The sequence below is a fragment of the Protomyctophum parallelum genome (genome assembly GCF_964188405.1).
Source record: "Protomyctophum parallelum genome assembly, chromosome: 21".
In the NCBI taxonomy this organism is placed as follows: domain Eukaryota; kingdom Metazoa; phylum Chordata; class Actinopteri; order Myctophiformes; family Myctophidae; genus Protomyctophum; species Protomyctophum parallelum.
The window spans coordinates 14,334,371-14,444,386 of NC_139713.1; the positions used below are offsets into that span (position 1 = coordinate 14,334,371).

The 110,016-nt window shown below is 43.0% G+C and overlaps 5 protein-coding genes across 6 annotated transcripts in view; 3 read left to right on the forward strand and 2 right to left on the reverse strand.

Moving 5' to 3' along the window:
* Positions 1-5,675: 5,675 nt before the first annotated feature.
* noc4l (nucleolar complex associated 4 homolog) lies at positions 5,676-19,906 on the reverse strand. Its single transcript, XM_083793915.1, has 15 exons — positions 19,741-19,906; positions 19,013-19,133; positions 18,315-18,421; positions 16,707-16,814; positions 14,543-14,692; positions 13,515-13,617; positions 13,356-13,390; positions 13,222-13,272; positions 12,262-12,373; positions 11,384-11,444; positions 10,146-10,256; positions 9,322-9,485; positions 6,944-7,026; positions 6,418-6,531; positions 5,676-5,953 (listed from the first exon to the last, which is right to left on the reverse strand). The coding sequence occupies exons 1-15, from the start codon at positions 19,891-19,893 to the stop codon at positions 5,816-5,818; spliced, it is 1,611 nt and encodes a 536-aa protein (XP_083650041.1). The 5' UTR covers positions 19,894-19,906; the 3' UTR covers positions 5,676-5,815.
* Positions 19,907-23,146: 3,240 nt separating this feature from the next.
* On the reverse strand, positions 23,147-31,244 carry pus1 (pseudouridine synthase 1). The gene is made up of 6 exons (XM_083793498.1): positions 30,876-31,244; positions 30,158-30,408; positions 29,491-29,628; positions 26,283-26,385; positions 24,866-25,569; positions 23,147-23,498 (listed from the first exon to the last, which is right to left on the reverse strand). The coding sequence occupies exons 1-6, from the start codon at positions 30,940-30,942 to the stop codon at positions 23,466-23,468; spliced, it is 1,296 nt and encodes a 431-aa protein (XP_083649624.1). The 5' UTR covers positions 30,943-31,244; the 3' UTR covers positions 23,147-23,465.
* Positions 31,245-42,876: 11,632 nt separating this feature from the next.
* On the forward strand, positions 42,877-77,587 carry atp2a2b (ATPase sarcoplasmic/endoplasmic reticulum Ca2+ transporting 2b). Of its 2 annotated transcripts, XM_083794477.1 has the most exons (24): positions 42,877-43,753; positions 44,246-44,263; positions 46,049-46,131; positions 46,224-46,328; positions 47,403-47,541; positions 49,893-49,973; positions 52,022-52,107; positions 53,854-54,009; positions 54,833-54,974; positions 56,559-56,725; positions 59,044-59,132; positions 60,380-60,482; positions 61,080-61,211; positions 62,386-62,505; positions 63,525-63,743; positions 65,574-65,697; positions 66,839-67,050; positions 67,776-67,996; positions 68,986-69,188; positions 70,047-70,132; positions 70,226-70,359; positions 70,525-70,642; positions 72,325-72,445; positions 77,562-77,587. In XM_083794477.1, exons 1-24 carry the CDS (start codon positions 43,633-43,635, stop codon positions 77,573-77,575), a joined length of 2,994 nt encoding a protein of 997 aa, XP_083650603.1. In that variant the 5' UTR covers positions 42,877-43,632; the 3' UTR covers positions 77,576-77,587. The 2 variants fall into 2 exon arrangements, with proteins under 2 accessions (XP_083650603.1, XP_083650602.1); XM_083794476.1 differs by lacking the exon at positions 77,562-77,587 and having other exon boundaries at positions 72,325-72,669.
* A 4,418-nt stretch (positions 77,588-82,005) lies between these two features.
* LOC310878838 (E3 ubiquitin-protein ligase TRIM35-like) lies at positions 82,006-84,016 on the forward strand (the record flags this gene model as incomplete). Its single annotated transcript, XM_083793253.1, has 2 exons — positions 82,006-82,020; positions 82,640-84,016. 2 exons carry the CDS (start codon positions 82,006-82,008, stop codon positions 84,014-84,016), a joined length of 1,392 nt encoding a protein of 463 aa, XP_083649379.1.
* Positions 84,017-99,910: 15,894 nt separating this feature from the next.
* The window catches only part of LOC310878839 (transmembrane protein 132C-like), a gene marked incomplete at both ends in the record, with an annotated part of 55,240 nt that continues 45,134 nt past the window's right edge, over positions 99,911-110,016 (forward strand). The window contains 2 exons of the mRNA XM_083793254.1: positions 99,911-99,986; positions 103,892-104,888. Coding sequence (XP_083649380.1) covers positions 99,911-99,986; positions 103,892-104,888 — 1,073 coding nt within the window. The remainder of the gene's footprint in view (positions 99,987-103,891; positions 104,889-110,016) is intronic.

Sequence of the window (110,016 nt, forward strand, 5' to 3'; positions counted from 1 at the left end):
AGAAGAAATTGCCGCAATCAACATGGATATAGATAAACCAGAGCGTTTGAAGCTGACTGGGAATGTCGACAGCAACTGGCGTGCCTTCAAACAGCAATTCCAGCTGTATATTGCAGCTATGGGACTGGAAGAAAAGTCGGATGCAAGGAAAGTAGCATTACTTCTTACAATGGCAGGCCCACAAGCTATTGAAGTTTACAATACGTTTGTCTATGAAGAGCCAGATGACAAAAGTAAATTGGATAAAGTGCTCGAGAAGTTTGATACACATTGCTCTCCAAAGAAGAATGAGACATACGAGAGATATGTATTTCGTTCTCGAGTGCAGCAACAGCGTGAGCCTTTTGATAGTTTTCTCACTGATCTGAAGCTAAAAGCTCAGACATGCAACTTTGGTACTCTGAGGGACTCCATGATACGGGACCAAATTGTTTTCACTGTGGAGGATAAGAAACTCAGGGAAAGGCTACTGAGGGAAACTGAGCTGACGCTGGATGGAGCAATAAGGATCTGTCATGCAAGTGAACTGTCCCAGATGCATATAAAGACATTCAGTGAGATGGGGACATACGGCGCAACCAGCGTAAGTGACAGCGATGTGTGCGTAATTTCAAGAGGAGGAGAAAGACGCACACAGACACGCCCTGCACAGCAGCAAATGAGCGATGCAACATTCCACTGCAAAAGGTGTGGTTCACAACACGGACCCAGACAGTGTCCAGCGTTTGGTAAGCAATGCTCTAACTGCCATGGCAATAACCACTTTGCTAAACAGTGTTTCTCAAAAGGAAAAGAGAGAAAGAAAGGGAGAACTGTAAATGTAGTGGATGACAGTGATCAAAGTGATGATTTGAGTGACACATTTTTCGTTGGCATGGTGAACTGTGAAGATGAGCCTGTAAAAGAGGTTAATGCCATTAAGCAAGATAAATGGACAGCACCACTGCAGATAAATGGAACTTTGGTCACTATGAAACTAGACACTGGTGCAAAGGCAAATTTAATCAGCATGTCAGATGTCAAAGAAATGAAGGAAAGGCCAAAAATACAGAGAAAGACACTTGCACTGAAAGACTATAATGGAAAAATAATTGACAGTATAGGAACATGTAAACTGAAAGTCACTGTCAAAGGCAAAGTGCACCACCTACTGTTCTCTGTTGTGGCTGAAGAACGTGATTCACTGCTAGGTGACAAATCATGTGAAAGTTTGGGCCTAGTGAGAAGAGTGTATCGCATCAATACAGCTGTAAATGTGAAAAGTGAATCTGTGGACTCCATTGTAAAGAACTATGCCGAAGTCTTCAGTGGTTTTGGTTCGTTGCCATTCACATACAAAATACAGCTGAAAGAAAATGCACATCCAGTTGTGCATGCCGCACGTAGAGTTCCAGCTCCACTCAAAGATGGTGTAAAGAAAGAGCTGGACAGGATGACAACATTGGGAGTAATTAAAAAGATTGAGGAACCAACAGATTGGGTCAACTCCATGGTGTGTGTAAAGATCTCAATGAGAACATTAAGCGGGAGCACTATCAAATTCCAAAACGTGAGGAGATCACGAGGGAGATGGCGGGTGCCAGGTACTTTTCAAAAATGGATGCATCACAAGGTTTCTGGCAGCTGAAATTAGATGAGGACAGCACCAAATACTGTACCTTTAATACACCTTTCGGGAGATATTGTTTCCTAAGACTCCCATTTGGAATAATCTCAGCTTCTGAAATTTTCCACAGAGCAGTGGAACACATCATTGAGGGGCTAGAAGGTGTGAGATGTTATGTTGATGACATTGTCTGCTGGGGGTCCACAATCCAGGAACACAATGAGCGGCTAATAAAAGTGATGGAGCGAGTGCAAAAGTATGGGCTAAAGCTCAACCAAAAGAAGTGTCAGTTTGGAGTTCAAGAGATTGTCTTCCTGGGAGACAAGCTCTCTGCACAAGGTGTAGAGCCTGATCAAGAAAAAATAAAAGCCATAAAGAGCATGCCAAGGCCCACAGACAAGTCAGGTGTGTTACGAATAATGGGCATGCTAAATTTCATTGGCAAATTCATTCCCAACTTATCAGTCAAAACATCCTGCATTCGTGAGCTACTGCATAAGGGAAATCTATTTAAATGGACAGCCAAACATGAGAGTGAGTGGGAGAATCTAAAAAATACACTGACCACTGCACCTGTATTGACTTTCTTTGACCCAAACAAGAGGATCAAGGTGTCAACAGATGCATCAAAAGATGGAATCGGTGGAGTGCTCCTACAGGCTGAAGGTGAGCATTGGAAACCAGTGGCCTATGCATCAAGAACCATGACAGAGACTGAATGCAGATATGCTCAAATAGAAAAAGAGTGCTTGGGCTTGGTGTTTGGTCTAGAGAAGTTTCACAGCTACATATATGGGCTACCCTCCTTCACTGTGGAGACAGATCATCGTCCATTAGTAGCGATTATCAAAAAGAACTTAAATGACATGTCACCAAGAATTCAACGTCTCATGATGAAGTTGCAGAGATATGACTTTGAGCTGGTATATACACCAGGAAAGCACCTGATACTTGCCGACGCGCTCTCACGAGCACCCACAAGGAGGTATGAGAGTACAACAGATGAAGATGTTCAATGCCATGTGAACATGGTTTCTGCTGCACTTCCAGTGTCAGACAAGAAGTCCATGGAGATAGCTGTTGAAACATCAAAAGACACAGAGCTGCAGCGTGTCATGGAGAACATGCAGAATGGATGGCCTGTAGGAACCTGCCCACTGTTCTACCACGTCAGAGGTGAGCTCAGTGTTGTTGATGGACTGGTGCTGAAACAAAACAGAATTGTCATTCCACACAATTTAAGACAGGATATGCTACAGAGAATTCATGAAGGTCATCTCGGTATCGAGAAATGTAAAAGAAGGGCGAGAGACACAGTGTACTGGCCTGGAATTAACAAGGACATTGAGAGAATGATCAGCAGATGTGAAACATGCCAGAAACATAGAAACAAGCAAACCAAAGAGCCTATGGTGCTAGTGGATGTGCCAACAAAACCATGGCAGAAAGTAGGAATGGACTTGTTTCATCTGAAGGGGAAAGATTATCTTGTTGTCATTGACTACTATTCCAACTTCCCTGAAATGGCATTACTCTCAAACACATCATCAAGCTGTGTCATTACACATGTAAAATCCATCTTTTCCAGACAAGGGATACCTAATGTGGCCCAGAGTGATAATGGACCTTGTTTCAATAGCAAGGAGTGGCAGAGATTTGCAGAACAGTATGACTTCAAGCACGTTACATCTAGTCCTCTGTATGCACAGTCAAATGGGAAAGCTGAAAAGGGAGTTCACATTTTAAAGCAACTGCTGAAGAAAGCTTCTGATAGTGACTCAGACCCTTACCTAGCTTTACTCACCTACAGAGCAACACCACTTGAATGTGGACTATCACCTGCTGAGCTGCTGAACAACAGAAAGCTTCGTACTACATTGCCATGCATCTCAAATCAGCCAAATAAACATCTGGAACTGAAACTGGAGCAGAAGATACTACAACAAAAGATGAAGCAGAAGTCATTCTATGACAGAGCAGCAAAACAGCTTCCACCACTGTCAAGCAATGACACTGTTAGGATTGAAGAGCCTGGTGGATGGAAAACAAAAGCCACTGTTCTTCAAGAAGTAGCTCCACGATCGTTCACTGTGAGGACAGAGGAAGGACAGATCTTCAGACGCAATCGCCGCAGTCTTCTTAAAACACCAGAGACTGTTGAGGAGCTCAGTGAAGGACCGACTGAGTCTGAGTCCATCTCTCCACCTGTCACAGATACACAAACACATACACAACCCACACCATCTACTCCTGTACTTAGGAGATCCACAAGAGAAAGCATAAAGCCTGACAGACTGATCTTGTGAAACAGACTGTTTAAAAAAACTGCATTAAAAAACAAACAAAAAAAAACATTGTAAAAAAAGAAAAAAGAAAAAAGAAAGAAAAAAGCATTGTAAAATTGAAAATATTGTCCAAGGTTTATTGCAGGAAAGGAAAGTCAAATGATCATTTATGCTGACTACCTTAGTGTATTCGTTTTATACTTACTCTATGATTATTGTTGCCTTGTGATGTGCTTAGAGAGAAATAGCATTATTAGATATTTCACAGAAAGGGAGATGTGATGATCATGATCAGTATCTATTATCTTTAACCACAAGGTGTCAGTGTCTGTAGTGTCTGTGTCAGTAGTGAAATCCATATAAGGGCACACAGAGACAGGAAGTCAGATGAGATAGAGTTCATGTCAAGAACAAACATTTGTATACCTGTTTGATTGAATAAAGAAGCCTTGGAGTCAAAGTACTTGGTCATCATTGAATCAACAAACAGAACACCAGGGACCCCGCAAGAAGCAAAGATTTGAGTTACAAACGTTCGCTCTGAAAGAATATATATTCAAAGATTTGCAGCACATTTTCGCGATTTTTCAAAAATAGCGGACCTACAAGCTCGTAGCGCGGCACTCGCGCTGCCGCGCTACGAGCTTGTAGATCTGCTATTTTTCAATGGCTAAAGTATAACAGAATGCTTTAAAACAACAAAAGGTGTTCCTACAACAAATATATACACAATTCTGAAAGTCCATGGTGGCTAATAATTAAGCTACACATTTTGGTTAGGGTTTGGTAATGGTGACAAATTGAATTGGAGTCAATTCCGTTTAGCAATTGTTTTCTATACCATTTTATTAATAAGAGATATTAATCAAAAAAAAAGTAAAAAACTAAAAAAGGGGTAAAGTGATTGATAATAAAATGGAAAATATAATGGAACTGTGGATGCAATCTTTGAAGTGTGAGCACCAACTATACTTGGCCAAGACAAAATGTCCAGTAAAGATGATAAAAACTCACTAATTGGTATGGGAAAAGTTTTAACACATTATGTGCCCCTTTCATTCTTTCAAAATAGCGACGTGGGGTGCCCACATGTGGGCCCACATTTAGAAAACAAATGTCAAGACGTCTACAGTGGACGTCTTGGGCATATACTGCCCAATATGAACATCAATTAAATCTTAGGGCCGATTCATACTCCTATTTTACCGCTGTTTCGGCGCTGTAGTGCCGAAATGATTTCGGCTCGTCAGAAATTTTCAGTAGCACCGAAGAGCCGACTTTAGGACGGTACCCGCCCCCCCGAACCTCAAATGACGTCAAATTGTAGGCTTTACAGCGCCGAACCGACTTTTATTCGGCTCTAAAATAGGAGTATGAATCGGCCCTTAGTGTTGGGGCCCACTTCCAATATCCCCACGGCCCACCAGTGGGCCCCCGGCCCAGAGCTTGAGAACCACTGCTTTAACCCATTAGACCGGAGACCGATTCTACAAATGTCTTCTAAATCATGAGAAAACCCCATGTTTCTATGTCAGTGGTTCTCAAACTATTTCCATGTCAAGGACCCCTAGAATTATATGTATTTGGCCGCCGACCCCCACCACCCCAGAAGCAAAGATTTTAGTTAAAAATGTTTGCTCTGAAATAATTATATATATATATATATTCAAAGATTTGCGCCACAATTTCACGATTTATTTTATTTTTTTGCAGAACTACAAGCACTCGGTGCCGCGATATGAGCTTGTAGATCTGCTATTTTTCCCCAACAGCTAAAGCATAACATAATGCTTTAATCGGACCAGTGTGTGTGTCCAGTGGAAACCTCGTATGAATCTGATCTCAGGTCAGAATGGGTTAATCGGACCAGTGTGTGTGTGTCCAGTGGAAACCTCGTATGAATCTGATCTCAGGTCAGAATGGGCTATGCTAGCAGTCCAAAGTGCTGGCCCAGCACCGCCCCTCCGCCCTGCAGTAAGTGAGTGGCAGGCTCAAACTCCAGCGGCACCGCGGCGACCACGCCCCCCTTGGGGTCATTCTGCTTCAGGTCGCGTTCCATCAGCTGCGGACACACACACACACACACACACACACACACACACACAAAAAACAATCCACCAGAAGATGAAAAAAATACCATTTCTCGCTGTAGCGATAGGCCGACTAATCGTCTCAGCCAATAGAGTCGCCCCTTTCATGACGCCAGGCCCAGGGAATCATTCCCAATGCAGCGGCGCGACGACGCGGCGTGAGCTTGTAGATCGGCTATTTTCAGCATGCGTAAAAAAACAGTCGTTACGACGACGGCATCGAGGCCCGCCAAAATACAATTCAGCCGACCAAATCAACTGTAGATTTAGTCGACTAGAATCTTATGACATTTAGTCGACCGAAACTAGACGAACACCAAGACATTCCAGGTGACTGAAATGTGACCGAAACTAAATGGAAAAACTATTCAAGAGAACTGCGACTAAAACTAAAACCCCAACATTTGCTTGGCCCAAAAAACACCACCGGCCTCACCTCGTAGTTTGTCAGCTCCAGCAGCTCGTCGATGTCGTCCTCGAGCGTCGACAGGGGCGTGTTGATGGCCGCGGCGGCCTTGGCCACGTCCGGGTGGTAATGCTTCTGCAGGCTCTGGGACGAGGTTTGGAAAGGACCCGAGGAGGAGAAGTTCAATGAGAAAGAAACACGATAAGGCTTTCATGCGTTTCCAATCCTTCTCAACGGTTGACCCATTTTGACCCGAGAACTGATTCTCGAAATCCTGACAGTTTTGCTGACAAACCCCATGTTTCTATGTCAGTGGTTCTCAAACCATTTCAGGTCAAGGTGCACCAGAATTATTATGTATTTGGGAGCCCAGTGTCCATGACATCAGAGACAATGGGCTCGCTGCTAAAAATCTAAAATATTCTAAAACCACATATTGCACACATAAAGACCCCCAGGAAAGTGTTCTAAATCTTCTAAACGTCATTAACATATATTTTTTGTTGCAAAAGTGTCCCTTGAAGAGTAGTATTTTAACACAACAACAACAACACACCTTGAGTTCCCAAAGACTGCTCTCCAAGGCACGGCTCTGGGCGGGATCCTTCTCGTCCATCAGGTATGGGTCTTCACAAGGCTCTGTCAAGCATACATTAGTGCATTAAGCAACTAGTTGACTAGTAAATCCACTAGTCGACCTTGTTGGTACTAGTTGATTAGTTGATACGTTTTTGTATTTTTTCCCCCGATTTTGTAGGCCTCAAGATCAGGTAGATTATAGTTATAGTCAATAATGTACACAGTTTTTAAATGTACAAATATTTTATTCCAAAACATTGAAAAAAGAAAAAGAAAAAATATATTATTTTACATAATAGGTAGTAACATATCATACTATAATTAACCGAATGTCTGAATGAATGAATGAATGTCAGAAACACCACCGTATCTCCTCATTGCCTGCACCAATCGCTCCCACTTTTCACACAGGCATTGACCATAATAATATGGAGGTCTTAACAAAGCCATTTTTTTCAATAAGATTAATAATTAATTTATTAGTGAATAAAAACCCGTTTATTTGTCTGTGGTCTATCTCCGACCGAGCCACACTATTAGCACACATCTCTCCATGCCAAAAAAAATCTGCACGCTCCCAGAATCCGGCTAGGCTACATTTTACCGACGCAACTGTCATATTTACTGTACAGATATTGTTTTTACATCACCACACGATCCCACGGGACTCATCTCCCCGCAAATCACATGTCACCAGTGAAATGCATGTTGGGACGGAAACAGATTAATACTGGGACACAGTTTCCGGCGCAACATTTCCCTTGCATTCTCCAACGCACTTCCCCTTTTTCACACCGCCCCCAGGCAGGCATCAGACCTATGCATCAGACCCACATGAGGAAAACAACTCGGTCCCATAGTACAGCTACTCTTGCGTCAGTCGACAGAACTTCTTCTTTGGGGAAGCATCGCGGCCGGGTTGCGTGGCACAGGCACCTGAAAGCTCCGACAGTTGGACGGAGGCATGTTAACGTGAACACACACACTGTTTCGACACCACACTGTCCGCCCCCTCCTCAACCACCTCCTTCGCCGTGCATTACACATGGGCTACATGCACGCTCAAAGCCTGGACACTGACAACGACAGCTTACAGCCCTGCGCGCACCCAGCGTGGCTGCGTGACACACTAAAGCACGATCACAACGGAATGCTTATCTGTCGGGGTCTCGGGGTGGCCAAATGGAGACGTTTGGAGAAGACAGATCCCGTGCCGTCGGAACAACACAATGACAAAATACATACAGACAGATGCAATGACAACGACACGTTCCTAAATCACAAAACATCAAATTCTTATCCTGATTATATAAAGAACAAACTACAAAGTGCAACACCGAACTTGAAAATATTCAATAACTTCCATTTATAGGCAGAATATCACCACCATATTTACATCACACATCAATGGTGTACTTATGATTGTACTACAGCATTTAATTAGCCTATACTTTAGTGCCCAACCCAATTTCCCAAGACCATCTGTAAACAATTCCCCCCTATCAGTAATGTGATCTATTACATCGCACACTGAACATGATTTGCTGTTCATATATTCAGAACGGGTAAGGACTAGTAACAATAACAACTAGTCGACTAGTAAACTAGGCAACTAGTCAACTAGTAAAAATGACTAGAAGTGAATGCCTCAATGCCCTAGCATACATTATGACATGTTTGTTGATAAGTTTGGTTTGTGCATGTATGGCAGTGTTGTTTCCGTCGACTAAAACTAAAGGCTCATTCATAGTCTGGATTTTCGGTGGTGAGGTGACCACCACCGCTCCCGGTGGTGGTCACCTCACCACCGCTCCCGGTGGTGAGGTGACCACCGCCGCTCCGGTGGTGAGGTGACCACCGCCGCTCCGGTGGTGAGGTGACCACCGCCGCTCCGGTGGTGAGGTGAAATAATGTTGAGCGGTGGTGAGTGAAAACAGAGAGAAGGGCTGCGGGCGGTTGGCGGTGGTTTGCTCTTCACCGCGGCTCAGTGACGTCATGTTGTAGTTCAGTGGCATCACCTCACCACCGAAAATATTAGACTATGAATGAGCCTTGAGACGGGAAATGTTCGTCGACTACCTTTTTTCACCGACAAAAACTAAATGGAAACTAAATGAAAACTTAAGTTATGATGACTAAAACTAAAAGACTGAATGTCTTGACAATTTCGTCAACAGATAAAAACTAGACTAAAATGTTAGATAAGGACTAGTGGACAAGAGATCCAGTACAAGTAATTTTACACTTGGTTGCATGCTGAAAATAGCCGATCTACAATCTCACAACACGTCGCAGTGCGACGCGTTTTGAGCTTGTAGATCAGCTATTTTTTGCTACAACAGTAGCAGAACTCACCGTCTGCAGCGCTGGGCCGGTGAATGAGAACTCTACACGACGGGTGGCGACGGATCAGGTTGTTGATGAACGGCAACACCATCAGGAGGCCTGTAGGGGGCGCCGTGAGCGCCAGGCGGGCCAGGCGCTTGGCAAATGCTGCCACCAGATACACTGGCAAATGGCTGGAGGATCGCGCACACACACACACACAGTGCCACACACGCACAGCCACACACACAGTGCCACACACGCACAGCCACACAGCCACACACACACACACACACAGATTAAACCGTCACAAAAATGATTTGATCATTGCCCCAAACAAATCATTGAAAAACTAATTCATGAAATATTTTCTAGAATGCAATTCCCCAACCACAACACATTATAGGCGGGAACCCCTTTTTGTAAGCCTACCCGAAAATGGGTTAACCATACTGTACTTTCATAACGTGGGTGTGGAAAATTAGAGTAAACCGTTTAATAATTACTGCAGATCTACAAGCTCATAGAGCGGCACCGAGTGCAGCGCTATGAACTTGTAGGTCTGCTATATTTTTTTTTTTGTTAAAATGTGGTTACAAACATTTGAATATATATTCTTTCAGAGCCAGCGTTTTTAACTAAAATCTTTGCTTGTGGGGGGGGGGGGGGGGGGCCTGGAACAACATATTTTCAGATGGGGGATCGGCGGCCAATTACATATATTTTTGGGGGTCCTTGACATGAAAATGTTTGAGAACCACTGACACAGAAACATGGGGTTTTTCAGGAAACCGTCAGGATTTAGAAGACATTTGTAGAATTGTTCCCAGGTTTAAATGGGTTAAACACTTTACCTTGAGGAGAGGAAGAGGTTGGCTAGGTGGAAGAAGCGCGCTCTGTACTTCACGTGTAAAACAGAAGGCTCCAGCAGATTGTAGAGTTTCTGGTAGAAATCTGGATAATCACTGCAGACACAAACAGGGGCCATTGTTTCTGGCGATAGGGCATTCACTTCTAGAAATTCTCACTAGTTGACTAGTTGCCTAGTTTACTAGTCGACTACCGTAGTTGTTTAACTACCCATTATGAAAAAATATTTTGGTTTTTGGTTTTTTTTGGAAATAAATATTTGTACATTTAAAAACTGTGTACATGGTGACTATGACTATAATCTAGCTGATCTTGAGGCCTGGTCAACTAGTACCAACAAGGTCGAATAGTGGATTTACTAGTCGACTAGTTGAATAGTTGACTAGTTGCTTAATGCCCTACATCAAACTGTAAACGTGTTTTGTACTCGTTCTTCTCATTATTATAATGATCATACATGACTGTCATCAAAATTAAAATAAATAAAATTAAAATTAAACATCCAACCATCTAAATACAACTTGTATGGGCAGGGGTAGCTCTGGTCCATAGCTCTAATGCGTTTAATTTAGAGCCATGTTACTCTCGACTTCCGGGGCTCGCATGAATGCAGACCAGCCTCTTTTTAGTGTAAATAAAAAGAACGTTTTAGCTACTCACCAAAACAAAGGCGGGTTGTGTCATTAGAAAGCCTACTTTCCTTAGTGGAAGCACTCTGAGCCCCCCCACCACACGTATAAACGGTACTTTTTTGGCCAAAAAGGGGATTTTGTTTCCACCAGAAAAAAAAATACTTTTAGTTACTCCACTGCGCCCTCTACCGAGAATTGCCTCATGGAAAATATATTTCCTCTGGTGAAAAAAAATCCCTTTCTGGCCAAAAAGTACCGTTTATACGTGTGGTGGGGGGCTCAGAGTGCTTCCACTAAGGAAAGTATAGCTTTCTAATGACACAACCCGCCTTTGTTTTGGCGAGTAGCAAAAACGTTCTTTTTATTTACGCTAAAGACGAGAGGCTGGTCTGCATTCATGCGAGCCCCGGAAGTCGAGAGTAACATAGCTCTAAATGAAACGCATTAGAGCTATGGACCAGAGCTAGGGCAAGGACGGTACATAATACATATCCTATGGTAGTATATACTAAGTTGCCATTTCAACGATATACGTATGTCCAAGAATTTGAACACATTTCTAGCCTATATATATTATATGAGTTACTCACAGGTTGTGTTGATGCATGAGGACAAACAGCCCATTGAGGGCCAGCAAACTAATTGCGCCTCCTGTAAAGTGAGAAAACAAAAATGTGATAGAAATCATATAATGCATGTCATGGAATTAACCCATTTTGACCCGAGATCAGATTCTAAAAAAACAGTTTTCTGAAAAAGCTATGTTTCTGTGTCAGTCGTTCTTCGATTTTTCAAAAATAGCAGACGTACAAGCTCGTAGCGTGCCACTCGGTGGCGCGCTATGAGCTTGTAGGTCTGCTGTTTTTCAATAGCTAAAGCATGACATCAACAACACCAAAAGTTCTCGCCCCAAAATGGGTTAAAACTCAAAACACAATTAATCTGGACAAATCTATACCCATAGCTATGAGGCAGTGGTTCCCAAATATGTTCTTGTCAAGGACCCTCAAATTGACACTAATTAGCCCGCGGGTCCCCCATTTGAAAAGATATGCCAGGGACCCCCCACCCCCCCTCCCCCATAAGAGAAGATATTTACGGCTCTAGCAGTGATTCTCAACCCGTTTAATTTCAAGGACCTGCCCCAGTTTGACATGCATTAGTCTACGCGGACCCCCATTCAATGGCCTTTCCATCTCTGGGACCCCCAATTTATATTATTGTAAAATCAATGTTGATTTAACTCTGAGTCCATTTGTACACTCTCTGAGTTACAGACCCATAAGGGTTCCATTTGGTTTCAAAACTATCATTTAGCATGGGGGACCAATGGAACTCCCCTCAAGGACCCCTGGGGGTCCCCGCCGGGAACCCCACTTTGGGAACCACTGGTATAAGGCATTCCAAGCAATACTCTTCAAAACACTGCCCCCTAGTGTTCACACTCATACCACCAAAACAAACGTACCGACTTCGTAGGCGGCGGTCAGAAAGTCAATCATCAGAGTGGGCTTGCTCATGTGAGGCAGGACGGAGTCGTGGAGGATCACGAGAACCTTTTTGTACATGCCGTTTGGCAACTGTAGTAAAGCACAGTAAATACAGAATATATGCGAATTAGAGGGGGAAAAAAACAGCTCACGGCAATTGACCAAATTAACAGTTTAACCCATTCTGACCTGAGATCAGATTCTAAAATTGTCTTCTACATCCTGACAGTTTTCTGAAAAAGCTATGTTTCTATGTCAGTCGTTCTTCGATTTTTCAAAAATAGCAGACCTACAAGCTCGTAGCGCGCCACTCGGTGGCGCGCTATGAGCTTGTAGATCTGTAGCTAAAGCAAAACATGACGCTAACACCAAAATGGGTTCACGGAGATGAATGATATCAAAACCCATCGCGTCGCTCCACAGCCTGGGAGCGCCTGTTTACGCAATACTCAATGTTGCGTAACAGTGCGACGTCATCGAAAATGTCCCCCCCCCCCCCCGTTTAGCAGACGAGGCAGAGAATCTTAAAACGTTAATGACTCGCGATCTAAATCGTCCCGTCCAATTCTAAGAAAAGAGGGTCCCCTGCTGTCCAGTCGCTAGTAGCGGTAGATTTAAATCATAGCTCCCGTTGTTGTCGATCGCCGTTTAAGAGCGTTTTGGCTACATTTAGCTGCTACAGCCACATCCGGGATAACATCCGGTCCGTTCGGTAAAAGTGCTCCCCTGCTTTAAATCGCTATGAACATTTATTTAATGGATTAAGTAACCCCGGGCAATTAAGGTGTTTAACATGGAGGGCCATTTTGTTCCAATATCATACTCGGGAAAAGTGGGAAATCCCAGTATGAAACTTGAGCATTACTACTTTGTTACACATGTAGGCCTACTGCATAAAGAGGAGACATTAGTTCAATCAAACTACAGTTTTTCTGTACCTTGTACTTGAGAAAGCCAAGCCACATCTTCTCAAATGCACGCTTATGCTCCTAAAATGAGAAAAAATTATTACAACCTTAATTATATAATGTTGTATGCAGGAAATGAATGGTAGAAAGTTAACACTACTTACATTCAATTTAGCCGCTTTCCAATCTTTGTGCTTTGCTAAAATGACAAATGAAATTTTTAAACAAAATACTTTTACTAATGCTGCTATACGTGATATATTTAGGAAACAATACACTGTACTGATAAAGTTTCTTTTAAAAATGGCGCACAGATCTCTAACCTTCCTGTTTGACTAAGAAGTTTGTCAACTCGGCCTCCTGGCTGGGCATGTTGATGTTTGACAGTAAGGTGAACACGTTGCTCTGGTATATGGGCATCAGTGCCTGGGGTGTAACAAGGATCGATTGATCGATTGAAATATGTATTAACAGTTTGCAGAATTACAGTACATTTCAAGCACAAACTCAATACAAAGACTGTTAACTGTGAGTGGACGACCCGAAAAAGCATTACACTTGTTTACAAGAGGGTCCACCTTGTTCAATTCATCAAAACATTTAGAGACGTACAAATAGACACTTCTATATAGCCAAAGAACAGAACAGGAATTCATCATAAATGAGGTAAAAAGGGATAAGAAACATATAAAGTGAGGGGATTCAGATTTTACGGGGGCCAGTTTCGAATTGCAGCCGTCTGTAGGTGCCCTTTGAGAGCGGTTTTGAAGGAGTCAAGGGATACGCATGTCTTAATGACTGTTGATAGGGCCTTCCACATTTTGGTGGCATAGGAGCGAAAGGAATTTAGTCCCTCATTTGTGCCGAATCAGGGTTGTACATGGTTCATTGCACTCCTTCTGGAGGAAGTACAACAACATAAATTTATTGTACAGTAAAACTGCCAAGTGCTCAAAGCGCTTTACAATGGTCCATTCATTCATTCATACATACATACATAGGGAGGTGAAGTGGCGAACAGTCGACGCCAGCGTCCTCACTTCCCACATTCACACACCGACGGTGGCCAAGCTCACACCGACCGACTCATTGGAGGCAACGTAGGGTTCAGTGTCTTGCCCAAGGACACTTCGACAAGTGGACAGGAGGAGGAGCCGGGATTCGAACCGCAGACCCATGGATCATTGGACGACCATTGCTCCACCTCCTGAGCCACAGCCGCCCTACTTGAACGAGACAAATCTTTGGAATACATTACATATAGGATATGATTTCATATAGTGTTTGTTGCATGATGCATTATACAAAGAGATGAAATTCCACTGCAGCTGGAAGGGTACCACTCACTCACCCCTTTGTTTTTGTCCATGACCAGGGCGATATTCTCACGGAGAGAGCTCATCACATAATAGCGTACATCTTCCATTTCCAGGAACTCTTGAAACCTGGAGATGAGCACGGAGTTGTCCTCCGTTGTTGACAGCAGCCTCTCAGCCACGGCCTGGCGATGAAATAGATCAGAAGTATATCGGATGCTATATACAGTGAATATCTTACGTAAGATACTGAAATAGACGAGTGCAAGAATCCTTTTAGTGAAGGCAATTACAGACGTCTGATATTCAGTATTTGGCATTTGCATGAAATTACTTTCTCATTATTACCTGGACTGTGCAGTCCGCCACAGTATAATGTATTAATTTGTCCTGCTGCTACAGTATCATATTTAACAAAATATGTTTACACTTCTCAGAATAATAAGGCTAGAGGTTGGCGACAGGATCGGCGAACATGCGTTAAGGTTGGCGACAGGATTAAGGTCGGCGAACATGCGTTAAGGTTGGCGACCGGATTAAGGTTGGCGAACATGCGTTAAGGTTGGCGACCGGATTAAGGTTGGCGAACATGCGTTAAGGTTGGCGACCGGATTAAGGTTGGCGAACATGCGTTAAGGTTGGCGACAGGATTAAGGTTGGCGAACATGCGTTAAGGTTGGCGACCGGATTAAGGTTGGCGAACATGCGTTAAGGTTGGCGACAGGATTAAGGTTGGCGAACATGCGTTAAGGTTGGCGACCGGATTACGGTTGGCCAACATGCGTTAAGGTTGGCGAACATGCACTGCTCTGTGCTTGCGGTTATGGTTAGGTTAGGGTTTGTGGTATAGGTTGTCGTTGTCCAACCTAAAAACCTGCACCCACACAGGTTTACAGGTGTAAAACAGCAGAGGAAATTCCTTTCTGTGCTGGAGCATAGCAGCTGGTGCAAGAATAGAATCAATGCACCTCTAATCCATTTTGGCTCGGCAACCTTAATGTTTACTCCCAAGTCCCAACACCATCCCGCACCGCGACTGGCTAGCTGCACGTTGCTATATCTGGGCTCAGACATTTTAGAAACACAGTTTTAAAAGAGGAAACATGTCCTCTTCTCATTTTTTAAAATGAACCAAAGCTAAGATCGGGCCATAACAGGAGTTATTAAATAGACCCACAAACACAACAGCATGTATACGCGGTTGGCCAATCAGAGGCAGTGACTAGGACGTGCAGCTATAGAGCGTCGCAGTCCCTCCCCCTTTCAGAACAACGAGTGGCCCAGGAAATAAATCCCAATGCATTTTTCCCATAGGCATTTCTTAAAGTATTTATTTTAAGACGGTTACGCCGCGGACAAAGCCAACTCAGATCGTGACAAATCATGACAATGAACACAATGTTTTGGGCCGATCAAATAATTTATAAGAAGAAAAACAAAACAAATAGTGTTGTCTCCTGACTTTATTTTCTTCTTTCTAATGATTTGATCGGCCCAAAATATTGTGTTCATTGTCACGATTTGTCACGATCCGAGTTGGCTTTGTCCGCGGCGTAACCGTCTTTAAATAAATACTTTAAGAAATGCCTATGAGGAAAATGAACAGCGATTTATTTTCCGGGTCTCTCGAGGGGGCGGGACTGCGACGCTCTATAGCCCAGTCGCGGTGCGAGAGGCGGGACATGGGAAGTGAGGAGGAGAGAATTTCAGAGAAGCCAAAACTTCAACAAAAAAACGGCACTTAACGGCAACGCCGATTAACGCAGCATCACACACGTTCCTGAGGTCTCCTACTGCAGCTCTATGCATCTTTGAAACATCTCACCAACACTCAAGCGACCGTGCGGGTCCCCGTGAACAGACAGTGGGTAAAGCTGCATCCTATGGAGAGTGGATTAACTTGTAAGGGACCCTAAAGGTACCGCCGTCCAAAATACAGAAAAGGTAACCGAGGGTTCCGAAAGGGACTATGTGTGCTTGTAGATCAGCAGTTTTTTTAATTAAGTTCCATTTACGTGTTTATTTAAGTTTTATAAAAATAAATAAAAATATTTTTATTTTATTTTATACCAAATCTCGGTCAAAACATTGGTAGTCTTGGACTCTCAAATCAGGATTGGTATCACGGACGCGAAATATGTGGCATCAGTCAGCAATTTACATTGCACTTATAACACAACACCGGATAAAGAATCCTACCTGAATAAGTTCCCTTGGGAAGCTGTAATGCTCACTCCAGTCCAGGTCTTCAAGGGGGCTCTGGCCGACTGCACCAGCAAACTCCATCAGGGCACAAAGGGCATTCTCCTGTAGCAAAACAATCGACATGATCATGCCAGTGCAACTCATTATTACAGCCAGACCTCTCTCTCTCTATATATATATATATATATATATGGCCAATATTTATACAGTATGTCATTATTTTTTATTTAACTTTTTATCCCAAGATTTTGCAACCCAATTTTTTCCACCCAGTGTCAATTATCTAATGTAATCCTGGGCGCTACCACTTCCTCTGCCAACCTGGGAAGGGCAGCGGACTGACCTCATGCTTGCTTCTATGCATGAGGAGACCGAGCTGCTTCTTTTCACCTGACGCCCTTTTGGTGTTTTAAGCATTACGTTATGTTGAAAATAAATATATAAGAGCTTATACTGTAAGTCTGCTATTTTTGAAAAACCGTGAAAATGTGGCGCAAATCTTTGAATATATATTCTTTCAGAGTGAACATTTTTAATTCAAATCTTTGCTTCTGGGGGGGGGGGGGTCCCTGGAACAACATATTTTCAGATGGGGGTCGGCGGCCAATTACACATATTTTTGCGAGTCCTTGACATGAAAATGTTTGAGTGACTGACATGGAAACATAGGGGTTTTCAGAAAACAGTCAGGATTTAAAAGGCATTTGTAGAATCGTCCTCGGGCGCCAACCCTGTGTTGGTTATGTTGCAATGGAAAGCGTTGAGTTTTGTACATTGGCCATCTTTGAACAGGGATTAAGTTGTGTTTTATTTTATTTTATTTAAGGTATCTACATAATACATATTTACACAATGACATAGAAGCACATGCATCCACCAGTACGTACATGGGGTTTAGAAATAAGGTGCAGGAGCATAGCAGCTGTTAGCTATTAGTGTGGGCAAAGTCCCAAGGCGCCTATGTATTTTCTTTTTTATGGATTTATAGAATATGTTGTACTTGTATGTTGTCTCTTTGTCAACAACATGGTAATCAGTGGTATAAGGCTCTCCAAAATCAGGGTCTGACACAAAGATCTTGTGTGGGTCAGACTTGACTTGTTTTTTTTTTAGGGTTTTTTTTTTCGGCTTTCGCCTTTATTTTATATTTTTTATAGAGGGACAGACAGTAGGCTGACAGGAAATGGGGAGAGAGATGGGGGAGTGACATGCAGTAAAGGCCGTCGGGATCGGGAGTCGAACCCGCGGCACACTGACAGACTGGATTACCAGCCAAGGTGCCTGGACCGCTGAGCCACGGCCCAGGCCCAGACTTGACTTGTTGACAGTAGTTGACAGTAGGTTAAAAAAAACAGTTTGCAAAGTCGACTGTCCCAACGCACCGTTGCTGCATTTAAACCCATTAGATCAGATTCTAAAAATGTCTTCTACATCCTGACAGTTTTCTGAAAAAGCTATGTTTCTATGTCAGTCGTTCTTCGATTTTTCAAAAATAGCAGACCATTTTGTACAAGCTCGTAAGAGCTTGTACAAAATCTAACTAAATGGACAGCTCCAGTTGGTTACACTTGTAACAGGACTTTTACCGTGCGGTCAACTCACCCTGATTTGGTGAGAGTTGTGATGGAGGTGGTCTAGCAGCATCTCCACACAGCTGTTGTAACGATGACGCATGAACATGCGATACATATCCTCTGCACTGTGTTTGTCTAACGCGCGCGCACACACACACACACACACACACACACACACACACACACACACACACACACACACACACACACACACACACACACACACACACACACACACACACACACACACACACACACACACACACACACACACACACACACACACACACACACACACACACACACACACACACACACACACACACACACACACACACACACACACACGGACACAGGGAAAAAAAGAAACTTAACGTAAATTTATCCAGAGTGTACAACATTGTAAATTGAAGTTAAATTAACATGACAGAATTCATAATATTGTCTGTGTGGGGATGCAATGTACAGAAAAATAATCACACTGAGGGGGCGCCCACTGTATTTATATTGGCCACATGACGTCTCTGACACCGTCATGTAGTGCCCTAAACAAACATAAAAGTCCATAGACTTGGCCTGCAAACGATCTACGTCATAATTGCACTAAACAAACCAAGACTAGTCCATAGACCTGGCTGTCATATGACGGAATCTTCAAAAGCCATGATTTGAAGCGCCCCGGTGTGTGTGTGTGTGTGTGTGTGTGTGTGTGTGTGTGAAACTAACCAGCCGAGGTCTCCTCTTCACTGGGGAGTTTTCCTACAAACAAGTCTCTTCTCTCCAGTAAAGTGCAGAACAATTTGCTACACGCACCGATAGCGTCGATGACATTCTTCTCTTTCTCCGTCTGGAAATCAAGATGATATTAATAACAAACCACAATTTGCCAATGCCGGGTACTATTGTAGAAAGACCCTCGTCTGCTTTCCTTGGCATGAGTCATGGCAGTGGTTCCCAAACTTTTTCATGTCAAGGATCCCCAAATTGACACTAATTATCCCACAGACCCCCCATTAGAAAATAATATGCCAAGGACCCCCATAAGAGAATATTTATACGGCTCTATAGTGATTTTCAACTCATTACAAAGGAGTAAGGACCCCCAGTTTGATCTGAATTAGGATATGGTGGTCCGTATCCTAATTCAGATCAAACTGAGGTCCCAGGGATAGAAATGCCATTACATGGGGCCCATGCAATGGCATTTCTATCTCTGGGACCTCAATTTATATTGTAAAATCAAAGTTTTAAAATTAATTTAACTCTGAGAGGGTCCATTTGTACACTCTCTGTCAGTTACACACCCATAATGGGTCCATTTGGTTCCAATACTATCATTTGGGAACTCCCTCAAGGACCCCTGGGGGTCCCCGGACCCCACTTTGGGAACCACTGATTCATCCATGGGACATAACATGCCAGCAACAAACAGCTATTATTGTGTTTTCCCATACCTGGAGGCACTCGAGAACATCAAAAACGTCATTGGCGTGTTTCCTGCTATCGACAATCCTTACGACTGTGCATTCCAGGTCGATTCTCTGTCTTTTAGAGCCATCTTCTTGTGTTTTCTCCGAGCTCACGTTGCGTTTCTTGGTCGGCGCCATGTTTGTTTTTAGAAGCAAGCGGAGCTTCTTCTTGTTTTACGCTTGACATCCGGCCTGTCTGTGCATTAGCGCCACCTTCTGCTCCGGGTGAGGATCCGAAAAAAGGAAAATTGTCAGTGTGACCGAGGCCTAGGGGTCTGGTTCTGGCCCTGGTTCTGGCCCTGGTTCTGGCCGAGGAGACCTAACCTAACCTTCCGAGATGCGGAAGGGACGAATATATCTCCTTGAACGCGGACCCCCATTTGAAAATATATGCCAGGGACCCCCCATAAGAAAACCCGTTTTTATTTCAAGGACCCCCCAGTTTGACATGCATTAGTCTACGGACCCCCATTTAATGGCATTTCTATCTCTGGGACCCCCAATTTATATTGTAAAATCAATGTTAATTTAACTCTGAGGGTGTACAAATGGAACCAATTGTACTTAGTAAAAAAAAGGGTAAAAAACAAAAGTAATAGCTTCAAATCTGGCCAGTAGAATTCGTTGAAATTGAAAGTGAATTTAAGATAAGGTTACAACAAAATCAGTTAAAAGCAAGGTCATAGAAATGGGTTTTTAGCCGCCTCTTTTTGTTGCCAGTCTGATACGTAAGGGTATATAGAAGTGTCTATTTGTACGTCTCTCTAAATGTTTTGATGAATTGAACATGGTGGACCCTCTTGTAAACAAGTGTAATGCTTAATTGGGTTTGAGTTTGTGCTTGAAATGTACTGTAATTCTGGAAAACTGTTAATAAATATTTCAATCAATCAATCAATGGAAGAGTTCCACATCCTTACACAGTACTGCCCTGCTACTGTATACTGTACGAATTGCCTTTTTTATTATTGTAAAAAAAATAGCATGCATGGTAGCCTACATATGGTACGTATCAGATGAACTATAAAATATAAAAAGTTATAATGTATTTTATATTTGGTTTTATATTGACATTTATTTTACAACATAGGCTAATGTATACTATATATTAAACTACATGTAAGGCCCAATATTTCTACAAATGCTTCAAATACAAAACCTGTAATTTTGGGGATAAACAATAAGTTGAACTGTAAATTGAGGTCTGATAATGATGTACCATGTCCATGTATGTTCACATCAAATCATGTCGGAACTAACTATCCTTTATAGTATTTCTGACCATTTTCAAGTAGGACATGCACTTGTTTTTCACCACCTGTGGCCTGTGCGGTACATTACAGTACAGAGTACAGTACAGTACAGTAGAGGGACCCCAACATGGTAACTCTGTCATTTCTCAACCGCTTCGGACGCGGGGCGGCTCGCCGGAACCGGCCCGGCCTCCTGGCTGCGTTCCGTCCCTGTGGGTCTGGAACTTCCGGGGACCAAAAGTAAATTTACACAAGTATGAATATTTATATGCATATGTGCAGATTTCAATGTAGTGTCAATGTGACGTGTAGATTGCATTATACGAGTTCTCAAATCTACAAGCTCTCAAATGTTGCTACATACAGTATATCAAACCTCATATAACCTATAGCCATATTTCCCTTCTTTCTTTACATAAGCCTTTGTAGGAGTGAGTGAGGATAGAGGAGCTAGGAGAGCAGAATCTCTCAGGTACTATAGCTAGAGGATATGTTTGTTCTTGTTTTCTTGTGGAAAAGAGACCCTTTTCTGTATTTTAGGTGTAAATAATATAGGAGACCCTATGGCTGTGCCGTTTGTAAATGAGCTAAATGAGACCCTACGAGTGTGCTGTGTGGAACAAGCTTAAAGGACCACTTAACCACTTTTCAACTTATCTTCATATATAGAATGGAGGGTATATATAGTATGCGCGTGACATCATCATCAAACCTGGAAGTTATGCGGGCATGCCTACTGAGTGGCAAAAAACTACTTTCTGGCCTTGACAAGTTGACAGCCCATACATCCAAACAGAAAAGTCCTTATTTGATTGCATTAAATGACGTTAAACAACATTCAAAAGTCACTTTGTCACTCAATCTGCCATTCACTCTATGCGTGCGCATACCCTCCATTTGGTCCTGACTAATGTTCATGATAAAATACCACATTTATTTTCTACTCATGTGTCTCATAGGAGGGCCGTGGGCAGTTCAGAAACCTGTCCACCGGTGACATCGTTAGGCAGTTATTTTTCTTTTAAAAACAAGATTTAAAAATATATATGGAGCAACAAAGAGAGTGCTCGATGGAGGTGCAATACAAGTTTAAAAGAAATGTAGACTGACTGGTGCTTCAATGATCAATGGCACTGGAATACTAGAGAAAAGGTTGTGATCCGAGCACTAAAACTTTTTTTTTTAAACGAGGAGAGGGTGGAAATAAAATTCTACTTTATTTAGGAATGTTAAAAAAGCAAACATGTTTCGACTCCAAGAGCTGACAAACAAGCGTTTGATATAGGCTATATACTGAGACATATCTACGTATGATAATCAGTGTTAGAGCTCAGGGGTGGTCTTTTAGATGGCAGATGGGTCCCATGGACATTGTATGAGTTAGGAGTCATATCTTTACAAATTGCAGCATTCTTCTCCCCATTTCATCTTGTATGGTTATAATATGGATATATTCATGTAGAAAATGTATCTGAAAGAAATAAACACAATTCTAAATCTAAAAATTGCAAAGAGTTATGCAAACAACAGCGCAAAGTATACGCAAATAAAGTAAATTAAACGGCACCAAATTACAGTACAGTCGAGTACAGTCCATGGGACACCCAGAAAGGTCCACGGATGGGTCCATTATCAATAATCTGCGTTTCGGGATGCAAAATGCACCCTATAGTGTCGCAGTCCCGCTCCCTTTCATGACAACGCCAGGGCCCCGGAAATCATTCCCAATGCATTTTTCCCCATAGACATTTCAAAAAGTATATTTATTTAAAGACCTTATAAGCGTCGTACAAAGCCAACTTGAGTTGTGACAACTCATGACAACAGACACAATATTTTGGACCAAACAAATCATTACAAAGAAGAAAAACAACAAAAAAGTGTTGTAAAACATTGTGTTTATTGTCATGATTTGTCACAACTCGAGTTGGCTTTGTCCGCAGCTTAAACGTCTTTAAATAAATACTTTCTGAAAAGTCTATGAGGAAAATTATTTTCAGGTTCTCTCGAGTTGGCGGGACTATACTACTATCTATTAGCATCACTGAGTCCAATTAATTGAGTAACGACTGTGGCCGGTCACAAGCTAGTGGAAATGTAATAGGAATACAGAGCCCTCGCAATAATCTAGGAACACGTTAGAATATGAAATTTATTAAAGTAAGAATGACCAATAATCACACTAAACCGAATGAGAAAATCTGGGAAAAAAAGGTCATAATTTTGTTCATTATGCATGAAGAGAATTGGACTACACGCCACAACCAGGGCACAGCAAGTCAGGGAGAGGCGTTTGGGAGGGCATTGTATTTTAATAATAATTGCATAAGATAACCAAAATGTAGATATACCATGTCAATGCACAAAATTGACATTCATGACAATAAGTTCATACAGAAAAAGTCAGTGGCAAAGGATCTGCGAAGATGCTTTAATATCTTCAAATCAGGAGAAGACCTAATCTGATCCATTGCCCTCATCTTCATCATCCTGAAAAGAGAAGAAAAAGTCAGAAACTACATAGAGAAAACAAGGCCAAACGTTCACCAGCTGCACACACACACGCGCACACACACACACACACGCGCACCCACACCCACACACACACACACTCTGGTGACATTCACACCAGAAAGCTTTACTGGGATTAAAACGAATCCTGCTGCACGTTGTCAGAAAGTGCGCTTCGTTTGGCAGGTGTGAAGCATCATTCGAATCCAAATGCGCATCAAAGAACCGCATTCTACTCCGACCAAAAACGGGGGTTTCACTTCGCTGCCAATCGCACTTGATTACGATTTGGTGCAGGTGTGAATGCAATCCACAGCAAATAGAGGGAATGGAGCAAACAATGGTGGCGGGTGAGGAGCTGAACACAGTTGGAGACGGAGAAGGCATATTTTACGCAGCGCAAAGATGCGTAAAATATGCTACCGTGGATAGATAGTTGTGGTCGAATGAGAAAACCGAAGCGATTTAAAAAAAAAAGCAGACCTACAAGCCGCCTCGTAGCGCGGCACTCGAGCTTGTAGATCTGCTATTTTTCAATAGCTACAGTAAGGCATAACATAATGCTATAAACACCAAAAGGGGTTCCCGCCCAAAATGGGTTAAATATATACTCTAAGATTGTAGACCAGCTGGCTTTCGCAGCTGGTAAAAATAAATAAACAATCATACTTGTGTGAAGTGAGGGGCTCTCTTTCTTATCATCATCATACATCATCATACGTCACATTCTGTGCTCGGCCAATCAAATCATCACATTCTGTGCTCATACGCACATACGCACAAAGCGGTGCATATGCGGGGGGGGGGGGGGGGGGGATGCGGGGCTGTTATTTTTCGTTTAAAGATAGAGTGCCACCATTTTTTTCCACCCTAAAACATGATCATCAGGTATTATTACAATATAAGGGGGAGAAACTTTTTTCCAAAAAGTGTACAGTATTTGTTAAAATCATGCTTTTACGTGGACACGCCCACCAGTTCATTAAGTATGCCTGGTTTGCCTGGTGGGTGGTGATGGGTGGTGATCCACCTGAACTGAAGCCGCACCCACAGCTGTAGTTGTATGATAAAGGGGGAGGGGTTAGGGGAGGGGCTGATAGTGTGGTGTCACTATATAACTGTTTACTTCATTGGCCCGTTTGACTGTCAAGGGTTCAGCCTCCAGGAAGAAACCCTAAATACAAAGTTAATACACCATTGCACATAAAAACAACTCCAGGGTGTCTAATGAAGTACTGTCACCTCATAGACACATGAAAAACTGGAAAAATTGTGGCACTCCCATCTTTAAAAAAGGTGAAAAAGAATAACATAACACCATCACTTCTACAACATCCCCCACATACCTGTTTCTGGTCCTTCTCTTCCTGCGAATGCGTAGAAGTGGCCTCAAAGTCGTGGCAAGGAAGCGTGGCCATCCAGCTGGCCATGGAGCCCTCTTGGCACTCTGTCTCCACGATGCTCGGATAGATGTGGTCCTCCTTGAAGGTCTTGATGGCCCCGTCCTCCTGGGTCCACTCGAGGCGCTCGTGAAGGCCGTCCCCTCCGAAGCGCTTGTTGTACCTGTCAAAATGTACCTGCTCCAGGACCAGGCCCAGCCCGGGAGCCTTGGGAACGTCGACCTTATCCTCGCCCCAGCTCCGCTCCAGCACGTCCTCCCGCGCATAGCCCTTGACCACGGCGACGACGAGGCCGATCATCTTGCGGATCTGGTGCAGCATGAAGCTCTGGCCGCGCACCACGATCACGGCGAACTCGGCGCCGCCGCGGGCGAACGGCCGCCCGCAGGACATCTCGGTGATGTAGCGGCGGGCGCTGGGGTCTTTCGGGCCCTTCTGAGAGGTGAAGTTGTGGAAGTTGTGCGTGCCCTTATAGAGCGCAAAGAGACGGTTCACCCTCTCGAGTGTCTCCGGCTCCAGGCGGAAGGCGGCGGCGGCGTCTTGGACGTCGTAGTCCTTCGGGGCGAACGCCACCGTGGGCAGCATGTACGAGTACGTGCGAGCGTCACAATTGTTTTTGGAATTGAAGCCCTGGGTCACTCGCTTAAATCCTGTGAAAACAAAAATATGTTTTACCCACATAGCTCATTTGAGTTACAGGCAATATTAACCCAGGAGACAATTCTACAATGACTTCTAAAGCCTTTTAATAAATAGATACATATCGTCGGGATATAATATTGATATATATATATATATATATATATATTGTGGGGTCTCGCTAGCGACACCCCGCGATGGTAAGTGCGTTGCCAGGGCAACCAGACACGCTGTCAGACAGAAGACGCCTCGGACCGTTAGGCCCGCCCTCGGCCACGTAGTAGGGAATGTATACGTGCCAAATCTCCTCCTCTGCCAGATTGAGATGATGGAACAGTTAAAGATAAATACCGATGACGTCACGAAGCAAGGCATCGCCGTCACCTCTTATCGTTTATTAAAAACCAAAGCCCTCCAGTGAGGGGCGAGCTATCAGAGACTGTATAAACCTGAGTTGAAATCTAATCTTCTGTTCTCATCCTTCTCCAGGCTGTGGAAGACGCCTGTGAAACAAATACTGTACGGAATATAATTTGTCCGGAACCTATGTGGGGTTTCTCCTGCCTGCTGTATGATTTGCTGCTAAACAAATAAAAAAGCTGTTTGAAACTGCTGCAATCCCCTGTTCCGCCTGCTCATTGGTCAGACTTGCCACAATATATATATATATATATATATATATATATATATATATATATATATATATATGGGAATGAAGACTTACCAAGGACTTGAATCTGTGGTGGCAGATTCTCATTGATCTTCTTGACAATGTCTTCGATCAACCACAGTTTGAGAGACACGACTTGGCCGGCTGCAGACACACCCTGAAGACAGAGTTAAGAATGCATTTGTATTCTTGCCCGTCGTATACTGTGCATTGAAATAAACAGAATACATTGAATTAAGTACCGGTACATTTAACTTGTAAAGTCTAGGGGGGCCAATCCCAATTCATTAATTAACCTCAACTTTCAATAATACCTGACAATAATATTGAAGGAAGGGAGCCGTCCGTGTGAAGCTTGCAGAAGAGTGGAGATATTTTTACTAAACATTTTACTAAACATTTTCTGCCTCAACTTTATAATGAATTATGGTGAGACTGCGAGTGAACACAGAGCACTACAGATTATAATGCAGGCGCAGAGCCAGGAATTATTCATGAGTAAGGCATAGCCAATACGAGGTACATAGGCACCCCCCGCAGACCCATAAGACAGAAGTTACCGAAATACAATGTATATTCATGTTGAAACTTGGTAGCTGCAACTTATATTGTTATAGGCTACAATAGTTAGATGATTGGTAAATGATTAACCATGACAATATTGACAACGACATACACTTTTATTTTGTACTTTCTTGAACCATGCACAAGCACAGCAGCACCAGTAAGTGCCATGCATGCACCTCCTGGTACCACAGCACCTCAAAGGCCCTTAAAACTAGGCTCCAAGGCTTCCCAAAACAAACTTGTCAGGCTCCTACTTGGCCTCAACCCCCGAACCCACCTCACCCCTGCCCACTTTGACAGGCTGGAATGGCTTAGGGTCGTTGACAGAGTACAGCATCTTGCAATGGGTCTGGTCCACAAGATTAGCTGGCTACACCACCAAGATACCCATGTACTGTACCTTCTTTAATGTCAACGAAGTCCACACCAGAGGGAGTGCAACAAACCATGTGCAAGATTCGGCACAAACAAGGGACTAAATTATTTCCGCTCCTATGCCACCAAAATGTGGAACGCCCTACCAAGAGTCAGTAAGACATGCGAATCCCTTGACTCCTTCGAAACCGCTCTCAAAGGGCACCTACAGACGGCTGCAATTCGAAACTGGCCCCCGTAGAATCTGAATCCCCCCCCTACCCACCCACCCCTTTTCCCCTCACTGGATGTTTCTTTTCCCTTTTTTTACCTCCTTTATGATGAATTCCCGTTCTGCTCTTTGGCTATATAGAAGTGTCTACTCTATTTGTATGTCTCCAAATGTTTTGATGATTTGAACATGGTGGACCCTCTTGTAAACAAGTGTAATGCTTTATTGGGTCGTCCACTCACAGTTAACAGTCTTTGTATTGAGTTGTGCTTGAAATGTACTGTAATTCTGCAAACTGTTAATACATATTTCAATCAATCAATCAGATATAATGGAGCCTACATGAAAGAAAAGGGGGGGGGGGAGCGTATAATATATGAATAATAGACAGACATAATCTGTCTGCCTATTAGAGCTCTTTCAAATGTCAGTGTCTCGTTTTTTTTCCACTATATTGAAGCCAAGATACCAGCTGCTGTTATGCACGTAATTTGATTTCCCATTGATTTCAGTAGCTAGGAATTTTGTTAGCCGTGTTGGTAGCTCCTCGATAGATGATAGAATAGCCGATTGTCTCTGTAGAGACCGACGGTCCAACGGATGCAAACGCAGCAACAGTCAGGGACGGACCTCTGGTTCTCCCCCAGCACGGGGGGTGGTGGTGAGCAGGGCTGGTGTGATTGATCATTGCTGGCCAGCCTTGGTGGGAGCCTACCCTGCAGGTTTAGCCCTCGTGTCGAAAATAAGTTTGCCCTACTAGACAAACTTTGTTTCTTTCTTTCGGTGCTATTGCCGTCGCTCTGCTCTGCTTTCTCAGTCTTTCAAATGAAGACGGGACGTGTGTGTGTGTGCGTGGCGTTAATTTATATGTCGTCACGTGAAAACCGGTTCTGTGAATGGGGGGGGGGGGGGGGGTGCCATGCAGGCACCTGCCAGACACGTTTCACACCAGAGGGTGAAAAGACTCTCAAAACCCTCCAGACAACCAGTCTTCTGTCTGTCACCTCACCAACCCAAAAGCCAGACTATGTATGAGCTTTAAGCTGGTGTGTTCTATGGCTCCGTACGGAATAAATACATTATTAAATGTATTATACCACAGTCATCCAGAGCAAACCAGTAAGTAATAAACTCAGGTGTTGCAATGTGTTGTGAGCTTGTAGATCGGGTATTTTCTATTTTTGCAACAAAAAAAAAAGAATTGTATGGTTCTAACCACTCCTATGCCTTGAAATAAATGGACAGGGATTTAACATTGTTCCTGGAGCTTAATGAAATTAACTCAAGGCACTGCTCACTTCGCACTTAGTGGGTGTGATTTTGTTAAGTGGTTATGTGTGACTATGTGGGTTATATAAATACCACGGTGAGGCCTTTTAGGAGGGCCGTTCAAGCCACAAGCGGAGCCTATACAGCACCACCGTGCAGAACCATTGCGGCTCGAGAATCCACCACTCCTGAATGACGTGCCTGGTGCTGGGAGACTGGTGCAACGCACAGGGTCCTGGGCCTGGTGAGAGGAGCAGGGGACCTGGTGAGACGTATAGCAGGGGCCCGGACAGGAGTCAACCCACAGAGCCTAGTCCGTCCGCGCACCAGTTCCTCTCACTCCCAGTTCCGGCAGAGAAGTTCCGGCGCATCGGATTGTGTGGCCCCGTCTTTCCCCTAATGGGACTGATCGCGGGTAGCTACTGGGACGTAAGTCGGGACTTGATCACCCCCGGGCTAGGTCACCTGAGTGAGGGGTATGATGTTCAGAGACCGCGAAAACCCCGATGACCTTAGGATACATATCACTGAGGAGGATACGTCGCGGGTGCATCCTTGCGATGTATTTTTGAGTGGTGCAACCACTCCCTTATGGAGCTGTATGGGTGGGTGGGCCGGCTGGGTGGGTGCGTCTGAGCATGAAAAAAAGCACATATTTACTGTATATATATATATATATGGTGATTTCGGGTGTGCCAGTACAGTACAGTAGAGCCCCCCCCCCCACACGGAGTTGCACCACTCACTTCACACGGGTGTGATTTTGTTTTCTGGGTGCAAGGGATTTGGTATAAATCTAGTTACTATTGAATTTCCTGTGCTCGTCCATGTTTCCGTTACCTTATCTGTTCTGGCACATCTTTGGAAAGACATTTTCTTCATATCATCACCGTGATTCTCAGGAATGCAGCCCGACTTAATAAGTGCAGAGACCAGGTCATCTTCAATGGTTCGAAACTGTATGCTCCCGGTGTTTCTCTGTAACATTCAAAAGGAGAAATTGTTCTCTGAAAAAGCTAGGTTTCTATGTCAGTCGTTCTTCGATTAAAAAAAAAAATAGCAGTCCTACAAGCTCATAGCGCGCCACTCGGTGGCGCGCTATGAGCTTGTAGAGCTGCTATTTTTTCAACAGCTAAAGCATAACACGTAGCCAACACCAAAAGGGGTTCCCGCCCAGAATGGGTTAAATTCTTAACACAATTAAATCACCGGTTTCAATTTAACTACAAAGTGTCCAAAATGTAACAATAGTCAATTTGGTTCACACTGGGACTTCAGGGACCGTACCTATGTTCCCTCAGCTCTATGTTCCCTCAGCCTACGACAACCTACCTCCTCCCTCACCCTAACCCTAACCTCCCCCGGGGCAGACACCTAAACCTAACCGCAACCCTCTCCCGACCCGCAGCGCACCTCGGGGCTGAGGGAACATAGGGCTGAGGGAACATAGGTATGACCCCGGACTTCACACTCAGTCAGTACCGAGACTAAAGTTTGTGTACGGTACCTGCATACCGTAGTAGCCCTTCCCAGAGTATGCCAAAAGGAGAACCACTTTCTTTTTGGGATATTTCCTCTCGTCGTCGGCGTTCTCCACCTCGGCGGCCTTATTCTTGCATCTTTTAGTGTCGTCATGCTCATTCTCGGAAGAGTCCATACTTTTGTCATGGGCTCTTTTCGGTGGCTTCATGGTCTGCGTGAGTCCAGACTCCTCGCTCATCGTCCACGGTGTGTCAACAATATTACTACAGAAGCAACCTGTGAAGGCATAATATGCGCATGGCTTCAATCACATTCATGGCCATTTCAAAGTATAACGCCGGATTGCATAGTAAGTTTATGCCACAGAATGGCTTGTTAACTGTTTATGTTTTGGCAAGAGCTTGACTGGCTCAGTGGCTCTGATCCATACACATGTCCCAATTTTTCTAAGTAGCTTTTTGATTGAAGTATTTATTAAGAGTTTGCAGAATTACAGTACATTTCAAGCACAAATCAATACAAAAAAAAAAAACTGTCAACTGTGAGTGGACGACCAAAAAAAAGCACTACACTTGTTTACAAGTGGGTCCACCTTGTTCAATTCATCATAACATTTAGAGACGTACAAATACACACCTCTATACAGCCATAGCTAGCTATTCTCGTCAGGCTATGCCTACAAACAATCACATGTATGCAACAGATTCATGTATTAATACATGGCTATAAGTAAGTCGGCTTACCGTTGGTTTTTAAAGACAACAGTCGTGGTTTAAATAAGGCACTTAATAGCGGTCGAAACATGAGCATGTATTTCTCACTAAGTCATTGCAATGACAACCATTCTCCAAACAGGAGATCTTAAACGGAAAGATACGATCCAAAGGCTGGCTTGTTCCTTACAACAACAAAAAAGAAAGGGGTGAAATAAATAAATAAATCCTTTCCCGAAACCAATGCAGCTATCAACGAAATTAAAGACGCACAGTTGATTTATTCACACATAAATCCAGGGTAAAACTTGGCCAACAAAAAGAGTCGTTCTGTGAACTTGTGTGTGACGCTATAAAGAACGCTTGCCTTGCATATAAGGAAGAAATGAACAACATACACATGGTCATAGTCAACTTTGACCCTCCTGTGGAAATATCGCGCGACTGCCTGGCAGTGTTGTTGCCATATCCGCTTATTATAAGCCAGTTGGTTCCCAAACCCTTTTCATGAAAAGGACACAACAATGGGAAGGTAAGGCACTGTGTTTTTCTATCTAATAATCATTGGTGGAAAGTAACTAAGTACTTTTACTTAAGTACTGTACTTAACTACAATTTTGAGGTATTTGTACTTTACTTGAGTATTTCTAATTTCCAGTACTTCTACTCCACTACATCTCAGAGCCTACATTTGTACTTTTACTCCACTACAATTATTTGAAAACTTTAGTTACTAGTTTGGAGATTTTAATTTTGATTAGAAAACATACATTAACCACTTCAACCCTATACATTTCCGGCCATTTAAAAAATAGCCGATCTACAAGCTCACAATGTGTCGCAACACGACGCATTGTGAGCTTGTAGATCTGCTACTTTCAATAGATTTTGTACACATTTTGAACTTGTGAAATGGCACATTCTGCACAATGAGTACTTTTACTTTTAGTACTTTAAGTACATTTTGATGCCGATACTTTGGGCTAAAAATTACAAGGGCGTACAAGGTTTCTTCGAATATGCATGCACCTCTTGGTACCACAGCACCTCAAAGGCCCTTAAATCAAGGCTCCAGACTTCCCAAAACAAACTGGTCAGGCTACTACTTGGCCTCACTCCCGAACCCACCTCACCCTTGCCCATTTTGATAAGCTGGAATGGCTTATGGTCGACGACAGTCTGGGCAACACAATTCTCTACACCACCAATATACCCATGTACCACACTCACAACACGACCAACACGGCTCAGGAAAGGGATTAAATTCACTTCAATCCTATAATGCCACTAAACTGTGGCCCCTTTTGGTGTTTTAAGCATTATGTTGTACTTTAGCTATTGAAAAATAACAGATCTACAAGCACAGAGTGCCACGCTACGAGCTTGTAGGTCTGCTATTTTTGAAAGATTGTGGCCCAAATGTTTGAATAAAGCTTTTAACCCAAATCTTTGCTTCTGGGGGGTTCCCTGGAACAACATATTTTCAGATGGGGGGGTCGGCTGTCAATTACATATTTTTGGGGTCCTTTTGTTTATGTTATTTTTTGCGGCTTTCGCCTTTATTTTTTAATGTTTTTTATAGAGGGACAGTAGGCCGACAGGAAGTGGAGATGGGGGAGTGACATGCAGTAAGGGCTGTCGGGATCGGGAGTCACACTGCCAGACTCGGCCAGGGTGCCTGGACCACTGAGCCAGGGTGCCTGGACCACTGAGCCAGGGTGCCTGGACCACTGAGCCAGGGTGCCTGGACCACTGAGCCAGGGTGCCTGGACCACTGGGCCAGGGTGCCTGGACCACTGAGCCAGGGTGCCTGGACCACTGAGCCAGGGTGCCTGGACCACTGAGCCACGGCCAGGGTGCCTGGACCACTGAGCCACGGCCAGTGGGGTCCTTGACATGAAAATGTTTAAGAACCACTGATATAGAAAGGTTTTTCAGAAAACTGTCAGGATTTAGAAGGCATTTGTAGAATCGATCTCAGGTCTAAATGGGTTAAGAAATTCCTTGACTTGCTGGAGATAATGATCATCCGTAGAGAGGCAGATATCTCCCCTTGGCTGCAAGTATAAAAGCATCAATACTGCAATGTAGAAATACTCTCTTTCTACATATTTCTACAATGAAAAGTCCGGAATTCAAAATGTACTTGTCTAATTGTTTTGCCTACTACGACCATAGATTTGGGTGCATTGGTTAGACCAGTCATTATTTAGTCGTACAACCTATCTCAAACCCTCACCCTAACCCTATAACCTCCCACGGGGCAGCACACCTAAACCTAACCTTAACCCTCTCCCAACCCTTAACGCACTCCTCACCAACCTTAGGCTACCAGAAAATAACTAACCTCTCAAACAACTAAACTAACCTGCATGCACCATGGCAACGTGGCATGCATAAATCGCACCCCTCCCCGTGGTTGACACCATATTGGGCAATGCTGGTGATGTCACACGCTACACCATAGATTATATTTATAAGGTTCACCGACACCATATCATCATCCATTCCGTAGTTAGATATCAGTTGTTGAGCTTCTTTGGAAAGTAAAGTTAAACTTAAGATTCAAAGATGGATGAGGTTACAGCAGGCTTCAGCAAGGTGAAACTCATGGAATTCATCCACAAGTACTTCATGTTCGCCACCATTGCCATGGTCTTTCTGGCAGGCATCGCCAGCCTGGGTGTGGGCATCTGGATGAAGGTGGACGGTGACTTCATGCACAACTCCATCAAAGGAATGGCGGGTAAGCCTCTTCCGAAGTTCGATTTCCTCCTGAACTTGAGCTACTTGCTGCTGATTCTGGGCGTGGCCCTGATCATTATCGGTTTCCTGGGCTGTGTCGGAGCTATCAAGGAATGCAGTCGCACGATTCTCGTCTTCACTGGCATGGTGTCGATGATGTTCGTAGCCAAGGTAGTCGGAATACTGATCTTACATGGGGCTGCACCGCCAGAAGACCACAGGGTTGAGGATATGTTAGGCGACTTACGAGAAGACGTAAAGGCGAAGCTAAAAGAATATGATGTGTTCGATCAAGATAAGGATAAGGATAAGGATCTTCATCATTTTACAAAAATGTGGAATGACCTTATGGAAGAATATGAATGCTGTGGATTCGACAACTACAAAGACTTCAACGGGTCTAAGTTTTACCAAGACTTTCGCCATAACGATTCAGAAGAAGAAATGTTCCCAGAGTATTGTTGCGATGAACCCTTGGCTTCATTCAAATCCGAATCCGGAATAGAGAATGTACCAACTTGTCCACTCGATAAGTGTGAGATTGATAGACATTTAATTGACAGTGAATATATCGTTGAATGTAATAAAAATGAGACCGAGGACGACGAGGACGACGAGGACGAAGATGATTGTGTGGAAGTTGACAATAATTCTACCGCTAATTATCCACAATTGAATTTAAGCGGCTGCAGTTCTCAGATACAAAAACGGATTCATGACAACTTTAGGGCCATTAAAATAGTGGCCATATGCTTCACGGTTCTGGAGCTTTGTGCCATGGTTTTCTCCATGACGATCTATCTCAAAATAAGGGCAAAGAGAAAAGAGATAGACTAATAAGACAAATGGAGAATTGCAATTATTTTTGGAAGTATTCAGGTATAGATAAGGCCTAGGCATCATAGACCTGTTATTGCTCCTTCTCGTGTGGCTGAACGCCACTTGTCTCTCTAGGCATGACTCACACCTTCACAACGGATTGATGTATAGCTGATGCATGAGACTTGTTTACTGATGCCAGCTCGCAAAGCATGGTGTGACACAACATTTTTGTTGTTAGAGGCGGGGGTGGCAGTCGAAACACAGCCGAAAAGCCGTACAACAGAAATTTTGTGTCAAACCATGTGACTTGCATTGGAAATGCATTGGGCCGGCCTTGACACTTACCCTTTGTTTACATCTAGCATGCATCAATGTTGTATGCTAGATCGAAAGGTGTGAGTGAAGCCTAAGAAGTTAGTCGCCGACCACACAGGTCGGCGAAACTAGTTAACAAGCCGGAGTCTCGTTCGTTATCGGAACCAACAAAGACAAATCACTCCACCGACTAGGAACGGCCATGCACCACCACCCACAGAATCGAGAAAGAGCTATACTTTATACTGGAGGGCTGGAAGAGGACTCTTATTATGAAGAAAGGCATCATTGTTGGACTCGAACAGTTAACATTTTGTGAAATAATTGGAAATGAATTACACAATTATTATATTATATTTTTATTTAAGTGTTGCCAATATTTCCTTTCATGAATGTCCATACAATATCTATTTATTTATTCATGTATTTATTTGTTTATTTGTTTGTTTTTTGTTTGTGTAGTTAGTTAGTTAGTTAGTTAGTTAGTTATTTGTTTGTTTGCTGAGATTGAAACATGATCACACATGTTAATGGTGGTTGTGCATTAAACCTATAGATTGAACAAGAACAATAATTCAGAAACGTTGCCTAAAGGAAAAAGAAGAGCTGCATTTTTAAGCATTTTAGAATCACCATCACCATCTAAACGTCAGCAGTTCTATATGTTCACACACTATAACCAATGCAGTTTCAATGACGTATAGGAGGTGGAGGCCGGGCAGAACTCTGACGACACAAAGCTGAATTGGAACGCTGCGTGGCCAGCAGCGTGGACCTGGATGTCTCTTTGGATGAAGACTTTTTCACCATTATTGCTTGGAACATGGCACATGGTTGAGGGCAGTGACAATGTTTGCATAAATACTGCAATGCTAAAGCTCTGGTCCCATAGCCTTAAGGCCTTAAGCCTTAAAGTTCCCTTTAAGCGATGGACCAGAGCTACCGCTAAGGTTATGTGATACATAGCCTACGCTGGGTTTGAGGTCATTTACCAGAATATGTTTTGTTAGTATTTTTTTCTTCTTTCCTTAATTTATTGAGGGGCCCCTCCTATATTTAGCTGTAGATTTTAACACATTAGCTGAAACATTAAATTCGCATTGACAATGAATGGAGAATTGACATCATATGTGGACGAGCAAATCGGCAATTGTTGTCTTACACGAAGATTAAATTCCCATTGGCGATGCATGGATGATGTACGATGATAAGAGTACCCCTCACTTCACACAGGTCACAGGTGCGTCCAATGATCCATGGGTCGGCGGTTCGAATCCCAGCTCCTCCTGTCTACACGTCGAAGTGTCCTTGGGCAAGACACTGAACCCCAAATTGCTCCCGATGTGCTGGTTGGTACCTTGCATGGCTTAATTCCGCCACAATCGGTGTATGAATGTGTGTGTGACTGTGTGTATGGGTGAATGTAATGCACAATCTATGTAAAGCGCCTTGGATAAAGTCGCTATATAAATGCACCATTTACCATTTTATATATGTTGTGTGATATGAAATATAATATAAGCTATACCATAAACACCTGTTCAGGAGTTTATAGTAAACACTTTTCATCTGATTGAGGAGTTTCGAGATGGAACACGCTGTCCTCAGTTCTGCTTCCCCCTGAATAGGGGTCCCACATGGGCAAGGAACCCTTCTTAACCTCCCTCACCTCTCCCTCCTTCCCCCCGATTTTATTTATTTATTTCATTGTTTTGGGGCCAAAAGCTCTCTGGGGAAAAAAAGCTCTCTGTCTACCGAGCAATCTTCGTTCCTACCCTCACCTATGGTCATGAAGCGTGGGGTCATGACCGAAAGAATAATACAAGCGGACGAAATTAGTTTTCTTCGACGGGTGGCTGGCATCTCCCTTAGAGATAGGGTGAGGAGTTCAGTCACGCGGGAGAGACTCGGAGTAGAGCCGCTGCATGCTTCTTCGCCTGAAAAGGAGACAGCTTAGGTGGTTCGGGTATATCTGGTTATAAGATGCCTCTCGGGCGTCTCCCTAGGGAGGTCCTTGAGGTACGTCCCACTGGGAGGAGACCCCAGGGAAGTTCCAGACCCACAGGAACGCACCCAGGGTGCCGGGCAGGTTTCTGGCGAGCCGCCCCACGTCCGAAACAGTAGAGAAATTACAGAGTTACCATGTTGGGGTCCCCGGGGGGGTCCCCGGAACATCCAGACCCCCAGGAACGCGCCCAGGGGGCCGGGCCGGTTCCGGCGTGCCGCCCCGCGTCCGAAATGGTTGAGAAATGACAGTTACCGTGTTGGGATCCCTCTACTGTACTGTACTGTACTGTCACTGTATGTACTGGCACACCCGAAATCATCATATATACAGTTAATATGTGCGTGTGTGTTTGTGTGTGTGTTAGGTTGCGCACAGGTGGTGAAAAACAACCATGCTGTTTTCGTGCTCAGACTCAGGCAGCCAGCCACACACATAGTGCTCAGACCCAGGCAGCCAGCCACACACATAGTGCTCAGACCCAGGCAGCCAGCCACACACATAGCTCTCTAACTATACAGATAACATTCAGCCTCCACTCCACGTGACAACACCTCCGTTCTATAAGGTTCCTATTTTCCCTCGTGCCTATAAGGCAGCACTAATGCAGTTGTTTAAGATCCTATCAAACTCCTCGCTGTTTGCTGCTGAACGTTACAGGAGTGCATAATGCTGTGCCATTACCGTAAAAACCCATTCAGTGTGTAGACAACCACGTGTCTTCTGCAATCCTGACTGAGTTTCAACAGGATGGCGTAACACACTAAAACCTCTCAGTTCCGAACCACAGTTTTGACTTGATTTTCTTTCTTTCTTTCTTTCTTTCTTTCTTTCTTTCTTTCTTTCTTTCTTTCTTTCTTGAAGATGAAATTTAGGGGGCATTTGTTCTCTATTAATTTTTGCCCTCTAATAGACTCTAGAGACTTATGCACTTTCTTTGCTTTTTGGTCTCATTAGCTGCTCGCTGACAGACACCAAGGACAGACAGGGACGAAAACAATTTCTGGTCCAATTCGGCCGCCTGGCCTATAGTAATGGCGTAACACATGTAGGGGAACACACTAAACCGCTCTCAGTTCTGAACCCCAGTTTTGACTGGGGTGGCCAATATCACTATACCCATTAACACTATTGATTTCTTTCTTTCTGGGCCGGCATTTGTATATTATATATATATATATATATATATTTCTTCTCTCTAATATACTTTGAGACATTATGCACTTTGGTCAGACATGGACGGACTTACAGGGGCGAAAACATAACTCATGGCCTTCGGCTGCCTGGCCTATAAACTTGAAGTGCAAAAGAATAATGAATCGTCCCCCAGGCCGAAGGCGTCTCTATTTTGTGTGTCAGCCCTGTCTGTGAACAGCTAATCTAAATCTCCGGCACCATTGATATGATTGCAGCGAAACTGTGCACACACACTCCCTGGATGCCACCAGGAGGCCGCTTTTCTTCTTAAACACATTTTTTGTGAGTACAAACAATCTTATTTTTTAGCCCAGGGGTTACCTTACGCCCACGTCGGTGTGGGATTTATCAAGCAATCCTATTCCTATACAGCCGATCCTAGCGTACATTGTCTGTCCTTTGATAAATCTCATGGCTGAAACCGACCGCCATTTACACGCCTTTAAATATCGAATCGCCCTGATTTGACGACATGAACAACCGGAATGCGACCAAACAACGTTTGGAAAGCCAATAAGAGTTTTTCTCTCGCTGCCTGCAAGCCCAATTATTGTTGTCTTTGCCAGTAGGATTAGCATGTATTCCGTGTGCTACATGAATCACAGTCACATCATCGTCATGAATAGAATAGATTTAGTAGAGTCACAAACTGAGGTTCTGTGACCGTCCTCTGGCAAGGATGTTTTGATGATTGATTTGACCTCTATGGACCCTTTATAAAAGAATTAGCCCCCATGTCCCAGCATTTTTTGCTAGAGGGCCAATTTCAAAATGACGCCCGGCACCATCTCTGAAAATGAACTTTTGATCCAGTTTAATAGCCAAAATATTGGCTAATAAGTAAGGCTGCATGATATATCGAACATGTACCTTCATCAGAGTGGAGAATATAAGTATAAATCAAGTTGAGCAAAGCCACTCTTCTCTGCCCCTCTCTCTAACAGACACAGTTAACGATTGCTTGTTAAGTGCCTGCCAGACAGACAATCAGATGAAATGAAGGCAGGTGTAGAGTAGAGTGTAGACTAGTGAACGGAACATGTTCTCTTTATATCAAGTACTTCATACCAGCCCCTTATGAAACTACTTCTCCCCAAATCCAAATGGATTTCATTTTCCATCCTGAATGGCAGTAACTAGCATACAATGAGAACTGAGAAGATCTCCACAAAGGTTTACTCATCAAAACTGATTATAAAACTGTAACCATCAAAGCATGCACTCAACATATAATGGTTATGTGACCATGGCATGTGCATAATATAAAATCTTATACGTTTTATCTGATATTGATTAATATAGGGGGTGGGTTCAATTAATCGATTATTAATCGGCAGAGCTGTCGACTATTCGATTTGGCTGATGGTCACTTTGTGGCATCCCTACAAGTTACAACAAGTGAGTAAGTGACTATCTCTCTTCTATACTGGTGTGTGGCGTCTCTTGCGTGATATGATGAAGTGGAACGGTGCCAGTAGCCCGTGCACATTATAGGGACAATGAATGTGGCCAGACCCATCTTCTCTTTCTGTCATAGTGACATTGTCCTGCATCAGATCATGTCCAAATCAGGTTCTCCAATCTCCAGTAGCCTCTTCAGTTTTTTGAAGATTCTGGTGCAGGTAGGTGTGTTGGGAGACAGGACAACAGCGACCACCCACCAACTCCCCAACCATGTCCGAGTGGCGAGGGGTGGTGCTTCAGTTTGGGGTGGTGCACTAGATACGGCAAGTATAGTTGGCGCGGAGGCAGTGTTGGCATATATCTGCATCTGGAGGGAGACGGATACATGATTTTCTTTTCCTTCATTATCTTCCACTTGGCAGCACAGACTTCAGCCATGGCTGCTACTCTTCTTCTCTCCATAGATCACCTGTCTCGTGAATGCAACGAGCTCTTGTTCTATCTCCTTCTCAAGGTCAAGGCCGTGCCACAGAGCTCTTTGCCACATTGTCACGGATGATTCTCCTTTGCCATAGAAACCTCAGTTGTCTTTTTAATTTTATTGTATTGTGATTCTAGTCTGTTCTACTTTTATACGTTTATGAAACATCTTCATGTGAAAACTCATGAAATTCAATCAAATATTATTATTTTAAAAATAAATAAAGCTGAGTTGGCGTCACAGCCAGCAGTGTAACTGCACAATGCAGTCTGCCATCTCTTCTGTCAGCAGGCCATGGCAGAGGACTCTCTTTGTTTCTCTTGGTACTTGGTAATCAAGGTACTTTATTTAGAAAAGTTAAAAACAGCCAAGCTAAATAAAGTACCTTGATTGTTATCCACCCTCTCCTCATTTTTAACCTTTTTTTTTCAAGTGAAATGCTTTATTGCGTCTTCCACTCACAGTTGACAGTTCTTTGTATTGAGTTGTGCTTGAAATGTACTGTAATTCTGCAAACTGTTAATAAATACTTCAATCAATCAATCAAATCAGATTTTTCTTATTCCATTCCAAATGGCTATGACTGCAGTCCAAATTTCACTGGCCTGGGTATAGCCATTGATTGATTGATTTAAATATTTATTAACAGTTTGCAGAATTACAGTACAATTCAAGCACAACTCAATACAAAGACTGTTAACTGTGAGTGGACGACTCAATAAAGCATTACACTTGTTTACAAGAGGGTCCACCTTGTTCAATTCATCAAAACATTTAGAGACGTACAAATTTACACTTCTATAAAGCCAAAGAGCAGAACGGGAATTCATCATAAAGGAGGTAAAAAGGGAAAAGAAACATATACAGTGAGGGGGAAAAGGGTGGGTGGGAGGGGGGGGGCGATTCAAATTTTACGGGGGCCAGTTTCGAATTGCAGCCGTCCGTAGGTGCCCTTTGAGAGCGGATTTGAAGGAGTCAACTAGTCAAGGGATTTGCATGCCTTAATGACTGTTGGTAGGGCGTTCCACATTTTGGTGGCATAGGAGCGAAAAGAACTTAGTCCCTCTTTTGTGCCGAGTCTGGGTTGCACATGGTTTGTTGCACTCCCTCTGATGTTGTGGGTGTGGACTTTGTTAACATTAAGGAAGTATTTAGACAGGTAGGCTACATGGGTTTCTTGGTTGTGTATCGAATCTTGTGGACCAGACCCATTGCAAGATGCTGTACTCTGTCTTCGACCCTAAGCCATTCTAGCCTGTCAAAGTGGGTTAAGGGGGGTGAGGCCAAGTAGGAGCCTGACAAGTTTCAGTTTGTTTTGGGAAGTCTGGAGCCTTGTTTTAAGGGCCTTTGAGGTGCTGTGGTACCAAGAGGTGCATGCATAGTCGAAGAAACCTTGTACGAGGGCTCCAGGATGGAACCTAGGTAGGTAATTTCATCTTTTTGTGTGATAATATTGTTACCCACTGTCCCACACCCACTCTAACCAGGAAGCCATATGCCTTGCTGAGATTATACTATTAGATCCAAAGAGAATTGATTCAGTTTTTCCCAGGTGTAAAGATAGTTTGTTATCAGCGAGCCAGGTGCAGATTCTTCCGAATTCAGAGCTGAGGGCCTTTTCAATCTGCAGTTTGTCCCTGTCTGAGACCAGCAGTGCTGAGTCATCTGCGAACAGGAACAAGTTGCAGTCACAAGCTGATGTCATGTCATTTACATATATTAGGAACAGTAAAGGCCCTAGTATGCTTCCTTGTGGAACGCCACAGCTCACTGGGAGGGGAGGGGACAGTGTTCCGTTCACCTCCACCATCTGTTCTCTCCCCTCCAGGTAGGATTGCATCCAGCTCACTGCATGTGCTATCAAAACCAATTGCTTTTAGCTTGTGTGTCAAAAGCCTTTTGGAGGTCCAGCTTGACCATGCCACAGTATTTGCCAGCATCCACCTCGTGTTTGATGTGGTCACTCAAATAGAGAAGGCATGTGTCAGTGGAGTGGGATGTTCTGTCTGAAACCAGATTGGAACCTGTTCATAGACTATTTTTTCCATCACTTTCGAGATGGAGCTTAGAATAGAAATATAGGGCGGTAGTTGCCGGGGTCTAATTTACTCCCTTTCTTGTGCAGGGGGGTTACTTTGGCCAGTCTGAAATATTGGGGGACCTGTCCCTGTTTGATGGAGAGGTTTACACTATGTGGGTGATGATTGGAGCTATAGAGATGGCCATATAGCCAACCCGGAATTTAATTTAATTTGTGGAATGATGAATTCGGTGTGAGTCGTGTGCTTCAGGAGCGTATAGCTGCCTGGCGGTGATAGGAGCTGAGCCGCTGAGATGACAGCCACATTCCAATACCCTAAATATTGGCCACTCGCCCTCACTCACACTCGATCGCTCCAGCATGGCGGTGTTATGGTGAAATTGGTGACCTGCCAAAATCTGTGACCATCTTGTGAACATCACATTATTTATTAACTTACAAAATACTGCTACGCTGAACTCTGCTTAAATAAACAAACTGTAACGATTTACATTAGGACACTGACGTTATTATGTGATTGTCTTCTACACCCACCCACCACTAGTAGTCACTACAGTACTGTACAGTGTACACGATTGTCACATATTTCAGCAGGTCACCAATTCCACCGTAACACACCGCCATGCTGGAGTGACCGAGTGTGAGTGAGGCGAGTGGGAGTGGACGAGATTTTGCGTCCCCTTAAAAAAAAAAAAAAAAAAAAAAACTAGCTCCCGATCGCCACTCGCTCTAGTCTACATGTCTACATGCACACTTCCACTCGGTTAGGTTTGAGAGCATAGATATACAACTAACAGAGACGGCCCCGGCGTCCGGGATTCCCCATTTCCCCTCCCAATGTCCCAGCCCCTTTTAATACTCTATGCCTGGTCCCAACTCGATCTATGTCCATAGCGTGAGCGAGCGTAAAAGAGAATAGGATTTCCGGGTTTTTCCAACCAATGAGCAGATTCCACATGCGGACACTGAACAAACGATCGGTGTCGATGATGATGATGATGATGAAGAAGACCGGCGGTGGTGGTGGTGATTCCATTCCGCAGCAGCAGCCAGCCTGAAGTGAACGGAGGATTGACAGCTTGCCCCATGCAACTCTTAAAACACACACTATACTACTGATTCGTCTAAAATAAGATTCACTTAAAAAAGTGCTCTCATCGCTTGGAATATCGGAGGAAGAATACAAAACTGCTTTTTTTTTTTTTTTTAGTGTCAGCGATACATAATATTCGTTTTTTGGACCGTTACATTATATCTCTTTGACTGAGCTGCATTGAGTGCGGCCGACCCGGCGAATCTCCAACGGAACAGAACACCCCGAGGAGGGCAACGGTCTGGTTTGGGTGTATATTATAAACTCATAGCTATAGCTTATGCTAGCCTGTTAGCATTCACGCCACTTCATCCCTTGTCATTCATCATGGCTGGGCCGACATACTGTAGGGCACATAGCCTGGCACTATAGCAACGTGTGTGTATATATACTGTCCGCCGGGTCTGATCGTAAATAAAAGCATTCACCCGGTTGTGTCATCATTCACCGCATTGTCCAAAAAGATTATTTAAAAGTTATCCGGGTTTTTTTTTAGGTAAGAAGTTTGTAAGAGTGGAGTTATAGGTTTTTTTTTTTTTTTTTTTTTTTAAACTTTTTATTAAAGTTATCCGTTTTTTTTTTTACGTAAGACGTTTGTAAGAGTAGAGTTATTATAGGGCATAGCCTATAGTGGGAAAGAAGTGGTGTCCTCAAGTGGCCGCTCGCCTCCCTCACCACCCAACCATGGACAACAAGGCACACACGAAGACGGTGGAAGAAGTCTATGGCTTCTTTAACGTGAATGAAAGCACCGGCCTGGGCTTGGACCAAGTGAAGAAGCAGCGAGAGAAGTATGGCCCTAACGGTAAGAGACAACGTGTTGTAATACTACTCAGTGGCGTGCACAGATAGACACTAGGGGGTGCTCTTGCACGGTAGCACCCCCTGCTCTTTTGGCATTTTTTCTCTCAAAAAAAAAAAAAAAAAAAAAACGATTAGAAAGACATTTTGATGTACAGTATCATGACGACGTCACCACCACCACCTGTAATGCCGAAATTAACGAGCAGAAGAGACGGCACGACGTTAATTTGGCCAAATAAAACTTTTGTGACGGTCCCGGCGCGACGCACACGCTTACTTTACACACACATTATAAAGGGGGCATATACGTTATTATTATTGTTTAAATTTTCTCTCTCTGTCTTATTGTTTAAATTTACGCACCCCCCCCCCCCCCCCACACACACACACACACACACTACACCATTTAAGGCATAATGGTGTAGCTAATGTTTTGACATAATGTCTTGTTCCTCTCTCCTTTTGATTGTGGTGTCTTTGGGATGGATTGCAGAATTACCAGCTGAGGAGGGTAAGTGAAACTTAACGTAATTCTGGACGTCTTCTGTTTTAGGTTCAGAGCTAAATCTTGACCACATGATTTTCTGGGTTTTGGCATAATAGGCGAACAGTGATGTAAATAGCTTTTCAATGTAATGAGTCCCGGGATGCGGGGAATGGTCTTTTAGATGAGTCCCAGGGACATTTTATGAGTCCCATTTCCACAACGTTAGGAGTCATATTTTGCCATTTTTACAAATTGCAGCATTTAACTCCCCATTTCATTTTATATGGTTATAATCTCGTTATATTCATGTAGAAAACGGAAGAAGACATTATTATTATAACTACAGCTAGCAAAATAAACTAGAATAATACCGTAGTGCATCCCGTGGATGCAGAGGTCGTCGTCGTATTGCGTCCCTTAACTATAAACTGCGTTTTGGGACCCTATTTTAATCTCTGGGCGAACATTCACAACGGCAGGTTGCGCTGCAACTAGGGATCCTTAATGTTCCGGTTCTGGTTCTTTAACGATTCCTATTGGGGTTTCCAAATGGACTGTCTAAAAGTTTGAGAAGCACTGGTATTGGGGGGGTGTCACATGTCTGTAGTGCTGTCGCCTCACAGCTAGAAGGTCCTGGGTTCGATTCCCACTGGGGACGCTCCTCTGCGTCATCAGTGCCTATACCGGAGGCGGGGTTGGCAAAAGGGCCTTTCTGTGTGGAGTTTGCATGTTCTCCCCGTGTCCCCTAGGGTAGGTACCCTAAAAAAAAACATGCAGTAATCCTGGTCTCTAAACTACCTCCCCCTGGCCAGCTGGGACGTCTGATGGAGGGGAAAGGAACTGGTCGGAATAACGTGTTCCTTCCACGTGGCACGCGCTACGTCCAACCAGGGAAACTCCCCCCTGTCAGGTGAAAAGAAGCAGCTTGGACTCCTCATGCATAGAAGGAAGCATGAGGTCAGTCCGCTGCTTGGCAGACAGAGTGTATAGAACCCAGGATTACATTTGATAATTTGACACTGGGTGAAAATAATGGGTTGCAAAATAGTGGGATAAAATAAAGAGAGGCTCTAGTCTGGTCACTGGTATTGTAATAGCATACGAAGCATAGACGTGCAGTCCAAATGCCAGCTCTGACAGTGTGATGAAAACCGGTTCCGGAAACTGTTCCGAATACGATGGAACCGATTCCGGTTCCTCTGGATCCCAACCCTAGGCCTGCAACACATTAAGACTGTCGAAGGTCTATTTTTGGAGAAGATATTTATTTGGCGTATAGATAAATTAAAAAAAAGGAGGGGGGCAAATACAGGCCCCCCCGGGGGACCCAGGTCGTCCAAGAATATACAGTATATGGTTACTTTAACCCATGCTGGGCGGGAACCCCTTTTGGTGTTTTAAGCATTATGTTACACTTTAGCTAAAATAGCAGATCGGTGCCGCGCTATGAGCTTGTAGGTCTGCTATTTTTGAAAAATCGTGAAAATGTGTTGCAAATCTTTGAATATATATATATTCTTTCAGACTCAGAGCGAGCGTTTTTAACTCGAATATTTACTTCTGGGGTGGTCCCTGGAACAACCTATTTTCAGATGGGGGGTCCGCGGCCAATTACATATATTTTTGGGGGTCCTTGACTTAAAAATGTTTGAGAACGACTGACATAGAAACATGAGGTTTTAGAATTCAGGATTTAGAAGGCATTTGTAGAATCGTCCTCGGGCCTAAATGCGCTGAAGTGCTTTAGTTGTTTTCTAAAAGAATACACGCATGTGCATGTTCTGAGTACAGTAAATCTCCATTCTTTAGGTAAATCTCTCTGGGAGCTGGTGATTGAGCAGTTTGAAGATTTACTCGTGAGAATACTTCTTCTTGCTGCCTGCATATCCTTTGTGAGTATTGACGTCTGTTTGCAATGCTATACTCGTCGATTATGGAGTGAATATTTATGAAGATATGAGAGCTGTTCCCATTTTGTGTGCAGGTGCTGGCCTGGTTTGAAGAGGGAGACAGCACCATCACAGCATTCGTAGAGCCTTTTGTTATCCTACTGATTCTCATAGCGAATGCCATTGTGGGAGTTTGGCAGGTAAAAGCATTAAACTTTTCTAAATAACCTTTATTTTTACATGATGGTTAAGGGTGGCACCACTTGACATTTTAAATTCTAATCAACTGCGTCACATCGCAATATATCTCACCATTTGGACCTAAAAATGTAAACTACCGTCCCAGGCCCCAAAAACAACATATCTTACATATAAAAGTTCCTTTAGCCTCATGTACTTCTTCAGCACAACTCCGGCATATTATTTGGAGTGGAGTTATAATGGCAAGCGTCCCATACGGCAAAAGCGTCCCATACCGCATTACCCGTAATATAGGGGCGGTGTCGACCAGAGTAATCTAGTTAAGAGAGCGTTCGACAGGCCTATGGGCTATAGTTCTAAAACATTGGAACTGTCCCATTTTGAGATTGAACGATCACTTCCGCATTTCCATTGTTAACAATCATGGGAGTCAACGCTATAGTGTCGCCACTCTTACTTGATTACTCTGGTGTTGACGTGCAGCCCCACTGGCCAATGAGGCGTCTACCTACCTGCGGGCTATTTATGTCTATGGTTTACTCCTGTCAGTGTTGTTTTTGGCAGCAAATTTCTATTTTAGTTTTAGTCTCCTGAATAGTTTTCACTTAGTCTTAGTCACATTTTAGTCACCTGGAATGTCTTAGTGTTAGTCTAGTTTTAGTCGACTAAATGTCATAAGATTTTAGTCGACTAAATCTACAGGTGATTTAGTCGACTAAAATGTATTTTTGCGGGCCTTGTTGCCGTCATAATTACTTATTTTATGCGACGCGTTGTGAGCTTGTAGATCGGCTATTTTCAGCATGCGTAGTGTAAAGTGTAAAATGACTTATACTGGATCTGTTGTCCACTAGTCCCTTCCTAACATTTTAGTCTAGTTTTTATTTGTTGACGAAATTGTCAGTATATTTAGTCTTAGTTTTAGTCACCATAGCATAGTTTTAATTTAGTTTCCATTTAGTTTTCTTCAGTGGAAAAGGTAGTCAACGAACATTTTTCGTCTTAGTTTTAGTCGACGAAAACAACACTGACTCCTGTGCCACTTTATTTTATTTTATTTTTCAACCGTTCAGGAGCGAAATGCAGAGAATGCCATTGAAGCACTCAAGGAGTACGAACCGGAGATGGGGAAAGTGTACCGCCAGGACCGAAAGAGTGTCCAGAGGATCAAAGCCAGGGACATCGTGCCTGGAGACATCGTGGAGGTGGCCGGTAAGGATGGCGTGATTGTGTGGGAAGAAAATAATGTGGTGCAGCATAGACTAGAGGCTGCTTTGTAAAATGGAAAATACGCCCCTCTTGAGAACTTTGGAAGCAAGTTATATAGCCTGTAACTGAATTGTGAAAAATTTGTCTGACTCCATTAGATAATGTTGTAGTGATTTGTGTGAAGCCGGAGTGTCTTCCTCGGCCTATACTGGGGCTCTGGCTGTGTGTGTAGACGCTGTTTCTCAAGTTAATCCCCACTCTTGTATGCCATCGTAATCAATAGATTAATAGGACTGAATGGCTGGTGATGAACAGAAAAATGTATTTTGTTTCCTGGCTGCACTCCTTTTTTTTCTTTCTTTTTGTTTTTACAATGTTTTCAAATCTCTCTCCACACACACACACACACACACACACACACACACGTCACACACACACTCCAGATGAGCAGCATATGTTCTACAACTGATCAAAATAGTTTTCCCATTTTTGGATATGTTCGCAGGTCTCATCTAATCCCCCCTCTCTCCTCATTCTTCCCTCCTTTCCTTCCTCTTCAGAGAAGGGCAATGTGGAGGGTGGGGGTGTGGGGGGGGGGGGGGGGGTGAGTTTACATGTCTGTCACCAATCTCTGCTCTCTGCGTGGGTATCCGTTTGAAGCCTCCGGTTCATAGCTTTGTTTTTTTATCTTCACTTTCCTTCCTAACCTGTGTGTACTTCATTCGCCGCAGTTTTAGCTTTTCTTATTTATTTACTATGGCGAAACAAAAGGTCAAACAACCAACACTGGCTTCTCTCCAGATGCATAGTTGTCACTGATTTCTTGTGGACTTGTAGACTAAGAATAATAGGAGAAAACATGCTTAAAATAGAAGCAATGCTTTTTTGTTTATTTTTTTAAATAACCTTTCAATACTCTGATGAAGACCGCAAGGTCGAAACGTTAGTCTTTGTATACTTTAGCACCTAATAAAAGGATCTAAATGTCTGCTGTCTTCTCCTTATGCAACCTTTCAATACATTTTTAAGACGTCATTTCCTCAGTTTGTTAGTTGGTGGTTTGATTACCTTTTGAATGTCTTGTTCAGGAACTTCAGTTATGATAGATGAAAAGTGACGACATTCTACCAAGGTAAAACTTATCACTGTAAAGGTGAGGTTCCACTCGGCTACAGCTATAATACTGCCCCTGAACTGTTAACTTTGCTTCCATTGAGCCCATCCAGCTGCAATGTTGCTCTTATCATTCCATTCGTCTTCCCAGACTGGATGCAAATTGCATTTGAGAAACCTGCCTCTTTGATACCCTCTTAGCCGTAGATAATAAATGTCAGTGGCTTTAATAGCCCCCTCCTGCTTGTCCACTTTCTGCACCACAAAGATTTGTTTGGAAGATTGAGGGGGATGTTTACATTCAACATTTGTTTTACTAGGAATTACCAAAGCCTTCTTCTGTTAGTGGAAAGAATGAGCCGCAATCTATTCCTGTGCCGGAGTGGGAGTGGAACATTAATAACTTTTGATGCATGACTCTTTCAGCTGCTACGTTGGTCTTTGATTATTTTATTGCTCTCAAGAACTGTGAGTTGGATTGACTTTAGTTTCTTGTTCCAAGTCAAGTGAAGATGTGCGAGTGCGTTGTATTGCGGGTGCCCACAGTTGTCTTCCACATTTTGTCTTACTTTCTAGATAAGCGGATGGCCTTTGTGTTGGTGTATAATGTGTTGCATACAAGGCCGCTGGGTCGACGAAACAAACTTCAGTGCAAACTGACAATTCCCCACCATGCAAAAAAGGTTCTTTGTTCCCCACTTAGAATAAACCTAACCTAGTAATTATAGTAAGACTAAAGGTATTTTAGCAACTTTAGTGTTACTTTTAGTAGCACATTTCTGACTTAAGCTCAGTCTTTGAACAATCCATTGAACTTTAGGCCTGCCTATAGGCTACTTAAACTATCTAGTCTTAGCCAACTAAAAATTAACACTGGCATAAAATAAACTAAAACATAATTGACTCTTCAGCAAAGATGGCAAAAACAAACAATTGTTCTGTACTTACATACAGTATACAATTGTATAGTACAAAACACTGAAGTCCTTAAACCAGAAACCTAACGCTAAGGTAAGTGGGGAACATAGAACCTGGGGAACATGGGGATGACCCTCAATAAAGTACTTAACTATATCGTATATCATTTGCATGTATTAGTCTCATATTCACAGGCCCAATAGAGATGTATAATAACCCTAATTCAATTACAGAAGTATTTACTCCTCTGCAATCAACTTGACTCACAGACCCCTTTTTTATGGTCAAATGATATGAAATCGTTGTGTTGTTTATGTCTACAGTTGGTGATAAAGTTCCCGCGGACATTCGACTTACGTCTATAAAGTCTACAACGCTACGGGTTGACCAATCAATTCTCACAGGTAAGACTTTAGTTTTTATGGAGTCTCTTAACCCATTTTGGGGCGGGAACACCAAAAGGGGTTCCAAGCATTATGTTATTAGCTTTAGCTGTTTTTTTTTTTTTTATTGTGAAAATGTGGCCCAAATGTTTGAATATATTCTTTCGGAGCATTTGTTTTTTAGCTCTAGTTTTTCCAGAAAACTGTCAGGATTTCGGAGGTGTTTGTAGAATCGTTCCCAGGTCAAAATGGGTTGACCCATTTATGCCTGACGTGGGGGGGGGGGGGGGGTCTTCTAAATCCTGACCGTTTTCTGAAATGCCTCATGTTTCTATATCAGTGGTGCTCAATATTTCCTGTCAAGGACCCCAAAAAAGATATTTATTTGGCCACCGACCCCGCCCCCCCCCCATCTGAAAATATGATGTTGCTCCAGGGCAGGCTCCCGGCAATTCTATTTCCGGCGCTGATTGTGTTGTGTATTTTTCAGACTGTTCACCACTTAAACCAATACTTAACCCATTCTGACCTGAGATCAGATTCATACGAGGTTTCCACTGGACACACACTGGTCTGATTAACCCATTCTGACCTGAGATCAGATTCTAAAAATGTCAGTCGCTCTTCGATTTTTTTCAAAAATAGCAGACCTACAAGCTCATATCGCGCCACTCGGTGGCGCGATATGAGCTTGTAGATCTGCTATTTTTAAATAGCTAAAGCACGACATGATGCTGACACCAAAATGGGTGCCCGGTCAGAATGGGTTAAATCAATACTTTTTGGTGGTCCCCTGGGCCTGTACTAGTAACTCAGAGGACCCCCTTACATTACCCCCAGTGTCTCCCAAGGATGGCGCAGGGAAAGAAACACCCTCCCCTTTCTCACAGGCCGCAGGGCTTAAAGTTCTCAGTCCTGGGGACTGATTTCAGTCCTGAGGATTTCACAGGTGTCATTTAATGAGATCAGTGCAGGTTTGCAAAAAATCTTTTTCAGTCTTGGGGCTTTTTTGGGGGGGGGGCTTTAAGCCCTGAGCCTCCTCGTAGCATTTGTCCCTATGCATATATTCATGACGTCGATTGTAATTGGATACACAGTGGTGTTTTTTGTTTCACTGGTACCACGGCGTGGTACTGCGCTATACGAGCACGACGTCACTGACTGGACACGTCGTGGCCGAGTGCGATTGAGGAAGCAAATATGTCTCAACGAGTGTGTAATGTGCTGCACTGTAGACCGGACTCGATTTTCTATGAATCTCGTCATGCACGACTGCCTTAATTGGTAGCAAATTCCAGGAGATATTTTAGTGATTTCCAGCTTGTTTTTCTCCTCTCTTCTCCTTCCCCCATTCATGGCCATGCGGTCTGTCAAAGGCTCCCTCGCAGTCCAGCACAGACATCGCACAGATTGCCCACGAGCTCTCTTGCCCTCTCTCGTTCACTTATAACTTTTTTTTTTCTTTCTCACCCATACACCCATAACCCATTAAGGACTGGTAACCCCTTGTGGTGTTTTAACCCATTCTGAGTTTCTGACCTGAGATCAGATTCTAGAAATGTCTTCTACATCCTGACAGTTCTCTGAAAAAGCTATGTTTCTGTCAGTCGTCGTCAGTGCTATGAGCTTGTAGATCTGCTATTTTTCAATGGCTAAATTATAACACAATGCTAACACCAAAAGGGGACCCCTTTTTGTGGTGGTGTTGCCATGTAAAGAGTGTGTGTGTGTATGTATATATATATATACACATACATACACGTTTTGTAAATTTAGAATAAATATTTGTAGCATTTCAGAAACCTTAGGTCAGGATTTAGGACTAGACTTGTGTCTAAATGGGTATACAGTATATGACTTCTAGACAGTGAGCTATACATGAAAAACAAGTTAAAGTTAAAAGGGTGCATTGAACACTGCATTGAATTCATGGACCAAAAGTGACCTAAAACTTGTTCAGCTACACAGTCTTACAATCAGTCCTCTAACCCTGAGAGTAGAGCTTATACCCAGCATCATATTTTTGCCGTCTTTTTGTGTAATTCTGATTTCATGACTTTATTCTTCAGGAGAGTCGGTGTCTGTGATCAAACACACGGACCCTGTGCCGGACCCCCGCGCCGTCAACCAGGACAAGAAGAACATGCTCTTCTCTGTGAGTCCTGCCCTCGATTTGTTTTACCTAACCCTAACCTCAGTAAAACTATACCTAAACCTAACCTCAGTAAAACTATACCTAACCTCAGTAAAACTATACCTAAACCTAACCTCAGTAAAACTATACCTAACCCTAACCTCAGTAAAACTATACCTAAACCTAACCCTAACCTCAGTAAAACTATACCTAACCCTAACCTCAGTAAAACTATACCTAAACCTAACCTCAGTAAAACTATACCTAAACCTAACCTCAGTAAAACTATACCTAACCCTAACCCTAACCTCAGTAAAACTATACCTAAACCTAACCTCAGTAAAACTATACCTAAACCTAACCTCAGTAAAACTATACCTAAACCTAACCCTAACCTCAGTAAAACTATACCTAACCCTAACCTCAGTAAAACTATACCTAAACCTAACCTCAGTAAAACTATACCTAAACCTATCCCTAACCTCAGTAAAACTATACCTAACCCTAACCTCAGTAAAACTATACCTAATCCTAACCTCAGTAAAACTATACCTAACCCTAACCTCAGTAAAACTATACCTAAACCTAACCCTAACCTCAGTAAAACTATACCTAACCCTAACCTCAGTAAAACTATACCTAATCCTAACCTCAGTAAAACTATACCTAAACCTAACCTCAGTAAAACTATACCTAAACCTAACCCTAACTTCAGTAAAACTATACCTAAACCTAACCCTAACCTCAGTAAAACTATACCTAAACCTAACCTCAGTAAAACTATACCTAACCTCAGTAAAACTATACCTAACCCTAACCTCAGTAAAACTATACCTAACCCTAACCTCAGTAAAACTATACCTAACCCTAACCTCAGTAAAACTATACCTAATCCTAACCTCAGTAAAACTATACCTAAACCTAACATCAGTAAATCTATACCTAACCCTAACCTCAGTAAATCTATACCTAAACCTAACCTCAGTAAAACTATACCTAAACCTAACCTCAGTAAAACTATACCTAAACCTAACCTCAGTAAAACTATACCTAAACCTAACCCTAACCTCAGTAAAACTATACCTAAACCTAACCTCAGTAAAACTATACCTAAACCTAACCCTAACCTCAGTAAAACTATACCTAAACCTAACCTCAGTAAAACTATACCTAAACCTAGCCCCAGTAAAACTATACCTAAACCTAACCCCAGTAAAACTATACCTAAACCTAACCTTAACCTCAGTAAACGTAACTTGCCCAGGGGCGTGGTTATAAGCACAACCTGTGTAGGAATTGGTAGCGGCCGGGTCATACCAAAGACTGTAAAAATGTGGACCCAATGCCTCCCCTGCTTGGCACCCAGCATCAAAGGTTTTGGTGTTAGCATTACGTTATGCTTTAGCTATTTAGAAATAGCAGATCTACAAGCTCATAGCGCGCCACCGAGTGGCGCGCTACGAGCTCGTAGGTCTGCTATTTTATTTATTTATCGAAGAGCGACTGACAGAAGACATTTTTAGAATCTGATCTCGGGTCAGAATGGAAAACTTGTCAGGATGTAGAAGACATTTTTAGAATCTGATCTCAGGTCAGAGTGGGTTAAATCAACTAATGATTCCCGAGCGCGGCGCACAGCTGCGCCTCACCGCTCCCAAGAGAATACGGGTCAAATGCCGGAGAACAAATTTCACTGCGGTAACGTGTGTGTGTGTGTGTGTGTGTTTGTGTGACTAATCGTACGACTTTTCTCGACATTCCACACAGGGCACCAACATCGCAGCGGGCAGAGCTGTGGGCGTGGTGGTGGCCACGGGGGTCGACACGGAGATCGGGAAGATCCGCGACGAGATGGCGTCCACGGAGCAGGAGCGCACGCCCCTGCAGAAGAAACTGGATGAGTTTGGGGAGCAGCTTTCCAAGGTTTATGAAAAAGCTATGTTTCTATGTCAGTCGTTCTTTGATTTTACAAAAATAGCAGACCTACAAGCTCGTAGCGCTATGAGCTTGTAGATCTGCTATTTTTCAATGGCTAAAGCATAACACGATGCTAACACCAAAAGGTTTTGGTGTTAGGTTTTTTTCATGCGGCGCCAGTGTTGTTTTCGTCGACTAAAACTATGACGAATTTTTTTCGTCGTCTACCTTTTTTCCACTGACGAAAACTAAATGGAAACTAAATGAAGACTTATGAAGAGCTATGGCGGCTAAAGCTAAGACTAAATATATTGACAATTTCGTCAAACAAATAAAAACTAGACTAAAATGTTAGGAAGGGACTAGTGGACAAGAGATCCAGTAGAAGTCATTTTACACTTGGTCACATGCTGAAAATGGCAGATCTACAAGCTCACAACGCGTCACTAGATCGGCTATTTTCAGCAAGTGTAAAAACAGCCATTACGACGGCATCAATGACCGGCAAAATACATTTTAGTCGACTAAATGAACTGTATATTTAGTCGACTAAAATCGTACGATATTTTGTCGACTAAAACTACACTGAATAAACACTGAAACATTCCAGGTGACTAAATTGTGACAAAAACTAAATGAAAACGTTTCAAGAGACTATATGACTAAAACTAAAAATAGAAATTTGCTGCCAAAAACAACACTGGCGCTGTGCGCACCCGTATTTGTTTTGACTTGACATGCCTGCCCTCGGGGTATATATATATATACTGTATATGAACGACATTTGATCCCAACATGCCGCTGCATTCTCCTTATGTACTTTGAAAAGGTTATTTCACTGATCTGCATCGCCGTGTGGATCATAAACATCGGACACTTCAGCGATCCTGTCCACGGAGGCTCCTGGATCCGCGGAGCCGTCTACTACTTCAAGATCGCCGTGGCGTTGGCCGTGGCCGCCATCCCAGAGGGTAAGCCAGGGATGATTATAGGGGCATCGACCCATTCTGACCTGAGATCAGATTCTAAACGCACAGAAGAATGGTGGTTCATTAACGCATTTTGACCTGAGATCAGATTCTAAAAAAAATCTTGAATCCTGAAATGTCTAAAAATAGCAGACCTACAAGCTCGTAGCGTGCCACTCGGTGGCTAGTCGACTAGTAAAAAGGACTAGAAGTGAATGCCCTAGTGACGACCAGTCCAAAAAACCACAACCATGGGGGCGTCCGCTGGCCTAGCGGTCCAGGCGCATGCCACATTATAAGAGCGTCGCAGTCAGAACGACGAGTGGCCCAGGAAATGATTCTAGTATTTATATAAAGACTGTTTACGCCGCGGACAAAGCCAACACGGATCGTGACAAATCACGCCGACAAATGCAATATTTTGTGCCGATCAAATAATTTGAAAGAAGTGAAATAAAGGCAGGATACAACACTTTGTTTTTCTTCTTACTAATTATTTGATCGGCCCCAAAACATTGCAATTCTTGTCGTGATTTGTCACGATCCGAGTTGGCTTTGTCCGCGGCGTAAACCGTCTTTAAATATATACTTTTTGAAAAGCCTACGGGGAAAATGAACGGAGAATCATTTCCTGGGTCACTCGTCGTTCTGAAAGGGGGCGTGACTGCGACGCTCTATAGCAGGGGTGCCCAAAAGGTAGATTGCGATCTACCAGTAGATCGCAATGGCTGTGCAGGTAGATCACAGGACACGCCCCTAAAGAATATTTAATTTAAATCTAAAAACTATTTTTGGCATCTGCCATTTGAATTAAGTTTACTTGATTGATTGACTGACATAAAAAAGGGCCCATGTCAGCTCAAACCCATAATGCAATACTTTGTGCTTTGAGTGTTGCTGTGCGCAAATATTCGGTAGATTACAAATGAAATACATTCCAAGTGCATTTGTCTTAAATGTAATGCCAGCGCCGCTATTCCAATTACATATCATTTTGGGGGTCCTAAACATGGAAAAAGGTTGAGAACGACTGACATAGAAACATGTTTTTTTTTTTTTTGAAAACTGTCATGATTTTAGAAGACATTTTGTTAGAATCGAACTCGGGTCTAAATGGGTTAACCCATTTTAGGCCGGGAACCCCTTTTGGTGTCAGCATTACGTTATGCTTTAGCTATTTAAAAAATAGCAGATCTACAAGCTCATAGCGCGCTACAAGCTTGTAGGTCTGCTATTTTTGAAAAATCGACAAGAACGACTGACATATAGAAACATGGCTTTTTCAGAAAACTGTCATTTTCAAACGGACATTTCTTTAGAATCTGATCTCAGGTCAGAATGGTTCTGAGCGGGAACCCATTTTGGTGTTAGCACTATGTTATGCTTTAGCTATTGAAATATAGCAGATCTACAAGCTCATAGCGCGCCACCGAGTGGCGCGGTATGAGCTTGTAGGTCTAAATCGAAGAGCGACTGACATAGAAGACATTTATAGAATCTGATCTCAGGTCAGAATGGAAAACTGTCGGGATGTAGAAGACATTTTTAGAATCTGAACTCAGGTCAGACACGTTTTCCATTCTCCAGGTCTGCCCGCCGTCATCACCACCTGCCTGGCTCTGGGCACTCGCCGCATGGCCAAGAAGCACGCCATCGTCCGCAGCCTGCCCTCCGTGGAGACGCTGGGCTGCACCTCCGTCATCTGCTCCGACAAGACGGGCACGCTGACCACCAATCAGATGTCCGTGTGCAGGGTAAGAGGAGAGAGAGAGAGGAATTGACCATGTTATCACACGGCTGCCATCTTTGCCAGCAAGGTGATGCCTAGGAATACAAGAGGACTCACCCAGTTTCTGTTTTCCTCCCAGCATTTTCCCCAGTGAGGGGTGGGAGAGGCTGGACAGCAGACGGCTGGATTTTGAATTTCTCTAACTTTAAACTTTCATGACAGCAGACAGCCTCCTAAGTACAAATAATAATTGATGAAAAGCTACTACAGTGAAGTCTGTTCACAGAAGTTGTTGTAGGATATGTGGGGATTATCTGACGAGGTACCATTTGAGGGGGCAAAACCTTACATATACTAAATAATACTAAATTGTTTATAGGGTCAATATAAGTAATATAATATAGCCTTTCCACAGGAGTATCTTTTTATATTTTTCCAAAAAGAATACAAACAGCCAATAGCACATTACAAAGTTATCCCCCTCACTGGGGAAAATTCCGGGAGGAAAAACGGGCACGCACCGGGGGGGTGAGTCTTCTCGTTACCATACCTAGGTGTTACGCTTCCCCATAGAGAGCCCCCATTCATCCAAACGGAAAAGTCCTCTCTGATTATATGAAACAACCGTCAAAATCACCATTCAGTTCACACGGTGTGACACTACATTGCAAACATAATTGCCTTCCTTGATGTATTAAAGAGGCATCAATTAACGACCATCACCTGGGACACCTGCGTCAGACACATACAGCTCCCCTCTGCACTGTCTGCAGGCCTCTACTACTGAAAGTGACTGCATTGGAGTCCGTCTCATTTCTCTCAAAGCATGTGAATATGATGGAATATGATTACAGCTCACATTTCATATCACACACTAGCCCCCCCTTAATTTTTTTTTTTTAATAGATTTTTTTAAAATAAATCGATACATATCGTCGGGATATAATAATCGATATATCGAGATATATATATACGATATATATCGTTACATGCCTAATCGGTAGTGGGGGATTTGCATGGTGAAAGGGACTATATATTGCTCTTCGTGTGACCACCATCTCGGTGGCCTTAAGGGCAGTCCATACTGTCTCCGACCACCGAACTTTTCGTCGGAAAGATCAGACTTTAATTCTTTCTCCGAAGTAGAGTTCGGCGAGTCACAACATCTGGGAGTGTGCAGCTTTCAGAACAAACATTCGGAGGAATGCGTTTCAGAAGTTGCGAGTGACGTCATGTTGTAGTTGTACCGGAGCTTTCCGAAGAAAGGTTCGATGGTCGGAGAGAGTATGGACTGCCCTTTATGGTTAGAGTGTCCGCCCTGAGACTGGGAGGTCGGGGTTCGATCCCCGGCCGGGTCACACCAAAGACTCTAAAAGTGGCACCCAGTGCCTCCCTGCTTGACACTCAGCATCAAGGGTTGGAGTCCCTTCGTCATACTAGCGTCATGTCCAGTGAGGTGTACTTCTTGTACATCAAGCTGCCTCACGCTACAGAAACAGGAGATGGGCTCCTGCCCCCTATGGGCCTCGTGGCTCGGCAAGGCTACTTAACCGATCAAATCATATCGAATGAAATAACGGTGATGGGTCGCGCACACACACACACACACACACACACACACACACCAAGACTGCATTCCAATAATTTATTCCTTGCATGTTGGGACAGGGGACAAACGTTTGGGCTATCCAGCCAGTGTGATACTGATGAAGGCTGGATAGCCGAAACGTTTGTCTCCTGTCCTAACATGCAAGGAATTGCTATAAGCAATATTATGTCAAAATTTTATTTTTCTTTGTCCAGACAGCCAGCAATGGGTAAAACGCTCCCCAAAAATGTAGTCTCTGTGACACATCTAGGGGCTTTATTCTGCATTCAAAGAATGTCATTGGTCGAAAAAAAGGGGGAAAAAAACCCTGTCGAAATGACTAACCAATCAGGCAGGCAAATCGACCAATGGCAAAGCTTCTAGGAACATCTTTGAATGCAGATTGCGGCCCCTAGATGTGTCGCAGAGACTATATTGTTTTTGGGAGCGTTTTACCCATTGCTGGCCGTCTGAATACGGAAAAATACAATCATTACAATTTTGACGACATATTGCTTATAGCAGCTTTAAAATTATAATGTGTTAACGTACTCTACCATACAAATGTGGACAAAATATAAACGTATTCACACAAACGTTCTATAGCACAGCCTTAATATGAATTTGCCACGATCACATTTTTACTGTTGAACTGCTTGTGGTGTGCTGCCACCTGCTGGATGCAGTGTTGCGACAGTTTGTCAATGCATTCAAGTTAACAGTTAAGTGTGTGTGTGTTTGTGTGTGTCCCCTAGATGTTCATCATTGACCAGGTTACCGGTGACAGCTGTTCTCTGAAAGAATTCACCATAACTGGCTCTACATATGCTCCCGATGGAGACGTGTGAGTATTTCAGCATCTCCCTCATCGGTTGCATGTCGGTCCTCTTCCCATTTAGACCCGAGGACGATTCTACAAATGTCTTCTAAATCCTGACCGTTTTCTGAAAATCCCTATGTTTCTGTGTCAAGGACCCCCAAAGATATATGTAATTGGCTGCCGACCCCCCCCCCCCCCCCCATCTGATCTGACAATATGTTTTTCCAGGGACCTCCCCCCCAGAAGCAAAGATATGAGTTAAAAACGTCCGTGCTGAAAGAATATTTATTCAAAGATCTGTGCCACTTTTTCACGATTTTTCAAAAATGGCAGATCTACAAGTGCTGCGCATGTGAGCTTGTCTGCTATTTTTTATAACATAATCATTAAAACTCCCCATCACTCCCCATTTATGTATATGTGTGTGGGCCAGCATGGAGTTAACTGGACGGGAGCTGTCCAACCTGGCACACCGTAACAATATATTGTACTACCCGCAGCTGTGCTTAACCCGTTTATAGTATCGTCTCTCTCGAGACAGACTGTATAAGGAAAAGAGGGCACTGTTTTTCCTTTGTTTTGCCATCGGGTACCCAGATTGACCCATTTATGACGCTTCAAGGGTCTATTATTCATTCTCTACAAATGGTGCATTTATATATGGACTATTGACAAATAGCAGATCTACAAGCTCATAGCGCGCCACCGAGTGGCGGGCTACGAGCTTGTAGGTCTGCTATTTTTGAAAAATCGAAGAGCGACTGACATAGAAGACATTTTTAGAATCTGATCTCGGGTCAGAATGGAAAACTGTCAGGATGTAGAAGACCTTTTTAGAATCTGATCTCGGGTCAGAATGGGTTAACTATCCGTCCACATGGACTGAGTCTGAAGAGTGCAAATCGGTGAAAAGTGGAGTGGTTAAGTAATCAATTTGCAGGCAGAGGCCTGGAAATTGCACAGGTGAGGGGACTTTGGCTCATTAGGCCCAACTGGCAAGGCCTGACCAGAGGCCTTTTGTGGTGGTTCTGGAGAACCGTGGGTCCGACCGACGCGATACCGGGCACTGCACTCCCTGAGGGGGTGTGGAACGCGTGTGTCGAATGTGAAGTCGGTGGGGGCGAACGTTTCTCGAGTTACGTGCATTACAACCGTGCGCACGCGCGCGCATGCACACAGACAGAGACGTGGCACATTTATAGTTGGATAGTTTGAAAAATAAATATACAGTATTCCACAGCTATTTGCTCACTCATCTCTGTTTTCTCTAGGTTCCATGACGGTAAACCAGTGAAGTGCTCCCAGTACGATGCCTTAGTGGAGCTGGCCTCTATCTGTGCTCTCTGCAATGACTCTTCACTGGACTACAACGAGGTTGGTGGACGGACTACCATTGTTTCATCAGAGGCACTTGACTTGGCTGGCAGTGTTGGTTTTTTTTTACAGCAAATTTAGATTGTTGTTTTCTCTTTCTCTATTTTTTTGTCACATTTTAGTGACCCGGAATGTTTTAGTCTTTGTCTAGTTTTAGTCGACTAAATCTACAGTTTATTTAGTCGGCTAAAATGTATTTTGGTGGGCCTTGATGCCGTCGTAATGGCTGATTTTTACACTTGCTGAAAATAGCTGCTATCTGCTATTTTTAGCAAGTGTAAAATGACTTGTGGATCTTTTGTCCACTAGTCCCTTCCTAACATTTTAGTCTAGTTTTTATTTGTTGACGAAATTGACAATATATTTAGTCTTAGTTTTAGTCGTCATAGCTTAGTTTCCATTTAGTTTTCGTCAGTGGAAAAAAGGTAGCCGGCGAACATTTATCGCCTTGGTTTTTAGTCGACGAAATCAACACTGCTTGCTGGGTTGTTTGGTTCACTGTGTCGGTGCTCTGCAACGGTGAAATATATCTCGATTCCTCGTCCCTCCCCTCCCCCTCCACCCCCCTCCTTATATTATGTCCTTGCTGATTTCTAGGCCAAGGGTGTATTCGAGAAGGTCGGCGAGGCCACAGAGACGGCTCTCACCTGTCTGGTGGAGAAGATGAACGTCTTCGACACAGACGTCAAGAACCTCTCCAAGATCGAGAGGGCCAACGCCTGTAACTCTGTAAGTCACCCAGTTCGGTCAAACTTGGTGTTCTCTCTCTCTCCACAGGAGGCATAGGTTAGGTTAAGTGTGAGCTTTCTGTGCCGTTTAACCCTGTAACACCCAGCGTTGCAATCATAGACTGTAAAAAATATGGACAAAGCGTTCCTCGGGTCTAACATGAACGTAAAATGAAGCCTGTCAGTCCTTCCTTGTGTACATCGCCATCTTTCTAGATCCCTTTGGGCCCAGCTGGCCATTGGCTGGCCCAGACAACGAGGCGGGACTTCCCCCCCTTCTTCTCCGTTGGTTTTTATTTTGACTCGAGTGGGTGGGGGATCCCGTTCATAGACTGTAACGGTAGCCACGCCCCTCAGAACATGCGCGACTTTATGGTCATTCTTTTTATAAATGGGACCATAATTTTCCAAAAAGAATATTATGACATTAGAAATGAGACTTTAAACTAGTGACTGGAAGCAGAAAGTATTCATGACCATGTTTATTAAGGTAATACAGTCTAGGTGAAGTTGGGCCCAAATACATGGACTTCTATGGGGCTATGGGTTATTTTGGGCCCAATGACAGCGCCACAACAGGCCATTATATGAACTTTCAGGAAATCCCGATTTTCTTGTGGCTTCACAAAATATCTGTCTGACTGCCCCCCTGGTTGCAATACTACAACATATTTTTAATTCATTAATTATTTTATTTTTTATGTTCTTTTTTTCACCTAAACGTCGTCATTGATGTTCATTGCGATGCCATTGGTCATGATATTTATGTATTTATATAAATACCCCCCACAGAGGCTGAAATTCACACAAATTAAAAATCTCTGGAATTGTTGTCTGCAATTTTGAACAATGTTTAACCCATGACCTTTGACCTTTAACCCTGATAAAAGTAAGTCAAATAACTTTTTTTTTTGTGATCATTAGAATGTACTCTAGAACATGTTTTATTCATTATTGTTAAAGATATCCCCCAAATGTAAATTATTAATTTATTATTATTATTTTAATAATAATTGCATGATGTGCATAAAATCTGTTTTTTTTTCGCAAGTAGAAATTAATCCGGGTTTCACAGGGTTAACCTGAGGCTTAGACGAGATGCTGAGACTCCAGACAGATATGTCTATGTTGTACTCATCTTGTTGTGGTTGTTGTTATATACATTATGATTCCAGGTGATTAAGCAGCTGATGAAAAAAGAGTTGACCTTGGAATTTTCCAGAGACAGGAAGTCCATGTCTGTGTACTGTACGCCAAACAAGGCCCGCTCCTCCATAGGCAAGATGTTTGTCAAGGTAAAGTACAGATGGTGTGTTTGACGTGCAAATAAGTATTCATGTAGTAAGAAATCTTAACCCATTCTGACCGGAGATCAGATTCATACGAGGTTTCCACTGGACACAAACTGGTCTGATTAACCCATTCTGACCGGAGATCAGATTCTAAAAATGTCAGTCGTTCTTCTATTTTTCAAAAATAGCAGACCTACAAGCTCGTAGCGCGCCACTCGGTGGCGCGCTATGAGCTTGTAGATCTGCTATTTTTCAATAGCTAAAGCATAACATGATGCTGACACCAAAATGGGTTCCCGTTCAGAATGGGCTAAAGTGCAAAAAAAAATTCCTTTCCAATCTAGGAAAGCCACAACAGTATAATTCTCCAGTGGCTCTTAGACCAAAAGTGGACCCTTTATTTCAATATGAATGTATTGCTCCATTGTTGCTATTTTACATGCTTACAGTGTCGCCAGTGTTCTTCATGATTCCATTATGCCCATTATTATTTGTTTTCCCCCCTTCGTTTTAATCTCTGCCAGACCTCGACAGTGCGTGCATGTTTTCTCTGTCTGTTTTGAGCCTGTCAATGAGCAGCTTAATGTCTGCCCTGCTCAACCCAATGGAGTGAAACTGTGCACACGCATGTTCCCCAGTTTATTTTCTTTTCAAAATCTTTTTATTCAGGTTTTTTTTTCTTCTAAAAAGAAGCCCAGGAGCAAGTATTAACCCCCCCCCCCCGTCGGTAAATCAGTCAGTAAATCAGTCTGGTGAAAAAAAAAATATATATCCCCAGTAGTTTAAAAATGTATTCCGTGTCAAAGTACCGTTAACTGAACTTGTCGTTTCACGAGCTTTTTTTTCACTTTTCCCCCTGGATTGCTTGAATCATGGTGCAACCCGGCCATAAAGGCCATGCTCATAATCTTGCCTGACAACATTTTCAATGTTTCATAAAAAAAAAAATACAAATATTTTTTTTTAGTCCAGGTATTCCTATAATACGTCTGTCGTCTCCCCGCTTCCTTCCTCAACAACAGGGAGCCCCAGAGGGTGTGATCGACAGGTGCACTCACATCCGCGTGGGCGGGGACAAGGTGGCGCTGACCCCCGGCATCAAGGAGAAGGTGATGTCGGTCATCAGGGAGTACGGGACGGGCAGGGACACCCTGCGCTGCCTGGCTCTGGCCACGCGGGACAACCCCACCAGCAAAGAGGAGCTGGTGCTGGAGGACTCGGCCAGGTTCATCCAGTATGAGGTATGAGGGGCCGAAATGTATTTGTGCGCTGCTCTGCGGCGACGTGGGCATAATAAGGGCCATGCTAGTTTCTTCCTCGGGAGACAAATAAAGCTTGAACCTTAACCCATTCTGACCTGAGATCAGATTCATACGAGGTTTCCACTGGACACACACTGGTCTGATTAACCCATTCTGACCTGAGATCAGATTCTAAAAATGTCTGTCGTTCTTCGATTTTTCAAAAATAGCAGACCTACAAGCTCGTAGCGCGCCACTCGGTGGCGCGCTACGAGCTTGTAGATCTGCTATTTTTCAATAGCTAAAGCATAACATGATGCTAACACCAAAATGGGTGCCCGTTCAGAATGGGTTAACCAGAGTAACCGTTTCAGGTGTGGGCATGGCGTCCTGTTTTTAGAGCAATATCTAAATATTTGGGTGGAATTTAGCTTTCACCAAACTTGTGTTTTTTTTTTTTTTTTTGTTTTGTTTACGTTGCAACGTTCATAAATACAAGTGCATGAACACATCAACTAATCAGTGTCATCCTACTCTATGTCAGGGGTTCTCAACCCGTAGGTCACGACCCCTCTGGGTGTCGCCAGATAAAAAAAGAAAATAAAAGTTTTTTGAATGGCTGGAAAATGGAAATGAAGATTTTACATATACTGGTAGTACACATAGTACATGCATACGCCTTCCCTAATGATTACATCCGGTTTCATGGTGTATTGTCTCTATTATTAAGGTTATTGTAGCAGTCAATTTATATTGGGGGTCGGGAGGGGGCGGGGCGGGGGTCCCGAGACATTGCCAAAGCATTTCCTTTTCCATTTCCTTTTAAAATGGCCAAACAGACACTTGGGCAAATAATAGCAGCCATTTCTGGATGGTTTCCAAAAATATGAACGACAATTTGTTTTTAAGGCCTGACCTCAACATTTAAAAAAAAATCTTCTAAATCCTCCAGTTTTCTGAAATAAATATTTTCACGATTTTTCAAAAATGGCAGACCTACAAGCTCGTAGCTTGTAGGTCTGCTGTTTTTCAATAGCTAAATTACAACATAAAGAGGGGTTCCCGCCCAAAATGGGTTAAAGAAAAAGCAACAAAATAATGTATTTAATGGCGGGGTAGGTGATATTTATTTGTTAAAATGTATTATGTATATTCACATAACCATCAATTTGTTTAGTAATAGTGGTCTGCCCGACTAAATTGGAAGAGGGGGGAAAAAATGACTGCTTTATCCAGAAATAAATATTGGTACACTCCAGTGACGCGCACAGATGGACACTAGGGGGTGCTAGAGCACCCCCTGCCCTTTTGGCAATTTTGCTCTAAAAAAAAAAAAAAAAAAAAATTGTAATGTGTGGACCATGCGGTGACATTGATCAAATATTGATAAAAAACGCTTCTACTATATTATTTAGGCCCCCACAATCTAAAGCTATGTTTCTATGTCAGTGGTTCTTCGATTAAAGAAAAATAGCAGACCTACAAGCTCGTAGCGCACCACTCGGTGGCGCGCTATGAGCTTGTAGATCTGCTATTTTTCAATAGCTAAAGCACCAAAATGGGTTCCCGCCCCAAAATGCGCTGCACAAGGTGCCCTTTTTTTCACTTGAGCACCTGCCCCTCTAAATGTCTGTGCACGCCACTGGTACACTCTGACACAGCTAGAGGAGAACCTGTGCATGCGTTTCATAGGCTTTGTACTATGATTGTAAGTTGTAACCGGGGGGGGGGGGTGGTATACTGTCATGATATGACTGTTTTGTACTCATGGGAAATACAGTGAGAAATGTCAATGATTTTGATTGCTTTCCTTTTCTCTTGTCCCCCCAGACCGATCTGACGTTTGTAGGCTGTGTGGGCATGCTGGATCCTCCCCGGGCGGAAGTGGCAGCCTCCATCAAACTGTGTCGCAAGGCAGGCATTCGAGTGATCATGATCACTGGCGACAACAAAGGTAAGGAGCACACTTTATTTTATAATGACACTGTAAACCTAAGGTGTGTGTGTGTGTGTGTGTGTGTGTGTGTGTGTGTGTGTGTGTGTGTATACAGGGGGATTGTTCCTTTAACCCATTTAGGCCTTACCTCACAAATTTAAAAACATATATTCTAAAAAAAAAATGTTTTTTTTCAAAAATCGTAGCGCGCCACTCGGTGGTGCGCTATGAGCTTGTAGATCTGCTATTTTTCAATAGCTAAATTATAACAATGTTTAAAACACCAAAAGGGGTTCCCACCACAAAATGGTAGCTAGTAGCTCTGACAAGGAGTATTATGGGATAGCTTGTTTTTTTTTACTTTGGGTTCTGTTGTAGAGGGAAGCCGTCGCGCTATTCAGAGGAAGAGAGATATTTATTTTGATTGTTTGCTACGGACAGTCGATCCAGAATTAGCACCCTGGGCTGATCACGTTTTGTTATTATAATTTTTATTTATTTATTATTGAATCACCAGTTTCTGCAACACTGACTCCTCTTTCTTTAACCAAATTTGGGGCGGGAACCCGTTTTGGTGTTAGCATTACATTATGCTTTAGCTATTGAAAAATAGCAGATCTACAAGCTCATAGCGCGCCACCGAGTGGCGCGCTACGAGCTTGTAGGTCTGCTTGTAGGTCTGCTGAAATCGAAGAACGACTGACATAGAAAGATAGCTTTTTTTTTTTGAAAACTGTCAGGATGTAGAAGACCTTTTTAGAATCTGATCTCAGGTCCGAATGGCTTAATAGCATAGAAAGAAAGCATAAGGATTACTCCGGAGAGGAGAGACACGGTTATAACACTGTACACTTAATGATTAAATTGATAACTTGATTGATGTAAAAAAAAAAAAAAATAGAGTGAACTAATCAAATCGGGCAATAAGTAGGCTATAACCCATTTTGGGGCGGGAACCCATTTTGGTTTTGGCATCATGTCGTGCTTTAGCTATTTAAAAATAGCAGATCTACAAGCTCATAGCGCGCCACCGAGTGGCGCGCTACGAGCTTGTAGGTCTGCTATTTTTGAAAAATCGAAGAGCGACTTCTCAGGTCAGAATGGGTTAATGATGCATATACTGATCAATCCATGCGTTCCCTCTGAAACCCTCCTCCAGGTACGGCGGTGGCGATATGCCGGCGCATCGGCCTCTTCCGCGACGACGACGACATCTCCAACATGGCCTACACGGGCCGCGAGTTTGACGACCTGTCGCCCGCCGCCCAGCGGGAGGCGGTGGTGAAGGCCCGCTGCTTCGCCCGCGTCGAGCCCTCGCACAAGTCCAAGATCGTGGAGATCCTGCAGTCCCTGGACGAGATCACCGCTATGGTATATATACGGACAGGACACACCGTTGGCTTTTGCTAGGAATTAGATATCTTTTTTTTTCTTTTTTTTCTCCCCCATTCTGACCTGAGATCAGATTCTAAAGATGTCTTCTACATCCTGACAGTTTTCAGAAAAAGCCATGTTTCTGTGTCAGTCGTTCTTCGATTAAAAATAAATAAATAGCAGACCTACAAGCCACTCGGTGGCGCGCTATGAGCTTGTAGATCTGCTATTTTTCAATATCTAAAGTATAACATAATGCTAACACCAAAAGGGGTTCCCTTTCTACAAATCTAAATCATGACTGTTTTCTGAAAAAAAATGTTTCTGTCAGTCGTTCTCAAACATGTTCATGTCAAGGACCCCCAAATATATATGTAATTGGCTGCCGACCCCCCCCCCCCCCCCCCCCATCTGAAAATATGTTTTTCCAGAGACCTCCCAGTTTTGAGTTGAAAACGTTCGCTCTGAAAGAATTTTCACAGCGTTTCAAAAATAGAACTACAAGCTTGCCGCTCGGCCCATGAAGTAAGCATGAGTTCCAGTCCGTATAGCTCTCCCCAGGTTGGCGGAGGGTGTGTGTATAGAGCCCAGGATCACATTAGATAATTGACACACAGGGGGTGAAAAATGGGGTTACAAAATCGTGGGATAAACAAAAAAAAATGCCACAAAACCCCCCCAACACTGCTCCCAATACTCTGGTTCTCTCCTCTTCTCCTCAGACGGGGGACGGCGTGAACGACGCGCCGGCCTTGAAGAAGGCGGAGATCGGCATCGCCATGGGCTCGGGCACGGCCGTGGCCAAGTCGGCCTCGGAGATGGTGCTCGCCGACGACAACTTCTCCACCATCGTGGCGGCGGTGGAGGAGGGCCGCGCCATCTACAACAACATGAAGCAGTTCATCCGATACCTCATCTCCTCCAACGTGGGAGAGGTCGTGTGGTAAGGGCTTTGTAAATAATAATAATAATTAAAAAAAAATACAACCTCAAGCCCTCCATTCCCACTGGCATGTAAAGTCCAGTAATCAACTGGTACATTTTACCATTTTAGCGGAATAGGCACTTGCACCTGTTATGATCTTAACCCATTCTGACCTGAGATCAGATTCTAAAAATGTCCTTCTACGTCCTGACAGTTTTCTGAAAAAGCCATGTTTCTATGTCAGTCGTTCTTTGATTTTTCTAAATTAGCAGACCTACAAGCTCGCGGCGCGCCACTCGGAGGTGCGCTATGAGCTTGTAGATCTGCTGTTTTTCAATGGCTAAAGCATATCATAATGCCAATAATAATAATAACCAAAAGGGGTTCCCGCCCCAAAATGGGTTTAACTAGAACTGCACTCTGTCGAAGTGTGCAAGTACCGTCGCCCGCTGCAAACGTTCAAATCTCAGCCTCTGAGAAAACATTGAAATTAACTGGCCGTCAATGGTGACGTAATTATGAAATGTTTCAATATCGGTTAGCTAACGGGTAAGTATATGTATATGTAAGTTGAAAAGTAGCATATTGTGGTCACTTGGGTTGTTTTATGCGTATGTCGTAAAGCCTGCAGTTTCTATTAGCTTGTATTTCCCATCGATGATGTCACTGGAGTACGGTTTCTGAACTTCCCACAGCCCTCCTACGAGACGCGGACCGAGTCGGATTTCTTTTTTTTCTCTCCATGATTATTAGTGAGGACCTATTATATGAAGATAGGTTGAAAAGTGGTGAAGTGGTCCTTTAACCCATTCTGAACGGGAACCCATTTTGGTGTTGGCATCATGTCATGCTTTAGCTATTGAAAAATAGCAGATCTACAAGCTCATAGCGCGCCACCGAGTGGCGCGCTACGAGCTTGTAGGTCTGCTATTTTTGAAAAAAAAAAAAAATAGAATCTGATCTCGGGTCAGAATGGGTTTTAACTATACTTTGTGCTTTGTGTATAGCATCTTTCTGACCGCTGCGCTGGGCTTCCCCGAGGCCTTGATCCCCGTCCAGCTGCTGTGGGTCAACTTGGTGACGGACGGCCTGCCGGCCACCGCCCTGGGCTTCAACCCCCCCGACCTGGACATCATGAACAAGGCCCCGCGCAACGCCCGCGAGCCGCTCATCTCCGGCTGGCTCTTCTTCAGATACCTGGCCATCGGATGTAAGTTGGACTGAGTGTTTTCTTCTTCTCGACTATTAAAACCATTCTGACCTGAGATCAGATTCATACGAGGTTTCCACTGGACACACACTGGTCTGATTTAACGCATTCTGACCTGAGATCAGATTCTAAAAATGTCAGTCGTTCTTCGATTTATTTTCAAAAATAGACCTACAAGCTCGTAGCGCGCCACTCGGTGGCGCGCTATGAGCTTGTAGATCTGCTATTTTTCAATAGCTAAAGCATAACATGATGCTAACACCAAAATGGGTTCCCACTTCCCGTTCAGAATGGGTTAAAACCAAAGAACGTTTCATCGCGTCTTTGATTCCGATTTTTTTTTGTGTATTCTTTCAGTGGTGGAAAGTACTTTTGCTTAAGTGTTGTACTTGAGTACAATTTTGAGTTTTACTTGAGTATTTACAATTACTATTACTTCTACTCCACTACATCTCGGAGACCAAATTTGTGCTTTTACTCCACTACAGTTATTTGAAAACTTTAGTTAAATTTTTTATTTTGATTAGAAAACATGCATTGACCACTTCAACCCTATACATTTCGGCCATTTGAAAAGAGACGATCTACAAGCTCTCAATGCGGTCATCATGACTCATAATCAATGGAATGCCATAAGATCTACAAGCTCACAGCTATAAAAGAAATCCGGGACCTTTAGAATCGGTTACGTTGGAATGCAATCTGACTAATTGACTGTTGCGTAACATCTCTGACCAGACGGGGCGATCAAAGACAGAACTAGTCTACAGACGGATGAGTCTGGGAATGCATTTATTTTGGCTGTAATGACCATCCGTAATTCTTTAATGTCTTCATTCATGTTTTGCTTTTGTTCAGTCTACGTGGGAGCTGCTACTGTTGGTGCTGCTTCCTGGTGGTTTGTTGCTGCAGAGGATGGTCCCAGAATCACCTTTTACCAGCTGGTAATTATCCTTGTAAAATGAATGTACGCCTACTATAATACATTGTAAATGGTGCATTGACATAGAAACTGGTCGTTTTGTCCTTCCTTCCAGAGCCACTTCCTGCAGTGCGGACCAGAGAATCCAGACTTTGAGGGTCTGAACTGTGCTGTGTTTGAGTCTCCCTATCCAATGACCATGGCCCTGTCTGTCCTGGTCACCATTGAGATGTGCAATGCCCTCAACAGGTAAAGTACAGTGTCTGAACAAGACCTGCCCAGAAGGCATTCTGTCTAGGAGCAACTATGTGGCTGAGGGGCCCATTCATACTCCTATTTTACCGCTGTAAAATAAATTGGTTAAAATAAAATGCAGCCAAAAACAATAATTCAATCTTCCTTGTTCTTCTTCAGTGTTTCAGAGAACCAGTCGCTGCTCCGCATGCCTCCCTGGGAGAACGTCTGGCTGCTGGGAGCCATCTGCCTCTCCATGTCCCTCCACTTCCTCATCCTCTACGTGGAACCTCTGCCTGTGAGAATCTATGTATTATTATGAGGTTTACTGGCCAAGTAGAATAACCCATTCTGACCTGAGATCAGATTCTACAGAATGTCTCCTACATCCTGACAGTGTTCTGAAAAAGCCATGTTTCTATGTCAGTCGTTCTTCGATTTTTCAAAAATGGCAGACCTACAAGCTCGTAGCGCGCCACTCGGTGGCGCGCTATGAGCTTGTAGATCTGCTATTTTTCAATAGCTAAATTATAACATAATGCTAACACCAAAAGGGGTTCCCGACCCAAAATAGAATAAGACCCATTTCAGTTCTAGCCCCAGCCCCATTTAGACCTCCACAAAATGCCTTCTAAATCCTGACCGTTTTGTGGGGGGCAAAAAAAACATGTTTCTGTTGTTCCAGGGGACCCCTGCCAGAAGCACATATTTGAGTTAAAAATGTTCGCTTTGAAAGAATCTAATATAATCAAAAGATTTGCGCCACATTTTTCACGATCTTTAAAAAATGGCAGACCTACATACAAGCTCGTAGTGCGGCACTCAGTGCTTTTTTTTATTTGTAGGTCACTTATTGACGAACTAAAACATGACAAAGGAAAAAGAAATATGGTCAAATTGCTTTATATAGTGTATGTTTACTCGGTAGTCAAAAACAACCTAAATAAATGTCATTTCATGATGACGATGAGAAATATTTCACAAGTTGTATGTAAGTAACACATACTGCACTGTGTGTGTGTGTGTGTGTGTGTGTGTGTGAGATGTTTAGTTTAGTTAGTTTTTTTTCTCTTCTGCATACAAAACATTATTAGTTCATCAGTTTTTTTCTTTTTCTTATTCTGGAAAAAAAAAGCGTATAGACGGAAGCCTAGGCTTATTACGTCTACCCTTTTGTCCATTAAATAAAAATAATAAAAATGAAACTATATATGTACATCCCTTTTACAGGTCCTCAAACAACATTTCTACTCAAGTTTTTTTTTTTTTTTTCTTTTGAAAAACAAGCAAAAGAAAATATCAAAACAATATAATAGTCACAGTAGTAACATTTTCACACAAGACCAAAAGAAACAAATGCCACTTGAATTGAGCATAGCATAGCTATTTAATCCTTAGCTCCACAGTCTTTCAATTCATCATCACATCTATTCCACAGCTTCACGCCCTTTATCGTTATACAATTACTTCTCACGTTGATCCCTTATTTTTCTTTTCTTTTTTTAACATACATTTTCCTCTGAGTGAATAACTGCTCTCTCTCTCATTGTGAACAACCCTTGAACAACCTAATGTAATGTAAATGTGTTCAATCATAATCATTAATCCATTTTGGGTGTGTTTTAGCTATTGAAAAATAGCAGATCTACAAGCTCAGAGCTTGTAGGTCTGCTATTTATGAAAAATCGTTAAAATGTGGCGCAAATCGTTGAATATATATTTCAGAGCGAACATTTTTAACTAAAATATTTGCTTCTGGGGGGGGGGGGGTCCCTGGAACTACATATTTTGAGATGTGGGTCCGTGGCCCAATAGAGCCTAATTCTGGGGGTCATTGACATGAAAAAGGTTGAGCACAACTGACATGGAAACATGGATTTTTCAGAAAAATGTCAGGATTTAGAAGCCTTTTTTTTTTTTTTTTAATCGACGTCAGGCCTAAATGGGTTAAGTTTTTTTTTCTTTCGTTTCTCCAAACAGATCATCTTCCAGATCACGCCTCTGAACCTGACCCAGTGGCTGGTGGTGCTGAAGATCTCGCTGCCGGTCATCCTCCTGGACGAGGTGCTGAAGTTCGCCGCCCGGAACTACCTGGAGCGCGGTAATGAGCTGGAGAAGGACGACAAGGGCCGCTCCGCCGCCGCCTCCCTGTCTGCATGCTTGGAGGGAATCTCTTGGCCCTTCGTGGCCTTCTCCCTGCCCCTGGTGCTCTGGATCTATAGCACTGACACTAACATGGCCGACATGTTCTGGTCCTCCTCCTCCTCCTGACTGACTTGAGCACCTTTTTTTCTTTTTTTTAAACTTTTGCCACCCCCCCTCCCCCCACACCCTCCTCTTAGGGCATTAAGCAACTGGTCGACTAGTAAATCCACTAGTCGACATTGTTGGTACTAGTTGACTAGTTTCATAAGAAAGAAATCCACTAGTCGACATTGTTGGTACTAGTTGATAAGAATTCGTTTTTTGTTTTTCCCCCGATTATTGTAGTCCTCAAGATCAGGTAGATTTTAGTTATAGTCACCAAATGTACACAGTTTATAAATGTACAAATATTTATTTCCAAAACAAACTACAAACTTTTTTACCGTAAGTAACAACCAGTCGGTCACTAGTCTACTAGTAAACTAGTCAACTAGTACAAATGACTAGAAGTGAATGCCCTACTCCTCTTATACCACTCCCCCGCTTCCCACTCTACTCCCTTTACTTACCCCATGGTCACCTTCCTGTGTGTGCATAGCTAGTGTGTGTGCGCGCGTGTGTTTTGGTGTGGAATTAGAGTGCGTGCTTGTGTGTGTGTGTGTGTGTGCCTGCCAAGTGTGTGCACGAGAAGGACCAAGTTTAACACACAAAACAAAATCAATTAATATAAAATTGTAACATTTAATAGTCGTTATACTTGGAGAGGAAAATATTCGGTGAGTCTTTTGTTTCCGAGTACTAGAAGATCATCACTCCTGTAGCTGTGGACCTTTTTCAACGGAAATCATAACTACGTCAGGCTCATTTCTTTCTTTTTTTAATTATTATTGTTGATATTGCCTTTTAAATATGTATTTTTATGATACTGGATAATGCTAATTATTTGTCTCATTTCATTACAATACAACGGCATATTTCTGTGTTTTGTTGAGATTCCCTTTTCATATATGAACACGAGTTTGGTTATTTAAAAGCATTCCGTTGACCTGTACAGGGACCTAACGATACTATTATGATGATTTTTTTTTCTTTTTCTTTTTTTACTTATGAAAATAGCAGATCTACAAGCTCCCAACGCGTCGCAGCGCGACAGCGAGTGGAAAAAAACCTGTCATTACGACGGCATCAAGGCCCACCAAAACACTTTTTTCTTTTTTAGACTAAATCAACTCTAGATGGTAAACTAGTTTACCACGGTGTCGTCTTCAGTGTAAACATTAACTCTTTCAGAGCCGTGTGGACGAAACGCCATGTGGCAGAGCAGAGGAGCACGGCAAAGGTTTGGGAGCAGTGTTGTTTTTGTCGACTAAAACTAAGCCATTATGACTAAGACTAAAGTATGTTGACAATTTCGTCAACGGATAGAAACTAGACTAAAGTGTTAGTGAGGGACTAGTGGACAAGCGATCCAGCATAAGTCATTTTACACTTGGTTGCGTGCTGAAAATAGCCGATCTACAAGCTCACAACGTGTCGCGCGTAAAATTGCGACGGTATCGAGTCCCGCCGAAATACATTTTAGTCGACTAAGTGAACTGCATGTTTGGTCGACTAAAATCTTATGACATTTAGTCGACTAAAACTAGACTAAAACATTCCAGGTGACTAAAATATGAAGTTTCTTTCCAAAGACTATGACTAAACAAAAACCTGCTGCCAAAAACAACACTGTTTGGGAGTGAATGTCCGACTCCGAATCCACCACTTACAAAAAGTAATCAATCTAAAAATGAAAGCTGCATGTTCTGTGAACAAGCATGAACCTTTTGTGCTTTCTCATGTATAATTTAATTGTGTGTGTGTGTGTGTGTGTGTATTCCCAACACCCATATTAGTGATTTTGGTGTTTTTTTTTCCCCCCCTTTTTGAAATGCTAAGTTTTTCTGCACGAGGCAGAGCACAGCTACCTCAATATATTCAAATATTTGCTCATGTCCAGATGCTTTTTTGTCAAGATTCTTCCGTTTATTCTGAAGTATTCCGAGGTGTGCCCCCCTATTTGCTTGTGCAGAAAACGGAACAAGGTTGTCCTTGCCTCTAAATGTTTTTTTTTTTTTTTTTAAGGATATGTTTGTTTTCTTTGTATTTTTAAATTAATTTTCAACATTAACTAACTATTTTTGCGTGGTGTTATTGAGAGTGGGTGGTGGATAGATGTTGATATATTGACATCTCCACCAGGGTATGGGGTTTGATTCAAAGGAGAGCAATGGTTGAAAACATGAGGAAATAAAATATTATTAGGCTAAAACCTTTTTTTTTGAAGGAAAATACATTTGTGAATCCTTTGAATCAAAGTGTTTTCTGTCTTTATTCATCAGGAATTCACCGTTTGTCAGCCTTCTGATTGGTGCCTGACTGACCAACCAGCAGGCTCATTTACTTGCTCCGCCCAGTTTCCGCCTTGTTTGTTGAATTTGCTAAAACATCGTTTTTGGACGAAAAAAAAAACCTAAAACCAAACATGATATGCCCAGTCACTGGGCCGCACCTGTGATGTTCCTTTATACTAGGGCTGCAACGATCAATCGTAATCGAATCTTTTATTCAATGAGTTGTCAACTAATTTAGTAATCGATTAATCGAATCTGCACCTAATCACTAGAGATGTCTTCAATTTATCATAGGTGATGTCCTACTTGACCATAGTTTTTCCAGTGTTAAGTGTAACTAAACTAAGTGATCCATCTCTCTTCCCTTACAATCTGATGATGGTTGCACAGTAGCGACTGCAAAGCAAAATATGACCGATTCTAGTATCAAGAACAAAACATGGCTTGAATATTTATTTTTAAATGACCTATTTGGGTTCAGAAGGGTACTATTCTAAATGTATGCATTTAGAATAAGTCTAAAGACACCATGAGTAGCTTTAATTAATTTAAATTTAGTTTGTCTTTTATTTGAATAGCAGCCTATCGGCAACTAATCAAATAAAAATTTGAATGAATTATATATTTTGTTAGAACATGTCTAGACTAAAATAACTTAAAATATATCTTTAAGGTGATAGCTAAATAAGTATCATAATCCCATTAATCGTTTAAATAATCGGCAGATGAATCGATTAAGAAAATAATCGTTGGTTGCAGCCCTACTTTATACTGACACCACGTTTAAAATGAGAATTGAATGCACACAGAATATCAATACGAAGCAACTGCAAAACGGGTCATTACAATGGTAGTGGATGGAGAGAGGGGATTTTTGTCCAACCACGAAACGGCAACCAATGGCTGCGAAGAGGGGCAGAACCACGGGCGGGACTTGACAAAGGGTGAATTAGACAAAATGTGGTTTAGAGATCAATCATCCAGTGTTTTTTTGCATACAATACTTGAATACACATCCTGTACAGACCATGTATGCTTGGTACAACATGGCCAGCACGGGCTATTTATTATACAGAGAATGGATCTTGTGTATTTTTGACCCTTTTCGAGGGGTTATACCATACAGTATAGAGCTCTTAAGTTATACACAGCATATCGTATAGCTAATAATTGTTGCATTGGAGTCCGCTGTGTCCATACCAACACCACGACTTCTTTTACTGATGCTAATGTATTTAAAGGAGCATTCAGTGATTTGGGGGATTTTGAAATTGAATTAAGTGAAATCACGGAAAATACCTTTTAAATTGCCACGTGTGGGGGAAAAATAAACTCTGGGGGTGGGGGGGGGGGAAGCATGTCTTTAGGTAGAAGCCTGGTTTGTTCGCACTGCACCCGTGTGTTCTACTTATCACAGCTGTGTACCTCCTACCTTTTAATGCCTGGCCATTGGCTGCCCTGCTGTCACTACAGTGAGTATCGTTTTCCTTTCTCCACACAACACATCACCTCACTAAAGAGAACCCCCCCCAGTATGACCCCGTTCTTGTGACATATTGGCCAAACCAATGTCATTCCGTTCTAAATTGGATTTCTACTTTTGCGACCCCACTCTCCTATTGAGCGTCGCAGTCCCGCCCCCTTTCATGACGACGCCAGGCCCAGGAAATAGTTTCCAATGCATTTTTCCCATAGACATTTCAAAACGTATTTATGTAAAGACCTTATAAGCGTTGTACAAAGCCAACTCTTGTCGTGACAAATCATGACAACAAACACAATATTTTGGACCAAACAAATAATTACAAAGAAGAAAAAGCCTGCCGTTTTCTTCTTCTTTTGAATTATTTGTTTGTTTGTCATGATTTGTCACGACTTGGCTTTGTCCGCGGCGTAAACGTCTTTAAATAAACACACTCTGAAAAGTGCGACGCTCTATTGCAGTATCTCCATACGTTGTGTTGTTTGGGGTCACAGCACTGCATCTCCATATAGTCCATACTTAGCTAAACTTTTTTATTTATTTATTTTTGGCTCATAAAGTAGTTTGAGTTTTTCTTTTATAAGAATACAATAGGAAAGGAATATTAACAAATTGTCAAGCTACAGCCTATATACAGTCCATGCTGAAGAGGGCTATATCTAACCATTTGGTCCAGTATAGTTAAAGAAGTGCTACTGGGAAACTTCAGTCAGAGTACAAAAACTAGACTAAAATGTTAGGGAGGGACTAGTGGACAAGAGATCCAGTAGAAGTCATTTTACACTTGGTTGCATGCTGAAAATAGCAGATCTACAAGCTCACAACGTGCCGCGAGCTTGTAGATCGGCTATTTTCAGCAGGTGTAAAAATCAGTCATTATACAACGGCATCGAGGCCCGCCAAAATCCATTTTAGTCGACTGAATCAACTGTAGATTTAGTCGACTAAAATCGTATTGTATTTAGTCGACTAAAACTAGTGCATTTGAACGTAACTATATCATTTATGAGTGAGCTCTATTGTGTGCACTGTCCTTTCCACACCCTTTGACACTGGCTTATAAAGGATGCCGTACTATTTACACACAATCTTCTGTCTATCTTTGATTTATTTATATCGGATCAAATATGTAATAAATGTATTCTAAGTAACAATTTTCACTAATTTGACCTTATCTCTCTTTCTTTCTTTTTTAGGTTGGCTCTCATAAACTCTTCCATTCCCTGAATTTAGAGTAAAGGCAGAGGCTGGGGTCATCGTGTGTGTGTGTGTGTGTGTGTGTGTGTGTGTGTGTGTGTGTGTGTGTGTGTGTGTGTGTGTGTGTGTGTGTGTGTCTAATGTACCCTCTACTACAGCTGTGCCCAAACCTTTTTTTGCCTGTGCACCCCGTTACCTCCTGACCTAGCTGACCCCAACGTCTTGTTGTATTTGACCGAAAATGATTTATGTACACACACACACACACTGTGTATGATGTTTTATCGACTTTTGCCGTTTGTGTTAAATATCACCATAAATCCGCCATTACCCTTTTAATTAGGGATGTCCCGATACACTTTTTTTCCGTTCCCGATCCGATACCAGAGAATATTTATAATAAAAAAGAAAATTACTTATTTTTATTTTTATTTTATCTTGTGTTGTTACCCATTTTGGGCGGGACAAATGGCAGATCTACAAGCTCATAGCACGCCACCGAGTGTCGCGCTACGAGCTTGTAGATCTGCTATTTTTGAAAAATCGTGAAAATGCGGCACACATCTTTGAAAATTGAACATATATTCTTTCAGAAGACTTTTTTGTTATTTCGACGTCAGGCCTAAATGGGTTAATATAGCGGAATCCTCACTCAAATGTGTACTTTATTTACCTGCGGTATAGTTGTCAACACCCCCTGTGTCGGATCGGTGGTTTAGACCGGCATATTCGCCGATACCCATATGACCAAAAAGGGCCCACACCGATACTCTTTCCGATACCGTATCAACATTCTATTTTTTTAATGTCGCGCGTTGGCGCAACACAAGGGGTGCATGCGCCACCGCTTTGGGAGCCCCTGCTCTACATGTACACATGAACATCCATGTACAGTATTCATTCCATTATCAGGACTAATACAAAAAGTCCAAAAGCACCATTCTCTGCCCCCATTCCCTCACATACCGTAGTCACTTCCCAGTTCCCACCTGTAGATATTATAACACTATGGTTTTTTTGTGTGCAGGGAACTCCTCCACTATCCTCCTGATGCATTCCTCCTTGCATGAAGATCATTGTGTTTATATCATTCTTATGCATGCAACTCCAGCTGTGTAGTAGTAGTTTTGTGATTTATATATATTTAGAGATTTTAAACATTGTACTATTGCACAAATACATGGTTTTCCAGATGGGCGTATCATAGTATATTAATAGGTAATCATGTTTTTTTATAATGTTTGGGCCATTTGCAGAACATAATATGACATTGACAAATGCCTCATGCTAACAACTTGTGGTCTACTGTTTGAGTTGGAATAGAGCGTCTGTTCATTGTGGCTGTGTTTGTTGGCCCCGTCATTGCAGTGTTGTTTTCGTCAGCTAAAACTACCTACCTTTTTTCCCAATGACAAACTAAATGGAAACTAAATGAAAACTAATCGATGATGACTAAGACAAAAAATACTGACAATTTCGTCAACGAATAAATGCTAGACTAAGATGTTAGGAAGGGAGGGACTAGTGGACAAGAGATCCAGTACTAGGAAAAGTGCCCTTCTGGGCACAGGTCTCCACCAGGAGGATAGGAGTGTGTGCATGTGTGATGTTTGGCAAAATGTTTAGGAGCAATATAAACGTGTGTGTGTGTGTGACGCGGCTTGACCTGTTGTAGCGCCACCATGAGGCTGATTTGAAAACTGTCAAGTGGCATTTCTTCCAAAGCCTAGTGGGAATATGCATGCACAGTTTCACCACAATCGGACGCTGCGTTGAGTAGTTGTGGCGACTTGTACAAAACGGGTACAAAGCGGGCAATTCCTGAAAAGTTTAGAAGCCAATGAGGGTGGATTATGAGAAATCAAACAAACCCGTCTTGATCACATGACTATGGAGAGCATGTGTACCGATTTGCGTGAAATTTGGATAATATTAGAAAATTTGTTTTACATATGTTGGCCTCCTGGTGGCGCTATAAAGAGCAGAGGTGAAAAAGGGTTTTCCTTGTTCTCTAGGGAGTTGGCATACAAAGTTATCCACAGATCCGTGCAGTTAGAGGTAAAACACTTTTCGGCCAGTTATGGCGCCACCATGAGGCCGAGTTGAAAATGTTCAAGTGGCAATTTCTTCCTCTGCCTAGTGGGAATGTGCGTGCACAATTTCACGGAAATCACACGATGTGTTCATGATTTGCAGCATTTTTTTTTAAACTGAGCACTCCTGCAAACTTTGGAAGCCAATCTTAGCCAATCAGGATGGAGTCTGAGAAATCTGAAAGACCCGTTTCGTTGAATGGCTCTAGAGAGACTGTGTACCAATTTGCGTGATGTATGGACAAAATCTGTAGGTGTACTGTCCAAAAACTTTTTTTGCACAAAGCAGCCTCCTGGTGGCGCTATAACAGGCCGTTCTGGAAATTCTGGGCCAGAAGTTCATCGTCGGCATCCATGGAGTGTGTGTGCAAAATTTGACATCGACTGGGTCAACGGTGCCGGAGATTAGCTGTTCACAGTCGGACGGACGGACGGACACACAGACGGACGGACGGAGTGCAAAACATACTCTCTCCCCATGCCTTCGGCCTGGTGGAGACAATAATAGATCTACAAGCTCACAACGCGTCGCGCTGCGACGCATTGAGAGCTTGTAGATCAGCTATTTTCGGGGCGCAACCCAGCACTCTTAACTATAGTGGAGATGCTGTGAGTAACGACATTGGATTTCGAAACAAATTGGTTCAACGCAAAATGCTGCGTTCAAGTTCAGGAGACTTCGGAAAAAAAACAATTCTCCTGAATGCTGCCTTCCGGCATGGCATGGAAAGGAAAGGAGGACATTTGCATTTCTTTCACCATATAGTAAATGCTGCATTCATGGTCTGGAAAGGGCAGTTGTTTTACAGACAGGTAAAAGGGCAGGGGCTGAAGCCCCCTTTGATGTCTATGTGTGCACAGCCCTGCTTAGGAGTGATTGGTTCATGACTGGCTTGGTGGCGAAACCTATTACACACATATCACGTATAAAGTCCTGGACTTTAATGTCTCTCATTCTCTAGATGGCTCTGTGTTATTACTTATTAAACGTATCTAAGCTTATCTAACAGTGGTCACATAATATGTGACTGGTGGGATTAAACAGGTTATTATTACATTCTTATTTATGGAAATTCTTTGTTTCGTTTGTTTTAAAATAGTTAAAATCATCAAATATCTTTTGAAATGCAGGACAAGAAAATAAAAATCAAATCATAAGAATTGGTGCCACTAATGGGTCCCAACCCACTGCTTAGGAAACAGTGTCCTACAGTGTATATAACTTTACAGGACTAAGGTGTGACTAACAGAGCTGATGAACTTAAATCATTCATGCCCTGATGAAGACTCTAAGGAGTCGAAACATGTTGGCTTTTTAAACTTTAATTATTTCTCTACCAAGTGGTCGTACCACCCAGCTATGGGACGTTATCTGCTAGGTACGAACACACCTGCCATTTGAATACTTAACCAGCCCACTTTTCACAGCCCGTTTGCACTCTACATTAATGCATGTTTTTTGTGAGGGTACCTACCCTAGGGGGACACATGGGGAGAACATGTGAGGGTACCTACCCTAGGGGGACACATGGGGAGAACATGTGAGGGTACCTACCCTAGGGGGACACATGGGGTGAACATGTGAGGGTACCTACCCTAGGGGGACACATGGGGAGAACATGTGAGGGTACCTACCCTAGGGGGACACATGGGGAGAACATGTGAGGGTACCTACCCTAGGGGGACACATGGGGAGAACATGTGAGGGTACCTACCCTAGGGGGACACATGGGGAGAACATGTGAGGGTACCTACCCTATAGGGGGACACATGGGGAGAACATGTGAGGGTACCTACCCTAGGGGGACACATGGGGAGAACATGTGAGGTTACCTACCCTAGGGGGACACATGGGGAGAACATGTGAGGGTACCTACCCTAGGGGGACACATGGGGAGAACATGTGAGGGTACCTACCCTAGGGGGACACATGGGGAGAACATGTGAGGTTACCTACCCTAGGGGGACACATGGGGAGAACATGCAAACTCCACACAGAAAGGCAGAAAGGCCCTGTACGATGATTTATTTACATGCAAATATTTGTCATGTAAATATTACTACTACAAACTGTAAATGATGAAATGTTTACAGGTGAAGCAGGGGAAGTCTGCACCATTTGACTTCATTGACTAAAACGATGATGAAGGTTTTCCATCACAAATCATACAGGCAGTAGGCCTATGGCAAGTATATCTGATTTTAAAAAGAAATGAACACAACACCAAACCAATGTCACCTCATGCACCACACACAAAACGACAGAGAGGGGCAGGAGCTTGCATCCAAAATGTGAAATAAATAATACACATGTTGTGACGTGTATACGACACGGAACCCTGAACTGCTCATGAAGAGCAGGCAGGTGACTGGAATTTACAGCAGCTGTCTCTGTTGATGTGTACAAGGGTTAATGAGATACGGCGTGCATTGTAAAACACTTTGAATGGTCAAATTCCACACAGACAATAAAATAATCTAACTTTTCCCATTCTGTTCACTCTCTTGTTCCCTACACGTTGTCTATTTGTCTTGTCTATACTTTATAATAGATAAAAGGCTGTCCTGACTTCAATACGTTCAACCAATTCAGTCTGTGTGGTCTATACTGAATCAGGCACACAGTGCGTGTGTGTGCGTGAACTTTGCAACAGGTCTGTCAAAGCTCCACCCCTCACCTGACTCATCTGAGACGGTAAGATTGCACTTTGGATCAAACGCACAACTTCCAGCGAGGAGGACAGACTGTCTTTCCAATTTCCATCCACAGCTACAGGAGGGAATAGTGACCAAGACCACTGGAACAACCTGCTGTTGACTCTGTCAGCTGAATAGACTTTAACAAGAGCCTGCACGATTCACTGTGAAAGTAAACTTCAGGGAACATTCTAGAAGACAGAGTGTTTACGACAACCGACTGGCTGGATTTCCTGTCTTGAGGAGAGTGTTCGTAGCTCTACTGAAAAGGCAAAAGGGCTGTCAAGGTGTCTCTTTCGGAAGAGGACTTTTCCTGTCCTGTGTGTCATGACGTCTTTAAAGATCCTGTTCTCCTGTCGTGTAGCCACAGCTTCTGCAAAGACTGTGTACAGGACTGGTGGAGAGGGAAGGAAATAAAGGAGTGTCCCGTTTGTAAGAAGAGACAATCAAGGGAGTTACCCATAGACCTGGCTCTGAAGAACCTGTGTGAGGCCTTCCTAGAGGAGAAAATGGAGGAGGAAATGTCAACGGGGTCTGAGGTTGAGGATCTCTGTGGTCTGCACGCTGAAAAACTCAAACTGTTCTGTCTGGATTGTCAACAGCCAGTGTGTGTTGTGTGTCTTCATTCAGAAAAACACGCCAACCACCGTTTCAGACCCGTCGATGAAGCTGCTCTGGATCACAAGGAGGAGGTCCAGAAATCACTGAAGCGTTTACAGGACAAGCTGGAGGTCTTTAATAAAACTAAAACAAACTATGACCAGACAGCAGGACACATTACGTCCCAGACCCGACACACAGAGACGCAGATGAAGGAACAGTTTAAGAAGCTTCATCAGTTTCTACATGATGAAGAGAAGGCCAGGATCACCGAACTGAGGGAGGAAGAGCAGCAGAAGAGTCAGATGATGAAGGAGAAGATTGAGGGTCTGAACAGAGACATATCAACCATTTCAAACGCGATCAGAGCCATAGAGGAGGAGCTGAAAGCTGAACACATCTCATTCCTGCAGAACTACAAGACCACGATGGAGAGAGTCCAGCTCACACTGCGGGACCCACAGCCGGTCTCAGGAACACTGATAGACGTGGCCAAACACCTGGGCAACCTGGCCTTCAGAGTCTGGGACAAGATGAAGGACATTGTCTCCTACACTCCTGTCCTTCTGGACCCCAACACTGCCCATCCAGTATGCACCCTGTCTGATGATCTGACCAGGGTGACATGGGGAGAGAAACAGAAGCTTCCAGACAATCTAGAGAGATTTGACCACTGGGGCTTTGTCCTTGGTTCTGAGGGCTTTAACTCAGGGAGTCACAGCTGGGATGTTGAGGTTGGAGACAATACATACTGGTATGTAGGTGTGTTAGCAGAGTCCTATCAGAGGAAGGGAGACACGGGGGGTCCACACTGGAGAATAAGGTTACTTGATGGTAAATACAGAGCAGCCTCCTCAGGGCCAGTCACTTTTCTCTCAGTGAAGCAGAAAAAGCCTCAGAGGATCAGAGTCCAGCTGGACTGGAATGAAGGAAAGCTGTCATTCTGTGATCCTGATACTAACACACACATACACACCTTCACACACAGGTTCACTGACACACTCTTTCCATCCATTAACACTGGTCCTGGTGGTACTCTGAAGATCTTACCTAGATCAGTCTAACTCTGGACAATGTACCGTAGACATGATGAAGACAAAGACCATAATTATATGATGATGATAAATGATAGATTGATAGAGCATCTTGATCGATCAATAATGGTAATAATGTTAACATTAATAACCTGGTGATATTACTGACCATGGTAATGGCAATAGTTGTTATATCGGGGTTTAGATGTATAAATTAACCCATGAAAATGGGAATACCACTCATTTTCAACATCATGTCATTAATATATGTACCAACCTAGTTGTTGTTGAAATAATAAAACATAGAAAGAATTGCCTAAATCATTAACATTATGAAGTACATCTTTGTGATGTCACTGAGATGTACTTCATAATGTCAATGATTGACATAATGATGATGAAGGAACTATCAACATTATAAAATGTAATATTAATCAATTGATGGCTATTATTAGGCCTACTATAAATTTAAACTATGTAATGTAATACGATACATATATGATACTTTTACTGTTTACTTACTTTACTTTTTCCTCATGTAATTTTGTTTCATTTAGTGTGTAGAGAGGCATATGTATTATGTATGTACCTTTTTTTGTTGAAATTATAGATCTGAAAGACAGAAATCTATGTATAGAAATGATTTGGAAAATCAAATAAACATGATCTACCACACAACATCGGTGGAATTTGAGTTCCGTTGCATCAATATTGACTCCCACGTTTAAGCATTTTATATGACGCTGAGCACAGGTCAGTATGTTAAATATTACACATAGAGTCTATTTCTGCCCGAGGTTTCTTCCTGTTGAAGCAGCACTAATGTATAACGTTTCTCTTCTACCCTGGATTTGAACCTGGTTTCCTGCACAGATATTTTTACCATTGAGCTAATAGAGCCGGCCTGCACATACTCTATATTGCATTAACATACTCTACCACAGGGGTGGGCGACTTTGATGATGGAGAGGGCCACAATATTTCCACACTCACTCCAGAGGAGCCACGTTGCATGTTCGTAGAAAAAATAGCCAATCTACAAGCTCAAAACACATCACAGACGCGTTTTGAGCTTGTAGATCAGCTATTTTTGCTATATTCTAATTGAAATCCTGAATATTTATTTTTGCTATTTTTGAATTGGAATCCTGAAAAGTGATTTTTTTAAATGCATTTTTTCAAATGCATTTAGTTATACTTATGTTAACTTTATGAACGTAAATGCAAATTCATTGGACGTAAAAAAAAAAGAAGAAGACAATGAAATACTAGTCATTCAGCTACTAATATTAACTGAAGTAATTAAAGCGGGTCATGTTTGGAATTGTAACAGCTGAAATCAATAATATATCAGTATTCTAATATTAACCTGAGGGCCACATTAAGTGATGGTGGGGGCCGCATGTGGCCCCCGGGCCTCCAGTTGCCCATGTATGACTGCTAGAGCCACCGTATTAGTCCACTTGACTGATACTGCTGATCGCAAAACAAGGAGTGGAATACCCTGTAGAGAGGGAACAACCACGGTTAAAGATGCACCAGAGATACCATGAAAGCGATCCACAACACACACAAACAAAACAGCCAAGCCACTCCTTGTTTTGCACTCTCCCCACGTCTGATTGTAGAACAAGGCATGGTACAGAGACCTTTTAAAGATAAGGACACCCTGATTGCTGAACTTGGAGCTAGAGCTCCAGGTGTTATCATTTAGTGGCAAGACGAAATGGGACAGTGAGGTGATGAAAGGGAGACATTTATGCGGTATGATGTTCAAAAAAGTGTCAACGTTTGGAAGGGGGGGCAGTGGACAGAGAAGAGAGGAAGCGGTATTGACGAGATTAACCGTAAGGGCACAGCGCACTAAACTAAATATAACATTGGAAATGATAGCAAAACATCAGGTTGGGTCATCATGTGAAGGATGTCAAGGGATGTCAGCGGAGCATATTCGAGGGTATGGGGTCTATTCTAGAAGTATTATTTTTGCTATATTTACAAAGGTTTCAGATACTTCATTAATGCATGTCATCATGACCTTGCGTTTTCTTTTTTCTTTTTTTTACAATTTTTTACAATTTTTTTTACAATTTACAATAGATTCTTGGAGTGATCTTCAATAATGACCAACATCAGGTGAGATAACTGCAGCAGAAACTGGGCAGAACATTGGTCGATTGGCTGAAGACCAGAAATTAAAGTAGCCTATAAATAACATGGCCATTAAAGAATATGTGACCTAAATCTCAGTTTGCACGTCGATAAGAGGCCCAGACATGGAGGAAAATGTTAATTTAGCTAAACATATCCATGCTACTGTAGTGACATTGGACTCTAGACATGGAGATTTAATTTAGCTAAACATATCCATGCTACTGTATAGTGACATTGGACTCTAGACATGGAGATTTCAAATAAATTCTATACATACACAAACATGACAAGCTGACAGAAGCTATATAGTCCACACACTCAAGACCAAGCCACTAGTTGATTGGTAGGATCTCTCTCTCTCTCTCTCTCTCTCTCTCTCTCTCTCTCTCTCTCTCTCTCTCTCTCTCTCTCTCTCTCTCTCTCTCTCTCTCTCTCTCTCTCTCTCTCTCTCTCTCTCTAGGCCTAAAACTCCAGTGTAGGTCTGAACTCCAGTGTTCATGTAGTTATTGTATGTTCCACAGGAGGGCAGCAGTGGTCTTTATTGAGGAGCCGTGACGGCATAGCCTACCATACCATCTGTCAAGGAACTGTTTCCCCTCACATTTTTGGCAAAAACTAATCTATCTAATGTAGAATAGTTTTTTGATCAGTACAAATTCTACCTATACATCAAACCATCACACATGCAGTATCAGTGGTGGAAAGTAACTAAGTACATTTACTTAAGTACAATTTTGAGGTATTTGTACTTTACTTGAGTATTTCCAATTTCCAGTACTTTTACTTCTCCACTACATCTCGGAGCCAAAATGTGTACTTTTACTTCACTACAATTATTTAAAAACTTTAGTTACTAGTTACTTTTGGCGATTTTGATTAGAAAACATACATTAACCACTTCAACCCTATACATTTCGGCCATTTGAAAAGAGCCGATCTGCGACACATTGTGAGCTTGTAGATCTGCTATTTTCAATAGACTTTGTATTTGAACTTGTGAAATGGGACATTCTGCAATATGAATACTTTTACTTTTAGTACATTTCGATGCCGATACTTTTGTACTTTTACTCGAGTACATTTTCAACTCTGTACTTACTTGTAACGAAGTAGTTCTAAATTGCAGTATTGGTAGCCTACTTTTACAATTGAGTACTTTTTGCACCACTGTGCAGTATGAGGTCTGGGACCTGGCTGGCCGGGCGGGACACCAGGAAAACGCAGCATCAAATCTTTAATTTATGAATTTAAAACTGACCCATCTGTTCCGCTATAGCTGAACAATACTATAGACACCACATACAGTATTATGAATAATATCTTTCTAACGGATGTTCCCTTTTAAGGTTAAAACCTTGAATATATATATATATATATATATATATATATATATATATATATATATATATATATATCTCGTCCTTCTGTCCAGAACCACACATACATTCACAGAAAACTGTTGCAGGGAAAGGCACGTATACGGTATAAGAAACGAGGGGATTTATTGGGCTCATAAATCAGTGCATGTTTGTTCCATTACCTCCGGCATATTCGCCCTCCGATAGCTTCTGCTGTAATCTGTCCCCCTTCACCTCTGCTGCTGCTCTTTCTTTTATCTGCCCCGTGCACCATCTCTTTCCACTTCTCCTCTCCTCCAATCACTTTCTGTGCACTTCCACCATCTCCTCTGCACTTCTCTCTATTCCTCACCTTACTTCCCTCCCCCCAGACCCACAGAAAAAAAGCTAGAAGTCTCTGGAGCACCTGAGGGCCAAATGGATGTTTAAAATTCTCCCCAATCGTGACCTTTTATATCTCTCTCACAGTCACACACCGTGCCTGCCTGCCTGCCACTACAGTCTCCACTGGAGGGGGCGCATTCCATCTTCTGCTGGCTTTTCTGATGAATATTTCACAGTGCCTAATATAGATACACAAAATAGAGGGGGAAAATATAGAGGCTCTTTTCAAACAGTCCAAACATAACCTATAGGGTCCTTTAATCACGTGTGTGAGCTGAATGCACATCAGATGGAGATGTTTTAAAATGCGGAAACGTACATGACAAACGTAATCAATGATGAATGTATTAATGCAATTTTCTAATGTACTTAAAACAACCTAAAATAGCAAAAAAGACCCAAAAAAAAACAACATACTGTACATGGACCATGCTACAACTCAACTAATTAACGGTTATATCATTTAGGTCCAGCGGATAGCTGGGTCAGCTGTGCATTTTTCTATACCTCTTAGCTATTGAAAAATAGCAGATCTACAAGCTCATATCGCGCCACCGAGTGGCGCGCTACGAACTTGTAGGTCTGCTATTTTTGAAAAATCGAAGAATGACTGACATAGAATAGAATAGAATCTGATCTCAGGTCAAAATGGGTTAACCCTGAACCCTAACATTACCAGGGACGTCGTGCACACATACTAGACATCGAAGGGGGCTTCAGCCCCTGCCCTTTTACCCCGTCTGTAAAACAACTGCCCTCTCCCAGACCACGGATGCAGCATTTACTACATGGTGAAAGAACTGCAAATGCCACTCCTCTCCTTTCCATGCCATATGCCATGCCGGAAGGCAGCATTCAGGAGAATGGCTTTTTTCCAAAGTCTCCTGAACGCACAGTTTTGCGTCGAACACATTTGTTTCGGAATCCATGTCGGTTACGCCGCATCTCCAGTAGATAAAGAGTGCATGGCTTGCGCCCCGGAAACAGCCGATCTACAAGCATGCAATGTGTCGCAGCGTGACCCGTTGTGAGCTTGTAGATCTGTTATTTTCGCTATTTATTTTGTTCAAAAGTGCCCTCTTCCGAGATTTCAGCCCCTGCCTCATTACTGTTGGGACCCTTCCAGGTGTTTGCATAACAGGTGGTGGCGTGTTGGTTTTGGCCTATTACGGCACTCTCACTGGAGAGTGACTTTAAAAAAAAATATATATAAACAGTATTCTGTCCTCTTAAAGTCTGTGGGTGTCTTTTAGCCTATATGGTATGTGACACTCAATGTAGGACATGATGCTAATCCTGCAACAGTTGGTGGTTGGATTTCCATTGAGGCCACCAATATTAAACATAAATAAAGTTCCAACTACTGGCGCTGTGAGCTGTAGCCCTGGAGACTGTGTTTGAAACAGTTAAGACTTAAATTAGCCGTACTGTTTGGCTCCTGGAGTGGAAAGTGCCATTTCACTGAAGGATGATGATGATGATGATTATTATGATGATGATGATGATTATTATGATGATGACCTTTACCTCTTAATCTAAATGGCATCATCATTGGTGTCTTGACTTGCACACTGCACAGCACAGTTGATCCCAAATGGGACTGAATATTTCTCGGTGGAGGAGGATGACACTTAAAAAAGGTATAGACTTTATTTGGGAATTGGGCAAGTATACGGCAAACAACATGGATTGGATATTATCTCAGCCAGGCCGAAATGCTGGGAGGCAGAGATTCTGTTTTTGCATCTACCCGTCCATGTCCGTGTGTGTCTGTGTGTGTGTCCGTGTGTCTGTCCGTGTGTCTGTGTTCAGCTAAATCTCAAACACACCCCAATTATTTTCCAATGGGCCTCATGGTGAGGCCATACCAGGCAGCAGGCCCATTCATGGGCCTCATGGTGAGGCCATACCAGGCAGCAGGCCCATTCATGGGCCTCATGGTGAGGCCATACCAGGCAGCAGGCCCATTCATGGGCCTCATGGTGAGGCCATACCAGGCAGCAGGCCATTCATGTTTGGGCCTTCACCTGCAGGATTCCTTGGACCATGGCCAAGCCCCATGTGTCATTGTCCACACGTATTTCTGTCTAACTGGGTTTTGGCCATATTGGATTTTCTTCTAAACACACTTTTTGCTACTATCTTCTTGTCCAAAACCTACACAAATCAGTAACACAATTAGCTATAGCCTGTTATGTTTAGCCCATTCTGTACGGGAACCCATTTTGGTGTTGGCATCATGTTATGCTTTAGCTATTGAAAAATCGAAGAACGACTGACATTTTTAGAATCTGATCTCAGGTCAGAATGGGTTAATCAGACCAGTGTGTGTCCAGTGGAAACCTCGTGTGAATCTGATCTCAGGTCAGAATGGGTTAGATGCTGTGATATAGGCTGAATAACCAATAAGACGCCCTGAGGGTCGAGAAGCGACCTCGCCCCCAGATGGAAGGAATTCTGTACTGGCCATACTGTACAGTATTATGGAACGTGTCTTGAGTGTACAGGGTTTGATGAGGTCAGATGATGAACATATGGAATGTCAGAACAGGTCAGCTCCATATATGGAGATCTAAGGGTTTGAGGTCAGATGTAGAGTGTTGCTGGCCGGCTCCATATATGCAGATCTAGGTGGTGATCCAGTCTTCTCCATGTATGGTTATCCAGGGTCATCATTAAAGGGATAGTTCAGATTTTTTTTAACTTAAGCTGTATGAAATACTTGCCATTAATATAGTGGTTGCAACTGTATTAATTGATTGCCCGAATCCCGTGGTGGGAGTTCTGCTCTGGTTTTGGTGAAATATTAAGTAGTTCCGGTAATTTTCTAAAGTAAATTAATCCACAAAACTAACGTCATTTGTATTGTTGACCTGCCGTTATTTCTAAAATATTAGTGCAACTTTCGTTCATTTCTGACCCCTCTATCACACGGAACTATGTTTTTTGTGTCCATATCACTACGCCCAAAAAATGGTTCCATGTGGTTGAACAAAGGTTGCGCTAATAATTATGTGCGCTTTTGTGGATTAATTTACTTTTACTGCGTGGCCCCCAGTGACCCCCACAAAATGACCCGAACTACTTAATATTGACCAAAAACCAGAGCAGAACTCCCACCACGGGACTCGGGCAATCAATTAATACAAGTTGCAACCACTATATTAATGGCAATTATTTCATACAGCTTAAGTAAAAACAAATCTGAACTGTCCCTTTAAGAAAAAACAGTGGAATGAATTTTTAAATAAATCACACCCGTGTGAAATGAGGGGCGCTCTTATGACAGCTGGGAAAGCGATGGTGAAGAGGTGTGTTTCGAAGGTTTGGAGGGCATGCATCTCTGAGAGTTTCGTATGACCTTTATTGTGTTCTTGGCTCCAAACATGATACCTTAGTCAGCAGCACAGGTGAGAGAGGAGCACACAGAAAGCTTTGATCACACTGAAAAACACCCTTCCTAGAGTGTCCGTCCGTCCGTCCATCCATCCACTCACCCATGAATGTGTTTCCGCAGCAGGTGTTCGGAGTTAAGCCTCTAACGACCCGACCGCCGTCATTGCTCTCTGTATAAGGCTGATTGTTGGTGGGAGGAAATTCCTACCTGGTCAGTAACTCATGTCGGAGCGCCGCCGCCCCGCCGGGAAAGGAGCAATGATGTGCACGGCAGCCACACTTTAAAGGAGCACATTCATTCGTCATCAGCAGCACGTGGAACGTTGGGGCTGACACCAGCGAACGAGACGAACACGCAGGGCTGAAACCCGCAGCCTTGACCATTCAATCTCTGTCTGAGACTGCTTGGAGTGGGAGACGTCGACCGACAGGGCATGCCCCCCCCCCCCCCCCCTGCATGCACCACTAGAGAGCTCTCAGACAGCATTTGTGCACTGTGTGTGCTGATGTTGAACTGGCCTGGCTGGCTGGCCCGCAATACCACTGAGTATTATTATACACGGAGTATATATAAAAGCTTGCTTTATGAGGCCCTGGAATCAAGCACTCCCTGGAGATCGGACAATTATGGGGAAAGCAGTCTGCGACAACACGAGTTCAGAGGGCTATAGGGTGTAAAAACGTGTATGTCACCAAGAGAGGGGGGGGGGGGGGGGGCATCTGAGAAGCTAGCGGCGCCATTCTTGTTGGCTTTAAACTCTAGCCCCCATCACTCAGAATAGAGTGACGGTGGTATGTGTTAAACTTTAGCCCACATCACTCAGAACAGAGTGACGGTGGTATGTTTTTGTAAATATTGAGCTCGTTCTTGGCGACAACATAGTGAACCCAACACCAGGATGGATAGAAAGAACGTCGGGCCCAAATACCTTACAAGGACAAGGAAAATGTCATGAACAAACACGGCTGTGCTTAGATACTTTGTTGAACGTCAATCTGGGTTCCTTGATGCTGTCTCCATGCTGGAAAGCTGAAAATCTAATTCCGTTTTCTGGCTCATTCCCTCGACGTGACCTTGCTGTGGCACTTATTTACTGAGCAAGTCTGCACCGTTGTGAGGTCAGTTTAAAAAAAAGAACGTACACAAGCACACCGGATAGTCGCTCAACGTAAACAAACCAGACAAGCCAACAAGTATATGGCGGCCGCTATACCACGTGACACATATGTTGACGCCCCCCTCCAGGAGATTTTGGTACGCTCTATACCTAAATGCTTTCATGTTATGGCTCCTGTTGTCTTTGAGTGTTGTTGAATCACTTCTGTATACATTGGCTAATATATGCATTAGCCAATCTATTCACAAGATCCCTAGCTGCTCTCTCGTTTGCAGCAACGGAAAAAAGTCAGGTCCGTCCGTCTATAATCCCTATTCCTGCAGGTTTGATGGATGGGACTAAAGTCTATCCCATCAATCATCTAGCTAATGGGGAATGAGAGAGTTTAAAGAAAAGCTTAAGCTGGAGCATTGTTGTAGTTCAATGTTCATCTCTGACCTTGAATAATCCATGAAGAGAGAAGATTCAAATATCCGTGACTTATCATTAATATTAACCATGCGGTGATGTTTTACTGACAAAACACTGGGAAAGGTGTAGATAATAGAACCTCCGGAGAAAATGTGAAATGAAATATGTTTATGTACAAAATAATGGCCCGATGCTGTGAATAATAAACAGTGGTATACTGATGGCAGTATCGCCCTCGTGGATAAAAAAGGAAGTAAAGCTATAGCTTTACAGTAAAGGTATGGTAACGTCACCATCAAGGATGGGTCAATGCCTCGCTTGGTCTTCGCTTTCAGAGTACATGGAAATCTTCCACGTGTGGCTACTTTAGATCAATCGGTGATGCAAAATCACAAGACGGGCGGACGGCAATAAGGCAACCCATTTTACGGCCTTGGATTCTATTAGCCTTAACCCATTTTGAGAGGGAACCCCTTTTGGTGTTTTAAACGTCATGTTATAATTTATAGCTATTGAAAAATAGCAGATCTACAAGCTCATAGAATATGAACTTGTAGGTCTGCTATTTTTGAAAAAACTTTAAAATGTGCCTCAAATCTTTCAGAAAATTGTCATGATTTAGAAAACTTTTTTTATTTTTCGACGTCAGGCCTAATGGGTTAATACCGTTCGTTCACCTGCTCTTGGCCAAGTGACTGTCAGTTATTTCCTCTATTATCCCATTCTGACCTGAGATCAGATTCATACAAGGTTTCCACTGGACACACACTGGTCTGATTAAGCATCCATCTGAATGGCTGCATCATGTCGAACAGAACACCATGCAGGCTAATAATGGGATAATGGGGCTTTGAAAGCACGAACCAAAAACCAAACTGAAGTAACCTCATAAAACCTTTCACACACACACGTACGGCAGCTTTTTTATCCACGCAGGTCAGAGTAAACCTGGGTTGGTTGGAACTGGGCGATTTGTTTTATTCTGAGAACTACGGTATCCCATCACCTAATAATAGCAACAGTGGTTTTCATGTCCCAGAAAACAGCCGTGATGTCTGTCTGTTGCCCTTTGCTACCATCAGAAAAATAACAATTTGCTTAAACCATTGGTTCCCAAATTTTTTATACTGAAGTACCACCTCAGAAAATATTTGTCTCTCCAAGTACCACCATAATAACTGATGTTAAAATACAGGAGTGTAATACCTGTCCTTTTCTGTTCTATTCCTAAGCCAATAATGCTGCTGCTCTGACAAAACTCTGTCTATAATCACTAATATTTCTAATGTGATTAATCCTTTCTCAAATCTTCTATTAACGGCTACTGTAGGTGTGCTGTCATGCTCATTTCAGCACGGCTGGATAGCCTATTTCAACCAATTGCGTGGTCAGAAGAACTACCTGTAGTTAGGGATGTCCCGATACGCTTTTTTTTGCTTCCGATCCCGATACCTCCATTTCTGTGTTAGCCGGTACCGATACCGTACACAGATACCAGTGTCGTGATCTCATGTTGTGTTTATACTGTAGCTATCTCGTGTTGTGTTTATAGCAGACTACTCACTCAAATGTGCACTTGCAGTTTGGGCAACTCCAAAGGCAAACTCCACATGTCCCAACATTTCATTTACCTGCCATAGTGTCAACCGATCTGATACTTTTCCCGATACTGATACAGTATCGGGACATCTGTATTCTGTACGTGTAGTAATATAAATATTTCATTCCACTTTTGTCTTTTTTTTTTTTTTTTTTGGGGGCAAATCCTCTGAGTACCACCAGAGGAGGGCTCAAGTACCACCAGTGGTACTGGTACCAGTGGTTGGGAACCTCTGGCTTAACCCATTCTGACCTGAGATCAGATTCATACGAGGTTTCCACTGGACACACACTGGTCTGATTAACCCATTCTGACCTGAGATCAGATTCTAAAAATGTCAGTCGTTCTTCGATTTTTCAAAAATAGCAGACCTACAAGCTCGTAGCGCGCCACTCGGTGGCGCGCTATGAGCTTGTAGGTCTGCTATTTTTCAATAGCTAAAGCATAATGCTAACCCCAAAATGGGTTCCCGTTCAGAATGGCTTAAACCAATTAAACTCTACTTCATTGACTGCATGGGGACCATTTATTTACCCCCTCTATAGGCTACTGTACACAATCTCTTCACCTATTGTTTTTTTATGGGGTACCGTACCTGCCGTGGGAAGAAAATAAAACATCTCAATTTGGCTTGATTGGTGGCACTTTTAAGGGATATAGACTGTATGGTAAGCACAGCAGGCGGTATACGCAGTGAATTACACGCTCTGCTCTTTACCTCTTATGAGCTCCATTAGTTCTCTGCACTTTTATTGCCATTTAGAGATTCTTAAATGTCCCCGTAGGGCATTTATTTTAACCAGCTTCTATACCATCGGGGAAAGAAAAGTTTATTCTCCAATGGCATGCGTGCATAATTCTGTCACCTTTGCAGTGAGTGAAGCTATATATATACCTCCCATTAAAAACAGGACGCACTGAGGTAAGTACTGGATGTTGTTGGCAGCCATGTTCTCTGTCAGCAATGCTGATTTACAGTATTCCAAGCAAAGAAATGTTGACACAGCAGGCGTCCTTGTGCACGCACGCACGCACGCATGCACGCACGCACGCACGCACGCACGTCACACACCAGCAAAAAAAAAGGGTCATCAAACATCAGCAAAAGTAGAATGGACAGAATTCAGAGAGAACTGTCAGGGAGGGAGTATATTATGACAAGAAGGTCAAGTGTGACTGTGTTGACTTACTGGCTCATTACATCCTGTAGGTGTTCTGTACTCTGAATCTGATAGTCAGCAGTTAGCCCGGTGCCTTCAGTGGTGGAAGAGGAAGTATGATGTTTTACTTTAATAAAAGTAGCCATACCACAATGTACGAAATACTCAGTTACAAGTAGGCTAAAGGCACTGTATTTATGCTTGAGTAAAAGGATTAAGGATTGGCGTGAAAATATACTTGGATTTTGAATAGTTTAAGTATAAAACGGAGAGTACTGTATGTTTTGGAACAACTAGTTGGCCTAACCTTTTATTTTTTATTCTTTTATAACTTAAGTGGAGTAAGGAGTAACAGTATATTAGCCTCTGAAATGTAGTGTATAGAAGTTTAAAGTTACTTTACACCGCTCATGGGTGCTTTGGTGTACTGTAGATCCAGAATTGATGACACAGCATTGATGAGCCAATAATACCCAGCTGGCTCTCTCTCACCGCCAGAATCAACTCATCCATACATTAACCACTTGAAATCTACAATGCGTCGCGGCGCATTGTGAGCTTGTAGATCTGCTATTTTCAATAGATTTTGTACACATTTTGAACTTGTGAAATGGCACATTCCGTACAATGAGTACTTTTACTTTTAGTACTTTAAGTACATTTTGATGCCGATACTTTTGTACTTTTACTCAAGTACATTTTCAATTCCGTACTTTTACTTAGTAGTTCTAAATTGCAGTATTGGTACTTTTACTTAAGTAAAACAGTTTTTTCCACCACTGGCTATTTCAATTCAGACTACACACCCATGCTGACACTAAGTAGTCATTTCAGGAGTGAGAGAAGACTAAGACAAAAACCGGAAAACATAATTACTGTGAGAGCAAGAGGTTAAATGGAACCTAGGGGCTTGTAGTAGCAGAGAATAAAAGCACATTTTTAATAATGTATTTTACTTATTTGATTTTGCCTTCACAGATATGACTAAAATAAGAGACAATTCAGTCATATACGGAAGGATATTTTTCATCATCGACGAGGTGTCATTCCAACTGTGCTGCTGTGTACAGTTTAGGCATTTAGCAGATGCTCTTAACCCATTCTGACCTGAGATCAGATTCATACGAGGTTTCCACTGGACACACACTGGTCTGATTAACCCATTCTGACCTGAGATCAGATTATAAAAATGTCAGTCGTTCTTCGATTAAAAAAAAATAGCAGACCTACAAGCTCGTAGCGCGCCACTCGGTGGCGCGCTACGAGCTTGTAGATCTGTTATTTTTCAATAGCTAAAGCATAACATGATGCTAATACCAAAATGGGTTCCCGTTCAGAATGGGTGTTTTACAGTAAGCAAGAACAAAACATGGTAATGCAGAAAATACATAGAAATATTCATCAAGAATCATGTAAGCTCTAAGAACCGTGAACAGTGGAATATGTATATAATGAAACTATGCGTATATATAGACTATACAAAAATGCTAAAATCTAAATTGAGCCTTTGCTCAAGATATCAGGAGTGAGTCTGCAGTTCTGATTGCAATGGGAGGTGCAGAAGACTCGGGAGAAGAGTTTGGGACGTGTGGAGCGCTGTCCTGGCATTTTAGTGAGTGTACTTCCAGCTTCCCTGCGTTGGCTGATCTTGGCGCACGGGAGGTTATAGGGTCCGATCAGACTTGTGAGATATGGGGGTGCCATATAGGGTATACCTTTGGTTGCTTTGAAGGTCAGCATCAGAGTTTTCTACTGGGAGCCAATGGAGGGAGTGGAGAAGGGGGGAGACATGAGAATTGATCATTTTGGCTGGTTGAAGACCAAGCGAGCTGCATGCAGCATTAATTCTACAAAGCCTCCTTTTCATGACCATCCGGATTGGACAACTGAGTCACCCACTCACCCAGATAGATACCACAGAGGTTTATGTGTAGTTCATCACATGCATACACTCAGTCCTATATGGAATGTAGACCATTGGAGACTAAGCTGCCTGTATATAGCCGGAAGCTGATATGGTTGGATTAGTTAGATTAAAAGAAGAAAAAGAAAAGAGACAAAAAAAAGCTGACAAATGTAATGTCCCATGCATCCAGGGTTCAAACTGGTGTGGAAGTCCAACTTTCTGCTCTTCCCATACATGGAATCCCTGCTGTGTATGGAGCATTGGGAAGCAGGTGATCTTCAACCACCAAACCTGAGACATAGGGTAGGTTGAAGCTCATTTAAATATACAGGGATGGAGGATTGGAACAAAATCCCAAGGGAAATTCCATTTGCCCAGTCTTTGAACATTAAAAAAAGATATGTTGAAAAAGTGGCTGATGGGCAAGTTAGTATAGTGCTGTATTTATATCTATTTATTGTCTTTTGTTTATTGATCTATGATGGCCGGTTGTAAATGTCATTTATAGTATTGTAATGTTAGTACACATGTTCTTCTTATCATATGCTGTAACTATTTATTTATTTGGATCACAATGGAATTAAGTCCTCTGACTTTTTGTGCAATCCTGATAATTCTGTACTGCTCTTTTATGAAGAATATATCAAATAAATCAAATCAAATCAAGGTGTGGTGTTCTATCCTTATAGCCTGGAAACCAGACCAATCTGCCATAAAGTGCAAACAAAGTGGGAAAAGGGGGCATTTACACAGTGCGTGATGCTTTGCCAGGCTAGAGCCTGACTTACTGTTGGGCTAGGGTGGGCTGCGGCCCCGAAAAATATTGGGAAAAAAATAATAATATATATATATATATATATATATATATATATAATTATTATTTGTATTGTAAAGTATTGAAATCCAATTCAAGTGAAATGTGTGCCTGCCTCTCTTTTTAGGGGCCTGGCCGGGCCTGGGTACCCCAAAATGAAAACAAAATAGCCCAAAATAGCCAAGGGCCCTCAAATTTGCTCCAGCCCAGGGGCCCTCGGCGAGGTAAATCCGGCTCTGACCCCACATCAGCTATATGCTTATAGCACACATCCCTCAATACCAGCTCAGTGGCCTTGTGGTTAGAGTGTCCGCCCTGAAACTGGGAGGTCGGGGTTCGATCCCCGGGGCCGGGGTCATACCAAAGACTCTAAAAATGGGACCCAATCATAGAGTTATTATTAACTCTATGGACCCAATGCCTCCCTGCTTGACACTCAGCATCAAGGGTTGCATTGGGGGTAAATCCCTGCGACATACTAGCGTCATGTCCAGGGGGTGCACTTGTACATCAAGCTGCCTCACGCTACAGAAACAGGAGATAGGCTCCTGCCCCCTATGGGCCTCATGGCTCTGCAAGGCTACTTTTTTTTTTTTTTTTACACATCCCTCAATGGAATAATTATAAGGAGAACCAACACTGCAACCACGTACAGCATATCAGATCAGATGCACTATATAGCCTATAGGCCTACCTACATTACCATTATGGGTTCAAGATGCTTTATTCATTCAAATATAATTTATAGATTACCGTTTTAAATTGACGAAAAGCAAATTTTCTCAAGCAAACAAACAAATAAACAAATAAGGCATTGAGGCTTGAGCACTCATATAATATAATAGTATGGCCATGCACTATATAGTGCCCCGGCTGTATGTCAAATCGATGTGACACGCCAGTTTCAGACAGTAGGCCATATGCGTCATATTAGCTCTAGACTAATCTCTCACAGAGGTTCAGAAAATGACCTTTGGCAAATCCAAAACGAAATGACAGTGAGTGACACATCGCCGATCTCTGACTGGACCTCCTGTCCTGTCCTGTCCTGTCCTGTCCTGCAGCGCATTTAATTTCCTCCTCGCTGTCTGCCTGCTGCTCAACGCATTACGCACGTGGTGGTGGAGGGTCTCTCTCTCTAATGATTAGAGTGTAATCTGACAGATGGACGGCCTCACTTGTTTTGTTTACAGACTGTCTTTCATGCACCGTGTGTGTGTGTCTCTGTACTGTAGTGTGAGGCGTTCTGTTCTGTCTGTCACACAACAGAAGCAGAGCCTACGGGAGGAAATAAAGAACTCTTCGACTCTTATAACCGACGGACTATTAACTTTTCTCCAAATACTTCAAAAGCAAGCATATATATGCGGAGGAGGGGGGCGAGTGACTTCGTTTAAAACAAACAATTCTTCACGCGACAAAGGCGATGCTTTATGAGGATAAAGAAGTCCACGGAAAGGCCCACTTCGACCGGGATTTTGAGGTTCTTTTAGCCTACTTTGTTTTTGCTGGACAGGAGACCATGTAGCCCTGATGGTTTGTTTCCATTTCCCCCCCTCTCAGGCAGGGACTCTCTCACTCATTTGAGTGCGTTTTGGACAGAGCTCTCACAATTCACCCAAGATGATGCCCACCATCAGTCCTTTCTGCCGAATATTGCCAGTTGTCGCAGTGGCAGTTATCGCTGCCATTACCAGAGGTGAGGCTTAAAGACCAAGCTTTTGCCCCCCCTTCCCCCCCCCCCCAAAGGTATAGCTCTGCATCCAGTGGCAGCAGTAGTTAGTTATTATAAATTAGAAATGTGTGTTTTGTACATGACATTATAGCCTATATGTCATGATCAATGCTTCTTGGCAATATATTTTATAGTCTGAAAGCTATAGTTTATTTCCCTTTTAATTTTTATGTGTGGGTTCAGGTTGTGCTATTTGACTCTTGTTTGGTGTAGCCTACTGCGTGATTTAAGTTTATCAGTATTAAGGACGAAACATTGGCAGTTAGTAGTTTACAATATTAATTTCTACCAAAAACAAAAAAACAAAACTGCCCCTGTGTTCGAGAATGTGCAAGTGAGTGTATATTTTTGTGTCTTTGAATGGCTCATGTATCCCTCTGTGCTGCATGGGGCCTGGGTGTGCAGCTGGGTTCTCTGTGCTGCATGGGGCCTGGGTGTGCAGCTGGGTTCTCTGTGCTGCATGGGGCCTGGGTGTGCAGCTGGGTTCTCTGTGCTGCATGGGGCCTGGGTGTGCAGCTGGGTTCTCTGTGCTGCATGGGGCCTGGGTGTGCAGCTGGGTTCTCTGTGCTGCATGGGGCCTGGGTGTGCAGCTGGGTTCTTAATATAACTGCTAGTAGGCCTATCCTCTGTGCTTGACCGGTACTACTGTATGAATAATATGCATGTCAGCAGCATTATCTTTTGAAATTGCTTAGTTATGGAGCCTATAGTTTGTCAGAGAACGGAAATACGGTGCAACAAAATACTGTAGTACTGTCTGAAGATCCCTGGCTCATAAGGTGAATGTCACTCAAACAGATGATCTTTGGTAGAATCAACAGTTTTAATAATATTTGGACACTTGCTTTGGCAATGAAAACGTATGTTTTCTCACGCTAATAAAGCTCAGTTGAATCTAAATTGAATTGACATCCCTATTTTTGAGGGGCACCATAGCCCCTCCTATATACAGGTTTAATGTTTGTTTTTAGCTCAATGTAAAAACGCCATGAACAATGATGGGAAAATTTGTCCATCATTACGTCATATGTCCATCATTACCTTAATATATTAGCGCCCCTCACTTCACACGGGGTGATTTTTAAAGCAGTAATGCCAAGCACAATATAGCATAAAAATGTAGAAATGTAGACAAATTACTATATTAAAATCCACATATATTGCGCGTTCTTGACCAGTCCTCTTTCAGTGGCGTACGTTCAGCTGAAGACCAGTCCTCTTTCAGTGGCGTACGTTCAGCTGAAGCTAAGGTGTGGCAAAGTCACCTGACAGCATTGTCATCGATGGCCAGGGAACGCACATTTCTGACATGTAACGGATTATAGGTAGAAAAGGTCGCACGTGACAAACTGCATCATTTAAACACCTCCAACTAGAATTCTCCATGACATGTATTCAAACATTTAGTGGCAGCCAAACCATCTATAGTAAACAAGACGGTTGAGCGGTAAAAACAACAAAAACTGTGTCTAAACTACATTACTCACTTCAACACTGCAATTATAAATGTACAACCTTTTAAAGTTCAACACAATATGTGCATAGTTACATTGGTTTTTAGACAACTTGAGCTTACAAATGCAGTCTCACCCCTTTACAATGATACGTTCCGTAGGCTACACATGTAACGCATTCATTCTCTGAAATGCACCGTTCAGCACCATGGACAGCAACGGTGTCAAAGAGCAGAAGAGAGATGATTGAAATTAATTCATTTCATTAATTGTATTTATATAGCACCTTTCCCAACATATATATATATATACAAAGTGCTTTACAGCAGTGGTTCCCAAAGTGGGGTCCGGGGACTCCCAGGGGTCCTTGAGAGAGAGCGTTCCAGGGGGTCCCCAGATAAATTATATTTAGGAACCAAATGGACCCTCATGGGTCTGTAACTCAGAGAGTGTACAAATGGAACCAAATGGACCACGCTACACTCTCGAGTTAAATTAACTTTGTATAATTTAACAATATAAATTGAATGCCATTAAATGGAGGACCGTAGCCTGGTTCAGGTCAAACCTGGGGGTCCTTGAAATTAAAACGGGTTGAGAATCACTGCTATGGCTGCAAAAATGTTCTCTTATGGGGGTCCCTGGCATATCTTTTCAAATGGGGGTCCGCGGGCTAATGAGTATCAATTTTGGGGGTCCATTTTGTTTTGGGGAACCTCTGCTTTACAGACAGGTTAAAAAAAAAACAACAATCATGAACGACATCAACACATCAAGAGTATCAGAAACGGCAAAACAAAATAGCAAAACATCAAAGACAAGGGAAAAATAAAAACGCTATTAGGAGAAACACTTTGACATACAAATGTATGTTTAAAAGCTGTTTAAAAGAGGGCACTGATTCCGCTATAGCCTAAGAGCCAATAAGGGCAGGGCGTTCTAAAGCAATGGTGCGGCCCGGGTCACTCAAGGCGAGTTGAGGGTGGAACTAGGAGGGCTATAAGGCCCTATAGATGTGTTTTCTTTTGTATTCACTAAATGCAGTAGAGATGAATGGTCCTCCGTCCTTAGTTTACACTTGTACACTCCAACCGTATACACTACTACTGTTAAGCTGCTAAGCCTCTCTTTGTAATATGTAACACAGAGAAGGATTGCGATGGACGTCAGTGGTCTACTGTCGAGTCACAATTAAGAGCAATCGTCTCCAGCTTAGTAACTTGGTCATGGCTTGAAATGCAGGGTTTCTCTCTCCGTGGAGAGGAAAGTAAAGCTTTTCACGTCCCATATAAAAACAATCTGACCTGAGATCAGATTCTAACGCACGGAGGAATGGTGGTTCTTTAACGCATTTTGACCTGAGATCAGATTCTAAAAATGTCTTCTAAATCCTGACAGTTTAAAAAAAATAGCAGACCTACAAGCTTGTAGATCTGCTATTTTTCAATAGCTAAATTACAACATAATGCTATAACACCAAAAGGGGTTCCCGCCCAAAATGGGTTAAATGGCTATACTTTGTACGGACAACGCATATAGCCATTTAATACATGCTTTTATATAGACGCAACACATGAATTAAATTAACAATTCATTGTCATTCTGAAGTGGGTTTTTTTTTTTTTTCTGGAATAATGAAAATACTGTACAGGCTAGCGCAAGTACTGTAAAAGCAAGTTGGGAATTGGTAAATAGTTTGTTTAATGGCTGCATGTATGTAATCACTAAACCAAATGACTTTACTTTATTTGTTTATTTGGACAGGACAAGGCATATTAATGGACGACACATGGACGTGAATACATACCGGATATAGCGCAGTTGCTAATTTCCATCCGCAGTCCTCACAGGAAAAACGGAAAAACAGACAAACAGTCAAACAGTGGAATACATTTACATGACATTACATAGGGATTAGGGAACACATGCAGCATAAAAAAAGAAATACACCTAAAATAATCGTGAATGGTTGCAGCTTTGGTTTTCAAGCAACCATTTTTTTTCAGATTTGTATTTAAAAGAGGGAAATGTAGCACAGTCCCTTATACGCAGAGGATAAGGCCATTCCATGCTACACGACCCTGTACTGAGAGGACATTTTTAAGGCCGAATGTTGTTTGCCGGTGCGACACTTCGCAGTCTCCTCGAGTGGTGGCTCTGGTACTGATTCCCCTATCGGGCTTTAGTTTAACCCATTCTGAACGGGAACCCATTTTGGTGTTTAAAAATAGCAGATCTACAAGCTCATATCGCGCCACCAAGTGGCGCGATACGAGCTTGTAGGTCTGCTATTGAAAAATCGAAGAACGACTGACATGACAGTCCTAAAACACAGGGAGAGAGGTGGGGCCCGAGAAAGGCCCTTATTAGTTGTCCACCCTTAACTTCTGTCTATGATTCCCACCCCTCCTATAGGTGCTGACGGCCAGCCCGGTCTGTCCGATGGTCTCGGGACCTCCTCGCCCTCCCCCTCCCCGGTCTACCCCGCGGTGGGGTTCCAGGTCCTCAACATGGACCATGTGTATCTGTGGCACGGGGGCGGCCCCCCGGGGGAGGGGGAGGAGCCGGGGGGGAACGTGAGCTCCAACAACAGGGTCCACAAGCAGACGTTCTTCATCTCCGGGCCCGGGGGGAGCGGCGGGGGGCCGCCGCCGCCGCCGGCCGCCGTCAACGCCTCCTACGGCCCCCTGAGCGTGGACGCCCCGGTCTCGCCGGACCTCCTCCTGAGCCACCACAGGATCCTGCCCGTCATCCTGGCCCGCCAGGTCCGCTCGTCCGCCCCCGTCGTCCGGATCCTCTTCCACATGCCGGCGGAGTCGGACGTCGTCGCCAAGGGTCGGGGAGAAGGAACGTCGTCGCACGGCAAGGTCGACTCGGCGAAGGACGGAGCGCACTGTGTGACGGCGTACGCGTTCTGGGACACGCGGGAGGTCCGCGGGGCGTGCCTGGTGTCCCCGGGGGGGTTCTGCGTGGCCCGGCTGAAGCCGGAGTCGGTTTGGTTCGGCTCGGGTGGTAGCCACCCACCCCACGGCAGGTCACACGGCAAGGACGCGGGAGGAGGAGGGCCTTCCGAAGGAGGAAGAGGGCCGCCGCCGGCGCCAGCAGGTAACCCCGTCGAGGTTTATTTCCAGAGCCGGAGGGTCGACCAGACGGGTCAGTGTGTGCCCCAGGACAGCCTGCAGCGCGCGGGCCGAGGAGCGAACAACCCCGTGGACTCGGGGACGCCCCTGCGGAGGATCGGGAGCGTCGAGCTGCTCCGGAGTCCACCGGGGAACAACCCCACCTTCCTCCGGCTGAGGCTGGGCGGCGCCGTGGTGGTCCAGACGTCTTCCAAGCCCCTGAAGGCCACGGACGTGGCGACCTTCTACGTGTTCCTGTCCAGCGCGTCCAGCTTGGAGAGCTTCACGCTCAGGTAATATTATAAACCTCAAAAAAGGACTCACAGCACTATGGGGGCCAGGTTTCATTAGACGATCCGCTGATTCCCTGGTCAATGATCATCAATCCCATGTTTTTCATGGCCTGTGACAGTCGATCAATGCTGAACAGGGATGTGTTGCTGTCTCCAAAATTACTTTTCTTTGTATGTGTGACGAATGTTGATATTGTCTACCTATGTGTTTCTTCCTCTAGGCAGGATACCGGTGCCTCAACATAGCAAATAGTGCACTTTATAGGAGAGCTCAAAAACCACCTGTAACCAGATCTTTGTCAGAAATAAGCTAAACACAGAATCAGAATCTTCAAATTCAATGTTCATGCAGTCATCATTAAAGATACACTTTTGGATACATATTTCTAACTATTATCTAAAATAATGAGAACACTTTTATGATATTCTTTTTTAATAGAGCAAGCCCCTCATTATACAGTTGTTGTTTAAAGCGTCACATTTAATATTCTTTTCTCCAAGAGATATAGATTTTGATCTGAGAAAGTGTGGAAATCGGAAAGCCATAATTTGTCGGACCTTCAAAATTATCTCCCCCCCCCCCGCCCCCCCACAACAAACGAGCAGCAGAAGCAAGCAAGCAAACAAACATATTTCTATAAACCATTTTCGAAACCGTTAGGTCAATCTAATCAAGCGTTGCTCCGGATGCTCTCCTACGAGAATGCAAACCATTTTTGCAACGGCCACGATCTGACCCGGTTGCTGCATCAATTGGACACGTGGTTAAAAAGCACAATGTGCAGTTGGCACATTCTTTGCCTGCAGAAAAGCACTCTTGTTGATATAGGCTTTGATGGTTATCGACGTCAGGTTCCCTGGGTCAATACTACAGCATGTGTCTGCCCTGTGGCTATCGGTGGAAATCTATATAGAGGGCAAACTGATATTTCAGTGAACCAATTTAACTTGGCGCGGCTCAAACGTATAGGGCATAGTGACCCACTTTTGGTCACACGTCTGTTTTTTATGGGTCCCGAGTAAATACCCGGGTTTATAAACATTATATTATAGGAACTCGCATGAACCTTTGAGCACTTTGGGGGCTGAAAAAAAAGGTACGGCGAAATCATTGGGATGTATGCATTCAGTGTCTTCATGAAGGATGAGATTCCATGCATTTAAATGGTTACTTAAGGCCACTTGAATAGCTATATGTGGGGCGTAATTCCCAAGGCCACGCTGTTAGCCCATTTTGGGGACGGGAACCTCTTTTGATGTTTCAATCAGTATGTTGCACTTTAGCTATTGGAAAATAGCAGATCTACAAGCTCATAGCGCGGCACCGAGTGCCGCGCTACGAGCTTGTAGGTCTGCTATTTTAGAAAAATCGTGAAAATGCGGCACAAATCTTTGAATGTATATTCTTTCAGAACGTTTTTAACTCAAATCTTTGCCTCTGAGGGGTTCCTGGAACAACATATTTTCAGATGGGGGGTCGGCGGCCAATTGCATATAATTCTTGGGCTCCTTGACATGAAATAGTTTGAGAACGACTGATAAAGAAACATTTAGATTTAGAAGACTTTTGTAGAATCGGCCCTCAGTCCAAAATGTGTTAAACGCTTGAGTGGTGAAGTGACTTGTGCGTAGCCTCCCGGTTTCCAGTAGCTATTCAGATTACATACAGTAAACTGTAATCTGTGCATGCTACTGTACGCTACGGTATATCCTGTCTTACTGTATACAGTGTACTTCGACTTCTCTGTTGCTGGCAAAGGTATGAAGTGCGCCGTTCCACAGACAGGGAAGTAATTGGCAAATTATTCGCCCCAGTATTTATTCATATCCTTAACATCCCATTACCTTAGGAACAAGGTCCTCTGGATATTCGACTTGATAAATAATGCATGCATTTAATGGTGCAAGGCTGCAAATAACTACAGTATAACAGATGCCTGACTGGGTGAAAATGAACTTATTACAAAGCCATGCCAAAACACAAGAAGTACAGTAGCCATACCTGCTGCTCTCGATGCAGAATAGAGGTCATAAACTGAGTACCCTTTCTCTTATTGTACTTTAGAACTTTACAGGCAGGCGGTGGCTCAGGGGTTAGAGTGGCCGGATGGTAACCGCAAGGTTCGAACCCTGTGGGCTCTCCCAGAGTTGGTGTCGGAAGTGTCCTTGAGCAAGACACTGAACCCCTAATTGCTCCTGATGTGCTGGTCGGTGCCTTGCATGGTTTCCGCCACCATCGGTGTATGAATGTGTGTGTGAATGGGTGATTGTGATGCACAATCTATGTAAAGCGCCTTGGATTAAGGCGCTATATTATAAATGCACCATTTTTACCATTTTACATGGTAAGGCTATCACGTGGGGGTGATTTCCAGTCGTCACTAAACGCTACATTAATTTCCTTCATTATTCACCGATGTAGTGATGTCACAGCGAACATCTTCCTACCATTTGAGTGAAAACGGCCACTTCCAGCCATCAATGACAGTTTAACCCATTTTGACCTGAGATCAGATTCAGACAGTTTTCTTTCTATGTCAGTCACTTCGATTTTTCAAAAATAGCAGACCTACAAGCTCGTAGCGCGCCACTCGGTGGCGCACTATGAGCTTGTAGATCTGCTATTTTTCAATAGCTAAAGCATAGCCCAAAATGGGTTAGACAAACAAACAACCTGGATACATATATTATATTGACTGAACGTTATGGTTGTTTGATTCACTGACAAACATGGCAAAAGCATTGCATTGAAATGACCATACACCAACCACCCATGGTCACACAAGTTTAATGAATGAGTTAGCCATTGTGCTCTAAAAATGACCGCTTTTGCAATGCACTGTACGCGCACGCACGCATGCACGCACGCACGCACGCACGCACACATGCACACGCGCGCGCGCGCGCACACACTGATGAGATAGGCTCTTGATAACAACAAACGAATTGTGCAGTGGGATACTTTAGAAAAACCCTCTTGGAGCACTCTATCGCTGCGCGTCCTTTAATTGGTGAAGTTTAAGAACGGACAAAGGTATTAAGGATTTAACATGGTATTTAATCAAATTGCACGAAGTTAAAAGCATTACAGATTGAATAATGGAATGAAATGAACTACATGAGATCTCACGGGCGGCAGAATTCTATCCCTTGCAGATGAATGTGTACAGTTCATGAAGGTCTGAGCACCGGTCAAAGGCTTTCCCTATGCCATGGTCAGTTTAGTCAGAGAGTTTAGCCTGTAGGACAAAGCATAAGGACGAACCATACAACATATAGAAAATATGGAACTGCGTGATGCAGATAGCCTCTTGACCTCTCCTCTGGTACTTCATTTCTCCTTGCTCATATAACATTTTAGTGTCCATTTTTTGATTTCTTATCAACCTTTGATGCTGTTTTGGGAAAACGCAGTCACGGAAATATGGGCATATACAGTCTATTCGTCATCCTTTGGTCATATAGATTAAAGGTTAAACATGGATGAATCGATATCCTGATATGTTCAAAATGTATAATACATTCGTATATTTAATCACATTATGCCTTTTAAATAAATGGCTCTTTACACACACGCACAAGCACACGCATACACACACACACACACACACACACACAAACAGTGATACTGACAGGCTAAAAGCTACCGTATGTGGTTTTTAGGGGATTGATATAAATACAGTAGACTTATAGGTATAGACGGACTAACGGACTAGTCAATGGCGTGCACAGATAGACACTATGGGGTGCTAGAGCACCCCCTGCCCTTTTGGCAATTTTTCTCTTAAAAAAATATATATATATATTATTATTTTTCCAAATATTGATAAAAAACGCTTCTACTATATTATTTAGGCCCCCACAATCTAAAGCTATGTTTCTATGTCAGTGGTTTTTCGATTAAAGAAAAATAGCAGACCTACAAGCTCGTAGCTGTAGATCTGCTATTTTTCAATAGCTAAAGCACCAAAATGGGTTCCCGCCCCAAAATGCGCTGCACAAGGTGCCCTTTTTTCACTTGAGCACCTGCCCCTCTAAATGTCTGTGCACGCCGCTGGGACTAGTGACCCCCGCTGCTGGGGCCACCCATAAACCTGTCAATTACTTTTACTCCTACTGCTTCTGGCCCACTGCCAAAGCCGGGATGAGATTTGGCAAACGCCCAGAGTCCGGCGGTTAAGTCCCAAGTATATAGCCTGGAGCATGGCTCCAAGCAGCCGGGCTATATAAGCGATTGATTCTTCCTGTGGAGAAATCCTTTGCTCCACTTCACTCTTTGGGGCCCCAAGATTGAGACCAATCTCAGATAATCTGTGGGCCTGATTGAAAATGACTCCACGGGGTTTAACCCTCTGGGACATCGTCGATCTCGGGGCGACTGACGTTTACTCACTCTGTGTGTGTGTGTGTGTGTGTGTGTGTGTGTGTGTGTGTGTGTGTGTGTGTGTGTGGTGAATTACTTTTTTTTTTCTCATTCAATTTTTATTTGTTTTCTGATCAGGCAAAAACACAGTATAATCATTTCAAAGTATACAAAATTGAACTAAAAACACACACACACACACACACACACACACACACACACACACACACACACACAAAACCCCCTCCCTCCCCCCCATCCTATTCACAGAATAATCAACCCACAACACTTCCATTACATCAGCGGGTCAGTGAGTCTTTCAGGTCTGATTATTAGGGCTGTCCACATTGAAATGGAGCCCTCTTGGGCCTGATTAACTGTGGTTGAATGACTTGAATGGAGGGCATGCACGTGGCATCATGCTCTCTGAGGGGCAGCGCTGGCCCAACGGGTTTGCGGAGCGGGTCTTGATATCGGAAGGTCGCTATAGTTCGTATCCCCGCACCGGCACGTTAACCCATTCTGACCTGAGATCAGATTCATACGAGGTTTCCACTGGACACACACTGGTCCGATGAACCCATTCTGACCTGAATCAGATTCTAAAAAATGTCAGTCGTTCTTCGATTTTTCAAAAAATAGCAGACCTACAAGCTCGTATCGCGCCACTCGGTGGCGCGATATGAGCTTGTAGATCTGCTATTTTTCAATAGCTAAAGCATAACATGATGCCAACACCAAAATGGGTGCCCGGTCAGAATGGGT

What these genes read in the sequence shown, in the direction of transcription:
- noc4l (XM_083793915.1), bottom strand. Translation starts at nt 19,893, where the DNA reads ATGGCGCCGACCAAGAAACGCAACGTGAGCTCGGAGAAAACACAAGAA. An exon ending in GGAAAGCGGCTAAATTGAAT is followed by an intron (nt 13,273 to 13,355) that starts GTAAGTAGTGTT and finishes TTCTCATTTTAG; the next exon opens with GAGCATAAGCGTGCATTTGA. An exon ending in TGGAGCTGACAAACTACGAG is followed by an intron (nt 5,954 to 6,417) that starts GTGAGGCCGGTG and finishes GTGTGTCCGCAG; the next exon opens with CTGATGGAACGCGACCTGAA.
- pus1 (XM_083793498.1), bottom strand. Translation starts at nt 30,942, where the DNA reads ATGCTCATGTTTCGACCGCTATTAAGTGCCTTATTTAAACCACGACTG. An exon ending in ACCACAGATTCAAGTCCTTG is followed by an intron (nt 25,570 to 26,282) that starts GTAAGTCTTCAT and finishes TTGTTTTCACAG; the next exon opens with GATTTAAGCGAGTGACCCAG. An exon ending in AAGAGAAGGACCAGAAACAG is followed by an intron (nt 23,499 to 24,865) that starts GTATGTGGGGGA and finishes TTCTCTTTTCAG; the next exon opens with GATGATGAAGATGAGGGCAA.
- atp2a2b (XM_083794476.1), top strand. Translation starts at nt 43,633, where the DNA reads ATGGACAACAAGGCACACACGAAGACGGTGGAAGAAGTCTATGGCTTC. An exon ending in CCATTGTGGGAGTTTGGCAG is followed by an intron (nt 46,329 to 47,402) that starts GTAAAAGCATTA and finishes TCAACCGTTCAG; the next exon opens with GAGCGAAATGCAGAGAATGC. An exon ending in AGACATCGTGGAGGTGGCCG is followed by an intron (nt 47,542 to 49,892) that starts GTAAGGATGGCG and finishes TTATGTCTACAG; the next exon opens with TTGGTGATAAAGTTCCCGCG.